A 119,665-nucleotide genomic window follows, 5' to 3' on the forward strand; every position below is an offset into this window, starting at 1 on the left:
GCAAAACCACAAGAGCATTTAATACTAGATTCATTGAAATAGGGAAAAAGTAAGATGGATCTGCTTTGTCCAAAGGCAAAATAGCATTTGTCCTTGCTCTTCTTTTGCAGCCCAAGCCCTAACATAGGTTGTTACTGGTTTCCTTCTAAAAGGAAATCAGCATCTCTGCATTAAACATGACCAGAACAAGTTCCTTAGAGAAAGGTTACAAATTAATCCTCCCCACCCAAACCAGTCTGTTCCTTCTCAAATTAAGAGGCCATGCACGACACTTCACTGCCAGGATTTATTTTAGAGGTACATGAAAAGAAAAACACATGAGTATAAAAACATTTCCAGTGATTATAACATCCAATTAAAGGTGTTTTAAGAAAAGATAAATTTCATCAGAAATTGCATCATTACAGGTCATGGAATAGTTTGAAAAGCTACCATAGGTAACAGTAGTAAACAAAAGTGCCTCTGTGTGCATAATACTGAAGAGAGAAGTGCAGAGTTCTGTGCAGCATCCTCCTTACACACAAGCAGTTCCAATCCCAGCTGCTGGGGGCATTTTCCGGGAAGTCTCGTGGTTCAAAGGATCAATTTACAAAATGCAGCTTCTGTGTCCAGTGACAGAGGGTTCTCAGCTCCCACAAACACAAAAGATCTCGAGTGTCTTGCCCCTGCAAAGAGGCTGCATGGATCCCTCTGAGCTGCTCCTGCCCAGCAGATGCACCCTGCTTAGAAGAAACTGGATCTTGGTCCACAGTAAATCGCCAGCTGTGGTCTGGAATTCAAAGCTCACTGTTCTTCGGGCTCTCCACAGAATCTCCTTGCATGGAGAATGGTCAGAGAGTTACACCAGTGAAACCAGAGACAGAGCACAACTCAGGAACTGCAGAAAGTACTGCAGTTCAAAGCAGGGATTTGTCTGATGCCCTAATTGCCATAAGAAGTCACATATCTGAAAGATTCAGTGCAAAACAAATTCTTGGGAGACCAGTATAAATGAGAAAACTGTTTCTAATATGGTTCCAAAGTGTAACAGGAATGTACAAACTGTAAACCTCAAGGCAGTGTTAATCCATGCAATGAACACAGTATCCTCTGAACCTGCCCTCAACTACTCACAACTGGGAACAGTTCCCAACACCAAGAGTCAAGCTGAGATACAACTAAAACCTACAGAGGCCAAGTGTTCCTAAAGCCCACTGCAACTACCTAACCAGAAACCTATGTCAGAGCTTCAACAGGACACAAAGACACCTGGACCTCAAAGGATTTTATACAGTGAATGATAAAAGCAAAACAATTATCCTATCAAGCTGTTAACTTTCTATCTCAAAACAACCCTGAAAAAAAGAAGGCTTTGAGCAAAAAGAGCAAAAAGGGATCCACTCAGTTCTGAGGCAGAATTCCAGCATGAACATCCCAACACTCCTTGCTCTTCCACTTGAACCAAATCTGCTCTTTTCTGCTCACCACACCTGGGAGGGAGCTGTGGATACAGAACATGGGAGCCTCAAAGTGCTCTGTCCCAGCACTGCAGCCTGAGATTCTGTGGAATGTTGGTGCCCTTTCCTACCCTTTCCAAAGATCTCCATTTCCTCATCAAGAAACAAGACCCTTTCAGAAGCTAACTACCTTTCAGGTTCCTAAAGGTACAGGAAAATTCTTATTCCATCTCCACCCTCAAATGCACAGGATACAGAAAGGTCTGAGCACCTCTAGAATAACAGAAAGTTGCAGACTGATTGCTATAAATTGAAGAGATTTAGAATTTTTAAAGATTATACCAAATCATCAACCATGGGCTGCTCATCTGTGCTAAAGCATTTCTCAACTTCTGCAATTTTCTTCAGAAGTTGTGAGATTCTGGCTCACTCCAGGCCAGGAGCTGGTATAAAAATGAGTTTATTTTACGTTTTTTAATGAGGGGCAGAAAGGCAATAAGCAAATTGCTTAATTGTTTTATAAAAGAAGAATTTAAAAAAATCAGGAATAGTGCATTTTGATAAATGTATTTCAATTTGGAAGAATCAGAAATGGAAAATCCTACAAAGAGTTCTCAGTAAGGCATGAAGAGAAGGATCTACCAATGGAGCCTTTACACACTCCAAAGATTTTGTTTTTTGTGTCAGCAGATGTGACCTGCTGTCATTGGTGTTTCCCAAAAGGTAATTAGCTTACATTTGAAAGTCAAATAAAATTTCAAAACAAGCTAACTAGCTGTATCTAATAAATAATTTTTAAATAACTTCATTTAAACTCAAAATTTGGAAATCAATTATTAAATTGTTACAGCATAGTAAATATTGCATTGTAAATAAGACATCCTCTACAAAAAAAAGGAACAAGCCTAAAATCTTATTAAACATTGCAACTTCCTTAGGCTAAATCATTGCATTAGAAATGTCTATCACCTTAAAACATACAGCATTCCTTAAGTGCTATTTTACAGTTCTCATCCAGTGCAAGAGAGTTACTCTCCCCAGAATAAAAATATCCACTTCCACAATAAATTATCCTCTACAAGCTTCCAAAGGTTCTGAACAATCCTACCTGTCTTACTCCATCTTCTAAGAGTAAAAGCTTACAATCACTAAGACATAAGGAATCATCTGACTGCTGAACCAGGACCATTAAATGCCCTTTCTTCTCTCAGAATTACCACCTGATTCTGGATTGTCAGGTTTCTGCAGCAAACTGCTCCCTTCCTCTGGCAGATCCTTTTCTGTTGGTGTTTGGCTAGGCTGAATCTAGGAGAAAAACAGGATAAAAACCAAATTAACAATTCAAAAGCACTGTGTTGCTCTGTATTACCCATACCATTATATAAAGAAGTCTGTCATGCTTGCAAATAATTGAGAAGATTTAAAAAAAATCTACTAAAAATTGACTACAGTGATAACAAAACATTAAATGTCAGGCAAGAAGAAAGGCAACAAACCCTGCACAATCTCTGATAGATCCTGAGCTCAGAGACAACACAAATACTCCACTCTATCATGTTTCTCACCCATACAGAGAAAAATAGGAATATAATACCTAAAAAAAATTATAGTATAAAATAGGAATGAGATACCAGCCAGCCCAGCAACTTTCAGTATTATATCCCCTAAGTGACTGAGGTTTCACAGCCTTCTAAAAGCCCTGCAGCCTCATCAACAATGAAGAATTCCTATTTCAGTGATTCCCCAGCACATGAGCCATGACTGCATGGCAAATTATGCACAAACAAAATTATTCCGGAAAAAACAGTGCTTGTGTAGAAGCAGCAATGCTTGGTCAGTTCATCTTGTTTGGGCAGGTTAAGTCATGCTTGCAAAAATTAAAAAGAGCCTGTTATCAAATACCTTGAGTCCAGCTGTCCCATCCTTCCCAAATTCAAGTGACAATTTACAGGAAACACTTGGGTGCAAATCACAGAATGGAGCACAAAGAGCTCACTTACAGTCTGCCAGAAATTAGGCAGCACTTGATTTGTCATCTTTACAGAAACTGGGGACCTAAGAGGGAGCCTGAAGTTCCAAAAGTGAACAGTGAGGGAGAGAAACCTGTCTTGTTGCACTGCTGTGTTAATGCTGTAACAGTTACTCAGAGTCTTTCGGCACATCAGCAAATACTTTTTAGTCAGGACATATCCTTTTTAAAATTCCTTCCCAAGGATTAACACAGCTGGGTTCAAATGCATATGAAAACAAAAGAAGTAATAATTTTTTAAAAAAAATCACATCAGCATTAATTAATGCTTCCTAATATATTACCTGAAAAGGTTCACTGATGCCAACTATCGACTGCAAATTATTGCTATAATAACAAAGCAAAAATTCTCCTCCCATCTTAGGTATTTCTGAACCACTCATGTAAACCTGGCAAGAATAAGAACAGGTAATGAGCAATTTCCACAGAAAAAGAAGTTCACAAAAAAGCCATTCAGGTCACCGTCAAAATCAGTATTTGCTATTTATAAGCAAGTTTTAAAACGTAAGCTAAAACGGATGGAGACAGAAATAACTCAGGAAACCATCTGAAAATGAAATCAGGGAGGAGAAGGAATATCCTTCAGTGTGTCAGCAAGCTGGCTTGGTTCAGTGACAAGGGAGAAGAGACCCAGAGTGGTTGGAAGGGAAGTGACAAAGCCACAGAGCAGCAGAGGGAGAGGAGCTGCCTCCTGGTGGCAACAGCAGAGCAATCCACAAGCTTGGTTTGCTTCTGTCCTGTCAAACTTCTATTTGTTCAGTTAAGTGTCTCTAGATATATCTCATTTGCGTCAAAGTAAGTTTTATTTGTTTGGTTTAAATCACTTTAGGTAATCACTACTAGAAAGCTTTGTAACAGACAACAGACAACCCTTTTAAAGAGGGACCAAACATTCAATATGAAGAATTAGGAAGAGGGATTTTAAACAATAATATTGTTCCAAATTAGCTTCAATTGGGAAGAGGATACAGAACCCCTGAGGGAAGGGGATAAGGAAGAGACTTTCAATGCTACTCTATGGGAAACTGCATTAGAAAGAAATACAACTGACTTACCTGTTTGCTGTCTCTGTTGGAAGCAATTTCATCATCTTCCACCCAAGCATAAGTAACATAATCCTTCACATGCCTGAAATTCATCTGCAGAGAAAGATAAAAACCATCAGCTTCCTGATAAAAACAAAAACCATACTACATGAAAAACAAAGCTGTGAGAGAAGTTTACTGTTTCACTGAAGTAATTAAAACACTCTTCCGGATCAAAACATTTTTGGGGCATTCACATATTGATTGTTTCTGAGAGGGTGGAACTGCTGTGTTCTCTCATCCTTACATTGACTTTTATTTCTGTCCTTTTTTTTTTGTTGCATAAACTCCTTTCCAGAGCTTCTGCAACATTTTACTTCAATAAACAACCAGATTATCTTAGCAGAGAATTCAAAGGGTGTGGAAAAACACACACTGCAGAGCTAAAGTACCAGCACACAGAAACTAACGGCAATCAAGGGCACAACTATTCCATGGAGTTCTTCCCTAGCAAGAATGAGTGCTCTCAAACTCCCAAGGACCTCGTGCAGTCGCTCCCCATGTGTGCTGAAGGGGCAGGATGAGGTGCCATCACCTGGAAGAGGCCAATCCAGTCCCAGGCGCTGCTGGGGAACTCGCGCACGGCCGAGTAGCGGATGAGAACGTCGTGCTCTGCACTCCACTCGCCCTCGGCGTTCAGCGTCACCAAGGGATCTGACACAAGAGGCTTCATCTACACAAAAAAACAACAGTTTCAATCAGTCAAGCCTGTCATTCTTGCACTTATTCTTTTCAAGTTATCCTCTAATATAATTGCCACCTGTGGGACTTTTTAAGTGACTGGAAATAACATGAAAGCAATTTGCTGCCTTCACTATGATCAGAATGAGACTGAGATCTTGGTTTAGGAAATCAGCTGCTGTAAGGCAACACTGAGTAAAATAAACTTTTTCTTAACAACATAACTGGGACAGCACACCTCAAGCTTGAAAGTTCCTGTGACAGGCTTGTGATCACTGATGCCATAGCTCATGTGACTGATATAGTTAGTCAGAGAAATAGAAATGGCGTTCTCTTCTTCAGGGAATTCGCCTTCTTTTGATGCCTCATAGCTATTTCTCACTTTCCATAGAATTCTATCAGTCCAAGCTGGCTTTCTTTTCTTCTCACTGCAAAAATACAAGATAAAAACTGAAATGAGCACAGAAACAAGTTGCCAAAAGCTAAGAATGCTGCGCAAAATCTACTCAAAGACTGTGAGATACATATTAATAAAAGGAGGCAATCATAGCCAAGCTTCATTTTACAGCTCTGTTAAATGTTTTTTTCAACCAGCATTTCCTTAATTTGAACTCCATTCAACACAGATCAGTTTCAAGGCTTTCTGCAAGAGGAGTAAAATGAAGGGGAGAAGGACGTTTCAGTGGGTTAGTTGGCTTCATACAGGAAATGATACTTTCTCCTAAAACCCTGTAAAAACATGCATGAACACTGAGATAATACAGCAACTGCCCCAGGCTCCAAACATAGAGATATTCTGAGAAATGAGGACGTAAAAATAAGGAATAAGGAAGAGTCTGAATGACGTTTGAAATTATTCAAAATATTTGAGAGCAAGTTTCTTTTCACAACAGAAGACAGGAGAAACTTGGGAAACTTGGGTAGCTTATGGTAATCACAGGTGCCACAGCAATGCTTTATTTAGAAGTTCCTCTAAATTGTACCAGCCTGCATTTCATGTTTGCAAGCTACTGCTATCTCATAACAACAGGCTTTCAAAATTTCATAATCAAGGAAGATGTGCCTGCAACTGTGCTATACATCAAACTTATCACAACGCAGAGTTTCCTTTTAGACCATAAAAATTACACCAGAAGACATGAGCCCTCTGTGGTTCTCTCTGTGGTGGGAGGAAGGCTTAACAGCAACTCTCTGGAGGGGTGGATCACTTCAAATTGAAATGGAGAAAAGATCATACCCTATGGAAGAGGAATTAGAATGGACTGGATTGGATTATAAAAGTTAAAAGCAGGATGTGTAAGGAAAACTGTCAGTTTAATAACTTTAAATAACAAAACCAAGGCTATTTAGTTCAATATTCAATATAATTTTGCTTTACCCCTTCCCACCTTTAATAAGGTGGAAAGATATGAAATGACTAAGGGCCCTTGTCCCACTTACTGCAGTAATTCTATAAACCGACAGAAATCTTCAGGAGATGCCAGATGTCTGCTCTGCTGTGCAGGAAAATACCAAAAGAACAGCTTATGGTGAAACACTCACTGTTTTAGAGAAAATGGGGTATTAGATGGGAAACCAACCCTCAGAATTCACACTGAAAGAGCATCAAAAATAAAATTCTGTGGGCTTCAGTAAAAGCTACTTTTGCAGGGGGCTTGCCTTGAGGTTTGCTGGTCACTCCCATGTGAGCAAAGTCTCTCTGGTAGCTTGAACAGCAGCAGGATGCACACAGAACATTCAACCACATTTTTTGTTCTTTAAATCAGCCAATACAGACAACTAGGTTATGAATCATTTGTAAAATGTCCAGGTTTGGATTAAGTCTTTTTTGTTAGATGAATTTACTGTTGGTCCCATTACATTTCTTTATATTCAATTAGGAAGCAAAATGCCTTTGCTTCCATGCCTTCCAAGGTTAAGTGCAACAGCAGAGTAGATAACACTGCAGCTTTCAGACAGGTTAAGAAAATCCCTAAAGAAAATCAGCTGTCATCTGATTTTCAAATATTTCACAACAATCAAAGCAAAAGCTCAGATGGAGCCTTGTTTTGATTGTGAAATATTAAAAATACTACAAAATTCAGAAAGCTGTCTTCTTACTTAAACCAAAACAGGGACTTCTGTTCTCTGGAAGTAAAGAAAAAGATCAGTACAAAACCCTGTTTGGACAGGAACTTATCCTTCTGTGGAAACATAAGACTAATACTTAACAAACAGACTTTAATATCACAGAAAAACTTTGGTAATTTAAGATACTCCATCTTCAACTTAAAATAATCGATAAAGATAAATATACATTTATTTTCAATTACCAGCATATCAAATGAAATGCTTAAGCAGAGAAGGGAAACAAAAATGACAGATAATTATTCTTTTGCTCCTTTCTGACAACCAACGAGCACTTTTAGTAGGAAAGAACAAAACAGAGGCAGCTTAAACAAGTGCTCATTTATTTTGTCAGTCTAGTCTTTCCAAAAAGGCAGCTGGGTTGTTTCATTACTTTACAATCAGGAGGCTCCAGCTTCTTCAGCCAAAACTATTCATTTATTCAGATTTGATCAATCCAAGCCTAACAGAACAGCTCAACAGCCCCAGTACACTGAGGAAATTCAGGTTTGCTGATTACTGAAGTGATATTTAACCAAGCACCACATTCACTCTCATACTCCATGTCTAAACTCATTTCATCTTTTACCTTGTGTCATAGACGTCCGAGTAAAGGTCAAACTTGTAGGTGGGCTTAAACAGCAGAGGACCCTCTTTGAATTCCCTCAGAAAAGCTTCCTTCTTTTTTGCCATATTTAACTGCAGAAATAAAAAGTAACTATTAAAGATTATGTTTAAAAAAATCAGAGCTTAAAGAATGATTGGGAAAGCATCTTCCAAGAATCAACATTGCATTCAGTACAACACTGGAAAGGTAAATTCAGAAGGGCCTCTTTGTTATAACCAGAACTCTTGACACAATCCATCTGAAAGTTTAGAGGCAATTCTACCCAAAACAAAATCCAGAATAAGGTTCTCTTATAAAGAATTCTTGGGAGAAGAGGAAAGATGAATGTGGGGAACTGAGAAGGCATGAAGTTCAAAGAAATCTCCAGTCAAACATGAGCATTGTAAATGAATAAGAAACTGCACAAAAGCAGAAAAGGTTTGCAATTAACTGAGGCTTTATAACCACCTCATGTTCTATCTCATGATGGCTCTAGTTTGTGTTCTTTAACAGAAATTAGAAGCTCAAGGTGTAATTTAACTACCACGTCATGTTTGTGAGCATTAAAACCAAACCCCCAAAGAGACTGAGCCAACCTACCTGGTCCTTTTCCCAGAGCACACTGAAACGCTTGTTATTGATTGATTCTCTGACAAAGTGTATCCCATAATCTGCTATCCGGAAGTTTAGATCTCCAAACCAGAAGAGAACCCTTAAAACCAAACCAAAATGCATCAAACAAGGAAGATTTATATGAATCTATTAACTCAAGGGAAGAATTTGATAGAATAGTAGCCATTACACTAATTAGGTGCTCTAATCACTTTTATTTCTTAATACAAACAGCTTAAGCACAAACATTAAGTAGTTATAGATAAGCTTACACAGGGACAACCTGCTGCTAAACAAAAAAACAAAAACTGAAGTAATTGAAACAGCAAATTAAGTCCCTTGCATTCTTGCTGCTTGCTTATTACTGCCTGAATATTAACTTCTCCTGAGTCTTACGTCTCTGAACATTGAACAGCAACCTAAAGGATTTTTGGTATAAACAGGCTTTAGTTTCTAAAGCTTTCCTGCATGACATGTACAGTCTATATGCTAACAAATGAATGTAACCAGAGACTGGAAGAAAAGAGTCTTGTAAAACAGACATCTGTCCTTCAGGTTTTCTTTTCCTCCCAGTGGTTCGGGGTTCAAGGCTGAAGGGATATTTAAAATAAAATGACAGATGAAAAATCCAAACCCAAAGCTCTTCAGCGCAGCAGTTTACCTTATAATACATAAAAACAACACAGAACTCACTCATGATCCAAGGGACTTGGAATACCCTCTCCTTCAAACTGCATTTCCAGGATTTTCTCAAAGTCATCCAGTCGCTGCTCTGTGTTCTCTATGTGAGCTGGCAAGTGGCAGTTCATGAAGCAGACCGTGTGCCCAAAGACAGACATGCGGATGCTGACTCCTCCTTTGTTCCCCTGGCATGGGAGATCAACAGCATTCCCTGAAACTGCACTCAATGCCTGCAAACGTAACTAACACCACCTATCACTTCTGAAATCTTGCAATTAAGATTTAAATCAGTACAATTTCTTCCTACACAACTTGTTGCGTCTCAGCAAATAAACCGAAATCTGAAATCACGGTCTGCGCTGCACACGAGGTTCAAACCAATGAGTCTGCTTGTCAGGTTATTAATTTTTAATTAAGCCCCACGTCCTGTGTCCCAGCACGGACCCAGGGGGAGGCACACAGCACCATCAGTAAGCAGGAACAGCCCTTACCCAGTAGCCATAGAGGCCTGTGCGGGTGTAGTGGGTGTGGATGTCCCGGATGAAGGGAAGGTGCACGTGCTTCACGAAGATCAGGAGCAGCAGCCCCTGCATACGAACTGAGGACAGCTGGGGAGACAGAAAACAAAAAATGCTCATTTCCAGCAGCTCCTTGGGTTTACTTCACAGGAGCTTTCAGGTGAAGAAGGCCACAGCAGAAGTCATGCAATTCTCTCACCAAGGGTAGCCTCAATACTGTGACAGAGTTAATGCAGACTCATTTCAGTGCTGTGAAAAATATGTTCCTTATAAACAAATCTGATCAATTCCTCAGCTAATTAAGGTAGTTCTAACATCATATTTCAATCTGAAGTTGACCTCAAAACATGCACCTGCCCAAATCTCTTTAAGGACTTTTATTCTGCCTCACCAGCCTCTTGTTTCTGTCTTGAAGAATCCTACTCATGAAGGACCAAATAATTCACTTTTCACATAAAAGCTTTATAACTCATACCTACAAATCCTCCAACAGCAGCAAGTTTTTCAAACTGAAGCACTCTTGAGCAGATAATTAAATGTTCTAAATGCCATTAAATGCCTCAAAAGCACAGCAGTCAATTCCAGGCATCTGCAAACAAAATGAACTGCAAACAGCAGAAACTCCTGCCTGCAGTGCCTGTAAAATCTGATTTACCAAACACTTAGGGAGCACATAAGACACGAGGCTTTTGTGGTTTGGTTTTGTTTGTGTGTGTGGAAATAGTCTAATAAAGATGTCCTTCATTGAACATTTATGGACTTTACAATGTTCCTGGCATGAGACACAAAATTCATTGTGTTTGTTTAATGATGATGATTCAATTTAAAATACAGACATTGAAATACATTAACTGTAGTTCAATTTTATGCTGGATTAATTTAGAAACAGACTACATTAGAATAAAATTGACTATACAAGTGCTGGAGAAGCACAAAAATTCAGCCCAAAATTTAAAACAGAATTCTTCCTTTGTTTCCCTATGTTACACAATTAAATGACTTCAGAATATATTTTAATGCTTTCAGTGTCCTTGAACCCAACAAAATACCACACAATACTGAAACAATGGATTGCAATTACTAATGATGCATGAATATTTTATTAGTCAGCATTCTACTTTCCGTAATTACATTCATGAGGTACCAAGACCTTTGAGTCCTTTTATTATTTATTTGCTTTGTTTCACTCTGCTGTGGGCAGTCCCCAGACATTTCTCCAGATCATCCTGAACACCACAAGGCTCTGACCCCTCCCCTGCTGGAACCAGCACCAGTCCTTAGAGCCAAATCAAGCAAAGCTCCTGCACAGAGGGAACACGATCCTGTGGATGATGGAAGAATTGACTGTGACCAATTGAACACTCTGAAAACAGACCCAGTTACTGAGGGGACAGAATGTCCCAAGGGTGACACCTATCCCTCCACACCCAACCTCCTCACAGGTCAGCCAAGGGGTAACTGCTCCTCTCCTGCTCAGCCAAATTCCTGCCTGAGTCCTGGGATAACCTTTCCTTTTCTTGCTGCCTGGTTTGATTTTGACCCGGCCTGACAGCTCCCCCTTATTATTAGAGCTAATCAAGTCCTGCTGAAAGCCATTAGGTGGCAGCATCCATTCATTAGTGGGCTCCAAACTGCCTCAGTAATAAATTAGAATTCAAAATCAGCCAGGCATACCAGCAGGAATTCTTTTAACTGTGTGTATACAGGGCCTGAATGTCAGCCCACGGCCACATTTTGAATTTTTATCAGCAATGACTTAGGGCAGAGTGAACAATGTGGGTTTTTTCCTTTTTGTAATTCCCAATGGGTCCTTTGTTTTGTTTAATTACAACTGAAAGAACAGCACAACTACTGAGTCCGATTAGCATGCAGATAATGCAATCACCTCAGCAAAATCAGCCTGAAATAATGCTTGGTTTGGAGAATCACTACAAAAGGCTTTTAATTTCTCTTTACTAGAAAAATTCAGGATATCTTCCTAAGTTGATTGTACATCACTAAAATAGCCAGGACTTTAGCTGATCTTATGTCCCTGATATTACCCCAAGATCTTATAATTTAAATTCTCATATAATGTTGTTAGTCTTCAACCAAAAATTAAGTCCTCAGGTAAATATATACACCCACTAAAATCCTATTTTACAAACGTGCAATTTATTCTCACCTGCAAACAAACTGGAAAAAGACCAGATAAAGGAGCCTTATTAATCTTCATCAACATTGCCATTGCTTGGGATATTTATAGTGCAAGACAACATTAGATACATCACAGTACAGTTCCCCAATATTGCACACAGCAAAAAACTTCTCTACAAATGAGATAAAGATATTGTGGCCACAGGAAATAGGCCGTTCAATATGAATTCACATCACGAGAAAAAACATGTGTGATGAAGAATCACTTCTACTGTACTTGTAGTGACAGACACCTGCAAAAACACCATCAGCTTATCTTCTATGGATAATCTGAGGAAAAAGATTTAAGGCATTTTCCTTCAGTGCTGTGACACTTAAGAGACGTAAATAATTACCTTCATATATCCCAGTGGAGACAAGACAGTCATGAAAAAAATGCTCCATGGATCATCAAATGCCAAGTCAGACAGGAAAGTTGTGATTTTTGAATTCACCTCCTGTAAGCTGAATATATCACAATTATTCACATTGCACCAGTTGGACAGAATTCACAGGAACTCTGCAGAACACAGACCCCAGAAATTTATCGCTGTTCAGTTTCTCACTCAAGCAGTTTAACCCACACACAGATTTAACACACCTGATGCTGAGGAAAACAAAATTAAAGGAGGTTATATACACCTAAAAATAGAGTTTAACTCAAGATGTGTTACAACAAACAACTTGATTGTCAGGACTTCAGCATTTCAACACAGTTTGGAAAACACAGTGGCAGATTGTGTGTAAGGAGCTTGCACTAATTCCCTTAAAACATGATAATTTTCCACTAACTTTCATATCAAAATGAACATCCTAACAAAGGAAACAGCAGCCCAAACTTTTTGTGTGTTAAGAAAAAAGATATTCCGCATTCTGTCACCACACAGCAGCAGCTAACTGCTAAATCATCTCTGTTCTAAGTTAGTCCTCTGTTAGTTAGACTAAGTGAGTCTTCACCCTGTGGAAGCAATAGTGTTAAGCCATCTCCCAGGCAGTGATCCCCATCACACAGTCCTCCCAAAACAGACCATGCAGAGACCCAGCAGTTTTGCAATAAATTCACAGAGCAAGTTCTTTAACATCACTCACCCTATAACGTACATATCCGTGGTGCTGCCCAGCGAGTTGAGCTGAAGTAAACTCGTGACATCGGGAGGGGGAGAAGCTGTGCCCACATTCCAGGTAACTAAGTGTAGTCTGAAAACAAACAGAAAACCACACAAAACCAACGCTAAAATTGAAACGTGGACAGGCAGGCAACCAACTCTAAGAACGTTCTAATTTCCCTACAGAATTTCTGTCACTCCTCATCTATCTCTAGTCACCAGCATAAAAAAAACAAAGAGCTGGGAGCGAGCAAAACCTGAATTCTTGCCACTTATCCTTCAGCTTTTTCCCCCAGATGAGGAAAGCTTCATCCAGAGTGCGAGACACTTCCTCGTGGATCTCGTCGTCGGAGCTGATGTCCTCCACGCAGGCCATCAGCTGTGCCACCCTGTGCCGGAGCTGCAGGCGGCCGCTGGAGCCCGTGCTGCTGATGCTGGCGGAGCGGCTGCGCGGGCTGGGCAGGTTCTCGGCATCGGGCAGGGAGAGCCCCTCGCAGGGCTCCAAGGCATCCTCGCCGCTCGGCGATGCCATCTGCTCCCAGCTAAAGCTACGCCCTGAAGGACCGGCCCGTTAAAAGCAAGAGATTGATAAGAGTCTTTCCAGGTGCACTGGAATTCGGCATTGCTTGCAGCACAAAAGGAGAAATGTAGGTGCAGCAGTGCTGGAGGAAAAAAAACCAAACTGTGGCGTTCCCACCACGCTCGCTGGGTTGTTACAAAAGCTGCAATCACATCTTACCACCCACAGTGAATTGGTTTTTTCATAATAGATTTAATGTGGTTAATTCGATGAGCTCAAGGTTTAAAAGATTTTATTGTTGATTTGAATCGATCATGTGCCTGTCTAGGCAAGGAGAAATGTAATCTCCAGCTCCCAAATATTCAAAGTTCTGATCAGAACCAAGCAAAGCCACTGCTCCTCTCAACATTCACCTCATAGCACTCATCTGCTCTATCTTTACAAAACGGTAATTTCAGTACTAGAGCTTCTAAAAAGTGATTCGCTTTCCTCTCAGTCTTGTTACATGACAGGCTTAAAAAATAATAATTTTCCATCCATCTTAGGGTTCTATAATGACCTTATAAACACTGATAATTAGTGAATCCCACCAATATACACCTATTACTAAGGCTGTGTTTTTATAGTACGATCAACTACCTGCTCAAGGTGACACACAATGTGTGCAGAAAAGCTGGAAAACTACTTTGCATAACGGATTAAAATGATCCATAATTTCCCTCACTAATAGTGTATCTTTGTAAGACTACACTGAAGTCACCCAAAAGCTACTTCAAAACAAACTTCAAGGGAATTAAAACAAAAAAAAGTAGGCAGGCAGCAGATCTAATTCTGCCAGCGGAGATGTCTCACTTGGGAACACTCTCCAGTTACTAATTTGGTAAGACAATTACCTGATTGAACAAAACTGAAATGATGTTGACGCCATCAGTCACTACTGACAGAAATTCAATTCCTCGAGGTGCCCAGTGACCACAGCACTGATCGCGGAGGTAGAAACAAACATCGTCCTAAATACAACCAACCTACTGAGGGCATTACTTAGCACCACCGCTGCTAATCCCCAAATGACTCAATAGCGGAGAATTTCTCAGGGTCACAGTGCTCATAATAAAGCCTTCAGAGGATTTTTGAGATATTTAAGCTCTTGTCAGCTTGTTGGTTTGGTTTTTTTTTTTTTTTTTAATTTTCCTGTCACAGCCTGTTACCCAAATCCCATCTAAGCAGGTTTCTGTAGGGAATCGAGCCCAGACAGGACACCGACACAGAGTGAAGATACATTGTAAAAACACCGTAAAAGCAGTAGCTCAATATTTACTCAGGCTTCTTGTTCCCCACAGAAAGTGACAAGTTCGAAACACTCGGTCCATTACAACAGTGCAGATGCTCGTGCCCTCATTACACATTAACAGAGCTCCGGGAAGTCCCAAGCGCCCAGAAATGCCCCATAAGCCTCCCAGAACCACTCCAGTACCAGAAAATCAGCTTTTCTCCTCTATTTCATATGACTACGTAACGCCGCCAATTCCTGTAACTCCCATCTAATAAGCACATACACAAGTTTCGCTAATTCTCGCCCATTTACGTAACCGCTTGGGGCCACTTTTCGGAGCCGCCCTCAGAGCCGCGCCTCGAGCAGCCCCTCCGCGCCCAGCGCTCACCTCAACTCCTTGCCGGGAAGGGCCGCGGTCTCCATGCCCGGGGGTCCCGCAGGGAAGCGCTGCCCGAAGGACGGGAAGGGGCCGGCGGAGCCGCCCGCGCTCCTCTCACACGGCCCGGCCGCGGCCTCCGCGCCGCCCTCAGCGCCCTGCGCCCATCGCCGCGCCGCGCGGGGGCGGGCACGCACCGCACACGGCGCCCCCTGGCGGCCGGGAGGACCCACAGCAGCCCCGGCACGGCCCCGAGGCCTTCCCCCTCTCAAAAAAAACCCTCAAAAACCCCAAAACAAAGGAAGCGGAGGCGAGAGGCTCTGTCTAGTATTTTATTAGATTTCGTTTCCAATATGCCTGTATTGGAAGATTTAGGAGACAAAAAAGGCACAAACTCACATTTAAAGAAACGACGAGATAACCTAACCCATTCTACAAAGTGTGTGTCGCCAAAGGAAAAGAGCGCGGAGAACCCGGCGGGACGAACCCAGAGAGGTGCGGGATGTAAGGGGTGAGCAGCCCTGTCAGCAACCCAGCCTGAGGCAGGTTGGGGCGAGGGGCTGCCCCCGGAGCCCCCAGCCCACCCGGCGGGGATGGGAGCAGCAATCCCAGCGCATCCAGCCGCTCTGGATGGACCCCATCCCGCCGGGAGCCGCCAGCTCCGCGGGGTTCTCGCCAAAGCGGATGGAAGATACGGCACGGGAACGCTGCGTGATCTTTGCTATATGCTCACTAGCAGGAACCAAGCGTCGAGACTGAAGGGTCTTTACAGGATTTGTCTATCCAAAGGCTGAGGGATGCTTTCGCTTCGGATCAAATTGGAAGGACAGAAAACAAAGGGCAGGGAGCGGAGGGGGGAGTATTCAGGCTGAAGTTCCTGCAGTTTCCTCCCCCTCCCTCCAAGTTTTTCCACTAATCAGGAAAGCTTTGTGTAAAAGCTCTTACTCTGAAATCAGAGGATCAAAAAAGGATTGCAATGGTGGAATGTTACAATCTGCTTCCACGGCGATTAGTGCCATCAGATGGAAAGCCTCTTGGATAACACAAACTGAAAGAACAAGTGTGCTATGTGTATTCTCAGGTTGCCCTCAAGTGTAAGAATCCCTCAAAACGTAACCAACAAACACGAACAGAAGTCAGTGCATAAATTCTCTGTTAAAAATACTTCAAACTGAAAGAACTCTTAACTGGGGCCTACACTCCTAGAATACTTCTGGAACAGCTATACAACATGTCATGAAACATCCTGGTCCCAAATAGCCTCAAAGATTAAAATTTAGTTTCTTTACCTATTTTACAATAAACGTGTTTTACTTCTTCCTGGTGAGATTGCTAAAACCCCTCAAACCCCACCCCAACCCCACAGAACCGTCTGAGGTCACTGAGAAGAGCCTGCCAGAGTTACTGGTACAATTCAGAGCTTATTGCACTTAGACATGAGTAAGGCAAAATAAACTAAAAATAAAGGGATAAACTGCCCCCTCCCCAAAAACCAAACGCCATCCTCTCCCTCCAGAGCATTCCCATCTTCCCTCACACTGGAAACAGCTCTGATCCCAGCACAGCCTTGTTCAGCAGGGCATGGGATCATTTCAGGATCTCCTGCTTGCAGGAGTGGGAAGGGCTGGAGGAGTCAGTGTATTACAGAATGCTAAAAAGACTCCTCAAAAGTGGTGATACACCCACGACTGTTTGGCATACAAGATTTCATGTTAGTGCTGCCAAACACAGAAGTGGAAAATAAAGTTATTACTACTAGGGGAGTTTAAAAAAAAATCAAACATTGGGCCTCAGGGATAAGCAAAGAAGTAGGATTTTTTTTCCTCATATGTATTGAAGAAAGCAGAATTTCCTTGATTCTGTTCTGCTGAGTTGATTGTCAAAAGCTGATATCAGCATAAGTATAGTTACAGTAAATATTTGAGTTCATTAAATAACAAGAGCTCTTTACATTAACAGTATCCTCTATGATTCATAATAACCAACAGATATCCTAGAAAACTGCATATACCTGTCTTTATAAGTTGCTTTTCTTACAGCACAAAAGGAGATATTTTAGTCAGTCTTGCAATGGGAAGAATATTATTGCTGAGCAGAACCACCGCCCCGGGCACCTGGATGGAACCAGATGCCAAGACCTCACTTGCACACCAGCCTTTGCAACATCCCAATTTGTCCAGGGAAAATCACACTGTTATTATTCAAAACCATTCCAGTTTTGTAAGTTATGGGAAGTCTTAAGAAATAAAGAACCAGGAAGTTGCAACAGACGTCAAGAAAGATTTTGTAAGACTGACATGCACAGCTGGAGGACAACAGAGCTACGTGGGCCAGAGAGACCCCTAGAATGGAAATTTAACATGTAAGTGCTGAAGGCCCCAGTGCAGGGCCTGACTGCAGCTTCTGGACAGTCTTTAATTCATGTTTGTTACGACAGAACAAAGTAATGCCCTGCAGAAGCTACAAATCACAACTCATCACAAACCAAGAACTCTCTGGCTGCTCCTCACTTTGTACTCAGGTTACCTGTCATTAAATATCTCCCTCCGGGAGCAAGGGTGAGAGCAGAACATTTCCTGGAAGAGTTTTGCACTTTTAAATATGGACAATTTCCCTCTCCAAACAGACATTCAAAGAACAGTGAAGGGCTGGGCAGAAACAAAGGTGGCAGTTTATCCCACTTGGAAAAAAAAAAAAAAAAACAACCCAAAAACAAAACCAAAACAAAACCAAAAAAAAAATTCTAAGTCACCACATCACAAGACTATTTGAGCTAAAAATGTCACTTGGAAATCAAACAGGGCCACATGGAAATTGGTCTGAACACAATGAAAAAAAGAGGAGGGAGGAGTTGTAAATACAGCGATCTCTAAGTCACACGGCCCCAGGAGGAAACCCCCTGGGATGCACGTGCTAACATTGGAGTGCTTAGTACCAGACTGTCTATTTGCTCACAATATTAAGGGGCATCTAGAATTAGCTATGGGAGGTTTAAAATCGCCTGCCGGTTGGACAGAGAAAGGCTTGATCCAGAGATGGTCCGTCAGTCAAGGGTGTGGATTCCCTGGGCCTTCCTGACGACTGTCTTGCAAACTGAAACAAAGAGACAAACAGGGAAACGTTTCAGGATGACTTTGTGCCAAGGGAAGCGTCAGACAACCTTGAGGAAGCAAATGTGAGTCAACGCTGTCGCCAGGCAGACAAAGCACGGTGACACTGCAGCACTGATCCAGGGGAAATAAGAGACAAGAAAATCAAGTGGTTGTAGCTGCATTCAAAAGTTAAAATATTTCTATCAAAAGACAGCCCTTCAGAGACTTCCCCACCTCGTGTTCCCCACTTACCACCAGCAGATAACAGAGGGCAAACGGAGGTAAACAGTCAGTATTCCAGGAGGATGTGGTTCTGCCCCACCCCATTCCTTCCAAGGATAACTAGGATGGCATTTTACTGCCCTAATAACTTGTTCTTCCCAACATAAATGGACAATCCTTTTTTTTCTCCTTGCCTTCTTACTTCTCTGACACCATACCACATTTTTGCAGTGTTTAAGAAAAATTTGGCAAAGCCGGCCCCTAAACTGATGACATATTTAACAGAATAGAAGGAAAACAAGCCAAAAGCTTTAAAACTGTCATTGCTGCTTCTCCTGCAATGCCCAAGTGTTACTCCAAGCCTTGGCCCGTTAGTAAATACTGCTAACAAGCAATGGAAAAAATAAATTCCTCACAAATATGCTTGGAATGTTCAATTTCCAACTGCATTCTAAAGGTTTGCATGTCTAACTTACTTTTTTTGAGACTGACAAAAGTTTCTCTGCAAGTCATGGAAAGTGTAACATATGCATTACAGAAATAAGAATAGCAGTAAAATCTACAGAATATTCTAACACATTTTTCTTACACTTTTCACTCAGACTTTTCTTTAGAATAACTCTGAAACGAGGCAGTAAACCTCGCTCATCAACCTGTCAGTGAAACGGCTTCACTATAAAAACAGTCAATAGCACAGATTTGCCTGTCAGAAGCTATGAGCAGGATCATTTCTCACACAAATGTTGGGGTTTTTAAACCAAATAGAGCAATACAGAGTTCTGTCAAACCTCTTGATACCTACAGTGCACAAGGAAGGAGTCATATTAGTCATCTGCAGCCGACATTCCTTTCACTGGATCTTTTTCTCTCATCTGAAAGAGGAAACAAGCGTTCAAGTGCTGATTCTCACGTGTGTTATCTCAAAATTCATCAGGATGGAACACCTCCTATGTGTAAGACATCGATTATATCTCAGCACCTCAAGTCAGTGATTGTGAAATGCACATGCAGGCATCATTTCTGATAAAGCTGTGGGTTGGCAACAGATTTGGAACCATTATCCAAAGGGCAAGAGTGTACATGAAACTATAATGAAATATCTTGAGGCATGAAGGGAGAGGAGGGTGCAGGGCAGGACACAAACCACGGAACAAAGTTCTCATTATTACCAAATAATGTGTTTCTCAGGCTAAGAATCCTGTTACATACCCCCACTACCTGCTTACGGTACTTAGAGCTAAAAAACCTTTTACTCAACACGTTTCTGGCAACTAATGAGGACAAAATCGACCCTTCAGCTTTGAGTAAAAGCAAACAGATGATATTGAGGCAGTAAATGAATCATTGCCACTCAGCCCCTCATTACCTGTGGTTCAATACATTTACTGGCTCAACAACAAACAGAAGAATTCCATAATGATCAGGAGGAGATGCCAGCACGATGGACTCATGGCCAATCATTCAAAGCACACACAGCATGACCTAAATAGCAGGAGCACAATTCACATGCAGCGGCCTTTCCTCTCTGCTGTGCTGGAGAGAAGCAGTTTCTCACACAACCCACACCTGCCCTGCTTTGCCACTGACCTCATCCAGCTGTCTCTTGGTCTCCTCCTCCATCCTACGGATGTCCTCCATAGTCAGATCAACCCACTTATCAAGCCAGCAAAAGAGCTGCCGGTGGAAGTTTGTGAAGAGCCGCTTTTCTTGCTGCAAAAGGAGGAACAAAACACAAACCAGCTTAGTCACAGGGCAATTACCATGGAGCTCAAGGCATTGTAACGATTTTCAGAGATGTGTACACTGAAGAATCAGCTCCCTCGCCCACCTTTCCATCTAGCTGCCACAATTGGAAACTGGAGATAGCTAATTTGTATTCTTTTATCAGAATATCTCATCTAGAGCCTTGAATCCCCAGAGAAATGGCTTTTTTTTCCCCACCAAACCTAGACAGCAGTCTGCACACTGCAGTGAAAGAATTAGTGAATTTCCTTTGATTTGACAGTATTGTTCTGACTGAATAAAGTGCTCCAAGTTGGGTTTACTTCTAACATGAAAGTTGGCCTGGAAGTGCAGAAAAAAGGATAAACAGGTATTTTTTAAATCCTTAACTTGCTAAAAACTGGAAGTTAGGAAGTGTAAAGGGCTAACATGCACCTACCTTAGCTTTTTTTTTTTTTTCTTTTGCAGTGACCTAAAAAATATCTGGACTTATTTTTCACAGCTGGGAACCTTTCAGCAGAGGTGACTATTGTGCACAAGCTTCTCCAGGTTTGGAGCAATTTATTTCCATTTTATAAGAGATAACCTAGGCAAGGTTATATTAGACAGGGATATACAATGCCTCTTGGAAAGACCCAATTAAGGAAGAACACTTCAGTTTTACCAATTATGGTTTCATATCTCATCAAATGCAGCTTGAATACTCTGATTCAAGTATGTACAGGCAAATCTGTAGATACTCATAAATAGAAAGGGATTGAAGGCACTGCTTTATTCAGGGCTTTTGTCAGAGGTATTTGAAATCCTGCAGCACCATGGTCATTCCCCCTTGGAGCTGTCTTTAGATTGTATCAGCAGAGAATTGCTTTTGCAGAAGCAGCTCTGTGGTTTATCAATATTAACCACTGAGAAGTCTCTGTGATCTGAAGGCACAGGAGTTTTATGAACATAGCACTGCCTGGAAAACCACACACAACCATTCTCAGGTGTAGCATCCTGCTGCAGCTCACGGGTTACAGAGTCTGCCACAAAAAAAGCTCTTTTCAAGATACCATTTATGTTTTAAGTTAATAAAGTTTCCCACCATCTGCTTATTTTTTAACACAGGTTTTTCAAGCAGAAGACTAGGAGAGGAAAATGTGATTAGAGTTCCAAGACTCGCCAGAAAGATCCTCAGCTGATCAGCATGAAATAGCTGGAGCCATCTCCTCACAAAAATGTTTTGCCCCTACACAGTGTAATTCCAGTATAAATGCATCACCTCGTCACACACAAACCAACAACCAAGTGACTGCAATTTTAACCTATGAAACAACACAAAACAGGCAATTTACCTTCAGATATTAGAGTGAAAATGTTCAATAGCCAATTCAAAGAACAATCAGCCAGCCCTGCCCTTGGATTAGCAGCGAATTGAACCCAGCTTTAACTGACTGCAGAATTTCAGGCAGAGGCATTGCCTGTACAGCAGGTGGGTGATGAAACGTGCCCCATTCCCACACCTCTCCCCATCACAGAACTTACCTTCTGTATAAAGTTCTCCACTTTATTTTGCAGACCCCACCACTTGAACTTGACTGTTACCAGCTTGTAAGCACACATGTACGGACAATCTGACTGCTTCCCCAGGTCCTTCTGCAAAGACACGAAGATATTCACATTAAGCCTCTGTCTCCACTGCCTTCAGTCCTAACTAAGAAGTCTTCCCACAATCCTCTTGCATCCTTACACCTTTCTTGTATTTTATTGACAAGTTTTGTCACACCTTTGCTCACCCTTTTTCAAGGCATGATGAAACTAGACCCTGGTTTCCTTGGTGGCTTTTCCCTCCATTCTGAGAACAGACTATTCCTTCCTCTCCTCTGTTGTCCACTTTTTCTTCCATTAACATTATGTCTTTCAGTGTCTTCACTGTTATACCACGGCTACTTTGCTTCCTTAAAAGTCTCTTGATAAAGTCCCTATCTAAAACATTTTGGAATTAGATTATATCATCCATCTAAGTCATGATTATAAAGCCTTAAAGAAAACTCCATAAGGTTTCCTATTTCCTATTACAGGAGCCATAACCACTCTTCCCAAGTGAATCATATCAACCTCAGCTTCTGCCAAGTTTGCCTGCTAGAAATCAGACCTGCACAGCAGTAGCTCCCCAAATCCCACTCAGGGTCCCTTTTAAAGACTGGTATTATATCTGCAATTGTCATGTCTTCAGATTCAAAGGATTTCAGTGAAAGGTTAAACACTGCTGGTCATTACTCAGCTATCTCATACTTGAATTCTCTTGGATGAACCCTTGTGCTGAGCATCAAACAGCTCTGGAGATTTTCTGGAACTTATTCTCTTTGTACCAAGCTCTTTCTTCTAAAATCTGAACAGAATCAGTGCTGAGGTCTGTATTTCTTTCTGCAGAATGGATTCCTGTATTTTCCAGATGTATCTTTGGCTCCAAACCCCAGTACAGTTCCTAAACTCATCAATACAAACCTTCCAGTTGGGACCCAGAGGTCCACGTCCAGTCTTGACAGATTTAAACCTTGCTGGATCTTCTTCTGCCTTGTAATCCTATTGGACAGACACAAAGATGAAACACAAATTATTCTACTGTTACCCAGATGTTCTCTCACGGAAAGGATTTCTTTTCCTGGGCCAAGACTAACCTCTGCCTTCTCAAGAACCACTGTTTTCAAACCTCAACATTAGGTCAGACACTTTTCAAGGAAATGCATCTCCCCTGTGTGTTGTGTCCCAGACCTATGAAGAAGTGGTAACAAACTGATATGACCTTTGTAAGGCTATCAGAAGGTCTGTGGGATATGTTTCCTGTAACCTCTTGTTCTTTGGGAGCTCAACACTGCTGTAACAGAAAGCAGCTGTGCTATCTAGGATTTTTCACAGCTCTGTATCAGTGTGATGCTCACATGCTGCTCACTAGAAGAAAAGTGCAGTCAGACTCACAGTACTAACATGAAAATGGTATCAAATACTGTTTGAAAGTCAGGAAACTCAACCAACATTCCATTTTTATACAGTCGATTTTTCTTCCCTGTAAAGAAACACTCCTTTGTTTCTCACAGTAACAGGAGTGATTCTTAGAACCAAGTGTTGGCTACATCATTTCCAGACACACTTGTGAAGCCACAGGTCAGCATCAAAAAGGGGGAAGTTTAGGAGAGATCCTGTATGGAAAGGGGAGTGCCATTTCCTGCTATTCAGGCACTTCAGTCAGCTGCACTGCTGCAGAAATACACTGTTACATGCACAGGCAACACATTTTACATGCAGTGCTGACAGTTTTTAAATGAATTTTTCCTCTGGCTTGCATGAGCAGTTCTAAGGAACGCCTTTCCTCCTCTGTCCATCCTCTCACTTGTCCTGCTGTCTGTGACCACGCCTGGCAGCACAGTTTGTCCATGATCCCCTCTTTGGGCACAGGGCCTCCCCCCCAGGGAGCTGTTACCCATCCACCATACCTTGGGGAGTACTTGGCTCCGATCAGCAATGTCTATGTAAATGGCTTCTACGCTCTTCCATACCTCTGGCTCCAGTTTATGGACCTGCAGGGAAACAACAGCACTCAAAGAGCTGCTTCAGAGACTGAACATTCCCAGTCCGAGAAAATATACAGCCAGATGGAAATGCAAACACCCAGTGCTCCCCTTCCCACCTACAGAGAAGTAAACACACAGTGGGAGAGTTTTTAAAGAAGCAAAGGTGCTCACACAGAAGTGTTTGGGGGTCAATTTTACTCTGTCGATGTGAGAAGCCAACAGAAGGGAGGCTCCCCTTGGTAGTGAGACAAACGTTTGAAATGCAGGAACATGGTGACTAGACAGCTCCACACAGCACTCCTCTAACCCAGCACAGAAAGCAGCACTGTGACATTCAAGGGATGAGTAAAGCACACGACACAAGCACTTACATTCTCTTGTGTTCCAAGATCTGATTTATGCCAGGTTTCAATTTTGATCAGGAAGTCATCCTTCATATACTCATTCTGTCATCAAAATAAAGCTTCTTGTTATTCTAGGATATATCATTTGTCTTCTTATTACACAGATAAGCATTAAGAGAGTCAACTCAAAGAATTGAATGATGCAAAGAATGAACTCTCCATTTGACTGAGGTCTGATTTAGGGAATTTCAGAATTATTTGTAACCAGATCATCACTTTCAGCAAAATTGATTGATCATTAATTACTTAAGATTAAATAAACCACAAGCTGTTCACAAAAAAACCCATAAGTTCTATTGTTTAAGTGAAACATTTGGAGTTTATAAACAGCTTTTTCTTTAAAGGACAATATCTGCCACTCTATTTAGAGTTTAGAAGGGGTAACATAAGTTAGCTAGGCAGAAATTGTCTTTCCACAGAGATTATTGATCTAGCACTGAGTACATATTTTGATGCAACTCTTCAAATTAATAACAATATTAAACTGATGTGCTGAGAGCTTTTGACACTCAAAGGGAAGGGACAAGAAGCACAGTTCTGCCAAGTAAGCAAAAAACTTTCCATTTCTCACTATTACTGTGAGTAGCAAAGGGCTCCCAAAGGCAACCCTATCCTCCCTCAGGGGAGCAGAAACAAAAGCACAGGCCAGTGAAACACTCAGCACATTGAATGGAAATATCAAATTCAGAAGAGATGGATCAAGGGGACAGCATGGCAGGACTTTTACTCACTTCACCCAGGCAAGGCCTTGTCCCCTGTTGTAAAACTGAGCTTTGCTGAGCACAGACAGATCTCTGTCCATGGTCACAAGGACACACCACACTTGGCAAGGGCACTTAATTTATGGGATTTTAACAATGATAAAAGCCAAAGTGCCTTTAGCTCAGGTCAAAGAGCCACAGCTGTTCTTCTACCCAGAACACTTCATTTCAGACATTATTCCACAGATTAGCAGTAAAAGCAGTACTTACTGTAATAACTGGTCCAAGAAATCAACACATGGAAAGAAAGAGACACAGTACTTTAGTGAGAAAAGACTGTAGAGCAACCATTGCCCTCCTCCCACTCTCAGCCAAACAGGGACAGCTTCAGCTGCCCAGGTACCTCTGAGGGAAAAGACATGGAAGTTGATAAAACCCAGCTAACTTCACACACTTCTCTGGAAATTCTCAGCCTGGGAGAAACCCAGAGGAGCAGCAATTAATTATGCACTGCCACTTGTGCTCCCTGGCCTGCAGCCAGCTGGATGAGAAGATGGAATAAGTATGTTCAGCTGACAGCATTTTACCAATCCTTTCTCAGCTTGCAGATAAGGAATCTCTCCATAGTTCCAAAGGAAACCCACGCTGGATTTCAGGCCAGTACAGCTCTGCCTGGAGTAACCAGACCCTCTGCATCTCTGCTGCTCGTGGTAACTGAACCCCCTGGACACCCAGGCTCAATTATTCAACACAGAAAAGCAATTAAAGATCCTGTAACAGTCAGCATCTGCTCTACCTGAGCAATTCTACTCAAGCAGAAGGAAGTCTGAAGCTGGAGGTGAAGTTCTCTGGTCTGTTCTGAAGTCTAACATCAGGGTTTGATTAAGAAGCAATTTGGTTTTAAAGGTATTGTAACAATTTCTGAGTTTCCAAGCCAGCATCCTGGAGACAGTTACCATCCCAAATCACCTATCATACATATCCAGCTGCCTTAATTACCCACTGCTGGGCTTGGACTGCTCTAAAGCCCTGGCATGTGAAAATTGCTTTTTACAGCAATTTTACAGAAAGCCAATTATTTAGACTGACATGTTGGGCTGGAGGGAGAGAACAAGGCGGCAGAGCTGAGGCTAATTTTTCAAAGGCTGAACTTCATCTCAAAGAACATTTCATTATTTCTGCAAGAAGGAAATGAGTTTTTTTACCTGCTAGTCCCAAGAAAATACTGAATAAACCAGCAATAATTATGAAGCAGGGCCTTCTCACTTTGCCATGACTGTGTGCTGTGACTGCACAGCTGCCTCAAAACAGGTCCCTTCACCTCCTTAACTTCTTCCCTGTGGGGAAGATTCCTCATTTGTAAAGAAACAAATTAATCTCTTCAGAAATGTCCACTCAAACTCTAATGCTCAGCATGTTACAAATTAGGACCTGCTTCTTGAGGCATTACAGCAGCAACTCCTACACATTTCAACTGCAGCTATAACTTCTCAGTTTCTTGACATTTGGCCACAGGCCATGGTTACACTCCGAGTGGAACACACATCAAATTGCTTTTCTAAAAACATTTAAGCAACATTAATATTTAAGTCAGACTGCAGAGAAGAAGAACACTGTTCCCCTTGGCACCAGCCCACAAGTACAACTATTAGACAATCCTCATTTCATTTTTACTGCAGAAGTTGTGAAACCATACAATAACAACAACCTCACTTACAGTTTATACTCTCAAAGGAACTAAGCAAGGCTTCCATTCAAAGTACATAAAAACAACATATTATGGCACAAAGAAGTGTGCAGAACTGCAGAAAGTTATAAGCTAGGCATTTAAATTCCCCCATTTCTAGTACTACTTTGATAATGGCCCATAATATGCATATTAATTGAGCTTCTCAGAGGAGATATAGGGAAATGTAAGAAGGATAAACTCATATAATTTAAAAAAAAAATACCACAAGGCACAATTAAGTAAAAGCACTGCTTTATTCCAGTTTAGAAGGCTCTGTGAACAAGCAAGCTGTGCTCTAGGGACAGCACAGCAACACCACCTCAGGAGGGCACAGGGAGAAGCACCAGCAACTCCTGCACTCAGGTTTAGCTCCTGCTGGCACCCTGGCTCTTCAATTTCAGATTCTAGTGACAATCTGACCGAAGCCAGCACAGCATTTTCTGCTGCCCAAAGATTCACAGCAGGGCTTCCAAGCCTCCTCACGTCTGACCAAAACACCTGAGAGCATCCAAAGGAAAATGGTAACGCCCAAGGCAGCCCCACAACACATCCAAGGGTTCTCTCCCACATATCCAAGGGTTCTCACATCCATGGGTTCTCCCCTCCTGCCCAATTCCAGCCAAGAGAAGGTTTCACCAACTTTTCCAAGCTCCTCTTGCTTCATATCAGGCTGGCAGATTCTCTAAACAGATTTATCAGCCTCCGCATAAAAACTGCCTTCTGCTCCAACCCCCACAACAAAGCACTTTTTATCTCATATTATGTTGCTGTTTATTACAGTTGAGTGGGGTTTTTTTTTGGCTTTGTTATCATTTCTAGCATATCAAAATCTGAAATTTCTTTGATTGTGTTTAAATCTTGTACTTGATTTTAGTATCCCTTGTTTTCCACTTCAGTAGAATTTTATTGACTGAAGGATAAGCAGCTTAAGAATAATAAAAGAAGTAACTTCATACCTTTGTTTCAGAAATTGGTGAAGAAGGAAGAGGAGGTGGACGATACAGCCAGGCATTTAAATCAGCTCAGTGGGCTTAACATGGAAATAAGCTAGACATTTACTAACTAATTTAAGTAACATGCAGCAAGAAAACTGCATAAAACTTAGAAAGGTTGCAAACAACTTCGTTTCCACATCTTTGGTGAGACATTAAAAATTTATTCTAAAGTTGATGACAGTGTCTGAATTTTGTATTTGAAATATCCATTCTACGAGACTGCTGCACGTAATTTCACAGACTGAAGTAACACTATCCTCTCCCACTGCAGAGCTTTTTCTTTCTTTTAAAACACTTCATTTAAAATTCACTTAAATAAATTGTTAAAAAAGGGGGGGTTTATATATTGAGTTTCAAGAACAGTTGGAATTTTTAAGTGTCCCATTCCCATAGCAACTGTACCACTACCAACTAGCAGAAAATGTATCCTTCAGAGATACAAACAGCATAAAATGCTGCCAAAACCACTACATAAGTTTGGAGGCAAAGTCAAATTTTCAGTTTACAGCAGTGAAGACCAGAGAAGCTGTTAAACACCGTGGCTGGTAATTTCAGTAAGCAAATACTAACCACTCCTGTAGAAAATGGGTCTGACACTATTTCAGCACTTTACACAGCTCCCAGAGCCTCACCCCTGCCTTTTACAGATGGATTCACTTCACCTGCAGCATTCTCTGTTCAACCCTCACTGACCTCAGATCCTGCAAGTGAGCAAACACCCATCACTTAACACTTGCTCCCTTCACCTGCACTAAGCAAGAGGCAGCTGAGATCTGCCCTGTTCCCCTCTTCCACTTTTTCCCACCTGGCTGTGCTGAACTTGAGCACATAAAATCACCCCTCATGGATTTATTTCATCAGTGCTACACGGCTATTGTTTTAATAAGACTAACAGGTATTTCTTGGTCTGTTCGTTTCCTCTCATAGAAGAAGGTCACTCATTAGCAGCACATCAGACAAGGGCAGATCTTTCCACTCCTCAGCACTGTATTTTGCTTTTCCTGACCACACAAAGGGCTCAGAGAACAGAAATTTAAGATTTAAGAGCTGAAACAGTTTCTCTCCTGGTTGTATCTTTCCTTATATCCTCCGCTACCTTTTCCCCCTGCCCCCAGAAAGCAAAAAGAGAGAATCCAGAGTCCTTCCTCAGGCACTCACCAGTTCTGCAGTAGGGATAAGCATTCCATGCTTTTTCATGTATATTCAGAGCTCCTTCCGGGGCCAGCATTCTCACAAATGTTGGCACTTTGCTACAGAATTTGGAAATAGAAAGAAAGGCATTGATAAGGACTACATGGAATGAGAACTGAGATAGGCAGGACATCACCTGGAATGCAAACACTAGAGATTTGCAATTCTGGAATTGGTAGGGCTCTCCCCAACCCCATTACAATGTGTTCCAGAAATACTAAGCCAGACATGTTAATATAAATCTGCTTTACATAATGAAAGAGAAAACAAATTGGAAAAAAAACAAAAACAAACAAAATAAAGAGGCTGAAAGCAGGTTGAAATCTAAGAGGTGTTTTGCTCTTTAGCCAAATTCAAGTATGGAAATACTGGGTGGCAGGATGAGACTTGCTTTGAAAAGCTCAAAGCCAGATTTTCTTGGGACAACAGCCACATTTACAGGGGAGGGTGGGTGTCCCAGTGATGCTCACTGCCAGGTGCTGTTATACTCCTGCCTCACCTCTGCACCTTTCAGCCTTTACATAATATGGGATTTACAGTTGCTGCAAACCCTTTTGTATCTTCCCGTGGTTCCTGTTGCCCAATTCTGGGAATGAAATGGTTCCCATACCTCTGTAAGTGGTAGATCTTGTGTGTGTACTGTCCACGCTCTCCATCCCTCTCGTAGGGTTCGTTCACCAGGACTTCCACTCCTTCACCTCCACCAGTTTCATTTTTACTGGCTTCTGCCACGGAATACAGCTGCCCCACTTGATACTGGAGAAGTTAAAGACACATTATTACTATGGCTATAATTCAGCTGAAGTAATAACTTTGCCAGGAGAAGCCAAGGACAAATTTATTACCCGGGGAGAGGGCAGAGAAAAGGACATGCACTTGTATGGGCAGATAAGCAGCTCATTTAATTTCATTTGAGATAGAAAGCTTGAGTGGTAGTTAGGAGGAAAGCACTGCCAGCAAGGCAGTTACCTTTAATCCTTCAATCTCAAGCTCCAAACCAACACAGAATCAGGAGAAAGCAGGAAAGATGAAAGGAGCATCAGAAAGTAAGAAAACACAGATGACCCCAGCCATACTACAGCAAAATCCACTGGGTTTCACTCTTTTTGGCACACAGCTGTCCCCAAAAAATTGAGAATAAGGCACTGCCAGTCCTGAATCAATAAGCATCCAGTGCTGCTATCCAGGAGTCCCAAAGAAATTCACATCAAGCTTTTTTTAATAATGCAGAGGAAGGGGGAAGGGAGTGAAAAACTTCATAAGGGAGACAAAAGATAAAGGGTACTTGCACAACGTGATTTAAGTGCTTCAAGAAACAAACTTGTCAAATGGGCACAGCTTAGGAGCCACTGAGGGTCAAAGATGAGCATCCCCCATGTGCAGTTCAAACAACTGAGTATGAAGCCTGAAGTACAGCAAATTTTCATTCTGAAAATTTATCCAAATGGAATAACTGAGCCTGTGTCCCAAATGACCAGTTGATCTGTGTTGTCACTGCTCCCACTATTATTTTTCCTATTATCTGTGGTTTGGGTTGCGTTGTTTTTTCTCTGTATCACACTTCCTCTTAGCCACAAGCTTAAACCACTGCCAGGGAGAGCACAGAATTTCAGCATACAGTAAAATTCTTACCCTAAAATAATTTCTCAGTCTTTCACACAGTCACCTGGCAGCGTTATTTCCCAGAAATCACTTGAAGTACTTGGTACTACACAATTTTTTTCATAAGAGGCATTCACAAACATTTCTCAGGGCAGAGCAGAGGAAAAATCAAGAAAATTAAGAGAACATTCTCTTCTGCAGAAGATGTAAAGATTAATACACTCTTGCCTTTTGTAGCTGAAAAAGGGAATGCAGAGCTCACAAAAACCCATGATCAAATGAAGAAAATTCACACAGGTCTCTCTGAAGCAAAGTTAGATGAGCAAAGTTTGAGGATGAAAAAGCTAAACCACTGAATTAGAAAGAAGAGTTCTAACTTAGCAGAGTTAAGTCTTCAGAACTCTTAAGTGAGCAAAACAGCAACTGTTGCCAAAAGCAACAGTACAGGGAGGCAATCTGAAAGGGTAAACCACAAAGTGTTTGGCATCAGAAAAGAAATGACTAAAAGAAAAAAAGAAAGAACCACCAACCCCCCCCCAAAATTCCATAACATAACTCCAAAGCAACACAACACTGTTCAGGCCATCTCCCTTTTCCAAAGCATAAGGCTCAGCATCAGAAACAGGAATAGCACTTCTGAAACCAAGCCTGGAAAAGTGGAATACTGCTCAGAGCTGAGAACCCAGAAATACTTCACTGGGATGGAACATCTTCTGCAACGAAGGAAGATTTCTACACTCGTTAAATCCTGTTGTCAGAGTATCCAAAATAACAACAGTACCCAAAGCTCTCTGGTACTTTGTGCCATCTGGTGCCAACAAAGGCCAAGGAAATATTTATTCCTGCTGGAAGAATAGATGGAAACCAGAGTAATGAGGCTAAGTGATCTAACCTCAGCTAATGCAGGGCAGAACAAAAATCAGACCATTTTCAAGCTAAGAGCAGCAGCTCTGCTGGATCTCCCCAGCAGATCCTGGCCCAGGTTACATGAGCAGCCCTCACTTGGCTGGACAGTTCCTGCACTGTCACAGCAGGTTGGGTTTCAGTCTGGATTTTGGGCTGCAAGACAAGTCTCTGACTTCTGACATTTCATACACCACGCTGCTTTCCTTCTGACTCCCTACATATGACCCACACAAAGCAGAACACTCACCTCCCTCCAGAAGAGCAAAACATGAGAGTTGTGAAACCTTAGAAGCAAAGTTGCTTTAGCAGAGTAAGAGTCACACAAATACTCAGAGTTTATTATGAGTTTGGTAACTACAGGATTACAGGGGAGGACTGAATGGCTTTGACTGCTTTGCAGCAAGTCCCAGGACAGAGCTCCAGGAGCACAAACTAATTCCTCTTAGTAACAGCCTCTCATTCATTCCTTCTCCCTTTCAAGTACTTGGGTCAAAGTTCAGACACTAAGAAGATAAACCCTTTGGTTTAACATCTTCACCATTTAAACTTCCCTGTTATTTCTGAGCTTTTAATCGCATTGATAAGAGAAGAAAAGGCCCAAATAAAATTGTTCCAGCGAGCAAATCCCACATCATTCTCCCTGCAAAGGTAAACAGAGAAAAAGATTTTGGCTCTATCAATCTGGACTCCAGACAGACCTGAGGGCTCCAAAAAACTCCCCTTCTGCAGGAAATCATCCCTCTTGCTCTGTGCCAAACACCTCTTACACAGCTGAGAGAACATCCTCATTGCACCAAACTCCCTCCAGCAGGCCTGATCTCAACACAACCATCTTCAAGAGCAGTTGTTTTCCTGAAAGCCGCTTTGAACGCAATTAATAAGATTCCTGTGTGTTTGGCAAGCTCCTTGCCATGTGAAAGGAACAAAGAGGCAGCACAGAATGTGTACACACAGCTCTAATCCATACCAGCACTTCAGTGGCAGCTGGCAGAGACACCCACACGAGTCCACACATCCTCCCCAAGCTGGCGCCTGACGCTGGTCAGGGAATGGGAGCAAAGACTGGCCCCCAACACTCAACAACAAGATTCCCTTTGCTCCCCACAGTGGGACAAGGGCTAAACCAACACAGCAGTGCAGCTTGCAGCCTGCACTTGAGCAGGACCACATTTTGGCAGGGTTTCCACACAGAAGACAGACTGCTACAGTCTAACTCCTACATGCCAGCTTTCGAGTTTTAGTCATCGCCAGGGCTTCTCTTGCTTCTCTGTTTGGTTCCCATCTTGGCTAACTAAGCAGCACTGAGCTCTGCATTGATTAAGTCACAGCTCCCTAATGCCTTCCTGATCACTAGTTTTCTCTTGAATTCCATACCATTGGTTAAGATCATTTTGTTAAGGATGGAGACTGAACACAGAATCCCTGGCATATCACAGAGCCTCACAGAAAACTCTCTCAAGCCTTTCATGATGTACAAATAATTTAATTCCATATCTTACACACCAGCATCAGACTTTTGCCAACAATCTGCATGCAGAAGGTGTGAACTCTTAAACCTTTAGAGCAAAAATCAACCATATAAAAATGAAATCAGAAGTCCTGCTAGCCAGAGATGCTTCATGAGCAGCTACAGAGTCAAGAGCAGTAACAAGTCTCCTGAGCCTTATTTAAGAGTCTTGTACACAAGGAAATCCTTGAAAGCAATGAAGGTTTAACAGCTGGCTTGTACAACAGACAGCAGTGCAGTGACCAAGTGATTCACAGATGTGTCAGCATCTTTGCACACAGGAAGGGGGAATGAGGCAATAAACAGCACAGCAGTCATCCTCTGAGTCAATACTGGAAAGAACCTTTCTTCTTAAGCACACCCAGGTACATAAGCAAAAGTAAGTGAACTCTGAACCCTCTGTGCTTAGGGAACTGGCTCCTGAAATCTGCACTATCACAGGAAAAAAAACAGACCTTGGAAAGGGACATCACGTCTGGGACACAATGACATTGTACAAGTCTGGGGAGAAATTCAGTTTGGCCAGGTTGGGGGTTTCTCCACAAGGCAAGCACTGCACCCAGAGTAGAGCAACACACCTCCCAAAACAGATAATCCCAGGGCACCCTTGCACAAGGAGGCTGCCAGAGACTGACAGATTTACCTACAGCCCAAACCCTCGGTTTTTCACAAAGGCAATTTAAACACAAGGCTCTGAACAGCCAGGGAGGGATGAGGGCACAGCCAGGGACTCGCTTTAACTGGATGAAGGCTAATCCCAGTATCAGAGAACTCAGGAAAACCCTGGGTTGGGCTCCATCCAGTCTAACCCCCCCAAAGAAACAATCTGTATGCTGATGCTTTGACTTTCTATTTACACAGCTTGGTACCAAGGAGCCATATCACTACAAGGCAGGGTTCCTGTTATTCAGGAAGGTCCTTTCTGTCCATTGAGCTCAACTTGCCATTTACCCACAGCTCTCTCTAACCTGCAAGTTTGCATCCTTTGCTTACTTGATAAAGCTGATCATGTTACTCCTTCCTCTGTCAAGCACTTGCTCTTGGGAGTGTCACTCAGACACCATAAAAGATCCAAACTCCCCTCTCATACTTCAGTCTGACTTCTGTTAAAACTGCTTGAAACAGATCCAGGCAGAAAGCATAAAAGCTACAGGTAGGGAGCAAGCAACAGACAGAATTTCTGGCATTAACAGCCTTGTTCTTGCACTAACACAGAACACACATCTAAACCCAGTCTCTGATCAGAGGTCTGGGCTTTCTGTCAGCATCTGATACCTGTCACAGCAGACTGAGCCACAGGAACAAGGAACTCCACCAAGACACTGCTTTTGCTTTACTAGCCACTCTGATGGCTGCAGGAATGCACTACATGAAGTTCTAAACTGTGTTCTGTCAAAAGAAGTGAGAGTTATAAAAGGGATGTGCTTAAAAAAGTGCTACCATGAGCCAGCCCACCACTGTCTACGCCACAGCAGCTGCTATATTCAGAGGAAAAAAAAAAAATGAACAAGAGTGCTGTTATCACAGCTCTCCCCAAGAGTTAGAACAAGGCCTTGATCAGAGTTCACAAACCCAAGGCTTACAGCCAAGGATCACAAGGAAAAAAAAAAGCCACATCCAGAAGAAGGAATCTGCTTTGGAAGTGCTGTTGACTCACTCATTTCAATGTCTACCTTGTTAGTATATAAAGATTAAAAAATTCCAAACGTTTATATGGTTAGATTCTCTGCAAGACTGGTCTTCAAGGCAGGAGGGAGGAAGGAAAGGCAAGCTGCAAATCAGAGGAAATAGCCAGAGTCTGCACAGCTATTCCATGGTCTGTTTGGTGATGAAAATCATCCTGCTCAATATAAACTACATTTCTTCTCTCAATTTAGCTTTATCTAAACAAAACAAAACTTTTCTGTATTCAAGAGCTAAAATACATTTTCTGTATGTAAGAGCACAGGTCTTAAAAGGTCCTTTTGCTATATGAGCCTCCTAAGTCACAAGTAATTCTTCATCTTTGCCTAAGAGTTTAAAACAAAAGAGTTCCAGCAAAAGGCAGTTTAAAAGGTGACTTGAATTTGTACTAAAGCTTCCCCTTCATGTTAAAAAAAACATAGAAAAGAACAATAGTACTAATCAAAAGGAAAACTGCACTTGAAGACAGCCTGACAACTCAGGATTTATAATCAGCATATCTGAAAGGATTTTATAAGAGAGATGATTGGCACCCTCAGACTTAATACAATTATTTGGTCAAAATGATGGTGAATGAGTAACAGCTCACAGGGGCTCCTGAAGACAGCTTGCATTTTCCAGTTTTTGTTCATGCTTTGATCACAGGTTTATTTACAGTCCTGAAGCAAGGAAGCAAAGAACTTACCTCCTCCACAGACACAGGCAGGATAACACGGCTGGAAGGGAACACAGAGACAGAAATTAGCAAATATCCCTGCAGCCCCAAAATTCCCACATTCCTCACAGCCATGGCTGCACAGCTCTCCTCTCTCCCCCTCCCCAGAATTCCAGCATCCACCCAGTACTCCTTAGGCCAAAGACTATTTATATAACAACGTCCAAGAGAACCAATCCATGATAGAGCATAATTGCAACCTTCTCCTAAAACCCTGTAATTCAACTGGTGATACCTGCACTGGCCTACAAACCTACACAGCAGCAACACAGTGGTGATCCCTCTTATTCCATCCTTTCAGCAATTCCCATCTCATTCCTCAGCAAGCTGCTGGGGAGGTTTCTGTGGGCCTCAGCAATTCTGCAGAGATCTGCAATAGCCACAAGGCACTGCACGATTTGCTCACATGTCCCAAAGCAGCAGGAAACAGCAGAGGAAAAGCTTTCTCAGAGCTGCAAAGGAAGGTGCTGCCACTGCTTTAAATGATTTGCTTTTTTCTTGTGGTTTCCTGAATGCTTCTGAGAATCAACTGACTGGACAACGCAGCAAGAGCTGCCTGAAGTCAGAGATTTTTTGGAAAAGAATCAATTTAAAGCTGACAGAAATACATGCTTGTTAAGGTCTTCTCCAAAACTGGATCTGTGTTGGACTTCTGCTTTCAGCAAGGATGATGTAGAACAAGGAACCAAAGCAAGAAACAGACAGGAAATGGATATGGCTACCATGGGCAGAAGAATTCCCAATTCTTGGGGAATTAGTCTCCAAGAAACTAGGACACAATCAGGAAAAATGCCCTCTGTATTAATAAACAGCTTTTGAAAAAGCAATAGTGGTGAAAATGGAAATTTTTTTTTACACTTTACTAAAAGAATAAACTGCAATAGGGGCAAAAGATTACAGGTTGTGCAAGATTACTTGTGACACCAACACTTTATGCTGACTGCAAAGTACTGCAGAAATAACTACTGAGAAGTGCAAATGAAGTTCAGTGTCAATAAAAAAAAAAAAAAAAGAATAATGCACTAATGGCATTCATTTTCACCAAACACACGGGGTTAATGAGCCCTAAGTTAGTTATTGCCAATATCTTGTGCCTTTATGAAAAAGCAGCAGGAAACATCAGCTCAGTAGCAGTTCAAAACGTAAACCCAAGATTAGAAACTGGAACAGCACACAGACACACACACCAAAAGGAGAATTATATCACTATAATCTCCCATATATCAATGTCTTGAATATTGCACACAGTCCTGGTTACCTTATCTCAAAGAGGATACAGAACAAGTGAAGGAAGTTAAAAAAACATGATTGGAGATGGGGAAAAGTTTCTGTGTGAGAAGAAAGCAGTCAAGACTTGGCCTTTCAGCTTGGGAGAAAAACCAGCTAAAAGACTCAGATATGGAAAAGTTTTAGAGATCACAAATGATGAAAAAAGTGAATGGAGAAGGAACAGTGACTGTTTTACAACAGAGCAACCATTAGGCAACAAATTTCAAGACCAAATCAAGTGTGCTTCTTTACGTCATGTCTACTGAAGACATGGCATCCCTTGCCAAACATAGGAAGTAAAAGCAATTTTTAAATGGGATTTGATCAATTCATGGAAATCCATGTCCCACTTGAACTATAATTGTTTCACTCACTGTTAAATATTGTTTCCTGAAAATATCTGCTGAAAGGCAAGAGGACCAACACCAGTATGGTGCAAGGGAGGATAAAAAAAAAAAAGGAAAGGGATTTTCACAGGTAGACTTTGCCATTGAGCATGATGTTGGGTTAGTTAACTGGATAAAAGTTAAGAATAAAAAGAGGGGCTGGATGACAAATTAAAAGTGAAAGACCAAGAAACAGGTAAGAAACAATTTCTTTGGAGTGGAGTTAAAACATTTCTCTTCAAAATACCTGGTGTAAAACATTGCTGTAAGCAAATGAAATTCCATTTAGGAAACTGGAAGACACTAAATCTGAATTACAATCTTAGAGTTCAATGGAGAAACAGAAAGACAAACAAGATCAATGGTTTACAGTTTGTTCAGCCCAGTGAACCAAGAAAGTGAGGATGAAAACCACTTACAGGTATCAAGTGATAAAGGAGGAGGAGGGAAGACTCCCCAAGAGCATCTTGAGGAAAAGCTTTGCAGGAGCAGCAATGGAAACAAAGATTCAAGAACTTGCTCATTTTATGAGAAATTATATGATGGGGTTGGCCTGAAAATGATGAGGAACATTTAAGATCCCTGTTAGATTAAAATCTGCCTCAAAGGGAAGTACAGCTGCAGGGAAGGTCAGGGGCATTATCGTCACTTCACAGGAAAGGGAACTGAGTCTCCACACTCTGATTCTCCTCAAGGTCTTCTGAGGCAGTTTAAATCAAAATAAGGACAGCAAGCAAGACTCCAGCCAGCACTTACAAACCCTGACACCAAAAAAATGCAAACAAATGAAGGAAATCCATGCAGCTTATCTGCAGCACGGATGGATAGAAATGCAAGATAAGTCTGAAAGTCTGACAGGACATTAAATGAAAGAGTTAAAACCACCACTGCATAATCATCAGGACAAGAAGCTGTAGAGAAATGATGATACAGACTTGTCTGATAATAAAAAGTGACATCAGGTTTTTGTTATATTGCTCTATTTCTGTATCAGCTCCTAAAATACTTTACAGGGTACATAATAAAACCCATCTGATTTACTAGGGAGAGTGTGACAAGGGGTCACAGAGATGGAAGAATAATCTGCTCAGATGAGATGAAGTGACAGATCATTTAGATTTTTACCATCTATGGTAGGAAGGCAGTAATTACCTGCACGAAACCAGAACTAACATAAGTAACAGCAAAACAGTAACAGCAGAGCACTTCAAACAGCCAGCTCACACCAAAACAAGTGGTTTCAACATGCCTTAAACAACTGCTCCCTGTAACAAGAGATTTCATCAAAAACTGTCTCAAATGGGATGTAAATTGGGCAACTTCAATGTAAAACACCAAGAAAATTTAAATCTGGGCCAATATGGTGACACAACTCACAATGTGCAACTGTCAGAGGCGGCTGGGAATCTCAGAAAGTAAAAAATAAATGCTCATTTGGAAAGTCCAGTAGCAACCTTGACTGTCCTTAGAGCCACATACGTCTAAGGGCAAAACAAAGGGGAGAAAAGAAACAGTATAATGGCAACACTAAAAAGCTTTAGTGATCCTTTTGAAAATACAAATGGAAACCCGTAAAAGGAAACCGATGTAGTAATTCTGGTCTTTTAACCTTTACTCTTAACATTTACACTTCACACCTTGTTTCTGAAACAGGCAGCGTGAAAGACCAGTATGTGGTGGTAAGGTAAATAATGTTGAGCAAAACGACTTTTGGGAGTGACAGTCACGAAAATGAACTGCTCATGCTGTCAGAAATCTGAAAATTCAAAGTACATATGTTCTCACCTTTACAGCACAGCTGACTGATAACGAGCTTTATTGTGGTACAGGGAAAGGGATTGTGAGCAGAAGCATGAAAAAGATACACAATAACCCAGCCAAGGTGCTGTAAGAGGGAAAGTAGTAAATTCATAGGAAAATATCAACAAAACAGATGTTGTAGAAGGAGTTAATTATCTTTTGATGCGCCTGAAACGAAGCACTTAGCCCAGGTTTCTGTCTGCTATCCAGTTTAACACTAGAGAAGGTAAATGGTGTTTTCATGTTACCAGGAGCAGCTCTGCTGCTGCTCCTGAACTGTGTACTCCTATTGTCTGGATAAAAATAGCAGGGGTTTAAGGATTGGGGGAAAAAAAAAAAAAAGTTAATCAAGTTTAAAGAGAACTACAGGGATCAGTACAACCCTCAACATAGTTTTAATATTTAAATCCACACCATGGTCCATAATCTTGCAAAGTAATTCCTGTAAGGAGGACACAGTCATGTAGGTAAACGTGTCTAAGAGAAGACCTGAAAACCCACTTTACCACAGGGATCACAGGTATCTTTTACAAGGGGGCAAAGAAAAAATAAACAGAAAGCCTCTTCCATTAGCCAAAAGAAGTTTAAAACGATGGAATGCACTTAAGGTGGGAACGCACTTGAGTTAACCTTAAGAACTCAGGAAAGCACAGTGTGCAGAGTACGCACAGAGCTCTGAAGACACCCAGCCGAAGTGCACCGGTGCAGGAGTATATTCCACATTAGCAAGCACAAAGCTGCTGAAGCAAGGACTGTGACAAGCAACGTGACTAACAGCTACACACCCTCACGTCCAGCCCGTTTTCCACCCCTTCATCCCCAGCACGGGGCAGGACAACCGCGGCAGCCGCAGGCTCGGCCAACAACTCCAAGGTGAGGCTTCCACACACGAAATTATTTCGGAGCTGCCTCATTTCTGACATTCTCGGGAGTCCCTCCTCGGAGATTACACAGCCAAAGGAGGCAGGGAACCAAAACCAGACACTTGGCTCTGTTACAAGGAGCGGGGGGCACGACGCCGCTGCCTCCCTCGGAGCTCGCACGGAAAGCGCCGGCACCGAGCCCTGGGGCAGCGGCAGCACCCACCCCGCACAGCCGGTGCGGGCCAGCCGCCCCCGAGGCCGGAGTGCCGCCCCGGTCCCGCCGGCACCGCGGCCCCCGCCCCGCCGTGACCTTCACTGCCGCCCCCAGCGCCGCCGCGGCCCTCACGGCGCTGCCCGCTCCCTCCCTCCCCTCCCCGCGGCCGCACTGCGGGGCAAAGCCGGGCCGCCCGGCCGCGGCCGTCACCGCGCCAGGCCCCGGCAGCGCACGGAGGGGACCGGAGAGGCTCAAAAGGGAGGCCGGGATGGGGGAGCTCCCCGCACTCACTATTCCTTGATGAGCACCATGGCGGCGCCGCCGCGAGCCTCCCGCCCGGGCCAGCGCCGCTGAAGGTGACAGGAGGCGCGTCCCGGGGCCGCTGCGCGGGATGGAGCGAGGCGAGCCGAGCCGAGCCGAGCCGAGCCGAGCCGAGCCGAGCCGAGCCGAGCCGAGCCGCGCCGCACCGGGACGGGGGGGCCGGGCCGGCGGGGGGGGCCGGGGCGGTTCGTCTCTGCGGCAACGGCTGCGTCACCTCCGCGCCGCGCGCGGGGCGGGGCCGGGAGGGGCGGGGCCTATGCTGCTGGCCACGCCCCCCGGCCGCCTCAGGAAGCGCGCGCCTCCCGGGCGGGTTTCTGCCGCCTTCACCCATGACATTTTAAACCAAAATGCGTGGGGTTTTTGTGGTTTTGTGGGGGGGTGTTGGTGTGTTTTGTTTTGGTTTTTTTTTTTGGTTTTTAGGTTCTCTCATGAGGTGTTAACCGCGCGGTGCTGTCTCAGCTTTAAGGCTTTAAGGCCGGGCTTGCCACAGCAGTGCTGCAGTCTTCTCAGCAGTGCCGCTGGCAGGGTCTGCTGGCAAAGCCCTCAGGTTGCTCTGCATCAACTGATCAACTCATTTAAAACTATAGCTGCTTCTTTAGGTTCTCTCAAGAGGTGTAGACTGCACGGTTGTTACTTGTTTCAGCTCGGGACTGGGGTACCCAAGAAGTGTCCCTGCGGTGCTCCCAGAGGTCTGCCCAATGCCCACCACCAGGTTCCCCTGGAATCTCGGGATGGTTTGGTGCGGGGTCCGGCGCTGCTGTCCGGCCAGCTCTTACACCGAGCTCGCATTTAAGGGTACAGCTTGGTACCTTTCGCATCCTGTGGGTCTTGGCCTCAGGCAGAAGCGTGGCGATGGCGAGGAAGAAAGGACTTCACCGTGGGTTTCAACTGGGTTTTATTTCACCCAGCGGGTGGCCCACGTAAAAAGTGAGCTTTTCCCTCTGGATCTCACCTTAGGCACTGGGGTGGGGGCAGGGAAAGGATACAGGTCTGGAACCAATCCCAAAGGACGGGGGGAGTGACCCAGGACAAAAGACAATTAGCAAAACAATTCTATACATAAAAAACGGAGGGGAAGGCAGAGACTGCCAATCACTCTGGCTCTCCACCAGAATTTTCTAGTCATCTTGGCAGGGTTGCAGAGTAATGGACAGGACCCATAATTCAGGGAAAACCAAAAAGGGGGTTTGCATGGGGTACAAGACATTGTACCATAAATTTAGTAGACCTAAATTTCACACCACAACAGTTTGGCTTGGGAGAGACCCCAAAGACCATCTTGCTCCACCCCTGCCATGGGCAAGGGACACATTCTACCAGACCAGGTTGCTCCAGCGCTGTCCAACCCACCCTTGGACACTTACAAGGATGGGGCACCCACAGCTTTTCTGGGCAACCTGTGCCAGGGCCTGCCCACCCTCATAAAGAAGAATTTCTTCCCAATATCTAACCTAAATTTTCCTTCTTCCAGTCTAGACCCATTACTCCTTGTCTGATCACTACAGTGCCCGATGAAGAGTGCATTTCTGGCTCCCCACCATCTCCTTCAGGTACTGGTAGGTGCTGTGTGGTCTCCACACAACCTTCTCTTATCCAGGCTGGAACTGACCCAAATTTCTCAGCCTGTCTCACTAGGGGATGTGCTCCAGTATTTTTGTCAACTTCATGGCCCCCCTCTTTTGGGAGGGTGGGGAAGGGGAATGATGAGTGACCAGGGTATTAACGCAAATAGCCAGGGGATAAGTCAGTGCTACAGTCAGGCAGGGTGAGTGGCTTCAGGTCATGGGCTTCACCTTGTCACTAGGTCATGATTTATGGTATTTTCAATGATTGTCATTATTGGATTGGAAAAGTAAACCACCACAGATTTAGCATCACCAAGCTAAGGCGTGGATAATGGAGGTGTGCAGCTTTGTTGTTGACACCTGCATTCCCTCCTAAGGCCACACTGCTCATTTTTCACTGTTGGACAGCAGTTCACACTGTATAGCCAAGCTCAATCTTGTTCTCAACCTGTCACCTACAGGGTTTTGAGTTTTTTCTCAGAGATTAAACTCAATTGGAGAAGAAAAGAATTAATTGGCAGTGGCTATTAGCTCCTAACCTAGAGAAGAAAGAGTCAAGGAAATATTCAACCTGGGTCCTGCCGTTTGGCAGATGCCACCCCATAAAGCATTCATGGTTCCATACTCTCGTTAGGAAGCAGCCAATGCTTTTATTATTCACCCTCAGAAGGAAAACTAATGATTAACTTATTATCACTTTATTTTGAGACAGTACTGCAAGAGTGCACATCACCTTACAAACACAGAGAGAAGCTGACACAGGCCTGCCCCGAGGAGTTTACAATTCCAATTCCGCAAACGCTACAAAAAAAAATCTGTGGACAGGAAAAGGCAGACAGGAGAGGTAATGCTGGCAGGTTAAAGTGTGGGTGTTATGAAGGAGGGGATTGTCTCCGGAATAAAAAGCAGGTGACAGAGGGTCAGGCACAAGGAAGTGACAAACAGCAGCAGGATGACAATGTGGAGCACAGGACACCTGGTAAAAACAGATTGTGCAGAGACAGGCGGGCAGCACGTGGAGGAAAACATGGACCTGTGGGCTTTATAATTAACATGTATCACTGCAGCTACACAACACATCATTGTTTCAGCTATTCCAGAGAAGATAACATTGTGAATTATAAATCAGAAGTAGCCTTTTTTATTACTATTGAAAAACCCCAAACCAGTCCGTTCCCATCAGGAATCCTACTGTAATACTATTTTCCATTATAAGCACTTTGCACTTCTAAACTGGGGTGTAGGGAATACCAAAAAGCTCTGTAGATGCAGAAAAAAAAAAATCAAAGGGGGGAAAAAAAGAAGCAAATATGTGTAGTTTAAAGATTTCTTTCCTTTTACCCTACAGTATCTGCTTTAAATTTTGTAACATATTTTCCAAATTCATCAGCCTGTCAAAAGGGAAATCTTCTACTTGAAAACATTTTAGTGATTTACGGACTTAGTTAAAATCTCATTATCCTGCAATTTTCCTTTGCAGACAAAGCATGAAGAGGCCAGGCTTTGCTGTGGGAGTTGAACATTTTCAGTTGCTGTAGCATCACTGCAGTTAAATTGGTGTTTCAGCAAGATTTACCCCCTATTTTTTTTTTCTTCCCAGACATCCGTGTCCAGTTTCATCTCAAGGATCCAGATACAGCTTTACTCAGTGACTGTCACAGTGTAAGTGCCCTATTAAACAGAACAGCACAGATTTTCTCTGCTACTTCTGACATCGTGTCATTGCCTTAGTGCTATAAAGGCTGTGTCAACAGGGCTTAGGTTCTGACAGATTAGTGAAAGCAAAAAGCTGTCACCCTCCCTTCCCCACTCTGTGAATTCTTTTTTTTTTTTTTTTTTTTTTAATACAAATGCAGATTAAATGCATGTGAGAGGCTGTAGAGCCTGGGAGCAGTATCTCCAGAAGGTGCAATCACTTTACACAGCAACACCTTTGACTCTGAGGTACTCACAGATCAGGTTTCTGCTTCCTTACATTCAGTTGGGGTTGCTTCCATGGAGGTCTTTCCCATGGCCACCCTCCTTGCACTCCCCATATGGATCAGGGTAAGGAGGTAGACAGGACATAACAAACCCCAAGTCCTTCAAATTTAGGAACTATGAGAGCAGTAAACCACATTGACCTATATCTGAGTTGTACAGATAAATGCATTATTGATGCTAACTGCTGTGACTCCCTAGTCTTTGGTAGCCCATTTATTTTTTCCCACAAGGTGGCTCATGCACACACGGAGTGCACCAGGAATTCTCTTGGTCCTGGAACACACAGCTGGGAAGCAGCAATGCTGTTTTCCACTCCTAATGTATATACCCACAATTCAATTTCCCTAAGCACCAAAGGATGAGGTGGCCCCACTGCTGCAGGAGCTGCAGCTCTGAAGCTGTTATGCCACGATCAGTAGAGTGTTTGCACATCTTGCATGCAGGTGCAGGTTTTTGATAGATAGATTTGAGACTGCTCTAGAAATTAGTTTGGTTCACAACTGTCAAAATAAAATTTCACCCCCTTAGATCAGACCAGTGTTTCACTTCAGCCCAGCGTGTCTTCTCCAGCTTTGACCAATTCTTACAAGACAGAACATGCAGACAAGTATCTTTCCTTGGCATAACTTTCTTATTTACAGCAACTTTAAATCTCCCTGAGTTAGTGGATGCATCAGACCATTCTTCAACCAGCCTCTTTGTTGTTTTTTTTTTTTTTTTTTAAATAATAGTTCTGTTCCCCACTGCATTCTGCAGCAAAAATTCCACAGTTTGATTTTGCACAGCCCCAGAACATGATCCCATTTGACTGTAAAACCTCCATCTGTATCCACCAGGACATGAGCTCTACTCCTCACAGCTGACCAGCAGCTTCTGACCACCATGGCACATCAGCAGAGATATCAAGCACACACATTCACCAGTTTATCAGATGAAACTGGATTTGAATACATCCCTAATAAAGGGCAGGATCTGGGAACTACAGTAGGGAGGTAGATGGCAGAAATAAAAGTGTGTTCTTCGAAGTATGTGCAGTTAAATTAAAAGGCAGCAGCATCTCCACTAAGACTTCATTAAAATCTGCCACTCTCTATTCCACTATTTTGCTGCAACGTTTGTAACAGGCATTAAGTGAAATAAGAGTGGAAGAAATCACATTCAATTCTGAAGCTGAGGTGGAGGTAATGCTGGGCTAGCACACAAAACACCTTCCAACTCTGCTTTAGGACACTGAGACTATGGATACTGATACTTAATCTGTCAGTCACATCACAAGTATGCTTGAGCAGGAACAGGGCTCTTCTCAAAATATTTATAAGTATTGTAATATAAAATGCAGAAAATCTAGAGAAAGCCCTCTGGCAGTCCAGGTGAGCTGTACCCACTGCTGGTGTGTCTCTGAACATGTACTTAAGACAAGACAGGGGACGAGGAAAATTAATCAAAACTCTGCCTTCTTAATTATTGCTCAAAGAAAATACAGGAAGGACACTAAATCATTACCAAAAGACAAAAAGAGTTCCAGAAGAGTACAGTATTGACAGCAGGCAGTAAGGCTGCCTTGAAACAAACACATTTAATAAAGGCAACACATAAAAAAAAAAATCAGAAATGTGTAAAACCCTCAAGTGGCGAGTCTTTCTGAAACGAATGGTTGAAGACTACAAGGTAGCACGGAGTGCGGGGCAGCAGCGGCGACTGGAGATGGCGCTGCCGGCCCACGGAGCGCCGGCACTGCCACCGGCCGGGGACCCGCGGGGCTCTTCAGGAAAACTGAATCCTGCCCGGCCTGAGCTTCTGCCCCTTCAAACCCCCAGCCAAGGAGTTAACACACTCAGCTTCCAGGTCATTTCTCACGGGAAGGGCGCAGCACGGTGTAGTTTCTTGTGTTTTTCCAACCACAGACATAGACAAGTTGAATGTCTGAGCCTCTGCCAGGCTTTGCAGTAAAACACCACCACTAGGTCTCCATAATTTGTTTTATTTCTGCCCCAACCTTCCCGCAGCCACCAGCTCAGCCCAGTGCAGCCCAGTGCTGTTCCACCCTCACTGCTGCACAGACCTGCTCCCAGCAGCTCCACTCGCTGCAGTGCTTAACAAAGGGCTACAGAGCCTGAGCTACCAACCTCAACAAGAAGGTAAAGGGCAGAAAGGTCTGCTTTAGACAAGGAAAACCTCTATAAAAATAAGCAGGTTAAAAATTCCCTTTGTATTCCCTCCCTGGTGTGAACAGGCCTGGGGCACCTTTACCCACATGTAATGCTCTGACAGTCAGCTTCACCATACAATCAGTGTCACCAGGTGCTCTGTCCAGACAGAGCATCAGCATTGTAGAAGGCTCCTAGAACAGCCAAAGTGGCAGCATTTTGGTCAGTCACAGTAACCTGGTGTTCAGCAGCTTGGTGACCATTACCAGATCAAGGTAAATAAGCTATGGCTAAAGGAAAAATAACATCACCACATCCACCCTGCCCATATGTCCACAGGATCCAGTTACCAGACACAAAAGGAGTGTTCTGCACTCCTGGTTCTTTTCACCAGCAGGTCAGCTCACGTGAACACCAAGGTATCTGAAGCCCCAGACCTCAGCTTCAAGAAACTTCTCCACTTTAGTGAACACACATTGCTGCTCCCCTCCCAGGGTCACATCAGGGGGGAAGAAGAGGCAAAAGGCAACAAGTCTCAAAGCACTTCATCGGTAAACAAGATCCAATTCTTTTGTCAGAGACTCCAGGACTGCAGACAGTTTAAAACACGTACAGGTGAGTTTGTGAACCGGGAAGAAGAGGAATTCCAGGCCTCTCAAGGCTTGGTCTAGGACCAGCAGTCCACTATAGGCTCTTCATTTCAGTGTGGAAGGCAGATCCATTGCTCACAGTCTGTGTCATTTGCAGTAATAAAATGTTTGGGAGCTGTCAGTGCTAGCAGCCAACATTTAGCAATACACTGAAGCTGTGCTCATACACATAGGAATAAAAACCCCTTCCCTGCCTCAAACAGGGATATGTCTGGAGAGACAGTAAAACCACTGGGTCCAGCTACACATCAAGCAGAAAGACCATTATGAAGCCTTGGGGAGGGAGGAGAGTGCAGCTTGCATCTGAGACTGTCAGCCAAGTTTGGGGGAAGAAGGGGAGAAAACAGACTGCAGTGTATTACATTTGCAAACTCAAATTATGGTCTGTCTTCCCTCTTCCCTCATCCCTCTTTTTCCTTCTCTCCCCAGTTGCCTATGCAAACTCTCTGCTGCTGGAGAGTGTGATCAGGGGATAATTTAAGACACAATAGCTGTGTGGCCTTTATAAAAAGGGAAAGTGTCCTGTGTTTTGGAGTAAGGAGTGGGAAGTCTCCTCCTGCCATATATCTGAGGAAAATCTCAGTCTTTATGTCCAGCCCTCACTCCAGTGATGAGCAATGACTGGCAGAGCCAGGGGAGAAAAGTCCTGGCTTACAACCACAGGTAGAACCCACAGACGTGGTAGGAACTTGTACAGGGGAGGTTGTACATCAAGCACCAGTTTAAACAAAGGCTTCCTCAGTGGGAGTGCCATTGATTTTGAAGAACAGTTTGGCATCTTCCATCTTCTGCTTTTTTTCTTTCTCTAGCCTGCGCCTGTAGCAGACCAGGTAGATTGGGAGGCAGAAACCCAGGAGGCTCATGGCAAGCAAGCCAACATTCACCTGCAGGGAGAAAGCAAACCAAAATTAGCCTGGCTAGGAGAAGACAACAACCCAGTCACGCATGCAGCAGTGTCAGAGCCTAGCCCACGTCACCCAGCTGTGGGCAAACCAGGAGACGCCCTGCTCCCTGTGCTGGCAACATCCTCCACTGTTTTTGTATTTACACTCCTGTGCCCAGAGCACCTTGTGTGTACAAGCTAAATGCTGCAAGAGTCTGTCGCTCTGGATTATGGCTGTGGGCGTCTTGTTCCACAAAACAGGCTGTTTGAGCTGCAGGTGTTTCACACCAGGTTTGCTGATTGAAGAGCAACAGGCATTGGCACGTTTAGCCCAGAGACCGGAATTCTCCCCGCAGACCACCCATGTCATGATTTTATTGAGCTGCCCAGACTCTCAGCAAGACACCACATTAGCCCTGCCCTCAATTGCCATTTGGCTCTTTGGACATTAGCATCAGCAATCCAAAATTTACTGGTACTTGGAGCTCATAGTCCTCAAGTGTTGTAGAGTTTTTCCTGAATTTTGAGGTCTGCTCACACTCACTCATTTTAACCTGACAGATTCTGACTCACCACAAACTGTTAGTGGGAAGCATTCCCTTCCTCCCTTTCCATACACCATAAGGGTTACTGACCTTCCTGCCCAGGGAGTCTTTACTCACACAGGGAAAGATCTCCTGGACAGCACCAAGATAACAGCAGACTGAGTGACACACAAAATTACAGCTGTTTTTAACCTTGGTCCATGCACAGGAGTCTTCCTCCCCCAAGAAATGAACCAAAAATCATCTTAATCCCCAAGCTTTCACATCAAAACTGAGAAGAACTTGCCCAGAGGGGGTCTCCTTTCAAAGGTCCCGTCAGTGCCATGAAGAGAGGCTGCTGCAGAAGGGCAAAGAGGGCACTGATCAACGACTGCAGCCCTGTCAAGCTGCCAAACTGAGTCGAGGGGTATCTGTCAACAAAGAAAGCAACAGCATTATTATGTGTCACCTTGACTGTTCACATCACCCAGGTCAGATGACATTCCCAGCCCAGTAACAACACAGACCAACGTGGGAGCACAGTCCCAGACAGGCATAATGTGCACAGCTCCCTCCTGTGCACTGGGTAACTGCCCCTTTTTATAGGGCATTTACATATACACTGTGGTGTACACAGTGCTCTCGAGAGCAAAAGGGAACTGCTGCCAAGGCTGGAGTCGCCTTCTTCAGATTATTCTCATCCTGAGCTCTTAAACTTTAATAATATCAAATCCAGCATTTGTTTTGTTTTGCAGCTCTACTGCGGGCAGGTGGAAGTGCTTATACAGCTCCTATTGCACAGGGAGCAGAGTGTTGATATTTACAAGTTAAAAGCAGGGCCTCTTTATCCAGATGACAACACTTGTGGCTGAGCAATCATTTTCATCTGGTCATAACAATTTGCTCCCTTTGGAAGTGAGTGAAACCTGCACAACAGGTTAGTGTTTTCCTTTTTAGAGGACAAGTCTGTTCCTATGTCAAACTCTAAACAACACTGTTGACTGGCAAGCGCTGGTATCAGATAATATTAATGGAAAAATAAATTTCAGGAAACACCTAACATCTTTCTGCAACTAAGCAGTATTTAAAATGGGTCAGGTTAAACTAAACTTGGAAAGAAAGAAGCAAATCAAAACCTTCAAATATTCAAAGAAGTCATATTCTAAGCAAAAACATCTCAGCTCCAGGAAGTTCCAGAGTTGCAATGATCAAATAGGATTAGTTTACAAGTAAGGTGATATGTACTGCAACATATACTTATTTACCTTGCCCAAGACAAAAATATTTTGGTTCTGGCTGCCAGGGAACAAAAAGTTTATACATTTCTGAAGCAGACTCTTAGATGTGTTTTCCACTCTGGATTCCCCAGACATGGGGATCTAAACCTTTGACAGAAAGAGTCTGCAGAGCTGTGGAGTTTCCATCCATGGAGATATTCAAAACACAGCCAGTTGCACTCCTGGACAACCTGCACTAGCTGACCTTGGTCTTGAGAAAACCTTTCCCACCTCAACAAATCTCCAGTTCCCTGAAAGAGAACAGCTCCTCTTTGTTCCTCTGCCACTCAGCACTGAGGGACAGGTCTGTTTTCAAGGCCAAAAACATTGCTTAATAAGGAAGAGAATATTTAGATTCAGCTATTGATAACTTGCTAAATTGGAAACAGGATTGGTGATCTATCCTGGGAAAGGGAGGAGGCATCACTAATGGTATCTTGAGCAATGTTTTACCAATGACAACTTCAGAGGACAGCAGCAGAGATGTTTTCAGTCACGTTAATGTTTTACCTGGGCACATGCACATATCTGCTCATTACAAGACAAAAAAAAGCCTTGAGCTTTTACTCTATAACCTGAGTGTCAATAGTTTAATCTCACGTGAGGCCCACACATAGCTGTGCCTGGCTCTGTTGCTAAACAAGGAAAGCACCAGGATTTCAGTCCAGCTGTTGGCATGTCTAGAGGTGACTGAGGAAACAAGTTGCATCATTTTTCCCCTGTGACCATGAAGACCTCATTCCTGATCTCCCTCTCCCCTGGGCAGCCCATCACCCCAAACCAGTTTATCTGGCCAGCCACATTTTATAGGGAACCAGAGACTTACACAGCTGCATAGAGGCCTCCCACAGCTGAGTGGATGAATCCTCTCACAATTGTGTGCAAAATGAAGGACAGAATCTGAAAAAAGAAGCAGAAAAATGTCACATCCTAGACACCCACTCAGGTGGGCCAGACCCCAACACCAACCATCCCTAAAAGCTGTTATTTTTAGGTAGAATTGGGAAACCCAGACCCAAAAACCTGAGATAATGCCACGAGGGAAGAAATCTGTACTTGTCTCCAGGCACTGCTTTTCCTCACTCTGCACACACACAAGACCTCTCTCATTTGTAGGTGGCACTTCTGCAAGGACATGTCCCCAGCAGCCCATGGCCAGTATCACAGTGCCTTCCCATGGCCACCAATTTGGTTAATTTTCCACAGGTTATTGCAGACAACACACAAGTATGAGCAAACTGCAGCTGTTTGCCTACATCATCAAGGCGTGCTTAAGTGTAGCATAAAAATCACTAAACTCCTCTGCCAAAAATAGGTGGTGCCACAGAATAAATATTTTAACAGGTTTATAATCCCACAGGTACCATTGGGCACAGCATTTGACGCAGGAATAACCTGCTGCACACATCACTGTGTTATGCTTCTTGCAGCAAGTTCTTCCAACCTTCAGCAGCTTAAATCAAGCCCAGTTTAAACGTACAGGCACTGCTGAGGGGATCTTGGTGGGCAAGAATTCTTTGTCACACAGGCCAGCAAATTCTAAACCAACTGGCATTTTAACTATAGCTGCTTGTCCAGGTTTTCCCAAGAGATCTAAACTGCACAGTGTTATTTGTTTCAGACCTAGAAGTGGGGCTTCCAAAGCAGGATGGAAGTTTCCCAGCAGTGCCAGTCCCAGCCTTCCTGCCAACACCAGCAGGTTCTCCTGGCACTGTCCAGTCATTCTGCCAGCCCCCCACCCATTTCACCTACTCACCTGCAGGGGGAGGTTAGGAATAAGACAGGTGATCCCAAATCCAACCAGCAGGAAGTTGGTGAACACAAAGGCATTGGTGGCGTTGGTGATTTTCTGGATCTGGCGGTCACGCTTTTTCTTTTTCTTGTCACCTCTGGAAGGACAGCAAAACCTGTGTTACAAACACACTTCCAGCAGCTGCTGGAACTCACAGCAAGACTCTCCACACATCACACCAACTCTATCTACACCACTGTGGCTACAGATCTGCCTGTGGAGGTGCTGGGATCTCCACCAGTGGAAGCTGAGGAACATCTGGGTAATTATTTCAGTGCTGTTACTCTTCCTCTTAGGCTAGGAGGGAAGTCTGAGCCTCTCCTGCTACAACTTAAATTTGCTCTTCTTGACTGATCTCAGGGGACATGGAAGATAGTCTGCTCCTTTCCTCTGCAATTATCAAGTCTTCCTTCAGGCTTTCTTTTCTAGAATACTGAAGAGACAATATTCTTTCCAGTCCTTCATCCCACAACACACAAGGCAGAGCAGAGGGGGCCTGCCAGGTGGCTGCATGTCCCTTGTGGCACACACTACGCACTGCTCAGCGTTGTTCTCCTCATTCTCTTCTGAGCCATCATCACACTCTTTCATTTTCCAGTCCATGATACACCCGATCACAGGCGCTGTCAGTAGGCACAGCAGCTGCAGGACCCCAAAAATGGAAGTGTAGAGAGCCACTGCAGGGGGAAAAAAAAATTAAAAATAGTTTTCAGTCCAAGCAATACAAAAAAAAAATTACAAAAACCTTCTCGATGATCACCTCTCTTATTAAAAGCCAGCCATTCATGAACCTTCCAGACAAGAGAAGGGACATACTGGGCACACTTCCTGCAGTCATTCTGATCCTGCACTGGAATTCTCTGGGCAGCAGCAGGTAGGGCTCCAAAAACGGGGACACGGCACCCACTTAGTGCCAGTGAGGTTTATTCTGGGCAGGACTGGCAAGAAAAGCTTTTATAAGCTTTGTGTGCTGCACAGCCAGACCTGCTTTAGTCATCCCCTCTCCTGCCTTGGTGCAGCTACAGCTTCTCCAGCTGGGATGCTCCAGTGAGAACAATCAGGCTGGGAAGGCGAGGACTAACCCAGTTTGTGCTGAATGGACAGGTTTGGAAGAAAGGGGACAGGAGACTAACATCAAAAAAAAAATCACAGCATTTATGGAGCAATTATTTAAAAGGTCAGAGTGATGAAAATTCCGTGCTACCGATGAGAGAAGTGTCTCCATGGCTTGCTAAGGGAAAGCTGATGCCAGCAGACTCAGAAGAAATTGTCTCCTCCTGTTACTGAGCAGTTCCCCCACCCTGCAAGGCTTTTTTCCACTTCCTCTCGGCAGCCCACGTGATGAGTGAGGCACCACGCAGAAGGGCTGGTGAGTCATGGTGTGCCACAGCTCCGAAATAAGGATGTAGCTCTGAAACTGCCCATCTCAGCACAGAGCACAAGTTAGAGCCCTATAAGCAGAACAGCTCAAATTTTAATTTGTCCCTCCCGTTTTTTAGGCTAGCCAAGGCAGCACAGCCAGGATTTCCACCAAAATCCACTTGGTAATGGAGAGAAAGTTTCCAACAAGCCTCTCTCTCTTTCCTAAGCAGTTGCAGCAAACCCCAGCAGGGCTGCTCTGCTGTGCCCAAGCATGGCACCCAGTGATCTTTTCCTGGCTCCAGCTGCTGGCAAAGGAGCTGAGAGGAACTTCCAAACTCACATTTGTGGCCCCGTTCCTCCCACAAAGGCAAGCCCTGAGGTGACCCCACATCCCCTCTCATTATAGCAACTGCTGCAGCCAAGAGAAACAGGTGGCATCACTCTCTATGAACACTGCAGGAGCTGATTTACTGGTGTCTGGTTATTTTTTAATAGAGGGTAAGAAGCAAGCCACGCTGTCATGTTTTGCCTCTTTATGCTACCCTGAACACTTAATCTTAGGCTCTAAACAGCAAGGGCAGAGGCCAGCTTGAATCAGGGAGTGAAATTTATGGGGTCAGCAAGAGAAGGGGAGGAAAGACAGTAGCTGCTACAAAACAGGGCCTCCTCAGCATTATCTGTCATCTTAAAAATCATTCTTTCCCAAGGAGAAAAAGCAAGAATGCTTAGCAAAGGAAGCACACACGGGCACAAGGCTTTATATTCCATGTTCTTTTCTGTCAAAAAGATGCTTTTCCCTCAAAACTACCCTGAACATGAACCTCAAAAAACTGAGTTTTCCAGCCCTGATTCTCCCCAAGTCTCTCAGTATCACCACATTAGAGAGCAAAGTGACAATTTACGAAAGACAGACAAATTTCAGGTTCTAGGCATAACAGGTCTACTCTCCCCTGCCTTCCTACAACACAATTACACAGTCATTTATAGAATGAACCCTTAAGCTTCTTCCTCATCTTTTAGGGGCCTGCAGCAGGTAAGTTGCCACAAGCTGAATGTTCTCTCCACCTTTTGGTTTCCTGACAGGTCTAAGTCACCACAACCTGAAGAGAAAGAACTTCCAAGGATGTTGTGCCTCACTGCAATCAACGACTTCACGACTTATCTGCATGCTTTTTCCCCACATCCTTCTCTCCTGCTCTGCTCCGGGGAATATTTAACTTTTCTTTGATGACAACACTTTGCAGGGTTTGACCCAGCTCTCCTCTTCCTTCACTCAGTGCTCCCAAGGGGCAGCTGCAGGTGGAGGGAGCTCTCTGAGCAAATCCCACCCAAGAGAACAAACGCAGGAAGAACGAGGAATGCGAGGGAGCAGCATCCCATCCTCTCCTGATGCACACACAGATTACATTTCTAGAGAGCTGCACGTGCCTTGGAACTGCTCTTGCAGCAGAGCCTGACACTGCTGAGACCAGACAATAACACTGTTTTGCTGATGCCATGGAAACACCAAGACAGTGACTGCACTGCAATGAGCCCAGGCCACATTCAGGGGAGGAAAGGAAAAAAATAGGAAGGAATCTTAAAGGTGGCACAGAAAAGCTGCAGTATGCTCAAGGGGCACAATCCCTGTTTTAGCAAGGAGCTTGATCTAAGCAGAATTGGCAGCTTATATAGTTAATATTAATTCTGAAATTCCAAGGAGGGGAGGAGAGGGAAAGAAATGAAAATTAAATTAGCACAGTAAGCCAGGGTAAAAATAGTAATAGTTTTAAATAAAGCAGTGTCAAGAGTTATAAAGTAAGCAGTGTTGGGAAAGGTAGGCAGTGTGAAGTTTGTCCTTTTTTGCTGTTTAATGTCTAAGCTGGCTCCTGAGCCAGGAGATAAAGAGCTAAATGCTGCAGGCTTGTCAAAGGCTCAAGAAACAAAGCAATTCAGGGAATGCCAGGGCACTTGGAGTTTCCTGAGTTTCCTTCCCTCCCCCAGAGCTCACTCCTGTTTTCAGAGGAGTGCCTCTTGATTTATCAGCTTCATGCAATCCAGATTTAACAAGTTCAAACTGGATCTTGCTACAAAGCACAAAAACAAAACAAAAAAAAAAAAAAGGCTAAGTCCTGTTTTGCAATCCTGGGTATTTTTTGACAGTAAACTAATGTACTCTTTCCTGTTTGCTCCATGAACTCCATCAGAACTATAAATGCAGGGAATCCAGCGCAGGGAGCACCCCTGAGCCTCCCCAGCACCCACCAAGCTGCACAAAAATCTGATTTCCCTTCTCCCACCCCTGGGTGCTGGGCTGAGGCACTGAGTCCAACCATTTACTCATGAGAGTCAGCTGCTCTGCATTCTCGGCTTGCTTGGGATAAGTTAAGCAAGTACCTGATGAAACAGGTTTTCCAGTTAAAATAAAAAGTATCAGAGTCCACCCCCAGAGGTTACTTGTAACAGTTTATGCGGGGATATAACATGGGGTAGTATTTGACAGACACAGGGCTAAAATTAGCTTGACATTCAAGAGTCTACCTCGCTGCCCCTCTGTGCTGGGCTGGTTCCAGCCCTTCCCTGGACCCTCCCAGCAGCTGTCAGTGCACTTGGACACCATGGATTGCCCTATACAGAGGGTATCTGCTGAGTAATCAGCTGCTCTGCCTTCACTGACCGGGTCTGGGTCAGCTCCCAGCCCCAGGGAACAGGTAAAGGCCTTCAGAGGCTCCCCCACCTTGACTTTCATCTCCAGACAGGAACTCAAGGATGGTGTTCATGGCTCCCATGTAGAAGATGAGCCTCAGCTGAGTGACACACATGGTGATAAGGCTGAGCAACAGGATGGGACTGAAGACACTCTTCATGAAGGAGGGAGTAGCTGCAGAAGGAATAACAGTCTCTGAAGGAGGCAGTATACCCTGGCAAACATTTACAATTCTGCCTCTGGCCTAGTAGGTCCTCTCCTGGCTAGAAGTGCCAGTGGCAGCTCCAAGGAGTTCACCTGGGGCCTTACAAACTCCCATAATCAACAGCAGCAGATGCCTGAGTTTGGCTAGGGGCAAAGAAGCAGGAAAAAAGGCTCCCATGATTTGGTGGATTAGGACAAAAAGAAGCCTCAAAATTTGCTTTCACCATCAAGGCCAGGTTGGACAGGGCTTTGAGCAAAGTGTTCTGGTGGAACGGGCGGAATGAAATGATCTTTAAGGTCCCTTCCAACTGATGCTATGATGCCCCTGGGTAAAGAAGGCTTGGTCATGATGGCAACAACCCCCCTAAGAAGGCAAGAGTGACCACCTACCCTGCCTCTCTGCAGCCACACCAGCTCCCACGTGCTGTCCCCACCACGGGCCACACCATTTGTACTCAGAGAAGGACACAAGGACAGGATTCCTTATATAACTTGTGTTCCAGCCCTGGTGGTTGGCACGAGGCCCTGGCAGCACCTGGATCACATATTGCTCCCTTCCAAACAGACCTGGAGCTGTGCAGGGAGGCCAACAGGCCTGTGCCAGCACCCTGGGGCACCCACAGAACCACACCTGCACTGTCAGGCTGGCACTTCACTTCCAGGTCCACTGTGGACAGACAGAGTTTGTTGTTCTCCTGCAGAGCTGCCGGCTCCTTGGGGCCCTTCATGGAGCTCCCCACGCTGAGCCGGCGCCCCACCGTCGTCACTTGCTTGTAGAACTGCTTCCCAGTGATTTTGTGGTCAAATCCCAGCCAGCTGAACTTTATTTTCACCCTGTTGGGGTAGCAAAGGGCGTGAGAGCTGCGACACAGGGTGAGGAGTCAGAGGCAGCAGCGTTTGCAGGAGTCAGAAAGGCTGTTTGTGGATTTAAGGCACTGGTTTCTATTACAGACCCACAAATGGTTTCAATCCAGAGCACACTGAGATACTCTCTCTGGGCCAACTTGGCATAAATCAATATAAAAATACTTCTGACCAGGAACAGATCGTTTTTCCTTCCTAATTCCCACAGTTTGGGAAGCTCCACTTTCCACAGATATCCACATGTTAGTGGCAGGCAGAAATCCTCAGCCTAAGGGGTGGCAGCAATAAACAACTTGCAAAGGGTTCCCTGTCTACTCCTCTAAATTCTTTGTGCCAGCTCTTCCTAGAGGATTAGGAATGGGATTAGCCCTGGAGACTTACGAGTAGTCCATGTCTTCTGGTCCTGGGAAAGGCTCCAGGGGCCAGTTGAAGAAGCAGTTGAGGAAAACGAGTCCTGCACAGCTGGCCCAGACAAGCAGAATAAGGATGAAGGAGACCCCAAAGTCATATATAACCTGGGAATCACAAAGGAATAGGGGTTTGGATACAGGAGCAGAAAAATGCTTGAATATTCTTGCAGTGAAGTCTGAGAGGAATGGGGAAAGAACATCATGATCCACTTAAAATGAGTTAAAGTCAAGTGGTAACAAAAACCAATTTTGTGACAAGAGACCCTGTTGGAAAATCAGCAGGAATTTCCCTGCACACCTGAGACTGCAATGAAACATCCCTGGTTCAGAACCAGGTGATCTATGAAGGCAGTCCAGGTGACCATCTCATGTCCCTTCAGGGCCATTTGCCTGCAATAAATAATGTTCAAACCCAACCACTGGTGATAATCACACAGATAAAAAAATATACTTATGTGTATTTTAAAAAATTAAATATATGTATATATATGCACAACTTAGAGATTAACAATGCAACTTTTTCTAAAAAAACATCTTTAGTTTTTCACTTCAACAATTTTCTATCTGCTGCATTCTTGAGGGGGTCACTTGGGAAGTCTCTAATACAGACAGGAACCGAATCTTGCAAATGCACATCCCTAAAAAAGTGCTTTAGCAAATAGTCCCTCTTTCTTGCCACATTATTGCTAAATGAGGCAAGACACCAGAACAATACCACCAGTCACAAGCCTGGATCCCACAGCCTCACCTTGATTCCTGGAAAAGTCACAGCAGAGGAAGCATAGGAGCCAATCATCAGAGCAATGAACGTGGAACGAAGGTCACCAAACATGTTGGGCAGCTAGGGAGAGAGAGAAAAGTCAGTTGAAACAGGTTGCTGCCAAGGGAACAAAGCTTTCTCAAGAAGATAATGGCATTTAGGATTAACTCTCCAGGATACCAGAATGTGAAGCAGCCAGTTTTATTTAGGCATGACTTAGCTCTTCAAGATATTACTCTGCAGGTTGCACTGGTGTCTCCAGAGACAGGCAATGTCTGCATTCCAAGATTTATGTGCTTACTGACGCTGCTTCTTTCCAGACTGACAGCATATTTTGCACCATTCAACTTTAGCACAGGAGCATTTGCTCCAGCTCTTGTGCTTTCTTTAGGAGTTCCTTACTCCGAACCTGGAGCCACCACTTTTCCTCTCCCACAAACACATGCCAAATTTCTCCATTTATCACCTTTTTGTCAAGGGTTTTTAGACACACGATACAGTCCTTAACACACTCTGCAACACCTTGAACTGCCAGCTTTGTTTATGCACCTTGGGTCAGCACCCAAATCCTTTGCAGCAGACCAGAAAGTTCCTGTTATAACAAGAAGGAACAAAGACAAGCACAAACGGTGCTGCTGTTTGCATTTCCATTTCTAGCCATCTCCACAGCTCCTTCTGTGGCAGCAGACTCTCTCTGCTGATCATTTCTGCATCACTGGGATGGCTCAGATGCCTCAGCACACTATCCCAGAGCTAGGTGCAGGGAAGGAATCACCAACACCAGATATCCAAGGATTTACTGCTCAGCACAGCTACTGGGCTCTGCAGCAAGCAACACCTGACATTGCAACCCCTGCCACCCACCCCAGTTCCGTGCCTGTGCTCCCATCAGGTGTGCTGGCACTGCTGAGAGCAGACCAGGCTGGTTCTGCAAGGATCTGTTGGGAAAGCAAAGCTCTCAGTAAGGACAGACAGCAGCAACCACTTCTGCCACCTGAATAGCAAAATCACTCCCAGGATGGCTCACTAGCCCCTGCTTCCACTCAAGAGCCAAACGCAGAAACAACTGGGAGACTTTCCTACTCTCCTGGGAAAGGAAGAACTCCCTGTTTTCCTAAACAACCAGAAGTGAACAAGTTTCCATCACTCACTAATGCTGGCCTGGAAATTACAGGGAGAAGCCCTGAAGTTGTCAGGCTGTGGAGAGCTGGGCTGATACCTCCTGAAGCTGGTCAATGGGCAGAGATTCCGCTGCAGGCTGCCTGATTTCCCTCCCAACCTCCTTTTTATTTTTTTGGGTCACTAACTCCCCAAATCCACTGGAGCATCACTACCACGTCAGCCTCAGAGGGCCTCAAAGCAGGACACTGCAGATGCCTTCTAGGACTGGAAGCACAGGCAGCCTTTCCTCTGTGCAAAGAGGCTGCTGAACAAAAACTGATTCTGAGAATAACAGAGCAAGCAAATGCTGCCATCACACCCCCCTTGCACAGGGCTGAAAAACAAACCCATCCTTCCCAGGAACAGCATATAAGGCAAGCAAATCTGGCTTGTGTCACGGCGTGTTTACAAGGCAAGTATTCCTGTACAGGAGCACTCCGGGACCCATCTGGCTGTTTATCATCACTGCAGAGCTTCCTATACACTGCAGCCTGCAGGTCCTCACATAACCCCGGGGCTGGGGAGCAGCAGCAAGGGATGTGCTGAGCCTGATGCTGCCCGTGAACCCCAGAGGACCAGGAGGAGGAGGAGGAGGAGGGGGCAGGAGAGGCTGCGCTGCTCTGCGGAGCATCCCCACACCCATCGCTGCCGATCCCCGCATGCGGGAGAGCTGCCAGCAGGCTGCTCCCGGGAGCTGCAGACAGGAAACGGCTCAAGGATCCAAAGGTCTGTTACCAGGCGCTGGGAAAAAAAAAAAAAATAAAATCTCCTCTTGGAAGCACTCGGCCTGAATTTACACGCTCCCAGAAAAGCCGCATCATCTGCCGAGTGGAATATGTGAGGGTTGTAAAACGGGCTGGTCGCTGTCACCAGGATGGGTGTTTGGTTCGTCACAAACGTCCCCAAACCTTAAAAATAATGTCCAGAAATTACAACAAAACTGCTGCTCCTGCTGGGGGAGCTCAGGGCAGGGCAAGAGCTGCATAAACACAGCTGCTTCTTGGCTCGGGCTGGTTTTCCCCAGAGATCCAGAGTCCACAAAAAGCCTTTTTCATACAGCAGGCAAGGAACTTCCAGGTGTATCCTTCTCTGAGGGCAACTGGAGACACAGAACAGGCAGCCATGAGCAGGAGAACCCAAGGCTGCTTGTGCCTTGATTGAGACAGAAGTCCTAGAAAGGCTGAAGATTTCCTCAAATCCAATTTGGCACCGAGCAAGCAGCTAGATTTAAAAAAATTGGGCAGAAGAGATTTAATGTCTTATCCAGCCCAATCAAAGCAGAAACTGCAAACACTGAGCACTTGGAAGGAAGAAAGGGACAGAGGGGAGATGAAGGGGGGAAAAGTCCCTTCAAGACCAGAAAACCTCTCAGACTCAGTGCCAGCACTGGCAGTGCCTCTGCAGGTCTCATCTAAAGACCAGCTACAAAAATAACATGCAGTATTTACCAAGTCATTTTTCATACTGTCTTTATGGTAGCAAGCATTGGAAAAAATGAACCACAGAGAGGAGGGATTAAAAAAAAACCCCAAACACCCAACAAAAAACACAAGCCACGGAGCAAGTAAGCCTTGTTTTTCTGCCACCAAAAAGGATCTAATCCTCATTCTGATCTCATCCCCGCAGGCCAGAAGTGACTCCTCCACTAACTTCTGCCCATTCTGGTATGACAGCTCCAATTCTGCAAGACCTATGACGACAGAGAGTCTTAAGCCTCTTGTTTAAAGGTCACTAATACTCATTGTACTATCAGCTTTATGCCCTGTCACAAAGACACCCAGTGAATGTTGCCACACGTAACTGTTTTTTACTGGAGTCCCTGATTCAGGTCTGTAATCCTAAACTAATAAATCATTTCCTCTTGCAGATTTTTTCTCATCTGCCCTACAGTGAGTTTATAATAATTTATATTGTTTTCCAGCTTTTCCCTGGAGACATTCCATATACAGAAGATAGCACAACACTGCTACCAAATCCTGTTTCCCTCCTCTTGCAAGGACTGTTTGAAAGAACAGTAGAAAAAAAAAAATCAAGGCATTGAGAACTAGACTACTGAAAATGGTATTTTTGTTCAATTAAACTTTGTTTTCCCTATTGGGGGTGTATTTGGAAGTTAGACAGACACTAAAAAAAAAGTTCTGCAGGAAAGCCTCAAACTGCCCCCTTCACCCAAAGCACATGGAAACTCCTGTTCCCATTCTCCAACAAACAAAAGCTCATAGAGCCCAAAATTCTCCTAATATTTCCAAGCAAAGAAGATTCCCTACAAAGAGATGTTCCCCCTCTTCTGACTAAAGGGGGCTGTTTGCAGCAGAAAATCAGAGGAAAGCAGCTGTAATTCTTTGAAAGGAAAACAGGACAGAGAACAATCTATAAAAGGCTCTTTGTGGTAATTTATCACACATGTTTATTTCTTTGCATGAAATAGCTTCGGAGCAGAACCAGCGCCAGATTCCTGTGTTGCTGTCAGAGCCACCAGCACAGATCTGTTTCCATTTCCAATCTTCACTTATTATTGGCCAAGACCAAGTCACGAGGCAGAAATCTCCCCTCTGCATTTTAACAACAGGCACAGCCTGACCTTGTTCCCAGAACTGGGAACCGTTTTTGCTGGCTGCCCCCTCCTCCCCAAGCCACAGCCCAGGCACCCAGGAACAGCAGCTTGTTTTGGCTCCACAGCTTGCCATGTGCTTTCATGATACCCTGGGGACTTGTTGATGAAAAAGGCTTTAAACTCAAGAGGCAAAAGCTTTGTGCACCACTGTCCCAGGCTCTAATCCTTGGAGATCCCCTTTATCCCTGTCTGAGGGTCCCTGCCATCAGATCACACCATGTCCCAGGAGCTTGGATCACCTGAAGCCCCACAAGCTGGGCTTCAGGGACACCCTGCCACAAAGCAGCAACCAAAACCTGCCTGAGGTGGCCAAGCACCATTGCACCAGTGGGTCTGACCCATTTCCTGGAGCACCTCAGGTCACCTGCAGCTGGCAGGAGCAGGGAGTCACCTTGCTGTGACTTGTATGTGCCTGTGGCAGCCAGACTGAGCTCCCTTGGCACTGGGACAAGCAGGGCTCATCTCCTTGGTGTTGAACACCCTTACAAAGGCCTTTTGAGTGTCCCCTTTCAGTGTTCAGCCCACCCCTCACGGGCACAAAGTGGAGCACAGCATATTCAGGCCAGGTCTCCCACAGCCCACGAGCCACGGAGTTGTCCCCAATGTCCCTCCCTCGCCTGTCTCCAGGGGCCACAGCTGGAAGGAATCCACAAAGTATCACCCAGGACAGCAGAAGATGGTTTTTGACACACCAAGTGCAGCTTGCAGGCAGAATGATAAAGCTGTAAGCTGCCAACAACCAAAACACAGCTGGTTCTAACAGGCAGCAGCACAGCTACGCCTGGTGCAGGTGAAGAAGTGCTTCCCTCCCACTTTAGGCTATTTTTAATCACATTCACACGCCTCAGGTACCAAAATGCCTCTGTGCAGCTGCACAAGCAGCTACACCTGCCCGTGGATTGGAGAAGTCAGGCCTGAAGCCATCCCAGCTCCTTGCAGAACACACTGAGGGGATGGGCTCCACCCGAGGCATCTGTGTGACCTCACAACATCACTGCCTCCTTCAGACCTCCTCAAGGCTTGGATCTCCTCTTGGAAGAGCTGACCTTTTTCCTGCTGCTGCTCTTCCTTGGCACTGCAGAACTGGCTCACTAATGAGGGCACTAATAAGTGGCTTTGCTTACTTCTGCTGCTAAAAGCCACAGCACAGCACACCCAATCTATTCCTGCCCTATCCTGCCCTCACTCACTCCTATCATCACCAGTGGTCCTAAAATAATCTGTGACCCCTTAATAATCACCCAGAGAGACAATAATCAATGCTGGCAGCAGCAGGATGGGAATCCTCTCCTCTCCCACAGCATTACTGATGTGCTCCTCTCCTCCTTGCCTTTATTTGAAGCAGAATGACATTTGCCCCACAGCTCCCTGGGGTCACAGCCAAGGCTTCCAGTGAAGAACACCACATATGAAGGAGAGAGCAACATCTACAGAGAGTTCTGAAAGCTTTGAATATATGAAAGCAACAGCAGCAGCAAAACCATGGGGCACAGAGTGCTCTCTAAAGCCAGCCTCTGCCAAATTTAGGTCTCAGGACTTCAGCCAGTGTCTAAGCCCTGTTAAATTAGAGGTAACTTTAACAGGAAGTTTTACTTCAACAGCCAGTTCACTGTAGTGCAGTTCAAATCTGAAAGTTTTCAACTACAACTCAGGGGGAAAAAAAAAATAAATAAACTCGGTGCTTCCCAGGCTTGTTTTCTGGGCGACTTTCCACTGAGCCCTGTTTGAGCCACACTGACAACAATCAGGGTAATGAGGCAGAAAATAAAGCAGTTATTTGGAGAATGATACTGCTTCTGCCTCCAGGCAGAAAGAACCCCAAAACGCAGAGATCCAGCTGACAGTTGTTGACCAAAGCTTTCCATACAATCCTGAGCACATCCAAGTGGGCTGTGCACACCCAACTCAGCATTTCTTAGGAAGCCTGTGAGGGGCTCTCACCCTTCTGAAAAGCAAAACCTTTTGTGGTCAAGAAGAACCATGTTCCTGGGGTGAGATGCAAACTGAGCTTGCAGAAAGCTGGTCATACCCAGCTGCAAGGGTTTGTGCCCTGCTGATTCTTCCTGCACTATGTCAATGCTAAATCCAGTGCAAACACACATCCAGCCTGTGCCAAGCAGCTGAGCACTGCATGTACAGGCACATTATGAGTCCTAGACAAAAACATTTCCTTTTTTTTCCCCCCCACCTTCACCTGAGATAAAAAGGGCAGGTAAAAAAAAAAAAAAAAAAAGATTGGGGAAAACAAGCTTTAGAATAACAACCAAGGACTCATTCCCAAGGGTGACTGACCCTTTGTACCAAACACAAACACGTGCTATTCAAGCCACAGGCAGAAGATCCACTCTGTTCTTGCCTGCCAGCCCAGCTCACAGGCACAGTGAAGGATAAAACAGTCAGGTAGTAACTCTTAACTTACCGTGAGCGATGTGAAGGTCATGCACATCCCACCAAAGCCATTCAGAGCCAGGGCAATGAATATCAGCACAGACAGAGCTGCAAGAATAAAAAAAACCTGCCCTCAGCTCCCACTGGGGTGCAGAGGGAAAGGAGACAGCGCCCTGAGGGCTTTGGTCCTGACATGTGAAAACCTCAGTGGATCAACACCCTCAGGATGTGTCACACTGACCCAGCACCCATGTCCCCAGCCACACAGACTGAGAGGCACGAGGCTCTCCTCCAAGACACAGCTCATGATGGGAGGGAAGGGTCCCTTTTCTCTAATGATCAGACTTGCTCATCCGGCTTGTCTGATGGGTCTCAGAAGGAAGATTTACTTGAACAAACAATCCAAAGTGTTGTCTCACTATCTGCTCTTGAGGAGCAAACGCCATCTACCTCTGGCAAAAAAGCCAATTACACATTGTGAGCTATCACCCATTTCCCAACCCTGGAAAAGGCATGAGCTCATTTGGAATTGCTCCTTTACAAGACATGGCCCTGCCCAAACACAAAACTAAGAGACCTGGGCATCTCAGACGTTTGGCCCTTGCTACACTCTCCACTTGGTGTTGTGAAACACCAGCCCTTCCCAGAGCCACTTGGCTCCCTCAGGCTGGCAGATTGCTTGGCTTGCGTCCCCAGCAAGACCCCAGTACTGCACTGGAGGAGGTGGGGATGACAGTGTGAACTTTGCTTCCCCAAAAAGCCCAAACCACAGCCCTGAAGTGCTCCCGGCTCAGCAGAAAGATGCCAACTTACAGTCAGGGTTACTGGCGCCGTACGCGATCAGCACGCAGGACACGGCAAAGCAGGCACTGAAAGGGAACCAGAGCCATGAGTTTCTCACAAACAGCCCTACCCACACTGAATTACAGCTGCTTCCACCTCCTCAGCAGGGCAATTGCTGTAAGAGAGAGGGAAGCTGGCAATCTGGAAAGAGAAATCCAGGGAAATACCCAAATATTAGTGGCAAACAAGTATTGCAGGCAAGCCTTGCACAAGGGCTGGGGCAGGAACCTTTCCTCCCAGCACTGACACAGCTCTGTCTGGACCCAAATTCCCACTGGTTTTCCAGCACAGTTTTCCCAGCCCTCACCTCAGGGTGACCAAAGGCAGCAGCAGCAGCCTTTGTCCTGAGCCCCAGCACTTAACTCCTCTCTGGTAGGGTCTGACTCAGAGACTTGCCCTGTTTTTCCCACTCTGCCCACAGGCCAGTTTGGTTTCTGATCTAGTTCACTGCATTAAAATTGTGACAGTTAAAATAGTGCTGGGGTCCACTGATCCCAAAAGTCACTAATCCCTAATCCATGAGTCACTAGTCACTAATCTATGACAGAAGCAGTTGACAACCTCACTGTTCAAGGCAGAAAGCAACACACACCACGTGGAAGAGAAGGGCCCTGGGAAAGGCAACAGGACATGTTTATCCCCAAGTTAACTCCCCAGCCTGCAAACAATGATGTAACATCTTGGTTTTGTGCCTCTCAGGACATAGCTCCCAGCCCAAGGAGAAAGCTACCCTCCCTGACTCACAAATGACTCCAGCTCTTCCTCCAGGCTCCATCTGGACAAGGATCACAGAGCAGCACTGCAGAGCTGAAGTGTGGACACGGAGTTCCAGGCCCTTCCCTTATGGAGCAATCCACTGTGCTGGCTGAAATCACCCCAGAGCTCTGCTGTCCTGTGCAGATCCCAGCCCCGTCCCCTCAGAGTCTCCCCAAGGCTGCAGGGACCCCCAGGGCAGCCCGGCAGGGTGGGAATGGAGCCCTGCACACCCACCTGCCCAGCAGGCGCAGCTTGCGGGGGCCGTACTTGTCCATGACAATTCCCAAGGGCAGCGTGATGGCACTGAGCAGGAAGGAGCCGATGGTGAAGGCCAAGTTCAGCATCTCGTCCTGGGCGTTGCAGGAAGGCCATTTGTGCTCTGAATCTGTGCTGTTCTCCAGCTCAGAGCTGTTGGTGGTGGTCTCTGCATGGGGTGAGAGAGGACAGTGTTGTCAGGGTGAGGCATGAAGCAGGAAGGAGGGAAGGGAAAAGCCCAGCTGGGCATACGACCTCCACAGTCCAGTTTTTATTCTAATCACTGAGAAATGGAGAAGCAGAAGGATGAGGGAAACCTGATGAGCTCTGCTTTGAGCAGGAAAAAGCACCCAGGAGACAGGTATCCCATGCAGCAGCAGGGTAAAAACCTAAGGATGGAGATTCATTCATTTATTAAAACAACTATGCAGCAAGGGCCTGGCAATTATAGAAGACTAAACCCAGCCAACCCCAAAGGGATACAAAAATAAGGTCCTCCTAATCTACAGCTGTCATGTTCTCAGAGATCCTTTCCCTAACAAAACTAACGACAGCTACAGCCAAATCAGTTATTTTGGTTCCAGACACCAGGCTGACAAGGCCTGGCACTGAACACAGCCTGCTCAAATGAAAAGCTTCCTACCCTCACTGCAGGCATCAGGATGAAGAATGACTTTGCAGTAGCCACCCTGCTTTGACTGCCCTGGCTCTAAAAAATCCTTCCTGGATTTAACTATCCTGTTCCCAGGGGGGCTGGCAGCTCACCTGCCTTCTCTGTTTATTTCAAGGATTGATTCATCTTTAACTCCTGCCCCGCAATTAGCATTTTCTATTCTTTCAAAATGGGTTTAGGTCACACTGATCAATTATATCCCCAGCTTTCTGGTCTTGTCCTTACATGAGGAACTCTGCATGCAAACTCCCACGCTGAACAGAGCCCACGTTGTGTAACCGAGACAGAAACAGGCCAGTTCAGAACAAAAAAAAAAAAAGAAAGGAAAGAAGTTCCCTTTTACTGCCTCATGTCAACTCTCCTGTTACATGCCTATCCCAAGGCTGCTCACCACTCCTCGAGTGAGCTGTGTGCCTTCAGACTTCCATTAACTCACAGCTCCAGTGCTCTCCTCCTCCCAACACTCATCTGGAGCCTTTGCTGCTATGACAAAGCACTTGCTCTCTTGCTGCTGCAAGCCAGTGATATAAAACACTCTCCTTCATATTTAATAATTGATCTGACAAAGTTCAACACTAAAGGAGGAGCAGACAGAGAAGTCACCGACATAACCACCAGCACAAAGTGAGGCTGGAGATTCCCAGCAAGCCCTGGTTGGTTTAGTTAATTAGCAGGAATCCCTCATGTGCAAGTGGCTTCCCATTCACTGCTTGCTGTGGCTGGTGGGGGAGATCCCCATGGCTGCTCTGCGTTATCTCTGGAGGTAACACAGCCCCTCCCTTCCTTCTACCCAAGCTTCAGCCCCTTTACAGTTACTGGTTTCACCCTGGTTCTCCCAGCTGCCCTAAACCACCCTTCCCAGCTTTGTGTCCACTGCAAACAAACCTTGCTCCACCTTCCTGCCATCAGGTACCAGCAGGAATTCCAGCACTGATATCTGAGGCCTTGGAGCTGCCTCTGTCCCCTCCCAGCACTCCAGGGAAGGCAGGGGCATTTCTCCCCATTTACATCGCTCCCACCAGCATCTTTGCTAAGATGGTTTTAAACCGTCTGTGTTCCTTTCCACTGCCATGTGCTCCTGACTGATAACTTAATCTGCCCCTTCTCTTGTCCTGTTAGTCATGGATAGCCAGAGTAAGCAACAAATATCCCCAAAATGTCACATGTGCCACCAGCAGCATCTCTTCTGCAGGGAGGGCAGCACTGCAGCTTGAGGTACCCGAGTCACATCCTTAGAAATCAGTCCTGGACAGACTTTGGGAGGCTCTCTGCAGCTTTCACCCACAGAATCAAGGCTTTTGGGCTCTCCACAAAGATAAATTCATAGGAAACAGATGTGGGTGAGAGGTGAAACTCGGGAAAACAAGGAGTGTGGAGGGGAATTGACAAAGTAGTAGCAGTTTCCCTGTGTCAGCACTCTCCAGAGATGGCTCAGCTGCTGAGTGGAAGGAGGGTGGAGGGACACGAACAGTGCAGTGACCTTGTAACTTCTGGCTGCACGTGTTAAAGCCTGGGTAACCCTCCCCACAAAGAGATCTCCAAAGAGGAATACTCAGCCTTTAAAGCTGGAGAATACGAATTCCTGTTCATGCTTTGATGTGTTCAGCTGCTGCACGTCCCCAAGGAGCTCGCACAGCACACACCTGCTGGCCCTCCCACGACGAGGTGCATGAGGTGATGACACAGCCCAGAAACGGCAAGGAACTTTGCCCCTCTCTGCACACTGGAAGGCTGGGAATGGGACACTAAACTTCAGCCTGTACCAACCACCTTGTTTACAGCTGCTCGGTGCCAGCTCCAAGGAGGGGCCAGGCAACAGCGCTATGTGGAAATACAAATTGTTTGTGAAAATAGAAGCAGCCCCTGAGCAACAAGAGAAGATCCACTGAGGCGTAATGGAAATGATTCCAGCAGCCCTTGGCACCCTGACATCCCCTGATCCTTTGAGCCACCTCCATAAATAGAACACTTTGGAGGGGCTGCAGGTGTGTGCAGCAGGCACAAGGTCCAGCCAAGAGCCGTCTCATCCACCAGCAGGGATTTGGGTGCCAGCAGCTCGCTGGCACAGGACAGCGAGTGGCAGCACAGGACATGCAGCTAGGAGGGGTTTAATGGGCAGAGAACCTGCCTAACTACTCACCTACCTAATGCACCTGGTTACAGCAAACAGCAGCTTCCTCTCAATCACAGCTCAGATCCCGTTCCAGATCGGCGCACGCCGCGCTCCCGGGAACATCTCCTACGTGCCTGGCTCCATCTGGAAAACTGCTCTGGGGAAGGGCTGGCTCTGTGCCCACTGTGGTGCCCTCCCCAAATCCTCTTGCCAAGTCCACCTGCGTGCAGCACACGAGGTGTGACACCCGGGCAAGGCAGCAGCACAGAGGCTGTGTTCACCCACTGCTGCCTCACTGACGAGCCAGCAGAAGCTACAGGTCTTTACCAGCAATTACAAGAACATTGCTGCCTATTTTTACAGCACTCCCCACACAAGCAGCAGGATTTCTACTGCCCAATTAGTAGTTCAAGTTACTATTTAAAGAATGACAGCTTAGGTGGAGGAGAAGGCTGCCTGGGTAATCATTTCTGTCAAGATCATTGCTGGGATTTGTTCAGGCTGGAACATTCAAAGCCATCCTTTTTCCCAAATTAAGTGCTGCAGGTTTCCATTCGAGGGTCAATCATTAACTGCTCTTAACCGACCTCTTCAAATCCCAGGCACACACACACACACACCACATTACCAGAGGAACGAGTCTGCCTTTTCCAGGAGTGACTGCCATCTCAGATGGCAGAGAGCAGCTTTTCTTTCATCTTATTTCATGGATGAGACTGAGTCAAAGAGGCAAGACACCCCCAGCCACCCTGACAATAGCCCTGTCACAGGCTGCACACCCCCATTTTACTCCTCTCCTTTTTATAGAAGAAAAAAAAAAAAAAAAAAAAAAAAAAAAAAAAAAAAAAAAAAAAAAAAAAAAGAAGAGAGAAAAAAAATAAGACAGAAATCAAGGGCAAAGAACTGTGAGTATTGGTTTAAAAAAATAGCACACTGAAAGACATGTGCAAACAACTGATTCTGCAGTCTGCCCACATAAGAACATGTTTTCTCTTTTCAGGATGGTGTCATACTTCTGGGAACTGGGAGGAGATGTTCTTGCTTTGTACCACTGCAAAAGCATTTTATTCGGGTTTTCCTGCCCTTCCAGGACCCCCCTCTCCGGGTCCCTGAAAACTTCACATGGCCAAGGCACAGTCCCAGTCCCAAGCCTCCACTCCCCAGCTGTGGTTTCGTTTTGCAGCTGTTCTCAGCCAGCACCTTCCCACGACAGCTGCTGCTCAGCACACTGTGCTTCCTGTACAAACCTGGTATTTACCACCTTCATTCTTTTCCTGTTTACAGCCTCACGTGCACAGCCCTGACACAAATCCTAGCTGTCATATCTCCCCAGATTGTGAGGGACCTTCAGACTGAATGCTCCCCACCCAGAGCTCAGATAAATAAGAGAAAAGAACTGTAACACAGCACCTTCCTCCTATGACTACGTCAGGGCTCGTTAACTCGCTGTAAGTGAATTAGCTTATCATCCCTTCGGTATTCTGCAGCTCTGTCTCAGAGGAAAGCCCTCTGTGCCCCTTATCTCTGCTCTTTGTGAGCAGATTATCAAGTTCAGGACATTTCTTTTTTAAAGCCTGTTTCAGACCCAAGCCTTCAGCTTCCCGATCCTAGAAACATCATAGCAAGGGAAGGCCCTGGACTGATCAAATTCCCCAAGAGCTGATAAGGCCCAGAACCGTGATAAAGACTGCAGAGTCAGCACTTGCACCGAATAAAAAGATGCTGCTTCAGTTGGTTAAAGGCCAAGTAGTAGTGTAGTAAAATTAAAATGGGAACAAAGTGCTACTACCAGGCTCCTTGTCAGCGAATTTCAAACATACCTCTCAGGAGGTGGCCCAACGGGTACAAACCCCCACTCCAGCCCTGTTGCACAACTGCTCTAAAAATTTGCTAATTTGGACTTTTTTCTCCCCCCCAGGTGTCCATCTCCACCCTCATGTGACTGAGTTAAAGAGTCCATTGGACCCCACATTTGTACAATGGCTGAGTAAAATCCAACATGAGGAGCCAAGGGCAAGCAAGGGAAGTGAGGGGTTCAACAGGGAGACAAGGAGCCCTTCATGACCTGCAGCATTTTCTGGGCAGCTGCTGTTACCTTCAGAGAAGAGCCTGCAGAAGGGACAAGGTCTAGTTTTGCCTCTCATTGGAAAGCATCACAAAGTGCAAGAGCTTTTGCTGACAAACCGAAAGCCCTGCCAAGAACCTTTGGCTCATTAGGAAAATTCTATTTATTTTTTTTTTCCTTTGCAATACTTACATGCCCACAGCAGCATTAGGAACAACAAGTGCCCAAAGGCTACTAGTCATGGTTTGTTTGCACCAACCTTCCAGCCAAGCTGGCTGCAGGATTCAATAGATTACACTGAAAAAGGCAACCATTGGGTCACCCTAATGCCAGCAAAGAGAAAAATCAGTTTGGGGCTGGTCATTGAGAGTCTCCACACATGTGGAGCCAAGAGTCTTCCCCACAAAACTCTCACAGTGAGGACAAAAACAGAGAAAGGAAAGTGAGTCAGCATGGATCAATGTCCCCACACTCATCACAAGCCACCACTGAGTTCAGAAGTCAAGGCCAGATATTTGAGGACAATGAGAACATTTGACTGCACAAATTTCTTCAGGGATTGAGCTTTCTCGCCTCAGGGCACAGGTTGGCCACTGAGAGGGAGCAGTTTAGCCCCCAGGGCAGCAATTTCACAGCAGTCCAAACATTTGCATCTTCCCTGTGGTCTGTGGCCATGGGCACTCCCATGGGGAGAGGCAGAAAAGCCACAGGTTGGTGAACAGGAGTGAGAAACCGAAGTGAACCTCACTGACTTGGGACAAACTGAAAGCAGCCAAGACAAAGAGCACGAAGAGGTGGGCCCCAAGTGAAGCTCTTGTCAGCAAAGCACACCTCAGGAAGCAGACAGGAAAATGCCTGCTCACAGAGACAGTCAGCATTTGCTTATCAGCTGCTGCGTGCTTTATCTGGGTGGCAGAAACTCTCCACCTGATGGGTTTAATGTGTTCTCTTGCAAAGGCCTGTGACAAAGTCTCCACGATGAGGACAGAACACAGCAGCCTTGACCAGAAGTCCTGCAAGGTCTCCAGGCACCAGGAAGTCTTCCCTCAAACACAGGAATGCTCCTGGAGACCCGAGTGACACTGACACGTTTGGGAGCACTGCCCTGAGAGCAGAGCACAGGATGGAGCTGGAGCTGCCAAACTCCAGCTGATAAAAGACTCAAACACATGCATGTTTGCCAGTGGACCAACCCAGGCCCTGGTACACAAAGCAGGGGAGATAACAAGCAGCTGATGAATGAGCAAAACCCGAAGTATCTTCACAGCTGTTCACAGGTACCTTTGCCTGGACTTTGTTTCTCCAGGCCTCGGTTTTCCCCACTATTGTCAGCCATTATTCACTGAAGGTCCAAGCACTAATTTCCAGCTCTTTTCACAGACTGCTTCCTCCACCAGCCCCAAATGGGCTGATCCAATCTCAGTCTCCATCACACATCTCTGGACAGAGCCCAGACTGCCTCTCTTCACTCTGCCCTTCCCTTCTCTGAGCACATGCAAACCCTCAGTCACCACAGCAGCTTTCCAAATCCACCCCACACCTTTACCCTGGGGCTCCTTTTAACCCCACTGACCACCCAAACACACTGTGGGATGCGCAGTTCTCTCCATGCCCAGGCTGGGGATATATGCCCACCTCCAACCTGTTCTCCCAAGATTGCCATTCTTACACCACAGAATTCTCTCTCCCCTTCCAGGCTGTGCCGGCAAGAGGGACAGTCACTTGGCTGGGACAGAAGGTAAATCTCAAGCCCTCACAGAAACACAGCCTGGTTTGAGCACATCTAGGTGCTTGAAAAAGGAGAGGAATGATCAGTAGTACTTAATTCTGCAAGTTCTCAGCAGCATTGGACTGCTCTGATATTACTGCCACCCCTGCTCCTTGCTTGCTCACCACTAAGGACAAAGCTCTTCTCATAAACTCAGGACACCCTCCCCACAAATCAACATCCTCCAGACCCCATCCAGCTTCCCCTTGCAGAGGAAGAGCTCACGGCCAAGCAGAAAAAGGCCATCCAGAAAAGCTCTACCCCATCATTAAAGCTCCTTTTCCCAATCACCTTACAAAGCAACAGCACCTACAGGCACACTGCACCGTCACAAGGATGCCACTGGTTTTAGGAAGGAGCACAAATCCCCTCCTTTTTTCCTGGGATTGACTCAGCTCTCCTCCACACCACCCTAAAACACAGAACCGCACCAGCAAACCTCAGCAGCAGCAGCCTCTCCACTTACCTAACCCGTAGCACAGGTAGGAATAAAACCCTTCAGCCTTCAGCATGATGAGCAGGGACCCCCAGCCCAGCAGGACGGCGGAGAAGAGCAGGTTCTCGATGATGGCAGTCATGGCCATCCACCAGCGCCGCCGGTGCGCCGTGGCCAGCGTGGGGGCCATGGCTGCCTGGGGGGGTGGCCTCCTCCTTCAGAGCCTCCACCTGCGGGGAGCAACACCCACTGAGTCCACACAGGCAGCACACGCTGCTCATGGAACAAAGCCCCGTGGTTTAGGGATCTCCTCACTAGCAGCAGGCAAAGCCGCCTGGCTGAGTGGCAGGCATTCGGGTGCAGAACTGGTTCTTGCAGGTGCCAGCTTGCCAAGTGACCTGGAGGGATGGGGGAGGCACAGGTGCCCTCGGAAGAGCCCCTCGGGTGCTCACTAAGTGACACAGGGCTCTGCTCAACTTCCCGAGCAACTGATATGAAAATGCAGCAAACAGCCCGGAGCCCATCGCCCCTGCAGGGGCAGGCAGCTCACTGGTGAGGGACTGGGACAATAAACGGTGCAGCCAGCACCCTGATGTCCCTACTGCCATCAGCCAGTGCAGGACACAGCCCCACACCCCCAGAGGTGGCTTCAGAGACCCACCAGGGCTGCTCTGCCCCATGCAAAAGCACAGACTTGCTCTGGAAGGTGCATGAGGATTCTGTAAACACAGTTTATAGCACCAATGGCTCACCAAGCAGCACTTTTTTGCTGCCTGCCAGACCAGCCAGCTGGGAGACACCGCAGCTCAGTGACATCTCCAGGCTGCCCCAGATGCTGGAGCTACATTAACTGTGTCCAGCTCCACTTGTCCCGGTCTCTGGGGCCCACGGGAGCGAGCGAATTTGGGAACACACCTGTCTAAGGGGTAACCCTAGGGAGCACAAGGGATAAAGGTGGCTCTTTGAGAGAAGCTGAGGCTCTTCCCAGCCCAGGCACAGCTCAGCCCGAGCTGTGGTGAAAGCGGCTGGCCACACACCCAGCCAGGAGAGCTCCCCTTCATTGGAGAGACCCCAGCACCGGGTGCTTTGGCACCGGGGGGCTGCTCCAGCTCCCTGCAGTGATGCCCGGAGGTCAGGGCCCCCTTGCAGCCACAGAAGGCAGTTCAGAGCCCTGCCCTGTAAGCCAGCCTGCAGCCCCCCCAAACCCCCCACCCAGAGCGCAGGCCCGCTGCCCCAGCACAGCCCACAGCGCGTTTCCTCCATCACCTCCTCCTCCTCTTCCTCATCCCTGCGCCCGCAGCCCCTGATCCTCGCCCAGCCCAGCCATCCCCTCTGCGACAAGAGCCGCAGCCCGCTGTCCCCGCTGCCGGCCGCCCCCAGGGTCCCCCAGCAGGGCCCAGTCCCCACATCACGGCCCGCGGCATCCCCCTCACCCTCACTGCCCCTCTCCATCCCCTCTTCCTCCGCCGCCTGCCACTCCCACGCGTGAATCCCCCCACGCACCCCTTCCTTCCCCACTGCCCCTCTCCGGTGCAAGCCCCACGGCACTCCGGCAGCCCCCGCGGCCCCACGGCGGCGCTCGGTGCGGCCCCCCCGCCACGGCCGGTCCGTGCCCCGCTCACCGCCGGTGCCGCGCCCGCTCCGCTCCGCGCCGCTCCCACCCGGGCTTTTTATCCGCCCTCAGAGGCAAAACAGCCGCGCCCGCTGATTGGCCGCCGCCTCAGCCAATGGCCGCGCGCGCCGCTGCCGCTGGGGCACGTGCCGGTTCGCGCGCCCCCCCCCGTCCCCTCTTGGGACCCCCCCAACATCCCCCCGGGACACCCGGGATACCTCCCGGTAAAACCCGACATCTCCCCCGGGACCCCCGGTAAAACCCGACATCTCCCCCCGGGACATCCGGGATACCCCCCGGTAAAACCCGACATCTCCTCCCGGGACACCCGGGATACCCCCCCCGGTAAAACCCGACATCTCCTCCCGGGATCCTCTCCGGTAACCCCCGACGTCTCCCCCCGGGATCCCCCGGGATCCTCCCGATATCGCCCCCTGAGATCTCCCCCCGGGACCCCCCGGGATCTTCCCCTGGGATCCCATGGTACCCCCCGCTCTCTCCCGCCGGTACCCCCTCGACATCTTCTCCCGGTAATGCCCGATATCCTCTCCCCGGTATCCCCAGGTATCTCCCCACCAAGTACCTCCCGCCCCCTGGTATCCCCTGATGTGTTTTTCCTCCGGTACTCGCCGGGATTCCCCCGGTACTGCTGCGGTGCGCTTCGATATGCCCCGGGACCCGTCCCGGTATGCAGGTACTCCAGTACCCTCCCGTATCCCCCGGTTCCCCCGCCCCGGGCTGCGCCTGGGCTCTCCCGGGACAGCCGCATGCACCCGGGCGAGACAACCGGGGCTGGGCACGGGGCCGAGCGGAACACACACACACACAGAGACCGTCCGCGGGGACAGCGGCACCTTTCCTTCCAGGGAAAAGCGACAAAACCGGGATGTGCGGCCGGAGGTGATGCGGCTCCCCCGCCCGGCACGGCGGGGAACGCCCCGCGGGGTTCACGGCAGCTCTCCGCCGGTCTCCGCCGGCCCCGGGCGGCAGCCGGGGAAACCGCACCGCTTCTGAGTGAGGACAGCTCCGCCGAGCACGGGGAGCCGTGCGGGGAAACAGCACCCGCGGCATTGCTCATCTGCTGTGCCTACAGGCACCGGATCCGTCCTGCCGAGTGTGTCCTCTCCTCGAGGAGAGAGACCAGAGAAAGCTGCTCCACCCCGTTAAAAGGGCATTTTGGGAGCAGGCGTCCAGCGCAGCCCGGGGCTGACCACCCTCACGGCACAGCTGGACAGGGGCAATGAGCCCTCGAGACACCCAGCCCATGAGACAGTTCATTCAAAGAGTCACAGAAAGGTTTGGGTTGGAAGGAACCTTAAAGATCATCTCATTCCATCCCCTGCCATGGGCAGGGACACCTTCCACCAGACCAGGTTGCTCTAAGCCCATCCAACCTGCCCTTGGACAGTCCCAGGAGTGGGTCAGCCACGGCTTCTCTGGGTAACCTGTGCCAGGGCCTCGCCACAAAGAATTCCCAATATCCCGTCTAACCCCCTGCCCTCTCTCAGCCATTCCTCCTTGTCCTGTCCCTCCATCCCTTGTCCAAAGTCCCTCTCCAGCTCTCTTGGAACCCCTTTAGACAACTGGAAGTGCTATAAAGTTTACCTGCACCCTTCTCTTCTCCAGGCTGAACACCCCCAGCTCTCTCAGCCTGTCCATAGCAGAGCTGCTCCAGCCTCTGAGCATCACTGTGGCTTCCTCTGGACTCCCTCCAACACATCCCTGTCCTTTTTATGTTGGAGAAAAGGGGGAAATAGCCTCACTAAACCTGTTGATCACACTGCTGGGGATACAGCCCGGTTTCATGAGATAAAAGTAATATCATTACAAGCCGGCTTCACATTCTGAGTTCACCACAACCCTGCCTTCTTTTTCTCATTAAATTACTTTTCAGAGCATTCCTCTGAGATATTTCTAGGCCTGCCATAAATCCATCCCTCATTAGGGAGGTCCTGGGTCGGAGGACATGGCCATGAATCCCTAGAATCTTTACAGAGGATATTTTCTCAGCCAGAGGAGAGGAAAACAGCGTTTGTGGAGGTAAACACCCCAGAGGAAGCAGAGGGCCCCAGACAGACGGACATGTCCCCACCACTCCATCCCTGTGGCGGGCGGGAAGAGGAAACTCCTCAGCCTTGGCTGTGGGAGCGGGGTCAAGTGTTTCAACAGCTGGAAAGTGGATTTAAGCCAGTGCAAACAAATAAACAAAAAACCCAAAGAAAACAAGGCGGCCTGGATCTGTGCCAGGTGTTTAGCAGAGGTAAAGGAAGGCTGAGACAGCACAAGACCCAGGAGACCTCAGCACCCAGAGCTGGCTGCTGTGTCCAAGAAACACAAACTGTGATACAGAGGAGCATGAGGAGGGTTCGGAGGCTGTTTGGCGTCACAGGAACTCTTTGCCACAGCAAGAGCAGGGGGAGCTCAGTTTTCCTATCCTAGAAGGAGAAAAGAAGCTATCAGGTGATCTATGGCCAGCTATAAATACCCCAGGGATTGAGTAAACAACATGGGGAGAAAAAAAATAAAGAGAAGCCGAAGAACAGCACTGACACAGAGCCATGTTTTTAGAAACTGGCCAGGAATGAGTTTAGGCTGGAAGGGAGGTGACAGCTCCTGCTCTGGCACAGCCACTGGGGTAAATGATGCGATGCTTTCCAAAGGCTTGGGCAGTTTGGGAAAGGAGATGACAAGGCTGACAGGATGACAAGGACAGACCACCATGGGACAGACCCCAGAAACAGCTCCAGGCTGTGTTCCTTTCTCAGCAGAGCACACAGACACCTCTCTGCTTACAGACAGCACCTGCACAAGGATCCCTTCCCACTGCCTGCCTTCCAAACACTGCGGCAGCTTTGCGAAGTCAGAGATCCAGCACGGGAAGAGATGTCCCCTCCCTCACTCGCCAGTTCTGCCTTGCAGACCTCCCACATCCAGAACTAAAGCCCCAGCACAGCCAAGGGAAGCATCCCCAGCAAGCAGACACCAGCGCAGCCACGCTGCAGGAGTGAGCATGGGCAGCCACACGCTGGAAATCTGCAGCTCATTTCCCTTTCACTGCCCAGACACGGCCGAGATGCTTCATCTTCAAGCAGGGAAAACCCCCAGGTTCCATGGACACAGGAGATTCCCCCGGCAGCAGCGTTTTCTCAAGGCAGGCGCTGGTTTCAGTGGTGCAAAGGCTGTCAGGTTGCTGTCAGCTATTTACATGCTGCACCCAGAGTGAACTGGCTCACGTGATACTCACTTCTGGCACAGCACTGCTCAGCTCACAGGCTCAAAATATCCATCCCATTAGGGGAAAAAAAATGGCTGCTTATAAATCAAATGTGGGACTGTCCCTGCCGCTGTCATAAAACGGTGTCAAAACAAAAGCAAGCCTGTGCAGAACAGGCTGCTGCTCCAGTCCTGCCAGGATGAGCAGTTTTATATGCCAGAATATTTGGTGTTATAATCACAGCAGCAGATGATTCCACTGCAGGAAAGGGTGCTTCGTGCTGGCTGCAGAACTGGAAGCTTCAGCCACGTCAGACCGTGGGGATTTGATGCCTTGTGCTCTGGAGATTCACCCATGGAAAGCAAAAGGGGAAAAGCAAAACCCACTGTGTTTTCTGAAACACCTCGAACCCTGAAGTCCAGCTGAGCAGTGCCAGACCAGAAGGATTCATGTGGAGCTCTGCACATGATGTGTGAGGTGCAGGCTGCAGCAGAGGGGCTCTGGACACTCACAGCCCACTCACATTCCTCCTGCACTCCAGTCTTGGGCTCTGCACAGGGCTCAGCTCAGTGAGTGAGAATTCAGAATTCATCAGAGGCAGAAGATTTTAAAAAAACAACTCAAAATGGAAAGCCTAAGGCTGCTGACAGTTTCCACACTCTAGAGAATATTTCTGGTTGTATCTTTGACTCAAAGGGTGGCTGGGAAACCCATCTGCTGAAGGGCATTTAATTTTCATTCCAAGGCTTTCACACCACTCGAAATAACAGAAAAAAAAATACACAAAAAACATTCTACTACTTAGATACATCTAAAACCAGATCACTCTACAAATCCTCTTTGGCATCTCAACTGCCTTTACAGCAGGAATGAGGCGTGGGAGGTGGCAGGAGCTTAGGGCACCCGTGGAAATCCCATTTTCCAGGCAACTTCCACCCTTCTCAGCACGGTGCCAGGTGCACAGGTTGATGGTCACTGCCCAGCTGCCACCTTTGCACAACTGCAGCTTGCAACTGTGTGGAGTTTTAAAAGCTGTCACTACACCCTGTGTCCTGCCATGAACTTTTTCCCATGGAAGCAAAGGCAGCCAGGGCCTGCCACAGAAGCTAGAGCCACACAGATAAACCCCAGCAGACCCAGATACCCTTTGAGATAAGCAGCTAAAATTAATTTTCTCTGAAGCTGCTTGTGACAGTCCATCATCTCTCCTCAGCGCAGCTCCACAAAATAATCCCCTTCAGCGAGAAGGACTTTTACAGCAAGAGGCTCCAAGCTGCTGGAATTGGGACAGGGAAAGGTGAAAACCGATGGGGTGAGAATGGATTTTGTGCAGGGATTTCCCAGCTGAACACTCAGCAGCCCTGCATTGGATATGTCCCTAGTGGTGACAGCGACCTGAGGCTGCCACCACAGCATCCAGAGCATCGGTGTCCCCCGGGGCTGTGCAGACACAAATGGAGCTGGTAGGGCAAGGAGGAGCAGAAAACAGCCCTCAAGCACCACAAACCCCACAGGCTGTCCCCGCTGTGGCCCCAGCGAGGCTCCACGGCGCGGAGGAAAGGCAGGGGTCACCAGGAGGGCTCGGTGGCTCCCCAGTTCTCGGCTGGGAGCGGGCTGCGGTGGGAGCCCCGGGCAGGGCTGGCTCAGGTGGCCGGAGGAGCGGCCGGCAGCTCTTTGCCGGGCCCGGAGGGACAATCAGCCCCGCTGCTGCCCACGTTCTCGTATTTCGGCTCTTCCTCCGCGGCAGCCTGTCCCTTCCTCTCGAGGCTGCCAACTAACTCCTGGCTTTTGCCCTTCTCTGTGGCACCCGCGGTTTCGCTGGCCCCGTCCTGGGCGCCGGCGTTTTTTGACGAGAGAGATGCGAGGAGGAGGGACAGTCTCTTAGCAGCGGTGTGCTGCTGCTTGTCAGTGCCCGACTCGGCAGGAGCCCCCGGCACACTCTCCCTCTGCTGGCAGCTGTTCTCCGAGTCCCTGCGCTGCGCCAGGGCCCGGCGAGGAGGTTTCTGGATGGCCTCCACGCTCCTCCTCACCTTGGGCTGCTCCTCCTTGGCAGCCCACTTGCCCTTCTGCAAGCTGCCCAAACGCTTCAGCACAGCCTGGACGGGTCCCTCGCCAGTCCCCTCCGCCTTGGGGTCCTGCCCGGCCGTTCCCACCATCATGTAGATGGTGGTGACATTGGGCTCCTTCCCCTTCGCCTCCCAGCTGCCGGATTTGGCAGCTGCTTCCAGCGCCTCCACTCTCTGGGCCACATGCCGGGTGCTGGACACCACCCTGCGGCGTCCCCCCGGCGTGGCCCGAGGCGATGGCCGGTGGCTTTCGTCCCCCTTGCTGAGGGGCTCGGGGTTCTCGTAGCAGCCGCTGGCCGGGCGCTCGCCGAGGGGCTCGGCCCCCGCATCCCCCGGCGGTGGGCTCAGCCTGGATGGGCCCCACGGCGCCTTGGGCTTCCGACTGGGGCTGGGGGTCTCGGCCGCCCCGAACTTTGTCCCCTCGGCGAAGGACACGGAGGGTCGCTTGGCCTTGGCGATGCTGGAGGTGCGGGGGATGGCGAAAGGCTGCGAGACATCCTCGGAGTCGAAGGCGGACGGGTCCGGGAGCGCCTCGCCAGCGCCAGCGGGGGATGCTCCATCCTGCAGCTCAGCCCCGCCCAGCAGCGGGATGCCTGTGGGGGGACAAGGTGACACGTGTTACGGCTGTCACAGCTGCCACCCTGCCCGGGGACATAACTGGGGACACTGGGAAAGGAGCTGATGCAACAAGATTGTCCCTGGGATCGTTTCCCAGGTTGTGAAATGGGGTTGCCCCATTGGGCACGTCCCATCGCACACGGCCAAACACGGCCCTGCAGACAGGAAAACAAGGGCAAGGAAATAAACACTGTGTGCCAAGCACACAATCCGGGCACGGCCAGGATTGACCCCGGCAGCCCAGAGGTGATCAGAGAGGAGGAGGAGGAGGAGCAGCCATGGGCGTCACCTTCTCTGGGAGGGACGGAATACTCGGGTCCCTCGTTGTCGGTGTCGAAGGAGGAGAAGGAGCTGTCTGAAACCCACGCAGACGATGGTGGCTCGATGAAACTGGGGTTGAAGGGGATTTCCGTGTCGTGATGGGAAACTGGGGAGGAGAAGACACCCAGCTGAACTTGAGCACCCCAAGGTGCTTGGGGGAGAGGAGTTTCAGGCTCTCCCCCAAACAGAGAGTGCAGCACTTGTGGAAGTGCCATCGGCAGCTCTGCTTTGCTCACCTGTGACTTTGGGAAGTTTCGAGCCCCCCAGGTTAAAGCAGGGCACGAGGGCACTGAGGTTGGCCAGCACGCCCTGCACGTGGTGCTTCATCCTGGCCACCACATCATCGTCCGGCACAGCCGCCCTGCAGAGCAGAGGCAGACATCAAGGGACAAGGGAGATGAGGGTTTGTGTCAAAGGTTGAAAAATATGAGAAAATACCTGTCTCTGGCATCTGCTGAGCCGGCGCCACAGCAGCAGCAGGCGACACACAGCAGCAGCAACAGGAGAGGGACAAGGATGGCGGCTGCAAGGGCTCCGTGATCCTTCAAACCTGTGTGAGGAGGTGGGTTGAGTCTGGCATGTCCTGTGGCTGTGACGCCTATAGGACAGCCCTGCATGAAGAGAGCAGGAGCTGACAACTCCTGGTGGAGCCAGGACACATCCCAGCCCCTTCCTCAGTGAGGATGTGACTGCCTCTTGCCCAGTGCCAAGGAGTAAATGTGAGGTTCATCTTACTCAGCACACAGTCACCCTGCACAGGGTCGCAGGTCCCCCGGGAGCAGTGGCAGGGTGAGGAACAATTCACTCCAAAATACCCCTCGGGACAGGTGGCATTGCAGCTGGAAGAGAGAGGATAGGAGGGAAATGCCCCCGGAGAGAGCAAGGCTCCAGCCCTGCCCCACTCCCGGCGTTATCCCAGCATTTTCCTGGCGTTACCTGTCTCCCCAGTAGCCTGCCTGGCAGATGCAAACTCCTGTCACAGGGTCACAGCTCCCCGAAACACACTCAGGACAGAGGAATTGGCAGCCATCACCGAAGGTGCCCACAGGGCAGGAGCTGTTGCAACTGCCAAAACAGAGCAAAGAATCAGCTACTGCAAGCCCAGACCAGGGACACCCCCAGTGGCCTCACCCTGGGTGTACCTGGGGCCTGTCCAGCCGGGATCACAGTGCAGGCAGGACCCGGTCTGGGGGTCACAGGGCTCCCCTTGCTGGCAGCGGGGACACAGCTGGAGACAGCCCTCCCCATGGAATCCAGGAGCACAGGGATCCTTGCAGAGGGTCCCGTTCCAGCCGGGCTGGCAGGCCAGACAGAAGCCATCCACGGGTGAGCAGGGCTGGCTGCGCTTGCAGCTCCCACAGCTGTGTGGGCAGAGAGGCACTGAGGTCACAACACCCACACTTGTATCCCTTAAAAGCAGGTTTTACCCCACAAAAAGCAGGTTCCACCCCACAAAATCATTAAGCATCATTTTGGACCAAGGGGAAATATGCAGTGGTGCCTAATGCTCTGTGGTAGCAAGAAAGTGGGGGGGAAGCAGAATCACAGAATATTCCGAGTTGGGATGTGTTGCTTTATCACCACAGGGAGTGGGACAAAGGGCAATCCGATTTTAGGATGACACTGTCTGCTGGCATTACCGAGGTGTTCCTTTTGGGGCAACACTGATGCTTCTCATCCAACCCGTGATGCTCAACCCATGTCGGGTCTCCCTGCCCAGCCAAAGGGACAGACACAAGCGCAGTGACTTCCCCCAGGATCTGACTGCTGTATCCCCTCCCGCTCCTCCATCTCACCTGTACACACACTGAGATCCGTATTTCCCTGCCGGACAGGGCTCCCGGCAGCTCCTGCCCTGGTAGCCGGGCTGGCAGCTGCAGTGGCCGGTGACGGGGCTGCAGGAGCCGTGCCCGCAGTCGCAGCGCCGCTGGCACGCCGGTCCCCAGAAGCCAGGCAGACACTCGCACTTGCCCGTCTCCTGCGCGCAGGGCGACACGTTGCAGGAGCACTTAAAGCTGCATCTCCTGCCCCACCAGCCCGGCAGGCAGCGACACAGCCCGGTCAGGGGGTCGCAGTGGGACGTGGAGGGGTTGCACTGGCATTGTTTCTTGCAGTTTGGTGCCCACCAGCCCGGCTCGCAGTGGCAGGCGCCGGTCAGGGGGTCGCAGCGGCCGTGGGGGCCGCACTGGCAGGGGAACTGGCACAGCCCTCCCCAGTGGTTGGGGTCGCAGGTGCAGTGGCCGTTCACGGGGTCGCAGCGCCCGTTGGGGTGGCACGGGCAGCTCCGCTTGCAATCGTGGCCCCAGTACTGCTCGGGGCAGCCTGCGGGGGGAAAGGACACAGCCGGCGTGGGGAGAAGCCCGGGCAGCCCCCGAGCACGCAGCTGGCTTTAAGGGGGGATGGCAGGCAGGGGCTGGGCGCGGGGGAGGCACTCACGGGAGCTGCAGTCCGCTCCGAAGAAGCCGGGTTTGCAGCGGCACAGCCCGGGTTTCACGCACACCTCGCCCTCCCTGCAGGCGTCCTCCCCCTCGCACACGGCTGTCGTGGCAGGAAAGGCGCTCAGCACTCTCTGGTCCCTCCCAGCCTGGGCTCACACCCCACCTGCCACCCACCCACCTCCCGCAGGGACAGCATTCCCAGGGAAACCCCCATCCCGCTTCCCGCTCCATCCCTCCGGCTCCGCTGCAGCGCCAGCAGTAGCCGGGGCGTCCCCACGGGGCAGGACCCCACTGGCAGCGCTGGAACAGAGCTGCACGGCTTCCCCCAACACCCAGAGGATCTTCCTGGATAAACGTGGGGACCAGGCTTCGAGATTGACCCCATCCATCACTCACCGACCGTGCACGCCCTCCCGTCCTGCTTCCAGCCGGGACAGCACGCCGGGCCGGCCGGGAACCTGCGGGGGAGACCGGGGAGTGTCAGCCGGGGCTGGGGCCAGGGTGGCTCCATGGCCTCGGCGAGGCGATCCTTGCCCCAGTGCTGAGAAGGCGGCTCGGCCCCCAGGGCAACGCTCCGGAAGGAAACCAGAAAAATAGAAGGAAATTTAGGAGGCTGCAGCCCGAGTGGGCGGCGGGGCTGGTCTGCCCCAAGTGCTGGGAATGTCCCCACGGAGCCGTGCCGGGTGTCCCATGCCCTGGGAGAGGCTCAAGCTTCGGCAGCTGTGCAGAAATGAGGCACTGAAGTGAAGGCCGTGAAAAGCGTCACCGGTGATGGGAGACAATGGGAGAGGCAACGTGGCAACAATTTCAGGGGACATCAACTCCCAAAGCTCTTTGGGGTTTGCTACACCGACATTTCCCCACCATGAGTTTTGCTGAGGGTCCCGTATTGCTCTCAGCACTCTCTCTGCACTCAGAGGGTGTAGGAGAAATAAACCCTGGAGAAGGGATTTGGTACCCCAAATGCCCAGACATGCCCCAACCACTCTCCCCAGCATCACCCCAGCCTCTGCACCCACCCCGTGCCAGGCTGCACATCCCTGTCCATGGAAGGAGGGATGGACAACAACCCTCTGGGGCTGCTGAGAGGCTCCAGGAGATGGAGTGGCACAAGTGGGGACCCCCGTGGCACCTACCTGCAGACATTCCTGCCCTCGGGGTCGAGCTCCTGGGCAGAGCTCTGCACCCACAGCCACAGCTGCAGGCAGAGGATGGGCCGGGCGCTCTCCATTCCAGCTGGGCACCAGGGCCCCGGTCCTGGTGGCTCCCCAGCCCCACGCTGGTGTCCCTCTGTCCGTCTGTCCCGTCCCACCCGCGGTGCGGCCTCTTCCTCCCTCCAGCCTTGGGTTTCTTCCTGAGGAAACGTGGGAGGAGGCGCCCCGATCCAGACGTCAGGGGTGCGGCGGGGAGGGGGAGCAGGGAATGCTGCTGCCAGGGCTATTTTTGGCCCTGGCTGCCACCCTGCCACAGAAAGGGGCATCCAGGGGCTCAACACAGCCACACAGGGGCTGGTACCTGCCTGAACACCTCACCTGTGTCACCCCACTCCCCCTCCATCGCCCCCCAAAACTGCTTTAGCCAATGTCCCCCCAGCCCAAACAAGGGTCCAGTGCCACCCCCTGCCTCAACCCCCACGAGCCCTCCCACGGCAGGGGCTCAGAGGAGGGGTCCCCATGGCCCCCACGGCAACACAGCCTGACCTATGCTGGCCTTTGAAGGGCTGCTGGCCACTGTCCCACCTCGCCATGTCCCCAGGAGCTTTGTGTCAGCAGATGCACAGGAAACACCTTTTTCCTACCCAAGGCTGGCTCAGCAAGGGGAGGGCTCCGGGTTGGAAGCTCCCCTTGGCCATGCAGGAATTAACTCCTCCATGCCCAGCACTGTGGGATCATCCCCCTGGAGCCCACTCCCCATCACAGCTGACCCACCAGAAGGGGCTCAGGAGAGAAACAAGAGACTGATTTATTTCCGAATTAAAGGTAGAAAGTACCCGACCTGAAGCAACTGACTTGCCCCCATGAACACAAGGATTGTTCCAGTCTGCCAGGTCCCAGAGGTGGCAGAAGAGGTCCCAGTACAAAACTGATTCACCCCACGCCTGAGAAGTGCAGGAGTGGCCCTGGGGGTGCTGATCCTGATGACTCCCAGCCACAGGAGCACCTGGACACCCAGTGCAGTGTGCTCAGCCCCTCCCAGCCACGTGGAGAGCCCAGGACACCCCAACTTCACATTGCAGGGACTGGGGAGGTACAGACAGAACGGGGTGAGGTAAAACAGCCCCACAGAGCAGGATGGGGCAGTGCAATCCTGAGCTGTGAGCAGAGGGGTTTGCAAAGAGCCACCAGTGGATGGGAAGATCCCTTTTTGGGGTGTGAAGCAGGAGGAGGGCGCAGACCCCCACCACGCTGAGCTGCAAGCAGGGAGCAGTGGGGAGGGGGCACAGCTGTGGGGGCCCCTCTGTGGTGATGCTGTGGGCACAGTGAAAGGGTGGCTGGTGGGCAGAGGTGCCCAGAGGTGCTGAGCTGTCCCATGCCAGGCTGGCTGCCCACATCCAAGTGTCCCAGTGGGTTTGCAGGAATCTGCCCACACTGTGGCTCTGCCACCACCATGGCATGGGTGAGTGCCAGGGCTGCCATGCTGCTCTTGAAGCCACTGGAAGAAGAGGATCCAGGAAGTTCTGCTGTGAGGACAGATCCTGCTCCTGTTCCCGTGAGGTCAGAGTGGTGCCATGGCTCTGTCAGGGGAGCTGGAGGCTGCCTTGCTCTCTCCCTCTGGCTCCAGCTGTGTGTCCAGTGAGTCAATGATTTCCCAGGTTCCCGAGCAGCTGGATGTGGGGGGCTCTTTGCTGCTGCCCTGATACCACAGCCCAAAACTGCAGAGAGAGCAGATAAGGCCTGTGGGGGAGAAGAACCTCCCCAGGGAGAATGTGGAATCTCAACCTCCCTCTGTGACAGCAGGACACAGCCTGGCTGCGGGCCCTGGGAGTGTGTGACACCCAGGGCAAGGCAGATCCCCCCCAAAAACCAGCAAAAACCAGCTGTTTTGACAGCATCCCTGCCAGCCCTGCTGGCTCTGTTCCCATCATATCTAAATTCAACAGGTGCCAGGTCCCAGCCCAGCCCCAAACCTCTCCACTGGCAGAGCCTCCCACCCCTAGCAGCACAGGAGCAAACTTACAAGCTCCTAATTTTGGATTCTGGAGGCTGAGCATCCACACAGTCTGTGCCATGACCTGGAAGCCAGGAGCCTTCCTCTTCATCACTGCAGCACAAAGAAATGGGGGTAAACCTGCACTGAGCCACAGCAGCAAGTGCTGGAGCCATTCTGGAGTCTGTCCAGTGCTCCCAGTGCCACCACTTCACCCTTGTTTTGTCACCTGCATGCAGGGACACGTGGCATTTGGCCAGGCCATGCCTGACTGGTGACAGGGACACACAAGTTGCAGCACAAAGCCCAGCCCCTGTGGCACAGCTATGCCAGAGCAACACATCAACTGCAGACATCAAAGCTTTGATCTCTGGAAGCAGGAGGCAGCTCCAAGCCTGGGGAAGTTCCAATCCAGGCCATCACACGCATGGAAACACTGGAGCAGGCCAGCCAGCACCCACCCTGCACGGGAGGTTCCCAGCACCCAGCCTGACTCACCTGCTCGCCGACTCCTCCGTCGTTCCCAGCATTTTGGCCCTGATTTTTTTCCTCTGTTTTTTGATATTTGATTTCATCGCATCCAGGAAGAAGCTGGGAATTCTCTCCTCGTTCAGCAGCTCCCTAGCAAAAAGCAGCCAGCTGGTTAACCAAGAGCCTGGGGAAGATTCTGCCCTGACTGTGGTGGGAGCAGCCTCTGATGGGCCGGAGGTGGCTGCAGGGACAGGACTCACCTCTGGTAATAAGCCAGCTCCTCCTGCACCAAGAACAGGTTGGTCTTGAGCTCATTCCTCTCTTGCAGGATCTGCTGCAGCTCTTCCTTGGAGAAGCAGCAGTGAGCAGGGCTCCTGTCCCCATCCTGGTGCTGCGGCTCCTCTGAGGGTGACAGGGCTCCCTCCTGGAGGGGATGGAAAGAGTCAGCAGGCAAGCAGAGGCCTCAAAACCCCCACCCAAAGGCTAGGTGAACATGCAGGCAAAAATGGAAAAGTCCCAGAAATGTCCCCATCTCAGCCAGCAACCACTGACCATCACCTCACCTGGCAAACCCCTCTCATCATGTGTCCCATCTAGTTTGAACTCCTGTCACCTCATCTTGCTCCACCCATAACAGCTTTTACAGAGAAGGTGTTACTGGCATTGCAGACACCACACTGCTCAGTTTTCAGCTGTGGGGGTTTCCTTGGGTCTGGGTGTGCCAAAAGCTCCACAGCAGGCTGGCAGTGTGGGGTCAGTGTTGGTGATGGCCAGCAGCAGCGAGGCCACAGCTCAGACTCACCACAGCAGGCTCTGGCCGCCGGCTCTCCAGGGCTGTCCTGCTCCTCCTGCTCGTTTCCCTCTGGCTTTGCAGCACGGCAGCCTCCAGGTCTGACTTCTGCTCCAGAGCACTCTTGAGCTGGGCCTGCACGACGGCCACCTTGTGCCGCAGCTCCTCGTTCATGGCCATGAAGCGATGGAGCTGTTCCTGCAGCTGCAGGGCCCAGGGCAGCCAAAGGTGAGGCCGTGTCCCCACCCAGGGACATCAGTGCCACCTGCCCCAGCAGGCTCAGCAGCTGTGACAGCCCCGGGGCGGGGGGGATGTGACATGAAAGCAGGTCCCCGGGCCCTTGGCACACCACACCCCTGAGCTCCCACGCCCTCACCGCCTCCGTGTCCCGGCTCTTGCAGACGATCTCGTGGGCCTGGGCACGGAGCTCATCCCTCTGCCTGTCCACCACCTCCTTCAGCCGCAGCATCACCTCCCGCTCCTTCCGTGCCGTGCTGTCTGAGACCAGACGGGTGCTCAGGAGTGAGAGGCCCCAGGGACTCCCCCAAGGCCCACACCACCACAAAGTTCCTCAGTGCTTCTGCAAAGTCTGACTTGTTCCTGGTAATCTCGCAGTGGGAACAATGGAAAGAAGGGAACTGAGAGTTTTAGACCATTCCTGACACATCCTTGAGTTGCCACAGCAGCCCGCACCCTGTGCCTGCCTCCATCACCCTCCTGGGGGCTTTCACAGCGCTCTGGAGGTTTGGGATCCCTGTGATTTTCAGAACAAGGTAATGCCTAGGCTCCCTGCTAGGACAGGTCTCCAAGGTGAGGGGAAGGAGAGCAGCATTCCAGGCTCCAGAAGAACAGGTTCAGCCCTGCACTCAACCTGCCACTCCACAGGGACACCCTGCGGCACCAGGGGACCCCAAACCCCCGGGGACACCCACCTTCCTGGGACTGGCTCTCCGCGAGCTGCCCCAGGAGCTGCCGGTTCTGCTCCTCCAGGCAGGCCAGGCGGCCGTGCAGGGCTCGCTCCCGGCGCTCGGCCTCCCACAGCCTCTGCTCGGGGTCCTGGGGACAGGGACAGCCGGGTCAGAGCCACCCCCGGGGCGCAGGGGACAGCCGGGTCAGAGCCACCCCCGGGTCAGCCAGGCGTCAGCCAGGGCAGCGCTGTTCCACGGGACGGTGACAGCCAGGTCAGAGACCTCTCAGGGGGTGGGGGACAGTGGGGTCAGTGCCACCACCCCGAAAGGGGACAGCTGGCTTAGTCATCCTGGGGGGACAACTGGGCTAGACAGGCCGGAGCTACCCCAAGGGACAGCCGGGTCAGATCCGTACCAGAGGACAGGGCTAGCGAGGTCAGAGCCGTGCCGGGGGATGGGGGACAGCAGGGACAGCCATCCCCTGGGAGAACGGAACAGACACACCAGAGCCGTGCCAGGGGATTCAGGGCAGCAGGGTCAGCGCCAGCCGCTGGGAAAAGCCAACCGCGAGCTCGGAGCGGCCCCCACGGGGAACGGGAAGAGCAGGGTCGGAGCCGTCCCACAAAACGCGGGACACCCGTGTGAGCCCCATCCCCCGGGAAAAGCCGACAGCCGGCTCCCCACGGCCGCTCCCGCGGGACACGCGTGGCTCGCCGCCACCGCCGCAGGTCCCCGCTCACCTCCGCGTCCCGCGGCCCGGCCGGCGCTGCCGGCGCCTCCCCCTCGGCGCCCGCCGGGGCCACCAGCGCCTCCAGCAGCTCCAGCAGCCGCACCACGGGCGGCACCAGCCCGGCCACGGCGTCGGGCCCGAAGCGGGCGGAGAGGCGGCGCAGCTCGGCGCCCAGCGCTCCCGCCATGCGGTAGACGTGCGGCGGGGCCAGGCGGCCCGGCGGCGTCCGCCACAGCGGCTCCGCCATCGTGCCCCGTAAGCTCCGCCCGGCACGGCACGGCACGGCACGGCCCGCCCCGTCCGGGGCCGCCCCCGAGGCGGGGAAAGCGCCCGCGAGCCCGTTCGTACAAAATTTATTGAGCGGAAAAAGTGGGGGAAACAACAACGCGCGGGGTGAAAGGGAGCGAGCGGGGTAACACACGAACACGCTGTTGAATATCAACAGTACTAAGAGGGGCGCGGGCAGGATTAGGCGTAGAGATCCTCGCGGTCGGCGGAGTAAACCTCCCCCTCCTGCAGCAGCGCGAAGTTGAGGAAGTGAGAGGGGCGATGGACCTCGTGGTAAAACTCCTTGGGGTTGGCGAGCTGCAGCTCGTACTTCATGTTGGGGTCGTGGCGGACACCTGGAAAAGAGGGAACGTCACCCACTTGAGCAGCTCTTCTGCCTCCTCCCATCCTTCAGGAGCCTAACAAAGCCCTCCGCCTTTCTACGACCATTTCCATGCAAAATTAGGCCCCTTTGCGTTCCTCCCCTCAAGAGATTTACAGTCTTTTTATGCTAATCCAGTGTTCTGTCACTCTCATTTCTTGACCCCTTCTCCAGCTGCCCGTGGTGTTCACGATACCAGGACCTCCCTCCTGGGAACAGCTCCTCTCTTGCATTTTCCATTATCTCTTCTGCCTGACAGCGATTAATTATTCAGTGGTGATAGACCATGCACTACAATCCAGACAGAAATGGGATCTATTTTAACTCTCTAGCCACCAAAAGAATCATTGATCTGACATCCCAGTGCTGGTACTAAGGAAAGTTCAGGGCACAGTGCTGGCATCCCTGCCAGCTGCTCTGAGGAAGCTTTGGAGTGGGTGAGGAGCTATTCCCTCTTCCCCAAGCTCCTGACACTGCCTCCTTCCCCCTCCCCTGCCCAGGCCAGCTCACCCATGAAGTTGTAGTTCCAGGAGCCCTGTGCTGGGACCATGAAGAAGCCGAGGAAACGGTCGGACAGGAGCATCTGCACCCTTTCATAGTGGGAGGGGAGGTAACCCTTGGGATTGTTCCCTTTGTCCGTGTTCTGCCGGCCCCACTCGTACCCACTCGGCGTCAGTTTGTAGGCTGTCAGCGTGCAGGAGCCAGGGGTGAAACTGAAAAGGAGAAGACATGAGGCAAGTCACACTCAGGTGGGGCAGAGGAGGGAAGGCAGGAATGAGCCAACACTCCCTTTCTGCCAATTTTATTTTGAGTTCCCCAGCTCTGCGGTGACACCCCCCTCAGAGGGGCAGCAGAAGCCTCCCTGCCCCTCACCTGCAGGTGATGATGATGGTCTTCTCCCCATCCCAGGAGGGGTTGTCAGCCATGACCTTGGCGTGGGTGGTGACATCCTGTGGTGAGAGCTGAGGGGACTCGTTTGGTTGGGTGTGAATCCATCCGAGAGGTTCCATTTCCTGACAAAAAGACAGTGGTTTAGAGAAAAATCAAAACCATTTAAAATGAGAGCACTTCAAGGCCTGGCAAAAAGCACACAGAGATCACAGGTTTTCGCCTCACTTGATCTCAAACAGGTTTGGCTTCAGACTGAGCCCTTTCAGTCCTACAACTACAAAAGACCAAGGGAAGCTGCTCCACAATCTCAGGTCCTTGTTACTGACCTTCCATCCATCCTGGAAGCTGAACTGTAACTCACCTTGAGATACTCGTGCTGTGGCAGCTGCCCTGGGAGGTGCACGGTCTGGTGTGTCCCCCACTGTGGCACCATCACAATGCACCGGATCTCCTTCACCTGGGGGTTGTCTGGAGGGCTCACTCCATACAGGTAACCTGCAATCTAAGACACACACACCTGCCTTAGAAGGCCAGAAGAGATCTCTGTGTAACTGTGAGAGTGGGAACTCCTTAATTCCTGAGGAGAGCAGCAGAGGGATTCACCTGGACAAACCACAGCAGTTTCCCAGCCCTTTACCAAGAGTTCCCCCTGGCGTTGTTTGAGTGGGGCACAACTCCACCAAACTCCCTGCACACTCACCTGGGCCCGCAGGTCTGAGATGCAGATGAACTTCTTCAACACATTTTTGGGAAGAATGTAGGTGTAACCTGTCTCCTTTATGTCATCTGATGACACATAGATGTGGTTTGTCCGCAGGTGGAGGTTGGCGGCAGAAATTGCTCTGTGAGGAGGAGACCACGATCAGAGGGGGCACAGATCCTCCCTGAGCATTCCAATCCTTTCCACCACCCCTGCCTGCCTTTCCTACCTGACCCTCCACTCAGTCTTGGAGGAGAAGGTCTGGGTTTCGTAGTTGCTGGTGGTGGAGGTGATGATTTCATCCCCATGTTTGTTCACCGTGCGGGTCTGTGTGGCCGTCAGCTGTGACTGCTCCTTGGTTTGCTTCTCAATTTCTGCAATCTGCTGCCTCTGCTGAGACGGGGCAGAGATCTCCATGCCCAGGATGATGTCTCGGATCTCTGACTGGGTCAGGGATGCAACATTCACGCTGGAAGAGAAAATTCACCCCAGTCAAGCATTTCAAAATACATTCTGGAGCCTTCCCACCTTCAGGCACAAGCTCAGAACACCCACTACGAAAAAATTAAATGCAACCTTTTAAACAAAAGAAGGGCCATGATGCTCAGATCAAAGATTTGGTTCATTTTTATCTGTCTTACCAGACAGTTATTAATAATAACCAGATTTCCCTACAAGGCTGAGAGTGCACTGACAAAGGCCCTTGGGCACAACCTTTAGGGCAGGAAGGGAAGGTTGACAGGATTATGGCTTACTTGTTCTTCTTGCCATAGTCAGCAAGGATGAGATCCTTCAGCTGCACCTCCACCTTGATCCACTCCTCATCAGTCAGGGTTGGCCAGATGTGGTGAGGCTCAGTGATGGTTGTCTTGTCTGGCTTCAGGATAACTTTGGCTCGATCGTTATTCACGTGCAGCGCCCGGAGAATCAGGATCAGACGGGAGAATGCCTTGGAGAGGGAAAAAAGGATGCAGTTAGAAAGAAGAAAATTAAATATACAAGACCCTGGTACAGCATTCCTCTGTTTGAGCACATGGGAACTGCCAGGGAAAATCTATCTAAAGATGGATTCAAGGCAGATTCAAAACCAAGTGCTCCCAAACAAATTACCAAGGGTATCTGAGGCCTTGGTTCCTGCCTCATTTATCAGCAGCAAAGCAAAATGCAGAAGACACATCTGTGCTTACTGTGTAGGAAGAGATGGTTTTCAGCCAGTCGTCATACAGATTGAAGAGAACCATCTGGGGTTCAGTGGCCTTCAGGATGAGATCACCAAACTTCTCCACTTTCAGACAGGCCTGGAAGGGTAGCTGCAACTCCGAGCCTTTGATCACAATATTGGGGAAATCCAGCAAGTGCACCTGGAGTTTATCAAGAGGAATTAGCTCATTACTACTGCCGAACATCACAGCACACAGAACTGTCCTGTTATCTCCCACAGATTCTACACATCCTCACAAAGCTGCATCCTTACCTCAAGTGGGTCCAGCATGCCCTTCCGTGTCACTATGATCTGCTTTGGCTGCTCCTCCACGGGAAGAGATCGGATCAAGGCAGCCACTTCTTCAGCAGTCTTCCACTTGGCCAGCTACAGAAGGACAGTAGGGTTAGAGAAATATCCCCCTGCTCTCCAGCAGTGTCTCCAAGTCTGGGAACCAGAGGGACGCGGGCCAAATTCTAAAAATACAACTGGAATTTATGGCTTGCTCCAGATCAGTGGCAAGGCTCAGCATTTTCTCCTTACTGATCACAGAGGGCAGTTCCCATTCCTGGAGCTCAGTTCCTCCTGAGTGGCTCAGAAAAAAACAGCTAGCTACTCCACCTCCCTGGATTTGCCACCTGTGTTTTCTCACTGCACTGGATGTACAGCCAAGTGCAGAGTGGTTTGTGTAACAAGGAGCACAGAACTGATCCTCAAGCTCTGCTTGATGATGTGGGGTCTTTACACCTCAGAATCTCAAAATCCTTGCAGCAGCAATGCCTGTGCTCTTCCACTTCTATATCCCATGCTCCTGCCTGACCACTTGGACTTTGGTGCTCCAAATTCATTAAGAGGCAGGAAGATGAAGATCTTTGTGATGTTTTCTGCTCAAGGGAGTGTCCCAAGCAGTCAGAGCCCACCCCCAGGTCACACCCAGGCCCTACCTGTCCCAGACGTTTCTGTCCTGCCCACACAGATGTGTGGATGATCTTCAGGAAGAGCTGTCCAGTTCTGGGATTGAAGATGAAAATGGCTCCATTGATGGGTTTTGTGGTCAAATTCCCTTCAAAAGTCTGAGGAAACAAGTGAGAGTGAGAAGTGCAGGGAGATAAATGGAGCCCATGTACACCTTTTCACAAGAGCCAGCTCTCCGTGTGCTTTGAGGAGCTGTGTGGGAAATGTAAGAGCTGCTCTGTGCACCCTGCAAAAATCTGGGTCCATCTGTTGACTCCCAGATTTCCATCATGAATAAAAACCTCTACCCCATTCAGTCCTTTCCTTGAGACACCCCTCTGGCCTCACCTTGTGGATGGTGACTCTGTACACGTTGGTGTCATCCACAAACCAAATGATCTGGTTGGAGAAGAGCTCCCCATAGTTCTGGGAGGACAGGTAGGGCTCTGTGGGCTCTGAGGAGTAGAGCTGCAGCCCTTTGCGGATTCGTTCCCTCAACACATACAGGGCAGGGTTTGCTTTCATGATTTTGGCCATGGCCTGCTGGATCAGAGGTTTGCTCCCAGGGAACCAGTTCCCATAAGCACTGAAGAAGGAAACAAACAGAATTTGTTGCCATTAGACCTGAAGAGGCAACAACCCCACATTCCATGCAGCAGGCAGGCCCCCTTCAACCTGCTGAAAATACAACTTTGTACTGCAGTATGACTTCTGTAATGTCCCTGGGAGCTGGTCACCTGTGGCTTTTCCCACACTCCCTCAGTGGGAAGACACAGCACACACATGCAGCAGTCCCAGAAAAGCTGCACTTTCTCTAACAAACACACTGGAGAACTGATTTCTGACTTTCCCCTAGTTTCCAGTGAGAAATAGCTGCCCCCACTTGTAGGGACTTTGAAACAAGGCCTGTCCTTCAGCTCCAACAACAGTCTGACAGAAATAGCCTAAGAAACAAATTATTAATGAACTGGGGTAACTGAACCACTACTGTTGAGCAAAACTGGGCAACCTGAGATGCCTTACCCCACTCACTGCACATCTCCAGCTTCTGCCTGGAATCCTCCCACCTGGAGTACAACCCACTCTGGAGCTGCACTGAGACAATACCCACAAACTACCAATGCCAATCCTAAAAATGAAACCACAGAAGGTGCAGCTGTCACCTGTGCAAGTTGTAGGCCAGATCAATGGCAATGAGCACCCCAGTGGGAGAGGGGTAGATGCTCATGTTGTCTGTGGTGTAGTCCAGGAACTTGGCCCTGGCGTAGCGCTCGATGTCGTGGGAGTCGTAGTCGCCCCAGCGCAGCTGGATGTCAATCCAGTACTTCTGGGTGGTGGTGCTGTCCATCACATCCCTGAGGAGAAAGCAAGCCACAAGAGTTCATCTTGCACAAAACTGCCCTGTAGTTAACTGTCACCAAGCATGGGCACTGCAGCCAGCTCATATCCACATTCCACCCTGGAAAGGGACTCTACTGTTCTCATCGCACAGCAGTGAATGCAGGGGCTGTTGAAAGATTTAAACAAAGCAGCAGTGAGTCCACTGCTGTGTAGTCACGAGGGTCATCTGCCCCAGGGGCTGTCTGGTGAGGAATCAGTGAGAATTCACTCCAGATTCTGGCCCTGGGCCAGCTCAGCTTTGTGAGGTTTCCAGAAGAACCTTCAACAGCTCAGGGAAAAGTTCACCCAGAGGAGAGAACAGGAGCAAAGGCAGTGTTGGTGCTTTCCAGAAGGCAGTGCCAGGAGGTGCTGCAACCACCTACCCAAACAAGCCCTGTGCTTTGCTGGACACTATCTCCAGTGTCCCCTAGATGCCCAAGAGACAAGAGACACTAGATGACAGGCTCAGCAGCTCTGCTCTGCAGGGAGACAGAGGAGAGGGAAAAGGGAAACTCACTTGGAATCTGCCAGCAAGGACGGACGTGACACATTCCACTTGTAGGAAGCAAAGAGAAGGATATCTGCACATGAGGAATTCATTTTGTAGGACTTCCTGGGATGGATTGTTTCTTTCTGCACTGTCTCAATCTCCAGAGCATCCAGCTCTTGATCAAACACCTGAGGAAGAGGCAGTCAAAGATGACACATGTTCAAGCAACCCAGATAAGGAATCTATTCTGAACACTGCAGGCAGGAAAATCTCATTTTCCATTTCTTCCCTTCCTCTGTCAAATTGCTGGAGGAATACTTTTCCTGCTCCAAAAGGGCACAGAAACAAACCAAGCCAACGCTGCTCACCTGACACAAATCCATGACAATGCTTTCATGGATCTTCTGCCACAAGTGAGCTCTGAAAATCTGGATGAGGGAAATCTTCAGCGTGGGGATTTTGCCGTGCATGAAGATCCCTGTCAGATCCAGCTGCACCTGGAAGCCAACATACACCTGCAAAGGAAAAGCAGCTGTGAGAACACACAACAGCACAACGGAGGAAATTTTTAAAATGGAGCATCCCCTGTTAAGGAGATTTAGTACCTCTGTAAGAGATGTTCTGAGAATTAATTGGATCAATTAACTGCTCTCATTTCAGTGGAGAAGTGGTGTCTGCTCCTAGAGGGACAAGCACCAGGTACTTACATTGGCCCTGTTAATGGTAGGAGACCACCAGAGAGTGAATCTTCTGTTTGGAATTTGGTTCAAACCCGATCTCTGGGCATTTGTCAGCTTCTTCCACTTCATGGACTCCTCAAAGCCACTGGCCTTCTCCCTAGAATGGGCAGACCATCAACTGCATTAGATTCAATTGAATGAGATGTCCCTCATCTCTTCTATGTGTCACTTGTAACAGAGTGACACTTATAACAGAGACAGGGATCAGCCACAAGATGGGAGGGTTGTTTTATGCCAAGAAATTTCCATGGATTAGCAAGAAGTTCAGCTGTAGCCCTCTCACAACTGAAAATCTGCAGAAACTCAACAGAATCAGCAGAGCCTGAGCCCAGAGTGCACATCACAGTTCCTCTTACCAGAAGAGACCCTCCCAGGTGGGGAAGTAGGTGCCCTTGAAGAGAGTGTGCTCCAGGATCCCTTCCACCCCGCCCAGAGCCTGGATCATGTCCGTGCGGTAATTGTTCAGGTTCCAGAGTTTGCCATCGTGGCGCTGGTGTGTCCACCAGAACGGGTTCTGCTTCAGCACCTGGAGACAACAGCCAGCACATCACTCACCTGCCTGCACTCACTGGAGGAACCAACGTCATGATGATGGTCAGTGAACAGGTAAAATGCCTCACGCTCTCAGTGCTGGAGGACACAGCTCATCTACAACACGAGTTCTGTCAGGACAACTCTGCAATTCACACTGGGTGGAACCTCAGATGGTGTTTTTATCTTTCAGGGACTGGCCTTCTACAGAGCTGTTATTAAAGGCTTTAAATAACGAATCATTCCACTGTTACTAAAAATTAATATTTTGGAATGTTTGTTTTGGGATAATTATTTTTTCTCTCTCCAGAACTGATTCTGTAATATGTAGCTGTGTTTACTGTGGTTTTCTCTGATACACTGCAATTTATCCAAATGCTTTCAGAAGGGGATAGCTACAAATTCTGGAGTATTTGGTTCCAAACAGCCTCTACCAGTCCCAACACAATTCTGTAAATTCTTTCTGCAGCAGACAGACAGAAGTGCACCTGCAATAATGCAAGGTAAAAGGACTTTGTGTGGAACAGGTATCTGAACTTCATATTCAGGGAAGAGAAATTCCCTGTCCATACCTGATACTGTTTGAAGTCAGTCCTGACTCTCCATCCTTTATCATAAGCCAGGGTGTGCCGGTCCTTCTGGAAAAGGGTGTTAATCCGAGGGATTCCCCTGTCCCATGAGTCCTCCAGATCCTCCAGTGTCAGACGCCTGAAGGAAAAAAATCCCCACACTTTGTTACCTCTCAAGTTACAGCAATGCATTAATGATGAGATCACAGAAGTGACACCAAGCTCGGGGCTCTGGCAGGGGACACCAAAATGCCAAACTTCCTTCAGAGGCAAGGGAACAGCACTGTAGGTGCCACAGGGCCAGCAAGGTCTCCAAAATCCCCAGACAGCACAGAACTTCCCACTGCTGCCTGTCCTCCCACACATGGACACACACCTGTTCTGGGCTATAGCCTCCTGTCGTTTCAGGGCATACTCTGCCCACACCCTCTGAGAGTCAATGAATTCACTCTCCCATGGCTGGATGTAACGATACAGATTTGGGATGAGCTGGTCCTCCTCATGACTCATTCCTGAGCGGAAGTGAGTGATGCCAACATCTGTCTGCTTGGACCACCTGGAGCAAAGACACAAGAATGAGGCAGGAGGACCTGGGACTCCCTTTATCTGCTGTAAAGGCAACACAGCTCTGTACCATGGTTTAGCACTCATGGAATATTTTTAGGGGAAAGAGGATCTAAGAGAACACTCAACTCATGCAGGAATTAGAACAGCACAACTCACCTCAGGTCAGACTGAGGGATGAGAACGTGGCCCATGGAGAGCATGCCCAGCCCTCCCAGCTCCTTAGGGGTGTAGAACACCACAGGAGGAAAACGGCTGGGCATTTTGGAATTCAGGCCAATCTTGATCCGAGTCTGGATTTTATTCTCACACTTCACCAGCAAATCCAGCAGCTCCTGAGTATTTACAACAGCTTCTCGGAAATAAGTCATCAAGCCAATCAGAGCTGTGTTCCATTTATTGACAATCTAGATAGGAAAGAAAAGGATCAGCTACTGGCTCATTCCCCAGGAATCTGCAGAAAGCTGTCACAGATCTCCCTCCCCACTTACCTTAGTGAAGGTTGTGGAGCCAGAGGCCATGAGGATCTGCCTCACTCTGTTGTGAAACCTCTGCATGGACTCATCATCCACACGCAGGAAGCACTGAGCCGTGCGCTCCTTGGTGACCTAGAGAGCACAGACCCATCAGTTCCCACCTGGGAGCCCCTCTCCTACTGCAGTGCATCCTCACACCCAAGAAGATGTTTCCAAATAAAGAAAACGCTTTCAATTTCACCTCAAGACTTTTAAGGAAGGAAAAACTAGAATCTTCCATGCCCTTCTTACCATGGTTGGCTCAGTGCCAGCACAGGGGCACCTGTTGGGTCTTTGGAATGCTTCTCAAAACCAGTGGCTGTTTCTATTGGGCAGCAAGCCAAATTATCCCTCCTTGAGGGTTGTGTATTTAAGAATGAGCACAAAGCCCCTCAGGTGCTTTTTGGGGTGTCTTAGCAGGTGCTAGGGGTTTCTCTGCACTGTGTCTGGCTTCTGCTTTGTCATGTATAGTTTGTTATTCTTTGCTTTTATTAAAACCTTTTGCTTTTCAAAACACACCCGATGAGTGCTCTCAGAATTATTCTAAGCCATCTCTGAGGAGTTGCTGGTCAACCCCAAAGACCTGCTACAACTGCACAGGGCCCAGAGCACTCTGGCCCCATTTAAGATTGCATCCCTCTCCAAGAGATGGAAATCCCACCGAGGGATTGCCCTCCCAGCCCACCTCGTTCTGCAGGTTCCAGACGCCGTCCTTGTGGGTGAACTCCTCGTAGCTGGTGCGGCACTTGGGCAGGATGCGGCACTCGAAGCCGCACATGTTGAACAGCAGGTTGGGGTTGTCCTTGCTGTACACGGACACGAAGCTGTTCTCCCACTGCACCGTGGTCACCGAGCGGGGAAGACGGTTCTTGATATCCCAGAACACAGCACGGCCACTGGAAAACAGGATGGGCACAGGGACACATCACAATTTACCCAAATAACAGCTGGGTGAGTTCACAGAGCTTCCATAATTTTCAGGATTTCAGCACGGACCACTCACTTCTTATCTCATCCTGAGCACCTATCAGTCTCCAACAGTTATTTATTGTAACAGTGTGTCCTTTTGGAGTGCAGCTACAGCCTTTCTAAATCCCAGTCAGCCTCTCCATAGAGAAACTGCTTAAGGAACATCCAGGCAGCAATCGAGCTCTCACAACTACAGGTTACCAAGCTAGCTCATCAGAGAGGCAGAAGCCTCCTAGTCCCAGATCAATTTCCAGCAAGTGTTTATTCCAGTGTGCTGAAGGTGAATCCAGAGGTCAAGAGACTGAACATGTGGTCTTTTCTAGTTCTATAGGGTCTGAGGTTGGTGGGTGGTACAAGGGGCAGGGCAGGGGGCAAGTGACCATAGGGAAGAGAGGAACAGGACCAATCCCCATAGTCAATGGGGAAACAGGGAAAGAGGATGCCATGGAGAGGGTGACGGACTTGCAAAACCCAGGGAGAAGATTGCAAAATGTCTGCAAGGATCCATGGGGGGAAGCCTTTTTACATCTAAGGCATCTTTTAATCTTCGCTTTTCCAGGGAGAGGCAGTTGGAAATTCTTTTAAAGGCACGAGGGTCTCCACAATTTATGACTGATTTCCCCCTTTTTCCTGCCACTTCTTTCCCAGCTGCAGCACTTACAGGTTCACGTCGTGCTTCATGAGGCGCATGCGAGCATCCCGGGGCCAGCACTTCTTGTTGTTGTAGCCCACAATATTCTCGTTGTTGGGGTCTGGGTGCTCTGTCAGGTACCTCTGGATCAGGTCTCTTGCCTCGTCAGCTGTGAACCTGGAAATGCACAGAAAAGGATGTGGAACAGCGTGGTTGACTTATCAGAAAGATAAGGATTTAATTAGGAAATGCTGTTTGTCAGCCTGTTTCAAGGTAACTCCCATTTTTGTGTCCTCCCAATGAATGGGGGAATTTCATTAGCATGGAGCAACTCAGGGTTTGGGTTATCTTTCCATGAAGAGACAGAAAAGGCTTATTTTACCAGTCTCTAATTTACCAAACCCCCGAACGATTTTGTCTTTCTATTGGTCAATTGTGTTTCTTGACATTTGTTGTGTTTCTGTAGGTCCAGCGAAGCTGCAGAAAAGCAAACTGAAAGAGCAGGCATGTGGGCACCCAATTATCCAGGGAAGTCTGCCAATTAAAATATTACTGATCTTCAACAGCAAAGGGAACAAAAGCCAGGAGCAGGAGCATACTAATTCTCCCTTTCCTTTGTGTTTACCTGGGGAAGGCAGAGCCCCAGAGATCTCACCTGAAGAAGATGTGAATCCTGTCAATGTATCTGCAGAAGAGGCGAATGGGATGGGCCACCTCCGTGGCAATGTCCTGGAAGCTGAGGAAGTCATTTGGCATCTGGGGAGGCCCAGCCATCTCACTGGCCCTGTGCAGGCCCAGCACCAGCAGGTCCATCACAAGCCCATAGTACTGGACAATGAAGGAAGCAAACTGCAGCCCACGAATAATCCCGTAGGAGTTCGTGTGATTCATGTCCTGAGGAGACGAAAGGGAATTGTGAGAAAACTCATCCCAACACATAAGAACCCTTTCACTTGAGCAGCTCTCCCTCAGCAGGACCCAGAAGGGTTTTTTTACTCCCTCATCACTTTTCTTTGGCAAGTCTTGTGTTCCTTCTTTGCCACGGGTCCAAAACCTCCTCCCTGGTGGGTCCCTTTTACCACAGACCCCCTTTCCTGCCAACAATCATCACCTTGTAGTTGATCACCACGTTGTTCTTGGCTGTCATGTAGTCAGCAATGTTGTGATCAACGATGAGACGCAGCAGCCTGTTGAGCAAGGTCAGGTCAATCTTCTCATACATCTTCTCAAACCGAGATTCCAGCATCACGTTGCATTCCCCTTCGCTCGTTTCCCAAACATCCTGCAGGTTATTAATGCCTGAGGGAACAGAGTTGTGTTAGCTGACACATCAGAGCACAGAAGTAGCCACTGGGCACAAGAACTCAACGTAAGTCCTGCAATTCCTGATTTTTCAGACTCTGGATCTTTCAGTCTATCCAGAATTGGGAGGAAATCTATGTAATCAACCATAAATGCTGTGCAAGTTGTCCTCCTCCGGTATATACATATGTATTAGCCTACAGAATACATCTCTGATTTTAATTATTGACTGCAAATTGCAAACCCAAAATTCAGCTCCTAAGGGGACTTATAGGACACAAGTTGCCCCATAGGAAAAATCACTTTTGCATGGAATCCAAGAGCCCACTGACCTTGGCACCACTTGTACACCAGCAGTGGGGGTGGTTCAGTGTCAGCAGGTTTGATCCAAGGAGGGAAGAGTCTTCGCTTATCAGCCTCATACCACAAGTACTGATCCAGATAAGCATCTGTGATCTTCTCCAGGGGCTCAACATCATAAACAGGGACCAAGTGGCTGTAGAGATCCATGAACTCAATTCCCACCTTTAAAAAAAAAAAAAAACAACAAATGAGGAGGGAAAACTGAGGCTGGTAGTTGTGAGAAAACACGAAGTTTTTGTGCCATTCAGCTTTTGAATGCAGCATAACATGGCTGGGCTTTCACTCACCTCTTTGAAGGCTCTCTGAGTCAACAGATGTCGCTTGATTCTGGACAGAGCTTCGTGGGGATTATCATAAGCCTGCTCAATCAAGCCCAGCTCCTCTCTCTGTGACTGATTCAGGCGTGATTTCACACTGAGAACAAGGGAGAACAGCTCAGCACCTGCACATGAACAGCCTAATGGCCACTGCATTAAACTGATGAATAATAATGCTCCCTGTGTAAATCCTCACAATCCACATCCCCAAACTTACAAGCATGGCAGTGGTTTTGCCCAAGTGACAGAGTCAATAAGAACTCCCAGATAAATTGGCAGCACCAAACCCAACAGCTTTACCAGTCCACCAGGGTAAATTTCACATCATATTCTATCACAGGAACCGAGGATAACAAAACAGAAGCCTTTCCCAGTGCCCCTGAAGATCAAGATCATTTCCCACTGCTAACCTGTAAGCTTCCTTCAGCCTCTCCAGGGCTAAGATCAGCAGCTTGGTGTCATGCTTGTAGGACAGTGGGGGGAAGGGAATGGGGGAGAACCTCCTGCTCTCCAGCCAGTGCACTGTGGTTGTGTACACAGCAACGGCCTCTTCTGCAGTGATGTAAGGCCCATCCTGCAGAACCACACCATCAGAATTAATCAATGAAAGCTTCTCTATGAAAACAGCATCAATTTGGGCAATTTCAGGGAGGAGAGAAGTACCTTCAGGTAATTATGCTGCCGTTCCTGCTCAGCTTTCAGGTAGAGTCTGGTCAGCCTGCCCAGGTTTTTCTTACAGACAGTTTTGTCCACAGTGGCTCCGCGGCGGATCCGCTCCCGGTTGTAGTGAGCTGTGTTTGTCCACCAGTCAGCTTTGGCCTTCACGTACCTCAGGATCATGTTCTCAATAGGAGTTGGCAGCCCTGGCACCTGGGGAGGGACAGGAACGTGAGGGAAGTAGGAGTGAGAGCCTTCCAAGAGCAGCTCACCTCGGGTGATGTTAGAACTGAACCCAAAGGCCAAGCGAGGGAATTACCTTCCAGGGAATATTGGCCTTCCAGCACCGCCAAGCCTCACTCAGGTGCTGCAGGATGGTTCTGGCTTTGTTCTGCTTGATCCCTTCTGGCATCATGTCCAGGATGTCGTGCATCACAGCTGCCCTGAGCTCCAGGTCAAAGTGAGACTCCACACGTTGCTTCGTGACAGTCTTTGCGACACCCTTCGAGTGACGACCTGGAAAGAGCAAAGTCCTTCAGGAATTCTGACACCACCAGGCAGTGGTTCTTCTTCTTGATTCAGGAGTGCATGGAGGTGCAGAATGTCTGGAGAAACTACACTGCCAGGAGAATATGATTAAGTGGATATGGGACAGGAAATCCCACTTCCATTTAGAATCTGTCCTGGGGGCACAGATCTTGGAAGAGCTCTAAACTGGTCAATGGAGCATGGGTGAAGACCACCAGTGTGAACAGAAAACTGGCTGGCAAGCAAACATTATTAATCTTTACCCCACACTCCTCCCATGTGCTGGATTTACAAGGTGCTGACCTTCAAACTGCCTGGCCAGCAGATTCCCCAGCCAGCGTTCCAGCAGTGGAGTGATGCCCCTCATGAAGAACAGCCACACTCTCCAGCCTGGAGCCCAGAAACCACAGCCAGGACCTTTGCCCACAGGCCCCTGGAAGAACAGAGACATGGTAAGAGCAGGTCACTCATTGACATTTCAGAATCCCTCCCCTGTCCCTCAGTTTACATGGGGTCAGTATCGTGTGGAAAGGTGGAACTTACCGTGTTAAACCTGTAGTAGATGAGATGTTTCAAGTCCTTGCACATTCGAATTTGCCTCATCAGTTTGTATTTGTACCGGTACATCCCCGTGAGCTGACCCACGTGGGCAAAGATGTACTGCAGGCCATCTGCCAGCTGAGACATGGAACACAGTCAGGGATAACAGTCAACACCTCAGACATCACCTCCAGCAGCCAAGTTTAATGGACAGAGTGTATCAGGCCACACAAAGCTTCTAACACTGGCTCAGACAATGATCAACTCTTATAAACTAGTATAAAAGAGAATTTCAAACAATGCTGCACATTTTCATTGTTTCCCCTCTTCATAACACTGCAACATTCAGCCACTTTGTGCATCCCATAGAAGCTACTTCCCATATAAAATATTCCAATTCTCCTCTCAACTTTCTCTCACCACATCTAGAAACAAAAAACCCAAAAAGCCTACCTGAAATGCATCCACATTTCCCAGTCTGTACTGGACATGGCTGTCCACCACCAGCTTAGTCAGCCGCAGGACCTCTCGGCACAGATGGAAAGCATTCCCAAAACGGGATTTTTTTCTTTCCTGGGTAAGACAAAACATTCAGAATTTATGTAACAACATCACAAAAGAGTGAAACAACTCCAATTTGGTCAACAGCTAAAGCACTGTGGCCTCTCTTTCCTCGCTGGCTACACAATGACTTTCACCTAAACTCTCCTCTTGTGTACAACAGCATATGGACTGATACCTTTGTGGTGAGGGTCTTCACAGGCTTCAGGTTGAAGTTGTAATCCAAGTGAAGGTAATTCAGGTTCTTTCTGTGGATCAGCAAGTTCAGCATGTTGTAGCCCTGGCGACACACTTGCAGGCCAACTTCCACCCAGTCCAGCTTGGTCGACTGGAAAAACTTGGTAGCCTTGAAGGAGCGGAACAGGTACCTGGAGAGAGCAGAGACCACAGTCAGCTCAATCCCCTACACAGATTAGAAGTTTCCCACTGAATAAAGCCCACTCACCTCTTCTTCTGGGCCTTAGGAGGTCTGTGTTTGAGTGCATTCAGGACATAGTACTTCAGGAGCTTCTGGTAGGAGACTCTCACCTTGACTGGCTGTCCTGCTGGGCAATGCTCACGGTACCTGTGGATAAATCACACTCCAAAGCTTCAGCTAACTCACATTCCTTAGAGGGAAGTCTCCAGAAACTCTCCTAAAATCTCCAGAAACCAGTCACCATAATGTCTTTGCTTCATTTTCAATATAACAAGGTGGTAATATCATGATCACTATATCCCTCCTTCCTCCAGGACATAACTCACCAGTTTTTGACCAGTGGGATGTCAAGAGCTCTCCGAGTCCTGCCAGACCTCAAATTGAAGGGTCGTGGGGCCCATAGCAAGGCAATGCCATTGGCTGTGTTATCAGTGTAGAGAGGAGTATCCTTCAGGAAAGGCTCCACAAACTCTGGCAACTCAAACTCTTCATCGTCATCAGGCAGTGGTTCCTGGCTCTGAAATACAGAAGAAGCACACAAGGTGTTTCCTGGTTGCTTCAGCTCAGTTTCTGAGTTAAGCAAATTAAAAACCACTTCTTCGTTCTCATGGAAGAAGTGTGTCTGTACTGACTGTGAGAGAAGCAAAAAGCACTCAACAAGACAAACTGTGGCTACCAGATCCTGAGTTAGGTATTCTGGAGGTTACTTCAGGGAGATGTCAGCTCCATGAATACACCAAAGGCAACAGAAAGATAAATAATCTGTCAGAAGACTCTAACACTATTAATTAGACATTGGGCTTTATCCTACAGAAACCAAAGGACACAACTTTGTGCAACTCTAGAAGTAGAAGAAGGCTAAAATGACAACTCTGGCATTTTTTGTTGAAGGGTTGGTGCCTTCTCCTGCAATGTCTATGTTTGTGTGCTGCTATCAGAAGCAAGGTACTAAAGCCCCCTACTTTCACATGTAGGGTTTATCACAGTCAACCCAGTGACTCACCTTGACAGAATGTCTGTGTGAAATGGGGTTGATCAGAGGATCGAAGTAAAAAGCTGGGAGATCAGGATCTTCTGTTTTAATGAAAACAACGTTTGGAGTATGATACCTGCAACAACAACAAAAAAATGCATTAGAGCCTCTGACAGCCTTTCCCTCCTCTCCTGGCTCTGGAGGCGGCTGCACTTACCACGTGAGGTGGACATGGTGTGGCAGGTTGTTGTACAGGTACGGGAAAGCAATTTTGTACTCTGTCCTGATGGGCTGCCTGATGATGATTTTGTTGATGTCATTAAATTCATTCCAGTCTTCATCCCTTAAAATGAGACAAGAAACTGTTATGCAGGCATTCAGGGTGAGAGAGACAAACATCTGTGACTGAAAGCATGCTATCAGCATGTTAGCCTCAGATAACCATCTACCACTCTCCTAAACCCAACACTTACTGAAGATTGATGTCTCTAACAAGGGGCTCAAACTTGGGACCTCCAGGAATGGCCATGTTCAGCGCCTTGGAGGTGAAGAAGGCTTTGAGGTCAAACAGATAGAAGTAGTTGTCATCCACCAGGTCAGTGAGCAGCTGGTTGGCCAGGCGGTACAGGGTGGACATCATGGGCAGGGTGAACTGCCAGCGCTGGTACGTGGAGCCGTTGACATACCTGGGAAAGCAGAGCACGGACACTCCAGACACAGCCACAGCACCACAATAACCAAACACCTCCTGCCACCCACCAAGGAAAAGTAACACATGGGTGTCTCTAGGCTGAAGAAAAGGCTGCAGCACTGTTAAAGACCACTCCGGATTCTTCCTGCCTAGAAAATGCTGGCTGCTCCAGTTCCTCTCCTCCTCTGTGTCCAAACTGACACAGAGTATCTACGCACCTTTAGCAAATAATCAGTTTCAAATTCCAGCTAGACAATGCGGGCTGTCAGCCCGACAGCATGGTCAGAAACATCAGTTTTAGCAGGTAAGTGGGTAACAGGCCTCCTGGACAGAAGGGCCTTGCTGGATGCTGAATCACAGAATCCCAGAATGGTTTGGGTTGGAAGTAACCTTAAAGCTCATCTTGTTCCAACCTTTCCACCTTCCACTATCCCAGGTTGCCCCATCCAACCTGGCTTTGATCACTTCGAGGGATGGGGCAGCCATAGCTTCTCTGAGCAGCTGCAAGCCAAAAATGCTGATTTCCAGCACCCAGGTTTTCCCTCTCACCCTTGGGGGAAGGTTTTTCTCTCCCCACAAACATCACACAAAGGTCACACACTGCTCTGCACAGGTAACTCATGCATTGTTTGTTTTTCCCTTCTCCCACTGAATTGTGCTACCACAGCCACATACTTCCTGTTGTCCTTCAGAGGCTGGTGGTCATAGAACCAGTCCAGCACAGGGGCATCCTCCTCTGGATCCAGCTCCAGCTGAATGGCTTCCAGGGGCTCCACATCCAGGATGTTATCAGCATAATCCAGAGGGGGTTCTTCATCATCAAACGGGGGGAATCTCATCCTCTTGAAGTGACGCCTGTCCCTCTTCTCCCGTCTCATCATAATCCACATGGAGCTGCAGGAAATCAGGGGAAGGTTAAAATCAGGGGGATTTTATAGTGGATGCAAAAAGTTTTTTTCCACCTGGACGAAGCAGAAGGCACCTACCCCCACTGGGCAATGTAGACAGGCTCAATGACCCAGGGGATCTCGTTGACAAAGGAGATGGCACCGGTGATGTGGTACAGGACAGGAACATCTCGAATCTGCTCCCAGGGCATGGGCATGTTCTCCAGGAGCTTCAGCACAGCATGGGGCATGTACTTCAGGGCACTGCAACCACAAACCAAGGAAAAACCATGCTGGAGTGCATCTCAAGGACAACCAACCACCTGCCACAAGGCAAACAACCTCCCAGTTTTCCCTCCTGTGAGCTGCTCATCGTTCAGAAAGCAAATCCATGAATTTCCCACTCTACCTTTGTACTGTCAAAAGGTTTTCTAGTGATTTGGCTTTTTTTTGTTTTTGGGTTGGTTTTTTTTCCAAACAAAACCTGAAGTTTTTCATTGAGTTTCTGGAGTGTTTATTAACAATGGTAAGTTACTGCAGCAGACCACGACGTGCACTAGACAGCTCTCTACACCACACAGCAAAGAAGCACTCAGGATGCTTTTCAATCTTATCAAATACATTTCATACTCTCCCCAACTTCTTCCAAGACACTGTGTTATGCAGCGTAATGTTTTTTCTCATAAATTCAAAGCAACAATGCCCTTTGCTGATGCTCTCTTGCACTGATACCTCAGAGCAACAGACTGAACTACAACTGACACTGAAAGCCCTTTGGAGAAAGGCCTTTCCCTTCAGTGATGCATTATCCAGGTTAATTTTTTTTCTCATAAATTCAAAGCACCAACTCCTTTTGCTGATCCTTCCCTGCACTGATGCCTCAGGGCATCCTCACCAAGCTACAATGGACGTGAAGAGCCGTTTGGAGAAGGATCTCTCCCTTCAACAATTCTCAAGGCAGCAGTGGCGGATGCCCTGAGCTCCCCCTCTGTCACACACCGGGGACCCCTTACCCCAGGTAGACGCGCTTGTCGTGCCGGAACTTCCTATTTGTCATGTCGCCGTGGTCGCGGATAATTTTGCGGACATGCTCGGGGGGCATGTCCTCCTTCTGCGCGTCCACGAAGCCGAATTTCCTCTTCTCCGCATAGCGCTTGGCCTGCAGCTGCTGCCACTTGCGGGCTGCGGGGACACAGAGGCGGCGGGTAAGGCCTTGTGCCCCCGCAGAGGATCCGGGGTGCCGGGGCCGTACCCACCTTTCTCCTGCAGCTTCTCCTCAGACATGTAGTCGGGCAGCGGCGCCAACGGGTTGGGCACCGGGGCGCAGCCGCCGCGGTACGGGAACACGGCGGCCATGGCGACGCACCTGCGGGGAGGGTGGAGAGGGGCTCAGGGCGAGGTGCGGGACCACAACGAGGCCGCCGCTGGTTGCTCCCCCGTCGCTCCTGCCCGCCCCGGGCCCACCCCAGACCCACCGCGCCCCGTTAAGCCCTCACCCGCAGCCACGACCACCGCGCTCCGCTCCCACAATGGCGGCCCCGCGCCGTCGCTACCGCGCTTGCGAGACCCGGATGTAGGCGGGACTCGCAGCACGGGCTAGTCAATCAGCTTTCAGGAAGCCTGACAGACAGCAAGTATATCCTATCAGAGTGCAGGGTGGGGCAGGGGCGGGACTGAGGGCGGAAGAGGGGAGGAAGTTGTGTCTGGCGCACACGTCCGGTGTGGTGTCCCGCTTTCGCCGGTCCCGCCCTTCGCTGCTTCCGATTGGCGGAGAGAGGCGGCGGGGACGGCACAACGCCGCCTCTGATTGGACAACGCCTGGCGCAGCTCATTCCTCGCGGCTGTAGGGGGCGCCCCGGCCGGGCCCCGACTCCCGAGAAGGGTAGTAGGGGCGGGGGAGCCCTCAGGGGACATCCTGAGCGCATCCCGGACACATCCCGGTGATGTCGCCCGTGGAGCAGCGCGGGGACATCCCCCACCGGGCCTGGACATCCCCTCAGTAGGGCTGAGCCCAACTCAGCCAGCCCCCATGCCCCAGACAGGCGGGGGGATGCTGCACCCCAGTGCTGCTTCACCCCCAGTGCTGCCCCCATGGCCACGCTATGGCCCTGAATCCCCCAGCAAGTAGCCACCCGCCTCGCTGTCCCCTTCTTGCCTCTCTGCAGGAGCACAGGTGCCCCCCGACCCTCAATGCTTGTCCAGCATCTGTGAAAACGTGAGATCCGGCTCACTGTGGATGGGTTAGTGTGTTGTCAGGGCCACTCAGCAGCCGGGCAGGCTCTTGCCTTAGGGTTTTGCCAGGGTAGAGGCTCCCATGGGGAGAGGGGTTTGTTCTGGAGGGATACTGGATGGGGCTGCAGCGGGGGTGATTGTGTGGCAGGCTGGGGCATTGCTCCTCAGCAATTAATTCTCTGATGGAGATGCTCCTTCCAGCCCCGTGGTCCGCCATAGAGTGGGAATAGAGAGGTGAGTCCTTCCCAAAACCTTTCAAGCCAAGGCTGTGGCACTTTCCATCGGGACGGACAAGCACAGGGCATCCCCACATCTGACCTCAGTGACCTGCAAAGCCACTGCTTATCCCACCTTAGCCCTGTGGGAAAATCACGGCGGATTAAGAGGCGCCCAAACCAGGCTCCCCTGGCCCCCAACCCCACGTGCCTGGGGTACAGGACATCCATGTGACAGCAGGAATGTGGGAACACAATCCAGGCCTTCAGAAACATCCCGGGTGTGGGCAGAGCTGGAGAGCACAGGCAGCATTTTTTTTTAGCAGATGCAGAGGCTGTGTTATGGGCAAGGATGAGTGGAGCAGCTCCTGGAAAATTTGGAGTACATGGGTCAAGCCAAAGAGGAAGCCCTGGGTGACAGTTCTTCTCCAGCTGGGAGCTGTGATGGGCACACAGGCACCTCAACACTGCTTGAGGTGACATCCCCAAACCTGGAGCAGTTGTGCCCAGCACCTGGAAGCTTCCCTGCTCTCCACAAATAGAAATGTAAGCGGCTTTGGCCACGCATTGTCTCCAGCCTCACACTGCCCATGGATCACTCATCTTTCCCTGCCCAGCAGGAATGTGTCTCCTTCCTCAAAACACGTGCCACCCTCTCTGAGCAGTGCCTTGCTCCAGCCTGACCCCAAGCTCTTCAAACAAAGTGAGAGATTTTGTGCTAAAGCTTATTTGCCACACAAAAGGAAACGTGACTGACCCGGTGCATTTCTCCCCACTGGTTCACGTAACTCCAAGTGGGATGATCCTCTTACATACACAGCTCTGGGCTGCTGGGGAGCAGTCCAGTGTGTGAGAATCAGTGAGGAAAAGGAAATGTGGAGTAGAAAAACATTTTAAAACCTTCATCTTCCTCCACAGAAAGGAGAGGGGTGGGGAAAAAAACCCAACAAGAGAGGTAGAGTGCGCCAGTGTACAGTGTATTTTCACTCCATGGCAGGGAGACACAGGGTAAGGACTGTGCTAAGCAGTGACACCCCCAGAGTGGGCTGGGATGCTGAGTCCTTTTGTCCCCTTTCCATCCTTTCCCTTCAAGCCACTTCATTTGCAGCCATTTATTAAAAGCTCGTGTTAGTAAGAGCCTTTGCTGCCGGGTGAGAGTGTTACACTGGGCTCTGCAGCACAACTTGGCATTCCTAACAGGTGCCTGAATCCCAAAAGGTGCCTGAAAACCCCACATCTGTGGGAAGTGACCATCACACAGCATCCTCCCACCAGCCACTCACGCTCTCCCACCCTCATTTAGGGGCACTTAAATTATCTGGGGACAAAACAACACCAAAAAAGCTCCAGTTGTCAGGAGAAGTTGGGGCTGCTGCCCCCGTCCTTTACCCCACTGTGGGCAGCAGCCACCCAGCCAGATCTCAGCCTGGGACAATCTCCTCAGGGAGGGCTCATCAGTGCAGGGTTTGGGTTTTAGTGACCATCACCTCGAAGGCAAAGCCTTGGGGCCTGTCTTGCTGGTGGTGTTCTCATAGGAGATGCCACAGAGAACTCAGTGTCCTGTGGCTGATGGGACGCCAAAAGGGTGGGCTGCAGCACCACAGGGATTGGAAACACCCTGTGGTGTCGGGATGTCTGGAAGAGCAGTGGGGAAACAATGCTGCTCTGCCACCTTCTCATCTCAGTGGTGCCTCAGGGAGCTGTGAGAGCTGTCGAGCCTTCTCTGAGCAGCTCCAATGTCCAACCACATCATCATCCAAAAGTGTTAGGGGAGCAGAGCCACACTGCCCGGTCCATGAGCACCTCCTCAGCTGTGCAGGACCCAGGATCTTGAGCCACAAGAAAAGCCTGGATGCTCTGTTAGTGCAGCCCCTCCACTTGCTCCACGGGCTTGGAACTTCCCCCTCACACAGGAGGGGGCTATTCCTCCTTCTCCCGCCGCACGTCCCGCCTGGATTTGAAGAAGTCACTCCGCAGCAGGCGGTAGAAGAGGATGATGTTCATGGGCGTCATGATTGCCATGCCCACCGTGCCCACGGCGTAGGCGGCCGGGGGCACGTTCTGGCGATTGAGGAAGAGCCAGCGGGTCATCCAGGCCAGCGTGGCGATGCGGAACACCACGTAGGTGCCCAGGTTGATGAGGCTGTTGAGGCGGTAGCAGGCGGTGTGCACCAGGTTGGCCATCAGCAGGATCTGCCGCAGGTGGAGGAAGATGGAGTTGATCTCCACCAGTAAAGCCACCAGGGCAAAGCCGACGTACTGGTGGAGCAGCACGGCAATACCGAAGCAGATGATGACCTGGGAAGGAGGGGGAAGAGAGGCTGAACCCAGGGGCTGGTTGGTCTCAGCTGCTGCAAGCTGGAACCCTCCACACTTGGGCACAGCATGGAGCAGAGGTGAAAAGGATCATCACAGCAGTGCCAAACCACCGGTCATCCCCGCAGCACTGCAGCCTCTGGTGCCTCCTCACCGTTGCATGAAACCTGAGTGGGGATTTTTGTTCCAGTGGGAAGAAAAGGAAACAACTCTCTAAGCCTCAGGTTGGCTGAGGAGATAAAGCAGTCTGACCTAACCCTGCTGTTGTGGCCTGGGGAATGCAGCCGGCTGTGGCCCAGCAGGTTTTCCCACACACAGTGAATGGACAGGAAGGGAGACTGTAGCCCAGGGCTACGGCCGCTGCTGGCTCAGGGATTCTCCCAGAACAGGCACCCTGCAGGGATTAGGTGGCTTTGATGTATCCGAGAGCCCCCTGAAGCACCCTGGGGCTGTTTGGGGGAGGATTCCTGCCCCGCACCCTCCCTGCCAGGCAGGGGGACAGGCTCTGCCTGCCCACGCTTCAGCACACTCAGTCCTTTCTTTGGTTTATGCCATTAATGCTGTTCTCTGTATGGGCTCTGTAATGAGATTATCTGCTCCCTGCTCGTTAAGTCACTGTCTTGGCTTGAATTAGCTCCATTGTGGAGATGAACTTTTGGCTCACCAGCAGCAGCCAGCAGAGCCCCAGGGCTCACTGACAGAGCAAGTCTGACTTCCCTGTCTCAGCCCAGGTGAGTGTGCCTGTGCCCCTCCCCAGACCCTACACACCCCTGAGCCTCCCCTGAACCCTGCAGCATTTCCACTGCTCAGCCCCAAGCTGTGCCACCCCCCCTGCCCTGCAGCATCACAGAATTGTTTTGGTTGGGAAAAACACTCCCAGCACCCGGACATCAGAGGTGATCGGAGAGAAACCCACAGGCACAGCAAGACAGGCAGAAGGCATTGCAGTGGGGGTCCTGCATCACAGGAGCTCCAGCCACACGAGCCCCAGGTGGGAGGAAAGTGCCCTGAGGAGAGGGAGGTGGATGGAGGGGATGTGCAGCTCCTGCTGGCAGGTGCTCAAGAGGGGAAGAGCCACAGGAGGTGAGCTCACCTGTGCCAGAACCGACACCTGGGTCACTGCTGTCAGGGACACTGTTGTGGATTAGCCCAGCCCTCTGCCCCCATACTCCTGTGTACACATGGTTTTTTCCTACCCCAGTTTTAGGTGCCTTCCTGCAGACCCCCCTAAGAGTACAGAATCCTGCAGGACCAAGAGGAGCTCCAGGCCTTGCTGTCTGGGCTCCTCTCCCCAAGAAATAAAATCGGGCTTTGTAGCAGCCAGCAAACACTCACACAAACAACAGCAGGAGCCCCACTCATGTCTCCCATCCCCAGCCTCCCTGGTGGTACCCATGCTGGTGCACTCACCACAGAGTGATGAAAGAGCAGCTCCCAGGACTGATGAAGTTTCTGATTGCACAACATGTCCACAAAATCTTCAAGAAAATAGCCTGGGATCAGGGAGTCCACGAACAAAAAGGGGGTCAGGAAGGGCTGTGCCAAGGAATTCCCCCTGCCCCAGTGGGCTCTGTGCCAGACTGGTGGGCAGCCCTCCCAGGGAAGTGATGGTTGTTACATCTGTGTGGGTGGGGAATCACACTCCGCAAAAGAAGGAAATCGGTGTGGTTTGGGTCCCTCAGGCAATCATTCTGTAGGACGTGCTCCAAGGAAGAGGCACCAACTAACTCCACCAACCCCATGTGGGCACTTTTGGGAGCCCCAAGCCCCGGCTCCCCCCGAGGACGGTGGAGGGCAGCCCGGTGCCCAGTACCTCCTGGCTGCGGGTGCCGTGGGACAGAAAGGAGCCACTGTCCTTTGCCAAGAATAGGGCGATTGTTTGAGGTGCCTGAGACATCGCGACACGGCTCGAGGGGCTGGTGTCAGGCACCGAGGAGCCCGTGCAGACCCCCCGCGGGACAAACAGGGGACAGTCCATCGCCACACCTCACCTACGGACACGGCCACCAGGCTGTGCGCCCCGGGCGGGTGTGTGCCCACCAGGTCTTTGGACATCTCGGGGTGGAGGTAGAACCTGCAGGGAGAGAGGTTGTGAGTGTCGGGCAGTGTCTCCGGTTCCCCATTTCCCTCCCGGTGTCCTCAACATCCACCTGGTGCTGCCGACCCTTCCCGGAGACCTCCTGTTGCCCTGCTCCACCCACAGCCATTCCTCTCCTCCTGTTTTCCCTGGAGTCTCCCCGTCCCCTCGTGCCTCCCTGTCCCTCGGACCTTCCTCCCTCTCTCAGTGCCCCCCAGTGCAAGTCCTCACCCTCCCCAGGGTCCCCAACACCCCCGTTTCCTTCGGTGCCCCCTTGGCCAGAGATTCCCGTCGGGGTCCCTCGATGTCCCCGTTCCCTCGCAGTGTCCCTGTCCCCCCGGCAGCCCGGTGTCCCTGCGGGGCTCCGCGGTGCCTCTCACCCGGCCAGCGCCCCTCCGCCGCTGAGCACGCTGTGCGCCAGCGATGTCCAGATGTTGCGCCACTTCCAGCGGTTGCGCCGGGCCGAGGGCGGCGGCGGCACGAGCCGCTCCAGCCCCCGGTTCAGCAGGCGGAAAGCGGCGAAGGAGCCGGCCACCACCAGCAGCCCCGGGCTGAAAGCCATGGGCATCCAGCGGCCCGCCGGGCTCCCATGGGACCGGCCTCGCTGCCCGACGGGCTCCGCCTCGCCCAGCCCCGGGGCCCGCCCTGGCACCGGCACCGCCCCGCGGGCACCGCCCTGCCCCGGCCGCGGTGCGCACGGCCCGGCGGGGGCACCGAGAGCATCACCCCGAGGGGAAGGGTCGGGGTGCGCCCCGCTGCTGGCGCGGGAGGGGTGCGGACACTCAGCGGCAGCGCTTCCCGTCGGGGAGCCGGAGAACGGGAATTGAGCCCCCGGGGATGTATCCGCCTTCCCCGGCATCGCACGGCAGAAGCGGCGCCAGCCCGGAGCCGGCTGAGAGCGTGGCACGGAGCGGGCAACGCGTGTCCCGTCACTCTGCGGGGACTGGGGACGCTTCCCTCGTTCCCCCGAGGTTCCTCCTCCACCTTGGTGGCCGAACGCCTCTTCCATGGGATGCTGCGGCCGGTGGTCCTTGACCCCAAACATCCCCGGGAGGTGATGCCTGTCACCGTCGTTGTTTCCTTGGGCAGGAGCTCTCCAAGCCGCCGCTCATTCCGGGTCAGGACCCTCCCTAGACCACACCACAAGGGCTGGCGGCACATCAAGCACGGAAAAAGATCTGAATGCCTTGCCTAAAAATGCTCTGCCCACAGCACTGTTATCCCTCATCCCCCTGTCCCATGTCTGGTCCCGAGAGGAGCTCCCCGATGCCTGGGATACCCAGCTCTGCTGTCTGGAGGTTATGGAAATTCACAATCCCGTAGCCACAATTTTACTTCTACCCTACAACTACGCTGCTTTTCCAGCTTCCCGTAATTTGATCGCTCCCTTGGTGCTTTTTGATGTCTCCAGCAGAAGCTGCTGCACAGCCCTCGCTTCCCCTTCTGCCGCCGGGCTGAGTCACCGTGTACACACCGATTAATGTCAAACTCCACCTCTCCTTTGAGGTATTAATTTTGGATGAAATCTTCTACTTCCTCTTCGCTGAAACAGAAGCGTGTGGAGCCTGAGCTCTTAGTTGCTGTCCTGGCTTTGGGGTGACGGACACAAAAAAATCAAATACACACTGATGGAAGGGACGCTGAGCGATTAAATCAAATTGGGAGACGGGTGAGGTTCTTTTCCAACCTAAGCGATTTTGTGTTTCTATGATAGTCCCAACTGATTGAAAAGCATCTGTTCATGCTGCACAAATTTGCTTAAAAGCCAGGCAAGACAATGTACTTTCATAACAGTTACACGGCTGGGAGACACTGCCTCAAGTAATAGGCAGCCCTGAGTGCTCAGGGGATTTTAAATAATCTCCTGCATTAGGAGTGGAAGGATCACACAGGCTAATCTGTTACTGAGAAGACCAAATGCAAAGACATTTTTGTTCAGCATGAGATGTGCTGAGGAAAGAGAGACATGCCTTGGAGACGTGCTGGGCTGCTCAGGGCACTGAGGAGAAAAATCATTTAACAATTAATTGAGTATAAAATTGCACAGAGCCGGTTTCCGAATGAGAAGTCATCTGCGGTGTTTTAGCCTCAAAAAATCTTGACTCCCCCTTTCCCTGGTGACAATTCTACCCTTCACCTGCCTGCAGGGAAAATCCCAGACCATGGAATGCCTGCAAGTCCCAGCCCCTTTTCCCCAGGGGGGGCTCCTCCACTTGTGTGTTTATCCTAAAGATGAACATTCGGCCAGGCTCGGGGACAGGAATAGTTAAAATGTTCCTGGAGCCTGGAGAGCTTTTACCTACCACTTCTGCATGGGAGGAATTTAAGCCGTGATTATTTGAGCCTCTGATTCAAGGACTTTGATCCCATTGCTAGAGCACTACCAACAGTTACGTATAAACTATTTTTTGGGTCATCTTTAGCCTAGATTTTATTTAATTTTACCAGGACTTCCCATTGAGCTTTAGTTTCTTACAACCCCGATTCCAGCCTTTTCTCCTCGTCTTCCTTCCTCTGCAGCGATGGCATTAACCGGGGGCGGTTTTGGAACCGGAGACTTCCAAGCCCAGTTACAAACAAGTCCCCTGACACCAGATCAGGCCAAAAAATTCAACCGCACGCCGCAGGCTCGGGGGCCAGGCTTATCCCGAAAGAACCCCAAAGAAGAGCAGGGAGCGGAGCTGTCGGGCTCGGCTGCCACAAGAGGTCCCTGCACGCCCGCTGGAGAACCGGGAGCCCGACCCGATGGGATTCCTCGTTCCCACCTTATTTGGAGATACTGCCTTTTTCACCCAGATTTCCAGAAGTTTTCCGACTGTCCCCGAACGACCTCGTTTTCTGCGGGGAGGCAGCTCAGCCTGCTGCAGGGTGGCTGCCGGTGCCTGCTCCCAGCAGGGCAGGACACTCCTCGCAGATACCAGCAAGGACATGCCCGGGTCCACCCCATAATACCACGGGCACCACAGCTAATCCCATAGTGAGGGCTTTCCAGCAGCAGTCGGGGTGTAAAATCGAGGGTTCCGAATTTTATTCAATAGCTAGACGGTCGGTTTTGTCTCCCTGTCCCAGGCTGGAGTTTCTCTGCAGCACCTCTGAGAGGTAGAACCCATTTTCCACAATAAGAAGCTGGCAGTTTGGTGATAATCCATCACAGGAATTCTGCCGGCTGAACTCTGTCCCCATCAGATGCTCCCCAACTACCTCTAGGTGAGGGTTTGGATGTGCTTTTGCATTTCCACCATCCCTTACTGAAGGAGGAGCCCACTCTGCTCCCAAATGCCACAGAGGACTCACCAGAGCCAGCATATGTGGGAGCCAGGCACGAGTTATGCTCCTGTTTTTGCAGAGCTTCCCTCCCTTAATCTGCCTCTCTGCATCCAGGGAGTCATAAAACCCATCTGCTTACCTAATGCCAGACCTGGCTCACACCTGAAGTAATCTGAGGAGTCCAAGAGCTCAAAACAAATCAAGCAGCTTGGCTTCCAAACTTTAATTAGCTGTCATCTCCATCCCTCTCTAAACTGTGTCACTGCTCTGTCTGCTTAGGCCATAAGAAGTCAGATGATGTAGGAATGCTTTATATATCCACATCTCCATTCAGGAAGTCTGGAACTTCACACTTATGAAAGGATCTACTGTGCAAAATGCAGGTTCTGCATGGCAAAGCATGCCCAGGCACTGCAGAGGCAGCTGTGGAGAGAGCTGAAATCAATTCAAACTTGAGCACCCACCCTTTCCAGCCAGGAACACCTTCCTGAGGTGGAGGCTGGATATTTTCCAGGTAGAATTTGCTGTGGGTATGGGAGAAAGGGATTTCAATTTCTGTGAGTGTGGTGAGCGGCTCCAGAATTAAGGGCAAGAAATGCCAAAATGTGCAGCCCTTTACCACTGACCTCAGGACTTGAACAGAAGAAATCGTCTGCGTTTGCACCACAGCCTGCCCATTTACCCTGCCCGTGTCTGCAAGCTCTCACTCCTGAGGGAAGGGTTTTTCTTCCACCCCACAGTGTTTTGACCAGCCCTGCAGGTGTTCTGCTGCCCAGGCTCCTCATCCCTCCTGGGATCATTCCTGGAATGCAATGTCTCCTGGGAGCTTTCACAGAGCCAGCATGTTCTGGTGCCAGATACCAGTTGCAGACTGGGCACAGCAGCTCCCTTCTGCAGCCTGGCACGTGGGAATGTTCCCAAACCACCCAGGCAGAGCCTGCTTTGCCCACATGATAAATGGCCCCAGGGCAGGTTGATCCGGATGCTCTTCTTTTGGCCTTCTTCCTTTTTCCCAGAACTGGAAGGATATTATTTTTTCCCTCAGGACTTGGCACAAGGGACTCGTTGGAGAAACCTGTGTTGACAGCAGAGTGTCCCTAAGGATGTTGCAGGCTCAGCTGTTTCTCAAGGACTTGGGCTGGACCAGCTGTCATGAACCAGTGGCACGAAGGATGTGCTCTCTCCTCACTGCAGCTGCACAGGTATGCCATGGGATAAACAAAATTCCATTGACTGGCAAATCCCCTTCAAGCACAGCAGCACGGGCAGGTCTCGTCTGCTTTCAGCAGCTGCCATGCCCCAAATGTTTTGACTTTCTGAACTGTTGATGTGCTGTTATTAGTAAGGTTTCAGGTTCCTTCTTTCCTTTCCCAGTGTTCACTGTGAAGTGGTGCCAGCTGTCTGCCAGGCCTGTGTCCCATCTCTCACCATCACCAGACATCAATACTTAGGAAGAAAATGTGAAACATCACATATAATTATTCTTACCCTGTAAGCAAATTCATTCCCGCAAAATATTTCCTTTTCCTTGTCTTCCTCCCTTGTGGGATAAACATTTTTTCCCCCTGTCTAATTCACCAGTCTCAAACTTAAGTAATTTTTGATGAATATGCATGTGCTTGATGATTACATCATGATGCATTTATGACTCCATGGGTTTTTTTGGGTTTTTTTTTTGCATTTCAGACAGGTTAAGAATGAGTCCTCCAAGGTGGAAGCACGTCCCAGCCCCTTCACCCAGTTCACCATCACACATCAGCTCCCTCAATTCCTCCTGTTTCACAAATACAAGCACAGGAGCTTCCCCACTGCATCTCCTGCTGCTGTCGGCTCTGCAGCTTGGAACAGGTTAGGTTCCCTCCTGAATTCTCTCGTTATTAATATCACAAACCAAGCTGTTCTGAGAGCAGCGCCCCATTAATCACTTCAGCTCCGCTGCAGGTTTCACCTCGCTTCCTCTTCCTGCAGCTGAGCAGTTTTCCTATGATTTGACTCCGTGGGTGCTGCTTGTTAAAATCAGTGGGTCTGGTAGAACAGGGAAGAGCCCTGAGCTGGGAGAGGTGGGAAAAAGGTGGGAAAAAAGATGAACCCACACAGCCATGGCATGAAAAAATGTGCTACTCCAGCTCATGGTGGTGGGAACTCGAAGGCAGGCAAGGTACACCCCTTAAATGCTTGCCTCTAAAGCTGAGTTTTCTGGGAGGGCAAGCTGCACTGGGGAGACACAGCAGAAGTGAAGGTATCTAATTTAATCCAAGGTCAGCTCAGCAGCTTGTGTGAGTCAGCACCAATGTGGGTGGCAGATCTGCTCAGAGATATCTGATGCCCACCTGGGCTCTGTGGTTGAGGGCATCACTTCCTTTTCCTCTCTTCCTTCCTATGTTTAATCCGGACCTTGTGCTTCAAGCAAAGGTCTCAAACCCTCTGGGTAACCACCTCTGGTTCATCTAAAAAGGGCCAAAAGAAATTTACAGAGCATCTTCCTGAAAATCTGCCTCCGATCCCATCCCAGTCCCTCGAGGGCGTATTGTGTGTTCCTGACACACGCTAACATCCCTGCAGGCAGCCCCACCTTCTCTCTGACATCCAAAGCCCTTTTCTGCTTTGTATCCTTCGTCTCTCACCTTGTTAATATCCATTCCATCATCTTTGCCTCTGTCAGGCATTTTGTTTTGCACTTTATGAAAGCTTTTCCTGGGTGCTCGGCTGCATCCAGCAGCATCCAGCAGCCGAGTCTGCAGCTCAGCCCTGGAGTGCAAATGTCTCTGCACAGGATCAAGCTCCACCTGCCTCATCCCAAAGCTGCACACCTCTGTGCCTGCCCCTTTGGCTGTTCACTGCAGATTTCCATCCGTGAGCAAACGTTTGGGTTTGTTTTTTTTTTTTTTTTTTTTTTTTTTTTTTTTTTTTTTCCAGTGATTTCTGCTGAGTCAGAGAACTCTCCGTGAGGGCTGCTGCTCCTCCA

The 119,665-nt window shown here is 48.9% G+C and overlaps 7 protein-coding genes across 11 annotated transcripts; all 7 read right to left on the reverse strand.

Annotated features, from left to right (window-relative positions):
* Positions 1–272: 272 nt before the first annotated feature.
* INPP5K (inositol polyphosphate-5-phosphatase K) lies at positions 273–15,391 on the reverse strand. Of its 5 annotated transcripts, none has more exons than XM_066333302.1 (14): positions 15,218–15,349; positions 13,294–13,698; positions 13,020–13,127; positions 12,287–12,395; positions 9,729–9,845; positions 9,250–9,422; positions 8,545–8,656; positions 7,927–8,036; positions 5,470–5,659; positions 5,086–5,223; positions 4,521–4,604; positions 3,750–3,854; positions 2,657–2,741; positions 273–814 (listed from the first exon to the last, which is right to left on the reverse strand). In XM_066333302.1, exons 2-14 carry the CDS (start codon positions 13,566–13,568, stop codon positions 777–779), a joined length of 1,644 nt encoding a protein of 547 aa, XP_066189399.1. In that variant the 5' UTR covers positions 13,569–13,698; positions 15,218–15,349; the 3' UTR covers positions 273–776. The 5 variants fall into 5 exon arrangements, with proteins under 5 accessions (XP_066189399.1, XP_066189398.1, XP_066189400.1 ...); XM_066333301.1 differs by having other exon boundaries at positions 13,294–13,591; positions 15,218–15,338; XM_066333303.1 differs by lacking the exon at positions 13,294–13,698 and having other exon boundaries at positions 15,218–15,391.
* Positions 15,392–15,523: 132 nt separating this feature from the next.
* Positions 15,524–40,247, reverse strand: PITPNA (phosphatidylinositol transfer protein alpha). The gene is made up of 12 exons (XM_066333308.1): positions 40,049–40,247; positions 35,196–35,226; positions 29,423–29,568; positions 28,780–28,871; positions 25,168–25,175; positions 24,164–24,238; positions 23,715–23,798; positions 22,729–22,806; positions 21,766–21,876; positions 20,107–20,229; positions 19,322–19,391; positions 15,524–18,298 (listed from the first exon to the last, which is right to left on the reverse strand). Exons 1-11 carry the CDS (start codon positions 40,066–40,068, stop codon positions 19,344–19,346), a joined length of 816 nt encoding a protein of 271 aa, XP_066189405.1. The 5' UTR covers positions 40,069–40,247; the 3' UTR covers positions 15,524–18,298; positions 19,322–19,343.
* A 2,078-nt stretch (positions 40,248–42,325) lies between these two features.
* On the reverse strand, positions 42,326–72,487 carry SLC43A2 (solute carrier family 43 member 2). The gene is made up of 13 exons (XM_066333317.1): positions 72,288–72,487; positions 65,182–65,371; positions 64,162–64,217; positions 63,380–63,456; positions 57,174–57,266; positions 56,397–56,530; positions 55,783–55,985; positions 54,978–55,121; positions 51,438–51,576; positions 50,864–50,996; positions 49,934–50,007; positions 48,138–48,261; positions 42,326–47,307 (listed from the first exon to the last, which is right to left on the reverse strand). Exons 1-13 carry the CDS (start codon positions 72,445–72,447, stop codon positions 47,146–47,148), a joined length of 1,689 nt encoding a protein of 562 aa, XP_066189414.1. The 5' UTR covers positions 72,448–72,487; the 3' UTR covers positions 42,326–47,145.
* A 5,309-nt stretch (positions 72,488–77,796) lies between these two features.
* Positions 77,797–84,073, reverse strand: SCARF1 (scavenger receptor class F member 1). The gene is made up of 11 exons (XM_066333310.1): positions 83,663–84,073; positions 82,923–82,984; positions 82,525–82,626; positions 81,885–82,410; positions 81,231–81,449; positions 81,025–81,153; positions 80,824–80,927; positions 80,527–80,638; positions 80,325–80,449; positions 80,057–80,194; positions 77,797–79,742 (listed from the first exon to the last, which is right to left on the reverse strand). Exons 1-11 carry the CDS (start codon positions 84,004–84,006, stop codon positions 78,727–78,729), a joined length of 2,877 nt encoding a protein of 958 aa, XP_066189407.1. The 5' UTR covers positions 84,007–84,073; the 3' UTR covers positions 77,797–78,726.
* A 391-nt stretch (positions 84,074–84,464) lies between these two features.
* RILP (Rab interacting lysosomal protein) lies at positions 84,465–88,910 on the reverse strand. Its single transcript, XM_066333312.1, has 8 exons — positions 88,583–88,910; positions 87,867–87,990; positions 87,311–87,432; positions 86,947–87,138; positions 86,405–86,568; positions 86,172–86,294; positions 85,704–85,787; positions 84,465–85,398 (listed from the first exon to the last, which is right to left on the reverse strand). Exons 1-8 carry the CDS (start codon positions 88,817–88,819, stop codon positions 85,242–85,244), a joined length of 1,203 nt encoding a protein of 400 aa, XP_066189409.1. The 5' UTR covers positions 88,820–88,910; the 3' UTR covers positions 84,465–85,241.
* Positions 88,910–108,165, reverse strand: PRPF8 (pre-mRNA processing factor 8). The gene is made up of 43 exons (XM_066333311.1): positions 108,090–108,165; positions 107,850–107,959; positions 107,607–107,775; positions 106,693–106,857; positions 106,382–106,600; positions 105,489–105,701; positions 105,233–105,358; positions 105,046–105,151; positions 104,369–104,559; positions 104,070–104,189; positions 103,803–103,992; positions 103,517–103,636; positions 103,067–103,201; positions 102,827–102,956; positions 102,315–102,511; positions 102,002–102,208; positions 101,749–101,912; positions 101,309–101,435; positions 100,991–101,183; positions 100,468–100,655; positions 100,012–100,250; positions 99,387–99,533; positions 98,442–98,652; positions 97,733–97,849; positions 97,401–97,648; positions 97,054–97,233; positions 96,681–96,816; positions 95,934–96,103; positions 95,545–95,674; positions 95,206–95,352; positions 94,865–95,025; positions 94,131–94,322; positions 93,316–93,553; positions 92,958–93,086; positions 92,287–92,400; positions 92,000–92,173; positions 91,568–91,761; positions 91,042–91,281; positions 90,813–90,954; positions 90,474–90,614; positions 90,095–90,234; positions 89,732–89,934; positions 88,910–89,195 (listed from the first exon to the last, which is right to left on the reverse strand). Exons 2-43 carry the CDS (start codon positions 107,947–107,949, stop codon positions 89,041–89,043), a joined length of 7,008 nt encoding a protein of 2,335 aa, XP_066189408.1. The 5' UTR covers positions 107,950–107,959; positions 108,090–108,165; the 3' UTR covers positions 88,910–89,040.
* A 2,751-nt stretch (positions 108,166–110,916) lies between these two features.
* TLCD2 (TLC domain containing 2) lies at positions 110,917–116,141 on the reverse strand. Its single transcript, XM_066333319.1, is given in 6 exon segments — positions 110,917–111,338; positions 112,767–112,849; positions 113,348–113,430; positions 113,814–114,081; positions 114,084–114,250; positions 114,252–116,141. Coding segments are annotated over 6 exon segments (1,206 nt in total). The 5' UTR covers positions 114,479–116,141; the 3' UTR covers positions 110,917–110,960.
* Between the last annotated feature and the right edge of the window lie 3,524 nt (positions 116,142–119,665).

This window comes from Sylvia atricapilla, chromosome 20, assembly GCF_009819655.1.
Source record: "Sylvia atricapilla isolate bSylAtr1 chromosome 20, bSylAtr1.pri, whole genome shotgun sequence".
NCBI lineage: Eukaryota > Metazoa > Chordata > Aves > Passeriformes > Sylviidae > Sylvia > Sylvia atricapilla.

Bases quoted from the DNA above. Each gene is read 5' to 3' on its own strand.
- PITPNA (XM_066333308.1), bottom strand. From the start codon at position 40,068: ATGGTGCTCATCAAGGAATA. The intron at 35,227-40,048 runs GTGAGTGCGGGG...GTTCCCTTCCAG, and splicing joins ATGGTGCTCATCAAGGAATA to CCGTGTTATCCTGCCTGTGT. The intron at 29,569-35,195 runs GTAAGTTCTTTG...TAACTTCTCCAG, and splicing joins TGCCTGTGTCTGTGGAGGAG to TATCAAGTGGGGCAGCTGTA.
- SLC43A2 (XM_066333317.1), bottom strand. From the start codon at position 72,447: ATGGCCCCCACGCTGGCCACGGCGCACCGGCGGCGCTGGTGGATGGCC. The intron at 55,986-56,396 runs GTAAGTCTCCAG...CTACCCCAACAG, and splicing joins CCAGAAGACATGGACTACTC to GGTGAAAATAAAGTTCAGCT. The intron at 48,262-49,933 runs GTAAGTCTCTGG...CTTTGTTGACAG, and splicing joins GGAGGCCTCTATGCAGCTGT to ATACCCCTCGACTCAGTTTG.
- SCARF1 (XM_066333310.1), bottom strand. From the start codon at position 84,006: ATGCCCCTTTCTGTGGCAGGGTGGCAGCCAGGGCCAAAAATAGCCCTG. The intron at 82,627-82,922 runs GTGAGTGATGGA...CTGCCACGACAG, and splicing joins CGGGAGGGCGTGCACGGTCG to CCGTGTGCGAGGGGGAGGAC. The intron at 80,195-80,324 runs GTGAGCAAAGCA...TCTCCTCCCCAG, and splicing joins GAAACTTCCCAAAGTCACAG to TTTCCCATCACGACACGGAA.
- INPP5K (XM_066333302.1), bottom strand. From the start codon at position 13,568: ATGGCATCGCCGAGCGGCGAGGATGCCTTGGAGCCCTGCGAGGGGCTC. The intron at 8,037-8,544 runs GTAGGTTGGCTC...TTATTTCTGCAG, and splicing joins TGCTCTGGGAAAAGGACCAG to TTAAATATGGCAAAAAAGAA. The intron at 3,855-4,520 runs GTAAGTCAGTTG...TATTCTTGCCAG, and splicing joins CCAACAGAGACAGCAAACAG to GTTTACATGAGTGGTTCAGA.
- RILP (XM_066333312.1), bottom strand. From the start codon at position 88,819: ATGGCGGAGCCGCTGTGGCGGACGCCGCCGGGCCGCCTGGCCCCGCCG. The intron at 86,295-86,404 runs GTGAGTCCTGTC...GCTTTTTGCTAG, and splicing joins GAGCTGGCTTATTACCAGAG to GGAGCTGCTGAACGAGGAGA. The intron at 85,788-86,171 runs GTGAGTCAGGCT...TTTGTGCTGCAG, and splicing joins ACGGAGGAGTCGGCGAGCAG to TGATGAAGAGGAAGGCTCCT.
- PRPF8 (XM_066333311.1), bottom strand. From the start codon at position 107,949: ATGGCCGCCGTGTTCCCGTACCGCGGCGGCTGCGCCCCGGTGCCCAAC. The intron at 106,601-106,692 runs GTAGGTGCCTTC...GATTTCCTGCAG, and splicing joins GTCTACATTGCCCAGTGGGG to CTCCATGTGGATTATGATGA. The intron at 91,282-91,567 runs GTAAGCCATAAT...TTTCTCTTCCAG, and splicing joins GACTATGGCAAGAAGAACAA to CGTGAATGTTGCATCCCTGA.